Source organism: Urocampus carinirostris, chromosome 6 (genome assembly GCF_059441175.1).
Source record: "Urocampus carinirostris isolate Australia breed hairy pipefish chromosome 6, RoL_Ucar_1.0, whole genome shotgun sequence".
In the NCBI taxonomy this organism is placed as follows: domain Eukaryota; kingdom Metazoa; phylum Chordata; class Actinopteri; order Syngnathiformes; family Syngnathidae; genus Urocampus; species Urocampus carinirostris.
Window position 1 is genome coordinate 25183166 of NC_142354.1, and position 132479 is coordinate 25315644.

Sequence of the window (132479 nt, forward strand, 5' to 3'; positions counted from 1 at the left end):
GACTTTTCTCTCGGAAATTAGGGCGGGTGTCTCGTTCCTCTGGTTACAGCAATCAGTTGACAACTAAATAAAACACACACACATTATAACAAGGGTACTATAGTACACCAAATAAGGCCTTTTGTGTACAACTTGTCAATCCATTCAATGTTCTGTGCCGCTTACCCTCAGTCAGGCCAGCCTATCCCAGCCATCTTCGGGCAATGGGCAGGGGACACCCTGAACTGGTTGTTACAACTAGTTGTGATGGTGAATATAATAGGGTTTAGCTACATTGGGTTGCCTCCGGTGTTGGTGACGTTTGTATGTCTTAATAAACTCATGTAGACTGGTATCATATGAAACCCTTATTGAAACCATCAGGCTATTCGACGCTAGCAGCGCAGGAAGGCGGGCAATGCTAATCCATAGCCTGCGCAGTGATAGCCAAAGCATCTTTCGAAGCCTCAGACCCGCCAGGAAATTTGTAAGCTTTATTTTGTATTTCTCCGGGCACTTTGTCGCTACACAAAGCGTCCCGGTGCGGCAAATTATCTTCCGCACGCGTCGACCTCAGGGGATTAGCCACCCTCTGCAGGTTCGGATATCGGAAGAAGAGAGCGACCAGCTACTTGAGCATACGACAGACCTTTAACTACCTGACAAGCAGCTTTTATAGCCGGACCACACATCACTAATTTAATGAACAAAAAAACAAAAAAAGCAAGAGGGACGCCCAGCCTAGCCCTAGTTAATGATTGACATTTGATGCCAGACCCAACTTGAATTTCAGGTCAGGTTCAGGCCATGTTTGGGCCTGAGCCTAAGGTCTTCCCTCTAATCGTCACTGTACTCATCACAAAATATTCCCTCCCCAAGACGACAGGAACTTGATCCCAATGCATTCTTCTCCAGGTGTTCTTCTCTGGTAAACACCAAATATTATTTTATAAATACTGTAATATATAAAACTTTTCCCTCCAAACCTACCTTCTCAAGTTACTCTCCCAAGATTCCCCTCCCTGGCATCCTGTTCTCGCTATTCCTTGTCATGAGTGAGTCTTATTGTTATCGAATAGTAGAGTTCGATTGCACCACCATCTTTCGACTCCTTGAGTCCTGGGTTTGGGTCTGTTTGGTTCTTAAGTGACAGTGGTTGACAGGTGTGAGATAAAGAGGCCGTTGATAATACATAGGCACGTATTGTACACTTAAAATTAAAGTTACTGTAACTTTAAATGAACGTACACCCAAAAAATGTTTACTGCACGATTTTTTTCCCCCTGCAGTAGATTTCATGCAAACTGATGTAGCTTCTGATACTGCTCGTGACCTCGATTCCCTTTCGCATTGCTAGAATTCTTTTGGTTGCAAATAATCTCGTACATCGAAATTCTCGTGTTTCAAGGTGCTCGTTTAAAAAAGTACCGCTATACTTTGGATCATAGTAATGATTACTATTTATATACCGTTATTATGTCTTGATACTTTGCCAATTGTCCTTAAGGGGCACTCTGGAAGCGGTGAATCCCATGAGCTTGGACGGGACTTCAGATTTGTCGGAGGCTGAAGTCCAGCAGTGCTCGAGTATACTGACAGTGGGTAAGTTACAAACAATCGGAAAAATAGATTTTGATGTTTTCCATCGAATGCATTACCTGGTTTATTTTAACAGCTGAATTAATGTAATTTTAGCTTATCCTTTATCCTTGCAGCCAGGGGTAAGCATTTGGTTTACATTTATATTAAAAATCATAATTTTGGAAAGGAATTACCTAGAGGCTCACTTCATTTTTGTCATACTCAGAAATTTATGACAGGTCGGATGAAATCATCCAACTGGCCGTTTGTAGTTTGTATTGTACCATAGAGTTTTAAACACTCGTTTTTGGTTTTGCGACAGAATACAGCCACATCTAGTAGTCCAATAATACACACTGTACCTTTAAACTTTAATCTTAATGTTGTGGGTAGCAAGTGGCCCGTCGGCCACAAGTTTCAAAACAATGGTTTGAACTGATGAAGAAAATAAGGTCGAACGTGGTTAGCTATTTTCCTTGTCATGTACAAAGCTTGTAAATGCCATCAATTTAATGCCATTTTTAGTCATTTAGGTGGACATTAGTCCATTCAGAAGTCATCGGGGAATATCAGGAGTCAGTTGACTGAGCTGAGAGAACAGGAAGCCAATTTTTTGCCTCAAGTACTTCACTGTTTTTTTTTGTAAATATAGTACGAACTGTTGAAATCGTTTGATTACGCTTCACAATTGTGTCTCACATGTGGTTGGTTCTTAGAAAATATTCTCAGTTTTTTAGCTTTAGGTTCGATCCTGAAACGTGGCAATAGCGCAAAAATATTTTGGAGGGCCAATTTTTTTGCTAGGCACTTTACCGAGTCGTTTCATTACTTCTCATAGAAAATTGTGTGTATAGGCCTGCATAACTCTTCCAATCTCGTAATTAGTTCATCGCAAGAACACATTTCTCTTTTTTGCTGCTTTCAGAAGAAAATGAGGACCCTCTCCTGGTGAATAAAGATCTGGACCCCATCCTGTGGGCCTCCATGTGGACGGAAGAGTCGTTGAATGCAAACCAGTTTTTTGACCCTGAAATCTTTATAGATGAATCATTGGTGCTTTCCAGTCTGTAAAAAGTCTTGCATCTGTTTGTTTTCGGTTTATCTTCAACTCTATTAAGTCAGCACAGTTTGGTAAAAGTCATATATATTTAAGTGTCGTCTGGGCTGCGGGTTTTATCTTGTCAGAAATTCAAAAAATCAATTTTACATTTATGAATGGTGTCTGATTGAGAATGAAACACGGAATACAAAACAGATATGGGAACAAATATGTACAGAAATATACAAAATTAAGTACAATATATAATGTGTCTCTTACAATTGGGACAAGCCATTTTCTCTTTTACAAATAACAGGCTCACTTAAAGGGAGTAGACACCATTGTCCGCCATCTTGTTCCTAGGGGTACCCCCGAAGAAACAAAAACCTTGTAAAAGTTTGGGCAAAAAATTCAGAGGCAAAATGGTGCGGTTTGTTCACTTCCACTCTCCGTAGTCTGATTCTTCTTATTCTGAAAAGGCAATCTCAACACAATCAAGAAAATTTTAACTCATTAGCAGAAAACCTAGCATTTTTTAAGTGTTTCTCTTTACAGTTTTTAGCTATATCTTTTACTATTTTTATATTAATTGAAGGACATCATATTAAGCATTTTGGTTGTAAACAATATACATACACACACACACACAACAGGAAATGGTCAATAACCTGAAAAGAGCTAGGACCACCGTTTCCAAGGTTAATGTAGGTAATACACTAAGACGTCATGATTTAAATCATGCATGGCACGAAAGGTTTCCCTGCTTGAACCAGCACATGTCAAGGCCCGTCTTAAATTTGCATGTGACCATTTGGATGATACAGCGTAGGCATGGGAGAATGAGACCAAAATAGAACTTTTTGTTCATAATTCCACTAAGTGCGTTTGGAGTAAGAAGAATGAAAAGTAAAATCAGAAGAAAACCATCCCTACTGTGAAGTGCGGGCTGGTATTATCATGCTTTGGGGATGTTTTTCTGCACATGGCACAGGACGAGTGCACTGCATTAAAGAGAGGATGACTGGGAGCGGTGTATTGTGAGATTTGGGGGAACAACCTCCTTCCCTCAGTCAGAGCATTGAAGATGGGTTGTGGCTGGGTTTTCCAAAACGACAACGACCCGAAGCACACAGCCAGGAAAACCAAGGAGTGGCTCCGAAAGAAGTATATCAAGGTTCTAGCATGGCCTAGCCAGTCTCCAGACCTGAACCCAATCGAAAATCTTTGGAGGGAGCTCAAACTTTGTGTTTCTCCCCGACAGCCCAGAAACCTGACTGATCTAGAGAAGATCTGTGTGGAGGAGTGGGCCAAGATCCCTCCTGCAGTGTGTGCAAACCTGGTAAAAGACTACAGGAAACGTTTGACCTCTGTAATAGCAAACAACGGCTTCCGTACCAAATATTAATTGTCATTTTCTGTAGGTGTTCAAATACTTATTTGCAGCTATATCACACAAATAAATCATTAAAAAAACAATGCATTGTGATTTCTGGATTTTTCTTTTTATGTTATCTCTCATGCACCAACGATGAAAATTTCAGACCCCTCCATGATTTCTAAGTGTGAGAAATAGCAAACTACCAGGGTGTTCAAATACTTCTTTTCTTCACTGTAGATATGTGCTGTCGAACATTAAGAGCATCTGAGCAGTTTGGGTGCGGAATTGAGGAATTGTGTCGGGGAGAAAACAGAAACTTCGCAGCACCAACAGTCATATTTTGATTTGAGCATATCATTAAGCAGGGTCTTCAAATACTTATTTTCTCCACAGTATATATATATATATATATATATATAAAACATTCATTCATTCATTATCTGCACCGCTTATCCTCAGTAGGGTCGCGGGGGTGCTGGAGCCCACCACAGCTATCTTCGGGCAGTGGGCAGGGGACACCCTGAATTGGTTGCCAGCAGGTCACACAGAGACAACTTGGACCGGCCAATTAACTTGACATGCATGTTTTTGGGATGTGGGAGAAAACCGGAGTGCCCGGACGAAACCCACGCAAGCACGGGGAGAACATGCAAACTCCACACAGGAAGGTTCAATCTCATGACCATAGAACTGTGCCGCACACGCGCTAACCACTGCGCCGCTGTGCCGCCCATACACACTATATACATATAATGTGTCAACAATAATCAAGAAAGGGCAAGCGCAACACTTAAAAAAAATAAAAGCGCTCGTTTTACATGTTTCCTTTTTTTTAAGCTTTATTTTTTTCTACTGAAATAACATAATTTTAAGATTTTTTTTTCTAATCATGCTAAGAATATTTAATTCAACTGGCCAAATACTCAACCCTTTTTGTTGATAAGACACCTTTTTTAATTATGTTTTTTTTTGAGAATGTATTTCTTTGAAAAGTGGAGCTTTATTGCAGTTCTTTTCACAAATGACTCGTCAGCAATGACGAAACTGAAATCCAACTTGTCTTGAGCATTTCCGAGTTCTTCAATTTAGAGTAGAAAATGTATCTGATTGCAGCACATGGGAAAGTTCTACTGATTCGGCAAGATTGTTATGACTCACTCGAAGCACGACACATGATGTCGCAATAGATCACTCAAAATCAAGTTGACATTCTTTTAAGCAATCTTTTCTCCAATATGCATTAAATGCAATAAACCAAATGCATGAATACATAGCGTATCTTAGAGGTGAAAAAACGTAGTTCAATGAAAAGTATTGATTTGAAAAACAAGCAAAAATTCATGAGCGATCATATCAACCCTCTTTACATGGAACAGCTAACTATAATAATAGCTGCCATGAATGGTTAGAGAAGGTGCCAGAGAAAAAAAAGCCAAACATTCCTGAACCATGACTGTGTGACCAGCACATGCTGGCCTCAACTGTGGTGGTAAATTACTGTTTGAGGGATATTGTGTATTATTTAGTGCCTCCTGGTGGTAAAAAAAAAACGATATTCGTTAAAAAAAAGACTGTTGATTTAGATAATAAGCTTCTGTCCCTGTGTGCCCTGCGATTGGCTGGCAACCAGTTCAGGGTGTCCCCTGCCCACTGCCCGGAGATGGCTGGGATGGGCTCCAGCCCCCCCGCGACCCTAATGAGGATAAGCGGTACGGCTAATGAGATGAGATGAGACATGAACGATCATGCATTTTTTAAATAGTCGTAGGTCAAGAACTTAAAAGAAGGCTCACCTAAAAGGAGCATACATCATTGTCCACCATCTTGTTGCTATGCGTACTCCCCCCCCAAAAAAAGAAAACCTGGTGAAAAGTTGGACAAAAGGACGAGAGGCAAATTGCTGCGGTTTGTTCACTTCCAGTCTTCGTAGTTTGTATTTTTAGTTATTCTGGAAATAGCTGGTAATATAATTTACGATAAAATAACTATCGTACGAACATGCATTTTTAAAATAATCCTAATTTGAGATATTATCATTCATTTTACATAATATGAGCCTCTAGGGAGCTGACATCAGTGTCCGCCATCCTGCTGCTACTGGTAACCAAAAACCTCCAAAAGGCTGGGCAAAGAAATATGAAGTAAAATTGTGCGGTCTGGTCACTTTGTGTCTCTAGTTTGTAATCTTTGTGCTTTGTAGCACTCATTTTTGGTTTCACTACACAATCCAGTGACATCTAGTGGTCAAAAAGTACACATTTTCCCAATATATCAGTGTTTTTTGCTGTTTTTTTTTAAAATTTGATCTGACGGGAATGGATTTCCATAAATATAGTGCAAAAAGTGTCATTTTTATCCCTTGAAATGTTGGCCCCCAAATATTTGAGCAGGCCCCTGACCTTGACACTGATACCTGGTGTTGCAATCAGTCTGTTCCAGGTCTTTGTGAAGTTTTAGAGAAAAACAATCAGCTCCTCTTACTGCAGAGGCACATAAAAGGTAAGAGGGCCCGGGTAAGCAGCAACTGGTACCCCTTTCGGAATTGTCTGTTCATGATGGCATAGAGCACCGGGTTGATGCAACTGTTGAGCCAGGTGAGGTTAGCGCAGAACATGTGCAGCACCTGTGGGGCCCGGCCCTCTTTGTCCACGATATTCAGGATCAGGAACGGGACAAAACAACACACGAAGCACAGGAAAACCGCAAAACACATGCGGGTCACTCGTTTGAATTCTGTATCGTCCCCTGATGTCGCCGCCGCAGTGGGTTCAGGCGGGTTTGATTTGGGTTTGATCACAGTATTGGTCACCATTTTTGGCTGCCTTTCTTCTGATTGATCCGTTGGTGTTATTATGAGGTCCTCCTTACTTTTGCTCTGGATGCTCATTTCGCTGCTCACGGTTGCCATCCCGCTCCCCACTCCACTGTCATCTGAGGCATCCGGTTTCCTTTTAGAAGACCGCCGACTGAACCGATAGCGGAGCAATGCCTTAGACGCCACTCGAACGCGGCGGTAAATGAGAAAATAGAAGGTGCCAACGCAGGTCAGCCCCACAAAGAAGTAAAAAAAGAGAAGGATGGTGGAGTAGGGCCGGCCTAGGGTCCTATGGAAGCTGCACGTGCACACCTGAGGTACGAAAACAAAGACAGACCAGAGAGGTAGGAAGCTGGCCAGGCCTACTGCCCACGAGGCTACTAGAAGAGCCGCAAGCCCCCCGTTGGAGAACACCCGGTCGAACAGGGCCCGCTTGGCCACTAGAAGATAGCGACTCATGGCCACCAGGCAGAGGGTGATGATGGAAACAGAATTGGACAAGAAAAGGAGCAAGCCGAAGGCGCCGCAAAGGACCTGGCCGCTTCTCCACCTCAGGTGCAGGTAGGAGTCCACCGAGATGGGCTGCAGGACGGTGCAGTAGAGCAGATCGGCAAGCGCCAGGTTGACTATCAGCACGTTGAAGCGAGTTCTCAGTTGAGAGTCCAAAGCAAAGGCCAGGATGGTCATCAGGTTCCCTGCCGTACCCGTGACGGTGACAGCGCAACCCCACACCACAGCGAAGTAGCGGTAAACTTCCACCGAAGGGCTGTGGCAGGAGAAGGGGTCCGTTTGGTTGGTCGCGTTCAGGAACATCCTAGGGAATTATTTGACGGATTAGATTTTTGGTATTAAAAGAGACATATCTGGTGCAATACCGTAAATTACGGACTACAATCCGCTACTTTTTTTCTACAGCAGCTTAGAACTGGTGCGGACTCGGGAATCCGACTCTATTATTAAAACAAAGCATTGCACGGGCACAAGACAGGTGATGAGGCATTCACAGCACTGGGTGTTTTCCACCCAGTGCTCTGAATGTCATAGTAAAGTGTGGGTGAACAGAAGAAGTAACTATGACTCCATTTGTTCGCTAAATGCCTCGTCTTCTAATGAGTGACACGCATGAATGGATGCACAAGATTCCCACTATGAAATGAGATCCCGATCTTGGCAGAATCAATCGAGAAATTTCTTTTTCCGAAAAATTACACATTGTGCCGCAATTAAGACATTGGTTTGACACTGTCCAAATATTTTAATCTTAATCAACTTGCTCAGCAGTCACTAGTAATGAAATTAGGATTAACATACACGCAGTAGCATGACAAAAACATTCTCAAAACAAAACTTATTTTACTGCACTAACTAAAATTCGATTAGTGAAAATTACGACTGCATTTCTAGTCTTTGAATGCACCGCACGCCCAGCAGAGAATGTCGTTGTGAACTGTTAAAATCAAAGCTTAAAACACACTTCTATTCTATAGCCTATGAATAACCTATATTTCATGTTGACAATGTATATGTATTATTTGTTACTGCAACATCCACTGCAGCCTAGTCATCCCAGAAGGGGGATTACCTCATGTGCGGCCCCTTCTCAAGGTTTCTTCATTTTCCTCATGTTGAGGTTTTTGACTTTTTCCTTGCCCTCATGTAGGTTTTAGATCAGGGAATGGTGTAATAATAGTCTTTGATTTGCAATAATCCGTGGTCCTTGTGATTAAGAGCTATACAAATAAACAGGACTTGACTATTCTTTTTTTTATTATTGTTAATGTTATTATTTGACAGAGATCAAAATGCAATTTTTATGGTAAAATGGTTCATCTTCAATGTGAAAGTCTCAAGTTTGAGGTATGACCTTCTTCCTCTTCTTGTTTTGGGTCATTTATTAAGTAATCAAATCTTTCTTCCGCTTCCAAAAGAGGAACACAATTTCAGGAGAGCCAGACCATAAAAATAGCATTCAACCGTGACAAATTGATTTAACCATTTTTGGGAATTTCTACACTATGTACTGTAATTCATTGTCAGAACAGATTAAAATGCCATCATCGTGTAGTTTGTTGCTTTGGTATGATACACATAAGTAATCTCAAGTGTGTGACAAACATTTGCTTTTCAATTCTATTATGCAAACGTTGAGGTCCACTATGTCATGGAGACAGACAACAATCCAGAGCTAACCCTGAAAAACACATATTTGTCCATGTATTTTTTTGCCTCGACAAATCAAATTCTTAATGCAATAGTCCAAAACTATGTGTGCTGAAGAAAAAAAAATCTGATTGTATTGCAGTGAGAGTACGATTGGTTATCTGTGTCCCTTTAGAAAAAAAATATAGCGCTAGACATCTATTGAAATAGATCACCCAAATACATGTTTTTATGTAGTTTTATCGGTATCTTGTTTGCTCTGCTCAGTTTATATCTACGGAGCTATAACATGCTTTCATTACTACAATCGTATTTAGCACTCTTCTATATCTATCTATCTATCTATCTATCTATCTATCTATCTATCTATCTATCTATCTATCTATCTATCTATCTATCTATCTATCTATCTATCTATCTATCTATCTATCTATCTATCTGTCCCCGTCTCCGTCTCCGTCCCTGTCTACATATGACCAGTCATTATTTTATAATTCATTTCAATTGGTCCCCTTGTTTTAAAAAAGCCAGTACTTGAGGTGTTATTCCAATTTATGTCTATTTGTGCTAAAAAGCTATCAGCGTATAATAAATTGTTATTATTTTTTCCATTTTTATTTCTGAGATTATTCTCAAGGACATGAATACGTATTTATAATAACAGTAAATATAAGGGTCCTAAAATAACACAGAATCACATTTAACATGGACTCTACTCATTGATAAACTGAATTTGAATGTTTTTTTATTGTTTTGACAGCACCTAAATACTTTTGTCAATCATTTATTAGCTAAGTGGCAACACATGACACAGGCCATATAATCCGTTTTAAAAAAACATACAGTCAAGAGCTGAAACACCATTAAAGCAGATGTTTTTGAGGCATTTTCTTACCTCAAAGCCAAAATTTCCTCTGCAGGTTGCCCGGAGAGCCGACGCGGAGCTTGTTCCAAGCACTGATCTTCTTCTCCGTTTGACTTCCTGTCACTTAACACTTTATGTGAGTTTTGTTTGTTGCTACATGCTGCATGATGTCATTGAGGTATTCCCCCCCACCCTACAGTCAGACATGTCAATTCAGGAAACGAGTAATGTTGCGCAATCATGGCCTCTCAGCTTCAAATGAGGTAACGGATGTAGAGTTCTTGCTCGGGATGATCCTGGTCTCGTAAACTGGGAGAGGAAAATGTACAATAACACTGGTTAATTGATAACGAACGGTTGTCGGCTGTCTTTCGGCGCCACCCACTTCAAATACTGAGCAAAAAGGTCATTTTATTTTATTGGTATGGGGAAGTTTAGCCAAATAATTGAACTGTTATATCTTCTGAGCTGGGCAGTACGGCGGGGCAGTGGTTAGCGCGTGTGCGGCACAGTTCTAAGGTCTTGGGAACCTCCTGTGTGGGTTCAAATTCAGCTACCGGACTTCCTGTACGGGGTTTGTATGTTCTCCCCGCGCTTGCGTGGGTTTCCTTCGGGCACTCCGGTTTCCTCCCACATTCCAAAGACATGCATTTCAGGTGGATTGGCCGGTCCAAATTGTCCCTAGGTGTGAATGGGCGAGCGCGTTGTCTGTCCCTGTGTGCCCTGCGATTGGCTGGCAACCAGTTCAGGGTGTCTCCTGCACACTGCCCGATGATTGCTGGGATGGGCTCCAGCACCCCTGCGACCCTACTGAGCATAAGCGGTGCAGCTAATGAGATGAGATGAGATCTTCTGAGCTAAGCGGCGCGGCTGCTGTGTGGTTAGCGCGCAGCCCCACTGTGCAGATGTTCAGGGTTCAAGTCTAGCTACCGCAACCTCCTCGTTTGGAGTTTGCATGTTCTCCCCATGCCTGTGTGGTTTCTCTCGCACATTCCAAACACATGCATGTTGGGGAATTTCAAATTGTCCGTAGGTGTGAATGAGCGACTGAGTTGTTTGTCTTTGTGTTCCCTGCGACTGTCTGGCAACCAGTTCAGGGTGTCCCCTGCCCGCTGCCCGAAGATAGCTGGGATCCAGCACCCTCGCGTCCTTAATGAGGATAAGCGGTGCAGATAATGGATGGATCTCCTGAGCTCAGTTTAAGTGTTCTGAACAATTCTGATGATTCATGTTTTTGTGGAATGAGAGATAAGCAGCAAAATACACTATCTTAGGGGGCTGCCATTTTTCCACATCAGGGGAAAATGTCAACTGAGCGTCCTCAGTTTGCTATTATCTTACCTTTTACTTAAAAATCACATAGGGTCTGTTGTAGTATTGAAATGTGTCTCTGCCTTTATGAAATATAACTTTATGTGTTTAGTTATAATTATTTAACCTATTCATATATTCTGTTATTTTTATGTAGCTTCTCCATTATTTCAGTTGTGATGTATTTTGGGCCTAGAACGATTATATCAGATTTGTTAGAACTGGTTTTAAAGAAGGGTTGTTGCTCAGTGAAAATTTCCTCTACCATTTTACTTTAAATTTTGGCTTTCGTAAAGTTTTCACATAAGCCTATAGAATGCAGTGTTTATAATCTATTTTGTGAATTTCTACAGCCCTGGTTCTGTATCTGATATGTGCCTGGAATATTCTGTAATAAAAAAGATAAATAATGGAACTGTCCATCTCTCCATCTGTCAGGATCTGGCACACCACCTTCCCCTAGAGGGCGCCAACTGGGTTTGGAACCGGACACACCTGTGCCGAATCCCCCCACACATGTTCTTAAATATCCCAAGACTTTATATTGACTGCTCGGACAGCACACTGTGTCAGGTGGCCATTGTCTTCCAAGTGTCCATATCCATGTAATCCACAATCATATCAGGTAATATCTTGTTTGGACATTTTTTTGTGTGACTTGTCACTGGTTTGTTACTTTGTACCTAATTTCTGTTTTTAAACACCATTTCTCTTTTTGAGCAAACGCCTGCCTATTTTCTGGCTTACCTGGGTTAGGGTCCACTCGCAAAAAGTGACACGATCGTCTCATAGCCCGGATATAAACTAACACGCAGGGGGATGAAAATAGATTTCTTCTTCAGGTATTTGGGTCAAATGTGCTCAAGTTTAATGTGTTTCATTTATATATATATATTTAATAGGGTTTTTTTGCCCACTTTTTTGTGTCATCCCAGACATCCCCGTATTGAAGCATAAAAGGTGAAACAATTTTCACTAAACAATTACTATATTTTCCAGCCAATAAGGCGCACTGGATCATAAGGTGCATTCCTGAATTTCAGACAAATTTTCGGTTTTTAAGTGTGTGTTTTTGTCTGGAAAATATGGTAATACTGCATCTCTCAATAATTTGATTAAAATCACAACAAAGTGTCTGGAAAATAAGTTTAAAAAATTGGGTTTAGCACTTCAGAGCAGAACAGATGTTTACACCATTTTTGGCGATGTAGAGTGCTTTTGCATTTCCGATTTTCTTTCGATTTTTGAAATAAAACCTTTTTTTTCCCGACCTACAAGGCACACTGGATCATAAGGCTCACATTTGAATTTCTGGCATATTTTTAGGTGCACTTATAGTACATAAATACGGCTTAGCAGATTCTTGCCTGGTGTAGTGGGGCAATTCCATTCAAATATTAACTGCAGAAAAAAAAGAAAATGAAAATAAAAAGTCTTCCCACTTGCAGTAAAATCAAAATCCGATTTAATGATTTTTGCTACAACTCTATTAGAATTCAACAATTCTGAAGCCCCTCCCCACACACATTTCCCACATCTTTATTGTTTTGTAACAACTCTACATTTACAGCAATGTTTCTACACATCATTTCTAAAAACAACCGATATATCTTTCGACTCTTCTATTTTATTGCGCCTTTTTTTGCATTTCACATAAAAAATAGAGCAGGAAGTATTGCTAGTTTCCGTCTGCTGAAGTTTCCGTCCAATACAGGGGTCACCAACGCGCAGCCCGGGGGCACCGGATGGTCCCCAAAGAACACATCGGTAGCCCCCAGACAGCATCTGAAAATAGCTCACCAGTGATGGGTCATTGTGATTTTCCAGGAAATTTTCAAATGTAGACAATGGCAAAGAGTTCTAGAAATGCTTATATGGTACCATGTGTTTTTGACTGGCAAACCAAGACTTTAACATGATTAGAGTCTTCACATACATGATCAATTATTGATAATAATTTCAATACACCCTTTTGGAATTAGCCTATTAATTATACACTACCGTTTAAAAGTTGGTGGTCGCTTAGAAATGTCCCTGTTTTCTAAGAAAAACCATTTTTTTTAATCAAGATAACATGAAACTGTTTGGAAACACAACCCACACATTGTTAACCTGTTAATGACTATTTCATCTGAAAATGTCTGCTTTTAATGCAAAATCTACATATGTGTATAGAGCCGACACTCCAGTGTTGTAATAGTACATTAGGTTTTCTAGTTGCATTTGAAGGCTGACTATTAGAACACTTTTGTGTTATATTAGCACAGCTGAGAACAGTTTAGCTGGTTAGAAAAGCTATACAATTGACTTTCCAATGAGTTAGTTTAGTATCTGTGGGTGTGATTAAACGTGCAGAATGGCTAATAAAAACGAGATTTTGTGACGGTCTATTCTTGTTCTAAGAAATGAAGGCTATTCTATCTGAGAAATTGCCAAGAAACTGAAGATCTTCTACAGCGGTATGTACTATTCCCTTCAGAGAACAGTACAAACAGGAGCTAACCAAAATAGAAAGAAAAGTAGGAGACATAACCAAGGAATAGGACAAGTTTATCAGAGTCTCTAGTCTGAGAAATAGAATCTTTTCAGGTCCTAAACTAGCAGCTTGGTTTAATAGTAACCGCAAAACAACATCTACAGTGAAGAGGTGACTCTGAGATGTCGGCCTTCAAAGCTGAGTGCCAGATAAAAAGCCATATCTGACGAGCACCAATAAAAAGGAAGAGATTAGTCGGGGCGAAAGAACACAGAAGTTGGACAATTCATTTAATAAAAAAAGGTGTGACGGTTTTATTGAAAACACTAAATTGTCTAGATGATTCCAAACTTTTGAACGGTAGTGTATATGTAATTTCCCAGGGACATTTTGCCTTTGGGGTAAACTGAGCCTATTTTTGCCTTACACCTAATAATATCATAGTAACAACATAATAATAACACAGTACCAACATAATAATGATAACACAATAACAGCTGTTATTTTGAAACTGATAGCCCTTCCCACTCATCAGGAACAAAGTAGCTCTCAGCTTCAAAAATGTTGGTGACCCCTGCCCAAGTGTGTATCATGCTGCTGTGAACGTTTTCATCGGCAAACTTCAAAGTTGGCTCGGGTCATAAAGCAGAGCAAGCAGAACTTTTGATTTATTCTACTGCGCACCGGCAAAGCTATCATTAAGGATGTTTTGCTACTGATGTTTTTGTATGTGTGTATGTGTGTGCTTGTTTATTTCTATATAACGTAAGGCTGGTGTATTTTTCGACTACATCTTTAGAACTTCTTATCATATAATGCATGAGTTTTCGCGTTTTTTTGTGAATTTGTGAGCCACATATGCCGGTATTGCAAACAGCTACGACGACACCACTCCGCTCACCGTCCCGCCGTGCTCACAGTGTTGAAAGTCTTTCTCTGAGATGATGCAAGTTTTCCGTTTTGTGCCGTGAAAGATAAAGGAGAGCGGTAGGAAATCACTTACATGCAGAGGGTGACCCCATCACACTTTTTAAAATCGGGGCTTTTATCCAACAACAAACACGTAGACCTAAACCTAAGTCTGCCAAGTCTTCCCTGATGTTGTTTGAAGTCTGTTTTTTTTATTCTTATTCTTTTTAAACATCTAATCAGACCACGGATATAAACACGGATAGCTGCATAGTACTTCTTCACCACGACTACAACTTTGCCAACTTATTGACATGGTTAAGGTGCTTCATTGACTAAGTTCTTTAAGACGTAACGTAAAATCTGTTTCTAGAATTTCCTTGCAAAAGTATTGCTTCCCCCCGAGAACTTTTTGACATACTGCCATATTTCCAGCTTCAAAATTATCGATAAAAAACTCGAATCAAAATGTGAGACACAATTGCCCATTGATCTTTAGAAAACAGCTCAAGTTCCTTAAAGGGATACTCAAATTATAAAGCATGCAAAATGTGAGAACAACATTTTGCATAATCCATCCATCCATTATCTGCACCGCTTATCCTCAGCTGGGAGTGCACTTTCACTGCCTGGGGTTCAAATCCCGTTTCAACCAAAAATGTGTACTTAGATTTGGAGTTATTTTTAGGTTTAAAAAAGAAAATGTGCGTCAAAATGCTTTCTGGTATTCTTCCAGGGGCTGGACCAAATGTGGAGGCGGGCAGGGTGGTAGTTTGGGGACCACTGCTTTAAAGGAACAGTAAACATTACACTACTTTTCATTGTGTTACAGTCTAACTCTTAAGCTTTGTGCATAAAAATCTATAGAAATGTGCTGAGTGTAGTCAGTAAAATAAGAAACTATTAATATTCAGTATATAAATGGATTGATCCCATTATATCAATTTGTGTGTTTTAATTATCTTGCAAGAAAGATACTTTGCTGGGGTCATGGGGATTAAAGTCGGAGATCTGCATGTGTGTATGCCTAGTTAAACACTTCTAGCATTCTAACAGCTCCGCGGGGGGGCTGGAGCCCATCACAGCTATCTTCGGGCAGTGGGCAGGGGACAGCCTGAACTGGTAGCCAGCAGGTCGCAGGGCACACAGAGACAGACAACTTACTTGTTCATTCACACCTAGGGACAATTTGGACCGGTCAATTAACCTGACATGCATGTTTTCGGGATGTGGGAGGAAACCGGAATGTCCGGGGAAAACCCACAGAAGCGCGGGGATAACATGAAAACTCCACACGGAGAGGCTGTGGGACTTGAACCCTGAACCTCCGCACCGTGGGGCTGCCACAGGAACCCATCCGCTGTGCCACTCTTTTGTATAATATCTATATATATTTCATCGGTATATTCCAATTATTATCGAAATAATGCATTTTGAAGACAGCCTGTCTTTGATTCCCTGAGCTGTGACGTCATCAGAGTAACACCAGCTCCCTCGCAAGCCAGTCACCATATTGGTTTACGCGCGTATTAGTCGAATAGGTTACGAGTGCTTTAAGCCAGGTTTTGGTTGTTTACGCGTTGTGTCGCACGTGGGTGCAGCAAATGGCGAGCAGCCAAAACAGTGCGAGTTGGGAAAAACAACACACTAAGAGTTAACGAGGGGTAATGTGATCACCAAAAAACGAAATGGACACGGCAGGCAAGCCGGCTGCTAAAGAGGGCTAAACCAGGACCGATTAGCAGAAAAATGTGAGGCTGGGCGACGGAAACCATGCAGTAACGCCTACTTTTCAGGTTTTTTGGGGGGGAAATACAACATAAAATGTTGAAATTATCTGGTTCCACCACACGATTGTGTCTCACATTTGGTTGATTCTTAGAAGATATTTTCAATTTTTCTAGCTTTAAGTTTGAAACCTGCAAATTGACTAAAAGTTCTCAGGGATACAGGCAGGCAATACTTTCACTAATACACTCTGTTATGTCCTACAGAGGTAAGTAGAGACCCCCGAAGCCAGCTGGGAAGATCTAGACATACATCACAGAGAAATGTTGCAGGAGACTTCCAGTAGCAACACAAATTTCATCAACCACAAATAGAGTAGGGGAGCCATTACAGGACACAGTGATTGCTAACAGCTAACATCAGAGGAGACCACAATAGAGAAACCCATGAGGGTTTGATTTTTCTTTTGCATTAAGTGAACACATCAGATGTGGAGAAGTTTGGACTCGTTAAAGAGGTAGGCTTGGAATAAAGTTAAGCCAGCTGCAAGGTGGAAGTCCATTTATAGTCCACACAGTCAAAACATTTGGGTTATATTAAAATTAAATTGGGTCAAGAGTGGACCAATCACCAACTTGGATTTTTCAGTTTACTGAGTTGTTTTATGCAGTCACAGTATTTCCTGTGATTAAAAAAGAAGAAAACATATAATATCTATTTCCAGAAAAACAAATGGTCACTAACATGAAACAACATCCCCAAAATATGTTTTTTTTTTCTTTCTTTTAACCTACTCAAACCAGATTGGCTCATATTGTTTTGTCTCGCAAAAGAAAGAAAGGGAAAAAGGGCACTATTTTTTAAATGGACTTTAAATTATATTCAATAATTTTTTTGTGCTATTCACATTTTTGGGGGATTTAAAACTTTATTTTCCCCCCCTCTTCAAACGGGAAAACAATTGTTCAAAGAAAAACAAAATTAAAAAAATCCCAGGGTAGTATTCTACCAAAAAGTCCATCTGTAACATGGATTACCTTTGTTTAAAGCAACTCCAACTTTTTGGCCGTTGTGTGTAAAGTAACCCTTAAAATTTAGTCACCTTTTACAAAACCAACCAACCATTTTTGGAAGAGTTAATTAGTTAATACAATGCGACCCAAGTTTTTTTCCATATCATAAAGAAATGTATTTTATACAGGCGTGTTAGGGTTGTTTAAAAAAGAAAAGAAAAATAAACCTTTCAAATAAATAAAATGAATAAATACATAAAAAACCTACAAATAAAAATCTGTGACGATTTGTCTATGCATTATTATTTTTTCAACCCACTGAACAATTGAGCCCTTTTATTTTAACCCTATCAAAAAGTCCTAAATACCCCAAACACATAAGAAAAATAAGTAGCTTTGGCCAATGTTGCCTGTCTTTTTCATTGAAATAACCTCAATAATCGGCCATTTTGTACAAAAGAACCAACTTTCAGAAGACCCAAACACAGGCCAGGAACTGTTAATAGTGGAGAAGCTGTCCAGAGTTGCGTCCTCATTGGTGAGCCAGGCAATTAAGGGATCTGTCAACTGTACAAAACAAACTCTATTCAACAAACTTGAATTAAATTGATCCAAGTAGTGGATTGGTCTATTTTGACCCATTTTGGTTATTTATTTTTTCCACCCAAGTGTTTTAAGAGTGCACTTAACCATCTTTGCAGGGTCATGACCGGGTGACTAATAGGCATAAGGGGAAGTGGGGAAGATGAAAATGCACGCTGTCTCTTTAAAATGTCTTTGAGCCATCAAAGACTCTATGTTCTCCCCGTTAGCATAACGTGTCTTCCCTAGGCTTCACAGTGTGCTTCTTCCAGACTGGTCCCTGTGACCACACCATCAGTACGGGGTAAAGAGAATAGGCCCGTGTGCTGTGCGAATGGGCCCCGGGGCCGGCCTCAGCAGGCTGAGTGGGGTCCCCTGAAGCAAGTGGTGGTGGGGGTGATGGTGGGCCGGCGGGCACGGTGGTCGCAGCGCAAGCTGATTGGCCATGGCCGCCGCAACGGCCAAGGGGTTCGGTAGAAGTCCGGCCCCAAGAGTTTTTGGAAGTTCCTTTGGGGCACACAAGGAAAAAGGATGTTACTTAAGTAGTGAATCACAAATTGATGAAAGATGACTGAACTAAAATGTAGAAGAGGTAAGATCTTAAACTCAAGCCCGACCCAAATTTCAGGCCGGATCAGGCCCAAAATATCAATCATTACGCTCAGGTCAGCCCGGATTCTCTCTTATCATTATCCACCCGTTTGTTTGTCTCTGCCTTTCTCGGTCTTAAAGTGCAAACATAAAAGATGAGAATGTTTATACATTCTTGTTTAACTTAATTTCCTTAAAAAATACAGGCTTTAATTTCTGATTATTAATCACATCCCCTCCTCCAGAGTCCTCACAAATAAAATGTAAAATTTCAAGTTTTCTCTGGGTTTGGTCCGTCAAATCAAGTGAATTGGGCTGTGTCGTGCTTTCATACCCATGGCCCTGCATCTGGTTGATCTGGATTTGTTTAGCCCGATCTTACCTCTGAAATCTAGTTCTTAGAAAATCTCAACATACTGTATGAGCTATTTTTGATTTCATGTGCTACTGTTGTGGTTTTTGAGGGGCATGTGCAACATATTGATGACCTCACAATCTAAAGTAATTTGTTAAAAAAATGGATAATAGTAATCTAATGATTAATGAATTACAGTCAATGAAAAATATTGCTACACGAATAAACACATACATAAATAAAGAGATAAATTCCTAAATGGCAGATTATTTGATATTTTTTTTCTTGTAAAACAATTAGAAAAACATTTCAAATTAAGACTTTTTTAATGCCTAAACAAATAAGAAAACAAGTGCAATTCAGCCTGACACTCTTCACCAGAGGGCGCCAAAGGACAAAAGGACTGCTGAATCCTCACACCGCAGCCAATCATCACCTGCCTCTCATTAAAGATCCCAAACATTGTTTTTTCCATTAGACTCAAAACATATATGGTTCCTCCCAACAATTTTGCATCCCCAAGTTGACTCATCTGGCTTGTTTCCTCTTGAGGTGTGACGTCATTGAATTAACAGAAAACTTTCAAAATGGTGAATCCCGTTAACACATGTGAGGCAAACTCCGAAACAGAAAGCGATTGTAGTGAACAGCGATTGCATAGTGCTTATTTATGCCTGGAGATATTGGATCTTTGCTTACGGTGCTGCCGAGTTCTTCTTAGTGTTTGGTCCGAGTTGCGTGCTTCGAACTCCAAAAGCTGCGAGGGGTACGTTTACTTGCTGCTGTAGCAGTGTGCGTTCCTTCTTTGCCTTTGCCTCCTTTTAGGTAGTCGATTGCAGCGTTTTGTTATATTTTTTTAACTGTGTGACTTGGAGTTTGTATGATTTTGTCCAGCAAGCTCCCCATTAGTGTCAGGGCTGCCAGGGGCTTTCCTGTTTTCTTTGCTCCCAGCTGCCACATGTTGACCGTCCACCGTGTACTGTCCCATAATTTATTTCTGGCCGGCTTCACGTTTATCACCTTAGCCATTGCCGCTTTAAGTTGTGGGTTCCCGATTAGATTGGCTATTCATTATGTGTTTTTGGATTGGCGAGCCTTTTGTTGGTCGGTCCCGATTAGCCTCCCGTAGGCAACTCTCCATTTTTTTTTGCCACTTGGCCCCTTTTTGGCTGTTTGCCCTTCATTGTACTATCACTGCATCCACCTGAGACACAACACTTTGTCAATCCAAACAAAAACCATCAAAACTTTGCTCAAAACACTCATAACCTCTTCTAATAAATACGTAAAACCATATGGTAGCTTGCTAGGTTGCTGGTGTTCCTCTGACGATGTCACAGCCCATGATGACAAAAACAATAAATGCTGTCTTCAAAATAATTGTAATATGCTGATGAAATTAATTTTGATTTTATGCAATAAAACCATGAAGTATTTCCTCACATTTTGCATGTTTTAGAATTTGGGAATGCCTTTAAGCCAGGGGTTTGAATGGCCGAGCGGCATGTTCAAAGACAAAATTGAGGTTTCGTTTTTTAATTTGCAGCTTTTAATTGAATGTACTCTGCTGTCTGGAATTTACAAAACTCGTTTTCAGTGGCACTCCTCGTGAAGAGGTTTTGAGTTTTTCCTTGCCAGCATGTTGGTTTAAGATCAGGGGAGGGTGTAACCTATGCAGTCCTTTGAGACATTTTGTGATTAAGGGATATACAAATAAGTGTGACTTGACTACACCATATAGCGATATCTAGTGCTTAAATAATACACACTGTCCCTAATATAACATTCTGCCAAAATGTTGCTCATTTTGAGAATGAAGCACTCCACCCGAAAAACTAATTCAAGATCAATTCAATCATTATTTTAGTAATAGTGCTTTTGAAGTCACCAAAGACCTCACAAAGAGCTTTACAATTTGCTTCACACACACCCACACACCAATAGCGACGTCACTGTATTGTCTAAAGCAAATGAAACCCTATGCCAGTGACTACTAGATATGGATTCAGCTATGTAAAAGAAATACAGTGGGACCTCGGTTATCGCAGTTAATGGGGACCAAAACCACCCGCGATAAGTGAAAATCCGCGAGGTAGCACCTTACAAAAAAAAATTAAAAATTATTTTTTTTCTATTATTATTATAATTTAGAACTGCGAAGCTCTGAACCCGCGAACATGGAACCACGAAGTAGCGACGCCCCTTCAAAAATGCTTAAAAAAAAACAAAAACCTTTTAAAAAAAAAAAAAAAAAAAAAAAAAATTATTATTATTATTTTTTAGGCCCGCGAAGCTCTGAATCCGCGGACGTCGAAGCGCGAAGTAGCGAGGTCCCACTGTACAAATTTCTCCACCTATAATTTTCTTTTAATAAAAAGCAATAACATTGGTGGCCTATTATTCAAATCAATGTTGTTGTTTTTTACCAAAGGTACCACTAGGAGGCACTAAATATTACACATTGTCCCGTTAAGTGAGCATTTTTTTGCAATTCAGGCAAAAAAAGTTTTTTTTTTTTTTTTAGCATATCCATACATAGTGTATGAAATGCATCCCGAAAAAATTTTCAATACGGTAGAGTAAATTGTGAAATGTCTACCAAGAATTCTGCACGCTTCTTGTGACGGCTAAGAAGAGGATTCGGTTTCCCCGCAACTCCGTCCCGATGCCTTCGGCTCGAAATATGCTGCAGTCAAGAGATGAAGGAGCCCAATTAAAAAAAACGCATCATTTACATTTGCGCTTACATTTGACTTTGCTGAAAAATGTCTCACCTGTTTGAGCTGCAGCTCCGAGTTCACTCTGACGTTGCAGATCTCACAGTGGAAGGTCCGTTCCTGAGTGTTGGGGTCGGAGGAGAGGTCCCCGCCCTGTTCGGGGCTGCCTTTCAGACCCAAACGTGGGTAAGCTTTAATTGGGCCCAGTCCGCTACGGGCCTCCAGAATTGTTTTGTGTTTTGTACCTAAGGTGATGCAAAAGTGTTTGAGGTGTTTATGATTTTACAAAGTTCAATTTTCACTAATGGGTATGGAGGACGGATCTTGCCATATTTAGAATACGGTATATATCTTTACCCACAGAAATATGTCATATAAATACATCCACCCAACTATTATCTGCACCACTCATCCTCAGGAGGATCGCGGGCATGCTGGAGCCCATCCCAGCTGTCTTCGGGCAGTGGACAGGGGACACCTTCAATTGGTTGCCAGCCCCAGTCGCAGGGCACACAACTGACTCGTTCATTCACACCTAGGGACAATTTGGACCAGCCAATTCACCTGAAACACATGTTTTAGGAATGTGGGTGGAAAGCGGAGTTCCCGGAAGAAACCTGCGCAAGCAAGGGGAGAACATGCAAACTCCACAGGGTTCGATCTCATGATGGTGCAATAATAGCTTTTAGTCTATACAGCCCTATGAGACTTCTTGTGATTAAGGGCAATACAAATAAGCATGATTTGACTTGACTTGATGAAGAATGGCACTGATGTTGATCAACCAATAGGTGAAAAGCTCAATCAGTTCGACCCCACCACATTTGAATACAACTTTGCTGTGACAAAATACACGACAAAATTCTTAAATTATAAAATAAAAAGAAATGATAAAATAAATGACATAATGCATAGTTATAATAATAAAAATATTAATACATTGCTTTAATGTCACATCTTTAGGTATTATTTGAGTTATTTATATTTCTACTTATTTATTTGGCATATATTTGTATTTATTTATCATTTCATTTGTTTCTACATATGGCAGGTTTGGTCCTCCATAACTGGGTGGTATTAGTGCACATCCCAGAAATACTTAAACTTGTGATTCAGTTCGAACCTTTCTTACCTTTATTATGGGCTTCCAGCTGTGAGAGGGAATTAACTGCCACTTTGCATGATGCACAGTAGAGAAGCTTCTTGGCCTTCTCTTCCTCTGACTCCCCAGAACCGGGGCTTGGCACTGGAGACGGTGCGTCTGGGAGGACCGTCCCCACCGAATCTGCAGGCGGCGTGCTGCTGACTTCGCCGTCCGGCATAGGAGAAGACGGGAAAGGTACGCCTGCAAAATCCGGGATAGGACTCTCTGATTCCGGTGCGCCCGCTGAGGCTGTTGAAAGGTAGCTCGGGGGTGAAGGTGACTCAGGGTTGGGACAGAGTTGGGTGTCGTCTGAAACAGGAATTCGATTTTTGGTGAGTATGCTAGATTCGGTGGTTCATGAGTCATCATCGTACGTCACAAGTGGGTAGGGATACGATTTTAAGCCAGGGGTGGGCAAACCACGGCCTCTCTCGCTTTTTCATCCGGCACGCCAAACAAAACGGTCAAAATACTGTATAATGACAATACATGTTATAGTTAATAAAGGACTATTGATAAAAATATGTTTTTGGGGTGTTTACTTTGTCCCAATTGTCCTTCTGTGTGTCTACTACAAAATACTCCTACAGAAATACTACAAAAATACCACAAAATTACTACAAAACTAAATATCAAATTTAGTCCCTAAAACAGGGACCTAACTTATTATTTTGAAAGAAAAAATACTATACAAACACTTCAAACGAATTACTACAGTAATACTATAATACAAAATATTACTGCAGAAATTAAAATATAAATTTTACAACACAACTACAGTAATTTTGCAAAAATACTAAAGAAATACAACAAAAATACTATAACAGAAAAACTTAAAAAATAGATCTATAGAAATGCTACAAAATAACACTACAGTAACACTGTCATAAAAAAATACTACTACAGAAACGCAACAAAAATAAAATCATGCTAATACTAAAAAATTACTACAAAACTAAATATAGAATTGAGTGCATGAAAAAATGACCTAATATATTATTTTGATTTTATTCTCAAAAGAAAAATATATTATTGAAATATTAAGAAAATACTACTACAGTAATACTATAAAACAAAAATGTTGGCGCAGGTTGGGCATAAAATGTCAATCATTACATTTGGGTCGGTTTGGGATTCTGTCTTGCTTTCGGCTTGGTCCTGCAAATAAAGTTAATTGGTCGGGCTCAGGCTAGGTCGGGCTTTAATACCCGCAGGCCCGGGTCGGGTCGGCTGGATATTTTAAGCCCGATCTACCTCTAAAAGTGAGGCTCACCATGCTTACTCGAATCACTATCCGGGTTGGTCGGAGAGGGGCCAGAAAGTGAGGGTGAAGCGGTGGGGGCAGGGTGCTGCTTGTCGCCATCTTGAGGACGGCCTGTCTTGGATGTCTCAATGCCCTTAAGCCTGCGAGCGTGTCGGTTGCCCTTGTAGTGAGCCTCTGCCTGACTCTGGAAAAAAAAAACAATTTACTTCCATTAGCTTCACTCCTATTTAGCCACCTTGCATAAGGCCTGTGGCTGATCAAGTAAGAGAGATAACAGGCTGTATGTCCGTTTCATTGATTGACTGATCTAATAATTAGCGTACTTTCTGAACTTTGAGGCACATCTAAAACCCCCCAAATTTTATCAATCGGTGCGACTCATATATTGGTAAAGACAGTGGATACAATCGGAGATGCGAAGTTACAATTAAATGATACTGCATATGGTAACTACTCTGCTTTTGAGAAACATTTAGAGTGGTCTTTAAGTGACCTCTTGTGGTTAACATGGTCATTGTGCAAAGGAGCTTGTTACATTTCAACAGATATTAAAACAGTTCTCATATCACCCATATGCAAAAAGGAGGCTGGGGACGCATTGATAGGTTTCCAGTTATTTATTTTGGGGAAATTTTTTTCTAGGCAGAAGGAATTCTAGATAGAAGCTTGATCCGAGAAGGGATTAATCTTTTATGTAGAGGGGAAACTGCACCTTGAACTGTTTTAAGGTAATATCTTGGGCACTCTAGAAGGGCAATTCATACTTCCTTGTATGCAGCGTTCACAGCAGAACCATCTACCAATATCGGGGCCGAGCTAGCTTTGGATTTAGCTTAGCTAAAGCTTTTAAATAGCTCACAAAGAGCTTGCCTTGCCAATACAAATAATCTAATATAAATGTAAAGTTTAAGAGTGTCAACATAGTAGAGCATTTTTATTGAGTAAAAAACAAATTCTAAATGTTGATTTCATTACACGGCACAGCGGGTGGGTGGTTAGCGCGCAGCCCCACAATCCAGAGGTTCAGGGCTCAAGTCCAGCTATCGCAGCCTCCCTGTGAGGAGTTTGCATGTTCTTCTGGGCACTCCAGTTTCCTCCCAAATTCCCCAAAACATGTATGTCAGATTAATTGGCCCGAACATTGCTGGGATGGGCTCTAGCACCCCCGCGACCCTACTGTGTCACGAGACGTGGTGGCGTGGAAGGGGACCGGACCAGAACAGAGGCAGGAGGCATGAAGGGAGAACTCAAATGCGTTGACGATCCGTAAGTTTTATTTAATAAAATAAAAGTCGCCCAATACTCCGGGGCAAAACAGAACAATACAGAGTTCCTCCGGCACGAACTTAACGGGACATGGCATAACAGACTAAAACAGGACAAGGCATAACAGACTAAACAGGACAAGGCATAACAGACCGGGACTGTGAAGAATGGGTAGTAATGAACCAGCACCCGCCAAACCCAAAATCCAGCCTTAAAAAGCAGAACACCAATCAGCTGATCTGCTTCAGCTTGAGTTCGGGGCGTGGCATACTGGTCGTCATGGCGACCGTGACAGAGCCCCCCTCTTAAGGGACAGCTCCCGAGGTCCCAAAAAAGAAAAAATTACTACCTCGCGCCCCGGAATGTTGACGATCGCGATTGGGGCAACCCTGCTCCCTCCTCCGAACACGCAGGAACGGGGAGAGGCAGGCGCCATCTGCGTCGGGCGGATCGGAATCGGCGCTCGGCAGGGGGGGTCTGGTGGCCAACTGGACAGGGGATGACAGACAGGCAGAACCGACGAGAACAGGACAGATAAACAGGACAGGCAAAATCAGGACAGATAAACAGGACAGGCCTCTACAGAAGAGTCGCACTCAGGTCAGGCCGATGCAGAAGAGTCGCACTCAGGTCAGGCCGATGCAGAAGAGTCGCACTCAGGTCAGGCCGATGCAGAAGAGTCGCACTCAGGTCAGGCCGATGCAGAAGAGTCGCACTCAGGTCAGGCCGATGCAGAAGAGTCGCACTCAGGTCAGGCCGATGCAGAAGAGTCGCACTCAGGTCAGGCCGATGCAGAAGAGTCGCACTCAGGTCAGGCCGATGCAGAAGAGTCGCACTCAGGTCAGGCCGATGCAGAAGAGTCGCACTCAGGTCAGGCCGATGCAGAAGAGTCGCACTCAGGTCAGGCCGATGCAGAAGAGTCGCACTCTGGGGGTTCGGGTTCAGAAGAGTCGCACTCTGGGGGTTCGGGTTCAGAAGAGTCAGACTCTGGGGGTTCGGGTTCAGAAGAGTCAGACTCTGGGGGTTCGGGTTCAGAAGAGTCAGACTCAGGGGGTTCGGGTTCAGAAGAGTCAGACTCAGGGGGTTCGGGTTCAGAGTGGCGATTCAGACAGGACAGGCGGAATCAGAACAGGCAAGACATGAGAGGGTCAAAATCAAAACAGACAAGACATGAGAGGGTCAAAATCAAAACAGACAAGACATGAGAGAGTCAAAATCAGAACAGACAAGACATAAGAGAGTCAAAATCAAAACAGACAAGACATGAGAGAGTCAAAATCAGAACAGACAAAACAGGAGGAGCGGAGTCGGACTGGCAGGCAGCGGAGTCGGAGTCGGCCCGACGGGCAGCGGAGTCGGAGTCGGCCCGACGGGCAGCGGAGTCGGAGTCGGCCCGACGGGCAGCAGAGTCGGAGTCGGGCTGGCACGCAGGGGAGACGGAATAGCAGGCAATCGGCACGGGAGTCGGGCAGGCAGGCATGAGAGTTGATCAGGCAGGCGTCAATTCTTCCCGGGACCCCATTCGAGGCACAGCAAGGGCCACGACGGGCGGGGCCGTGGTTCGAACGGGCAGGGAAGGCCAACTCAGTAGGCGCCTGCCGAACTGCGCTCTCCAGCTCTCCCCAAGTCGCGCTGGGATCGTTCGCTGAGTTCTATTTGTTGGCTGGTTCATTCTGTCACGAGACGTGGTGGCGTGGAAGGGGACCGGACCAGAACAGAGGCAGGAGGCATGAAGGGAGAACTCAAATGCGTTGACGATCCGTAAGTTTTATTTAATAAAATAAAAGTCGCCCAATACTCCGGGGCAAAACAGAACAATACAGAGTTCCTCCGGCACGAACTTAACGGGACATGGCATAACAGACTAAAACAGGACAAGGCATAACAGACTAAACAGGACAAGGCATAACAGACCGGGACTGTGAAGAATGGGTAGTAATGAACCAGCACCCGCCAAACCCAAAATCCAGCCTTAAAAAGCAGAACACCAATCAGCTGATCTGCTTCAGCTTGAGTTCGGGGCGTGGCATACTGGTCGTCATGGCGACCGTGACATACTGAGGATGAGCGGTGCAGATAATGGATGGATGGACTTCATTACATGGTGTCAGTGTTGGTTAATTTGCGATTATTGCTTACAGTAATAGTTGACTGGGGATAATGGATGGTGGCAGTACGGGTGCCGTTTATTTTGGGTTGAACAGAACAGGAAAAGAATAACAATCCGCCACGCACCACACAATTTGCTTTTTTGCTTAGGGATTCAGGGATGATGGATCTTGCCACTAACCGTGCATTTCATTTTAGGCAGCCCTGACAAAACTGCCTTCTGCTGGTCCCTGTTTGCAGCAATGTGCAATCAGGGATAATGGATTGCTGATTATTTTTTTCAAACTGCGATGCACAAGGATTGCGAAGTACAAAGCACAAAGTGGTGAGGGGTCACAGAATGGCCAGAGAAAATAATTAGAGGAAACCCACAAGTCCCGGCTGAAAATAGCCCGAGTATTAACTTGTGATGATAGTTAGCCGCCTAACGCTCATCCTGATTGTTGATGACACACTGGCACGCTTAGCTCGCTGCTTGTGTAACTCAACCCGGTTGCCGCTGCCTCCTAAAGCTCTCCATTAGTCAGGGGATGACGCTTCACAAGCCCGTAAACAACTGCGTCAAGAGCTCGAGTCCCTTTATATCCACAGGAAGAAGACATCAAATAAATACAATTCATAAACAATAAATTTTCCTGAAGAAAACAATCATTACATTGACATGAAGGGCATTGTTGGTTTAAAGGGACAGTGTGTATTGTTTAGTGCTCCATAGTGGTAAAAAACAAACAAAAACTACTGAATGTAAAGATACATGATCAATCATATAAACAAGCATTTTTTAAAATACCAGTAGGTCAAGAAACTTGCATTTATTTGACCTACTGTAATATGAGCCTCACCTAAAGGTAGCTGATATAATTGTCTTCCGATATGCTGGTACGTAACCCCCAAAACCCAAAAAAGGCTGGTAAAAAACATGAGAAGTAAAATGGTGCGTTTTAGTCTCTTGGAGTCTCCGTAGTTTGTATTCTTCCTTATGCTTTATAGCACTCATTTCCGGTTGCACTACACAATACAGCGGCATCCAGTGGTCAAGTGAAGTCATGTTTATTTGTATATCCCTTAATCACAAGGAGTCTCGAAGGACTGCAAAGACTAGACTATTATTACACCATCCCCTGATCTTAAAGGGCAAGGAAAAACTCAAAACCTCAACATGAGGAATATAAGGAACCTTGAGAAGGGGCTGCACTTGAGGTAATCCCCCTTCCAGGATGACAAGGTTCAAATGGATGTTCCAAGGGGCATCAACAAACAATATTTGCAATGTCTTTCAGTTATTTAAAATGCCATGTACACTTATGTTATGTAAATGTATTACACCGACTGGTATAAAAACACAAATTTTGTTGTTAATCAGACTCATGGATGTAAACAGTTTTGGGACTAATGACAAAGGAACGCATTCGTGGAATGCAGTCACTTTTCTCGGTAACAAGTACTGTAACACATTAATACAATTGTACCTCTACCATCATTTCTACTTGCTGCGTTAATCTACTAGTTTTCAAAAGTAGATCATGGATTCCATCATCCTATGCTCGTGATGTAACATACAACCCACAATCAGCCAACAATGACTGACAAAGGCTGGCTTTCTTTATTTTTGCCTACAAAATAGAACTAAATACAGTTAGAGTATAATTGAATTTCTGAATTTCTCCCAATAGAGATATTCTCCCTTTCAATATATATAATCACATCAAAGCTGTGTTTAGAAATATAAAATAAAATACTGAAATCAAGGGGCAATATGTATGCAAATATTTGGTTGTGTGTCACCAATAGCTAATGGTACACAGTGCCTGGGATGTGGCCGTAGCTTATACAGGAACAACGAAATAGACGGGGCAAGCGTGAGCACTTAATTTACGGTAAAATGCGTGAAATGATTTTGAAGTAAAGAGATAACGTCTTAGACAGTACCCAGAAACGGAGAAGGAAATATTCGAGTGGTCTGAAGCCCAGAGGCAAAATGGATATGGGGTGTCTCGGTTAAGTGCTCATTTGCTAGTTCCCAAGATTTTACCTAGCCAAAAAATATGAAGGCTTTACTGCTTCCACAGGTTGGTGTACACATTTTCTTCTATTTTATCATGTGGCTAAAAAAAAGCAGTTTTATGGGGTGGGCTTTAATGAGAGTATATACAGTATTTTGTAACTAGTTATTTTACAGAGAAATGCTCTACTTTTGGGTGTCTTTAATCTGGAGGGTAGTGGAATTACTTTTTAAATTAAGTGACAAATCTATGTAATTCATTACCATTTTGCAGTAACGCTAATCATTGTACGTAGTTTTTAATTTGAAACCTTACTCCAATTAGTTTGAAAACCCAAATTTTGATTTCAACCTGATTATTCCGTGCATGTAAACACACCCGACGAAGGTCGGCCGATGCAGGGATTGGCGCGAGGATACGCCAGCTAGCCACGAGGACGAGAAAGCTGTCAGATCCTTGAATTATGATAAAACTAAGCTGAAAAAACTAGCAGCAACCCTATATGGAAAGGGATTAGCGTGATTGAGGAGGCTTGGATGGGATTTTAAAGGGGAGAAAATGGAAGCGGGCGAACGTCCCAGAAATCCTTTTTTCACTCCAAGCAGGAATCGCTTTGATGTTTTATCTATAAAGTGACAAAGGCTCAGAAAAAAAGAGCAAATCGGGGTACAGGCTGCAGCCAGAGGAATATTGTGTCGAGCTGGGGAGAGAACGATACAGTAAACCCTACAGAGGATGAAAGGGAACGGGCAGGGGACAAACTCAAAATTTGGGGAACGGAGAGCGCCGTGGCTCTGCAGTGGCGACGGCTAATGCAGCACGGCGTGACGTCAGCTTTGCAGCAGCACGATGCTTACCGCCGGTGGGCTAATTTGTCCTCTGTGGCCAGAGATGAATTGGCAATGTTAGCGTTACGACATGTAACTTGAGAGGGAATCCGTGAGAGGCGTTTTTATCCCAGAGTGGTCACATCAATCATTTAGTCGCTTCTACTTTTAATTCTGTTTAACAACCGGGGGTATGAACAGGCTTGGGGATTAACGCAATACAGGGTATGTAATTACGTAGTTAAGATACAAAAACTTGTACAGACGATCCCTACTTACGACCATTCGACGTAAACAAAACGGTAGATACGAAAAAAATATCCGGACATTGCTGTAAGTTAGATTTTGTATTGTGAGCACCTTTTTCCAAGTAGAGAACAGTAAATCGTCGTGCTTCATTCCGCCACGAGGCACTGTCAGAGGTCACCCAGCATCCACCCCGAAGAAGAAATCTGACTTCTGCTTCCTGGTTTGTGTGTAATCATAAAAACGTCTACTGTATCGCTAGCAAGATCATTGAAGTTTTTATTGTTTAATATCTCGTGCATCCATTCAATACGGTTATTTTAAGGCAGAGGCAAGCCGTTTCATTTGAAACAAAAGTGGAATAAGAAAGCTTGATGCGGTTGAGAAAATGGTCGGAACGCTTTTTTCGCCACTTTTTACCACGGAGGAGGACCTCTTTAAGCGCATCTCCCAAAACTGAGTTAAACTTTATAGAGAGTTAGCTTTATAGAGAATTTCAATTTATGAAATGTTCATTTTTTAGTACATAACAATACAGGTTACTTTTACAAGCCTTAAAAACCCTTAAACATAGAAAATATAGCACTGAAGCAACTTACAAAACAAATTCAATTTACGAACGATCGCCCAGAACGCATTCGTAGGTCGGGCAGCGTCTGTACCGTATTTTCAGCACTATAAGGCACACCTCAAAACATTGCATTTTTTCAAAAGCTTACTGTACGCCTTATAACACGGTGCGCCTTATTTGTGCGAGAGGTGTTAAGATGTGTTTCATTTTAGCAAATGAAGGTCTTATAATATTCTCTCTTGTTTTACCAATTATATCCGGTATTTCATATTTCTTATTTTGCAAAAGAAAACAACACCTATGTCTGCTATCTCTGAAAAAATACTGAACCCGGGTGTGCCCCGGCAAAGATTGAAACCTCACCTATTGCTAGATGTTATTTAGGCTTAAATTTAGAACCCTAATTTTATCCACGGCGTGTAAATGCTGTCATACGGGTGTAAACAAATTGTTTTCGGGACGCGGACCTTTTGAGAACCGAAGTGAGGGATATAATTAAGTTTCCCCCTTGAAGATCAGGGCAGTGTTACACAAGTTTCAGATGACTCTTCTCCTGTGTCCTTTCCAAACTTCTGCACTTAGAGGACAAGAATTTAGCACCCAATTGTCACTATTTATTTTTATTTCAGGCAGCCTCTGCTTGAGAGATATATCTGAGAGTTGCTGGAATGCTATTTTATGTTTTTGGTTTGTGGTCACAGTGACAAGCTTTAAAAGGGCTTTAGTGGGAGTTTTAATCAAAATATTTTCCTACACCGAAAGGTTCATTTCGGCTCGGCTTCTTTTTTTTAACTGTTAATAAATAAGATGTATTTTTTCCAGTGTAACTTAAAATTGATTTGAGAACATTTCTGCGCTATATTTTTATTCATTCATTGGTATCCGTTTTTATGTGTGTGTGAAAAGATGTTTGGTATTGATAGGGGTGGACAGGGCGTTTGGAATTTGGAATTTCAGCCGAAAAAATAGAACTATGAATCGATTTACCCTACCTGTCACTGCGCTAACTGTCTTTTACCAACAATTTAGAATAAAAAAGGCCCCTCGATTCAGATTTCCAATATTTGTGTATCACACACACCTCCCTACCTCAAATATTGTTTTCTCAAACAGTATTTGGTTTGTATTTCTCCTTTTTCTCCAATTTGAAATATTTCACGTATGTCATTTAAAAAAATACTTGACTAAATTTATTTTTTAACACGACAGTGTGTGTTATTTAGTACCTCCTAGTGGTAAGAAAAAAACCTGTATTCATTTAAAAAAATATTTAAATGATTTAAATAATAAGGTCTGTCTCACACCCCCCTCCAATGGTTTTACTGGTACCTCCCTTGCCGCACTAAATTCATTCAACTCAAGTCCTTCTCCTCTGAACCCCTATCCAGTCACCTCAGGAGTACCCCAGGGCTCTGTTCTGAGGCCCCTCTTCTTTATAACCTACCATCTCTTCTGACGCAACATCTTCAGCAAATTCAATATTTCCTTCCACTGCAAACCCAACTCGATTCTCCCATCTCTGTGATTAAGGGCTATACAAGTAAACATGACTTGACTTGAAACAAATCAACCCACTTTTCTCCTATAATAATATAATGTGTTTATTAAAAAATATTGATAGGCGTGATTAGAACAAATACGCCATCGTTTTCTTAATTACCGTATTTTCCGCAAAATAGTTTTTGGTCCTATATTTTCCATACATAAGGCGCACCGGATTATAAGGCGCTACAATGGGAACGTCGACAAAACAGTCAGATAGTTCAGTCCAACTTATTACCCCCTTAACATTCCGAAAGCTTGCAAAGAAGCAAATACGTGTCGTAGACACGTGCGGATGCGGTGTCCGTACGATTTCACTCAAATGCATCGTTCCAAATATAATTTGGAAGGTTAAAGTCTTGGGATTCAAGAAATGCCAACCATTCCTTAGTTTCTATTTTCTTTTTCGCTCGCAACTTTACTGTGCATATGACAATAAACACTTGGAATTGAGTTTAATTTAAAAAAAGACCCATCACAGAAACATCAATATCACTCTGAAACAAGATACTGGGAAAATGTATAGCCGGAGTAGCTCATCGAAGTCGTTGTGTTCAATAATAATGTGCAACCATGGTCCTCTTATATCCGTGAGTGTAGTAAATTCAGGAGAGTAAAATATTTACAAATACAGAATGGTAAAACATGTTTCCTCTATGCCGTAGACAACCGAACTTGCTATTCACATTCATCTTTTTCGGCCAATTGCAGGCTTTGTTTTGTCCCTTTAGCCTTTGCAAGCCTGTAAATGATAAAAAGGATCCGTCCCCTTTACCTCCGAATAACTTTAGCCAATAGTGATCGATTCAACTGATGATTGACACATCTTTTTCGGCCAATTGCAGGGTTTGTTTTGCCCCTCGAGCCTATGCGAGCCTGTAAATGATAAAAAGGATCCGCCTCCTTTACCTCCGAATAACTTTAGCTAATAGTGATCGATTCAAATGATGATTGACACATTGGTTAGCCAATGAAACGCCGGTATACAAATCCTTGCATACACCACGGACTACTTCGCGTTCGGGGCAAAATCTAGTCGGCGGCTGCTTGCATTAGTTGCAAGACTTTGCGACTTAATATTGATCCATATATAAGGCGCACTGTATTATAAGGCGCATGGTCATTTTTTGAAAAAAATTACGACTTTTAGGTGCGCCTTATAGTGCGGAAAATACGGTATGCATTTTTAAGACCTATTCATGCGAACACTGGAAGTGACCTATTGTTGCTAAGCGCTATAATATTCACGATCACGAGTATTTGTACTGAATTAGGTGTAAGGGAAATTACAGTTTGATTATTGTTTGTACGTGCCTTTGTATGCTTTTATTCTCCAAAGTACCTTAACGACGCCAACGATTATATCGAGGTGCTGTTTGTATTCTTGCAAAGATTGTATCCTCTTGGGGCCCGCTAACAATTAATCAAGATGGCCGTTGCTTTGGTGCTGGGATGTCCACAGAAGAGATTACAATTGTATCCTCTTGGGGCCCACTTAAAATTAATCAAGATGCCATTCGCTTTGGTGCTGGGATGTCCAGGGAAGAGATTACAATTGTATCCTCTTGGGGCCCGCTAACTATTAATCAAGATGTCCATTGCTTCGGTGCTGGGAAGTGCAGGGAAGAGTTTGCCTCCCTTTGCCATTACCTTGACTTCTCAGTGACGCATTGTACGCTTTGTGTTACAAAGTTTCACTTTGCTTATTGCTCATTCATTATACTCGAACGCCATCTAGCGACCAACATTATTCACTTAATTTAAACATGTGTTATCTGTCTAAACCAATCAGATTCTTTACCTGTATTCATGTGACCTTGTTTAAGCCAATCCGATGTGTTGTTCTATGCCTGTGCTTTCCAATAAATGAGTCTCTAACCATAGGGGGAGCGTGATTCCCTCCTGAGACGATCTTGGAAGCAGATCTTGGAAGCAGATCTTCGAAGCCCGCGCCTCCGCTATCGAGGGCTATCGAAAACCGAATTAGCGACTCACTGTTCTTTTCTTCATCCTAATACAATCTCAAGTTTTGACATTAAAAGTAGGCTTCATATAGCGTACTATAGTCGTCTTGTTGTAGTGCATGTTTATTGTACGTGGTTGTTCACTGATCGCTGTAAATAGAGCACCATTGTAAATGAGACCCTAGCTTTATTGGAGTTCCCCATATAAACAAATACTGTGTGGCTTTGGGAGACAACAGAGGAATACCACACTTATTAGTCATGTGAAAATGAAAGATGACTCATTTTGCGTTTGCATTATTAAACATTTTTTACACTAATTTTTAAGTTTTACAGCAAATATTGGCTCCAAATATCGGTTATCTGCCTCCTCTTAATACGAATCGCTATCGGGCCCGAAAAACCCATATCGGTCGATCCTAAGTAATAACATAGTAAAAACGTACTATAGGAACATATAGGAACAAAATGTTCAGGCTTCCTACAGCTTAAGGCACGTTCAATTCAAGACTTTCAAAGACTTTTTAAATTCCTTATAAAATAAAATTTAAGACCGAGTCGGCAACAAAACACAATTAAAACCAACGAAACAAAAAATATAAATATTTTTCGCACACATTACATTGTGCTTCGTACATACTACGTGGCACAGCTTTTAGCCATGGCAAAAAACTGTCGCCGGATGTCCACTTTCCAATATATGTACACGGTTTTAAATGTTCCCATGGTCCAAAGTAAACATCTCTCCCCTCAGTTGCTATGTATATTGTGGGTAGACCTACAATAAGACATGTGTCTGCTCTACAAGGCTCGACTGAAACCACATCACCGATTTGATAGTTGTTATTCCGGTCACGCGATGTTGCCACGAAAGTAAATCGGTGAATTATTAAAAAAGACAATTGATAAATATTACTAAATCTTTTTAGTTAAAAAAAACAACAATCTTGTTAGTGTGTTCACATTTTTAAGACTTTCGAAAATCGGATATGAGACACTTTAATGCCATTTAAGGCCTTATTTTTAGAACAATGAATTGAATACCGTATTGAGGATAAACAGTTCAGATGATGGATGGATGGAGAACAACTTGGTTGCCCTTCACGCTAATCAGTAACAAAAATGAGCTCTGAGCGTTAAAAAGTTCAGCGACCCCTGCACTACATCATTCAGCGACATCAAGTGGTTAAATAATATGCACTGTCACTCTAAAAACTGACATACCCGTGATGCAAGTCAATGCGGAAGAAGAACGAAAATTCTCAGCAATTCTTCCAAGGTTTATGACTAAAAGTCGTTTGCCCAGACACGTATACAAGATCTCAGTGGCTGTAAACGTCAAACAGCCAACACATAAATCGTCTTCCTGGATTCTCACATTAAAAGCCTGTTTCCATCAAGAAATACCGTTGCCTTTAGCAGACGGTGAGGCAGATTGGAACACTGTAATCGATGTTCCTCTTATGTGATGACACATTTGCCTGGGCGCAATAACAAACTACTAAAACATCATTAAAGGGCGGCGTTCAGAAAAGCTATTCTTTTGTGGAGCTTTCTCTCTTTCATTGGTGATTTCGAAGAATCTATAGTAACTAAGATTTTTTTCCATGAAATCAATGTAATGAAATGATTTATTGGTAAAACATGATACAACTTTGACCCCTACCCTCCCTTTAAAGCAGGGGTCCTGAACTCAATTGACTTGGGGGCCGCTGGAGCTAAGGTTGGGTCGAATCAGGTTCTCCACAAAAAAGTTCAGATAAAAACATTCCATTGTTCACAAATATCCATCCATCCATTATCTGCACCGCTTATCCTCAGTAGGGCCGCGGGAGAGCAATCTTCGGGCAGTGGGCAGGGGATATCGGGAACTGGTTGCCAGACAGTCGCACTAGCTTATTCACACCTAGGAACAATTTGGACTGGCCAATTAACCTGACATGCATGTTTTTGGGAACGAGGGAAGAAACAGAAATGCCCGGAGGAAACCCACGCAGGCACGGGGAGAACATGCAAACCCCGCACAGGAGGATTAGATCCCATGAACTCAGAACTGTGCAGCGGACGGGCTAACCACTCAACCGCTGTGCCACCCAAAATCACTACCCAAAACTATCTGAAAATATAAAGATGAAGAAATAATATGAAAATCAATCAATCAGTTACAAATTAATCTATAATCTGCTAGGGCTGCAGAAATACTCTAAAAATACTAGTCAAGTCTAGTCATGTTCACTTGTACAGTATAACCCCTAATTACAATACTTCTCAAAGGGCTGCACAGACCACAGATTATTGCAAACTACAGACTATTTTACACCATTCCCTGATCTAAAACCTACATGAGGGCAAGGAAAAACTCAAAAGCCTCACCATGAGGAAGATAAAGAAACCTGAATAAAGGACCCGCATTAAGTAATCCGCCTTCCAGGAAGACACAGCTGCAATGGATGTTGCAATAACAAACAATAAAATAAAAATGACAAACAATACAATGGAAATATTAAAATATATCTTCAAAATATTACAAAAAAAACCCTACAGTAATATTGATAATACTACGGAGATACTACAAAAATCTAACAGCAGAAACATTATAAAACACTAAGCAACTACAATAAGACTACAAAGCCTTATCAGAAAATGTATTGCTTGGAACCCAATATATTACCCAATATATTGTTATATTAATGGATCTTTAATTTTTAGATTTCATGACCCGCAGGTATTTTAAAAACAACGTAATGTAATTTTGTATTCTTTTCCTTAATAAATGTTTTTTACCACTAAGAAGAGCTACGTAATACACAATATATTATTATCTTCCTCAAAGATGACCTCTTTCTTATGTAGCCCCTTCTCAAGGTTTTTGATTTTCCTCATGCTGGGGTTTTTGAGTTTTTCCTTGCCTGCATGTTGGTTTCAGATCAGGGGATGGTGTAATTGTAATCCTGAGCCGCCTTTTGAGACTCTCTGTGATTAAGGGCTATACAAGTAAACATGACTTGACTTGACTTGAAACAAATCAAGTATTTTTACACCACTTCAAATCGCTATATAAGACACACTGTAGCCTTAAACCTTTCCCCCCCTTTTTCCTTTAGACGCATTGCATCAAGCAGGCGTTGCACCATTGGACCAAAAAACTGCCTAATCAGCTTTAATGTAAGTTTAAAGACACGCTGCTGTTCCCTTCACTCCTTGGGTTTCTTCACACCGCTTCTCGTCAGACGAATTCTAATACTCTCTCGTAGCCAGACGATAGCGATCTAATTCTGAGTTGTGATGAGCAAGGGCACAGTAAGTTTGATTATCTGGAATAGAAATAATTGAACCTAGAGCAAAATGTAAATAGTCTGTATTTATATAGCGCTTATCAAGTCAATGAAGACCTCCCAAAGAGCTTTACAATGTGTTTCACGCTTAACCCATTCACACACACTCGCATAGTGTCAGCCATTCAAGGCAACTAACTGCTTATTGGGGGTATAGGGGATTCAGTGCCAAGCCCAAGGACACCTCAACATATAACACTAAGGAGGCAGGAATCGAACATGCGACCTCTTGATCCCAAGAGGTCCGGGACCCCTCGCTACTTCTGGTTCGGTTATTGCTGCGTTGCGGATTTTGAATTGTCTTGTCTTTATTGTCTTTCATATCAACGTATCGTTCATTGTGTTCTGCAGCAGACAGCGCAAAGCAAATGCTATCATGGGGACAGGTTGTGTGGGTGGATGTCAGGTGGGCGTGACTGTCTTTGTAAGCGACTGTGATAGGGCGGTGAAGTCTGTCAATCAAACAGTGGGGGCAAGCACATAAGTCAATGAAGAACAGCAGCAGCTAGTAGCTTTAGCATCTCATTACATTGAAAAGAAATTTAAGAATTTTCAAGGCCAACTTCTCTGGTACCAATAAATTGAAAAATCTGGTGTGAGTCATTTATTTTGCAGGACCACACATATATTTTGTGATTTACATCTGCGCAATTTTTATTCTTGTATATGCATTTATCAAGACATCTGAGTTTTAGATCTTGAATAGATCACAAATATATTTGTTTTTGAGACAAATATCTCCCCATTAAGGTCTTGGGTAAACATGACAGTGATATGTAGCATACATTTTTACTTGCAGGAAGTTATTCCTATTACAATTTACCACTGGGAAACACTTCCTTAGTTCTTTTGCATGGCCATAATAATTGATCTGTAATACTTATCTAATACATTTTCATTGTGCCCTGTTTAGGTGTAGCAAGCACCTGTCACCTTGCGTGCTTCGTGGATTATTATCAGGTCAGAGAAGAGACCGAGGCGGCGTCGCGAGATAAACCAATAGCAGTACCTCAGGTCCGGCCTACTGCTAACGGCTACATAGTAACTCTCACTAGCTACCCCTGGAGAGCCTGTATCTCAGCAATACCATATCCATTACCCATGAAACGGATGACCAGGAGCTACAACTTGTGGGAAACTGCTACATTTGGGGCGGTTGTATTTTAATTATAGGAGAGCAATTAAAGGATATCTGGTAATGTGTAGCTCGCCATCGCTTTCTTGCACTGAAAGGAAAAGCCCTCCAATTTCGTTGTACTTTTGTATAATGACAATAAAGACCATTCATTTAACTGCAATTATGTGTTCTGTATTTTTATTTGTAGATGTATAGTATTTATTTTGATACATTTGTATACTCTCAGTCGGTATGGATCATCTGGAGGTAAATTTGCCCCACATCAACCACGATAATGTTGGAGAAATTGGAGGTTCGATAATCGAGAGAAAAGTCTTCTCATATGTGGATAAGGAAAATGGACAGGAGCCAGCCTCGTGGAGGGAGATACAACTTTATTGATGCGTCAATGAAGATCTCAGAGAGCTGGGAACATGACAATGTTTTTAAAGCTGGTAGTGACGATTAAGCTTCGGTTACACCCCAAAAGGCGGTCCTGTATCACGTATCAAGTTCAGAGCGTCCCGTCCCTTGCACGCTATCTTCAAGGAAACTTAATGTCGCCAAGCGTATCTTCAAGGATGTCTACCCGACCTTTTCCCACAACTGTAAGCAAGTCTTTCTAAATTTCTACATGTATGCAAATCTATTCTACAAATGCAAGTGTATTTACCACAACAATAACTGAGGGATTACTGTACATAATACCATGCTGTATCACGGTTTACTTATCGTGGTACTTTGTGAATTTATCGTGCAATGAGTTCTGCATTCTGATTGGCTAAAATGAATTCCCGCCCCTTTTTTGCTTGTGTCTGCTTCTGTATCAACGACATTGCAGTCTGAGTAGTACACATACGTAAAACATCTTAAGGAACCTACTTTACGAATGTATAGGCAAATCTTTTTATTATCTCCAAGTGTCAACAAAACGCTCTGGACCCACAATAGCACCAAAAGGCAGAGAAAGATGCTTTCTCTCGCCAACAAAGTTGGACTTCTCGACCCGCTAAACCTGCTCTCGAGCTGCATGCAGCTCTTTGATAATCCCTAGTGGCTCCCTGGCACTTTTTCAAAAATGTTTAATAATAGAAAAATATAAGGTTTCTGTAAAAAGGCACACAGGACACATTATTTAAAGTAGTATAGACACTGTATAAGTATTCTACTTTATAAGGCTTATATAAGGCTTTGCATTTTTTGCAGCTCCAGACATATTACAGGCTTTTTTTCCCAATATTGTATGGCTGTTTGAACATTAAGGGTTGCAGAAACTAAATACGGTAAATAAAGGTTTCTTTTTTGCGGGTTTTTACTATCAAGGGAAATTTTTGGAACGCACCCCCCGAGAAAAACGAGGGGTTACTTGACTGAATTCTTTTGAATTTCATTCAAATAGTAAAATGACTTCAACAGTGCTTATTATTTGACCACTAGATGTCGCTGTGTTTTGTCATGCATCCAGAAACAAGTGCTAGGAATACAAACTATGGAAACTCAGTGACCGAACCAAAACACAGTTTTTCTTTCCATTCTTTTTCATGCCATTCACAAGGTTTTTGGTTTTCTTGGTACCCGTAGCAGCAAGATGGTGGACAAATGTATCAGGCTCGCGTCATGTAATATAAATACAAATTTCTCAACCTAAGCGTTTTTTAATACATGCATGTTTTATGTATTTTTGCTTGCTTTCTAAATCACTTTTGTTTCTTGTATTGAAGTTTTTCTTTTCTTAACCACTAGGATACCTTCAATAATACACACTGTCCCTTTAAAGGTTGGTACAGTTGTATCGGGACACCCTTTGTAAGAATGCGTAAAACATACAGTTTGTAATAAAAGACTTAATCATATACACTTTTGAAGATTTTACTAGACAACTTGATGCTGACATGGAAATCACTGTTTTAGCCAGATTTTATGAAGTAATATAAATCGTAGTTATAAATCCTCGACGCATATAAAATGGCCGCCACTTGTACGGCATTTTTTTTTTACTATTGACCGCCTGGCAGGCAATAAGACTGACTGAGACGTTTATGGTTTTGGCGGTAAAAAAAACAAACAAAACAAACGAAAACGGAACCGCCGACAAGTGAGCTCATAAAATAATCCATTAAACACAAAAGCAAATGTCACCAGCTGGTCGCTGATCATCTGTGAAAGCTTCACACTCATTAAATGAAGAGTATCACGTGTATTTGGCGCCGCCCCTTTTACACCGATGAACTTTCACGGGAGTTTCACGAGAGAGGTGACAAATATAAACCTTAAAGATAGCGTGGGCAACTATTTGAAATTGTGGGCCGCTTAGGGGTAAAAAAATATGGCCCGGGGACTGTTCCAGGACACCTATTATTTTTTTCCATTTGTGATTGAATATACAGTACATGTAGATATCTACATTGGTATTATTCATATTTGTCTTTTAATAGTTTCGTGGTTTTGAAAACACTCACAAAACAAAAATATACTAGGTTTTAAGCACTAAATTTGCCGATAAGGTATTGTAGTTTACGAAAGTTGCATTTTTTAGTATCTTGTAGTGTTTCTGCTGTCAGATTTTTGTAGTATTTCTCTAGTATTTTGTATTATATCAATAGTAGTATTTTTGTAGTAATTCTGCAGTCACATTTTGTAGTATTTCTGTCGTATTTTTTATTATTACTATAGTTTTTTTTTTTAATAATTTTGTTGTGATTCTGCAGTAGTATTTTTAGCATTTCTATAGTTGTGTTTTGTATTGTTTCTGTAGTATTTCCTTTTATTATTTCAATGGTGGAATTTTTATAGTATATACATATTATTTTTGTAGTATTGATATTGTAATATTCTCTATTAGTATTTTTGTATTATGGTATTACTATAGTAGTATTTTGTAGTATTTCTGCAGATGTATTTTTAAAGTATTTCCTTAGTCGCATTTCTGTTGTAGTTTTGTCATTTTTCCATGGTAGTATTTGTGTAATATTTCTTCAGTATCTTTGTAATTGTAATTTTACTGTACTTGTATTTTTGTACTATTTCTGATTTAATATTTATTTATGTCGTAAGATTTATGCAGTTCTATTTTTGTATTATAGTATTACTATAGTGGTATTTTGTAGTATTTCTGTAGAAGTATTATTAAAGTATTTCCATAGTGGTATTTTCTTTGTTCTTTTCTTTAGACTTTTTGTAGTACTCATATCCTAATATTTCTGTGGGTCTATTTTTGTATTACTGTAGCGGTATTTGTTAGTATTTTTGTTGAAGCATTTTTGAAGTTCTTCCACAGCAGTATTTTGTAGTGTGTCTGTAGTATTTCTATAGTATTTCTATTCTAAACATTTTATAGTATTTCTTTAGTATTTTTGTAATATTACTGTAGTTGTATTTTTGTAGTGTTTCTGTTGTGATATTTCTGTAGTGGTATTTTTCATCATAGTATTACTGTGGTAGTATTTTATAGTATTTCTATAGTATTTTTTCTCGTGAGAATAAATGCACAATAAATTAGGTCCCTGTTTTGTAGTAAGTTTGTGGCAGTCTTGCAGTGTTTTGTAGTAATATTTGTTGTAAAAACACACAGTTGACACCCAACAAAAATGTTTTATTAGTAGTAGTTGGTTTACTTTTATATTACATTTGATTATATTTCAGCCATTTTTGTTATGCAAGCCGGATGAAAAAGCATGACTGGCGGCATGTGGCCCACCCCTGCCTTTACGGGACCGTGTGTAATATAGCGCCTCCCAGTAGAAAAAGCATTTAAACCATTTTAAAATAAGGTTTTTGATTTGAATGATAAGCAAAAAACTATGTTGTTCGGTCACGTCGAGTCTCGGTAGTTTGTATTTTTACCACGTGTTCTGTAGCACTCGTTTTCGGTTGCACTACAACATACAGTGACATATATTGGTCGAATATTACACACTGTCCCTTTACCTCCGAGTTGAATCGTATTTGGCAGACGTTGCAGGAGATGATGGGTCGCTTGGTCCTCACTATAGGGGGTCCGAAAGTATGCGTCATCACGGCTTTCTGCACCGGGTCCATCTGAAGAAAAGAAAAAAATACTTTAGAAATGTATCAGCGTATCGATAGTAGTCCTGTAACATGACTTGAATGGAAAAATACCAACAAGTAAATGCCATAAAAATAAATGAACACATAAATAAATCACGTATCACATAAATGTATGACATTAAAAAAATGCAATTATAAAATTAGGTATTTTGTCATGTACCGTATTTTCCGCACTATAAGGCGCACCTAAAGGCCTTTATTTTTTTCAAAAGCTGACCATGCGCCTTATAATACAGTGCGCCTTATTTATGGATCAATTTTAAAATTGCAAAGTTTTCCAACTAACTTGCAGCCGCCGACTAGATTTTCCCCCGAACGCCAAGTAGTACGCGGTGTATGGGATTTATTTACCGGCGTTTCATTGGCTAACCAATGTGTCAATCATCATTTGAATCGATCACTATTAGCTAAAGTTATTCGGAGGTCAAGGGGCGGATCCTTTTTATCATTTACAGGCTGGCATTGGCTTGAACGGCGAAACAAAGCCTGCAATTGGCCGAAAAAGATGAATGTGTATAGCATGTGGCTCACGGCATAGAGAAAGCATTTTTTTCTATTCTGTATTTGAAAATATTTTATTCTCCTGGATTTACTACCCTCACGGATATAAGAGGACATTGGCTGCACATTATTATGAACACAACGACTTTGGTGAGCTACTCCGGGTTTTATATTGTCCCTGTATCTTGTTTCAGACTGAACTCGATGTTTCTGTGATAAGCGGTGCAGATAATGGATGAAATGGAGTGTCTATTTTTAAATTTAAATAAATTCCAAGTGTTTATTGTCATATGCACAGTAAAGTTGCGAGCGAAAAAGAAAATAGATACTAAGGAATGGTTGGCATTTCTTGAATCCCAAGACTTTAACCTTCCGGATGATGGGACGATGCATTTGAGTGACATCGTACGGACACCGCATCCGCACGTGTTCTCGACACGTATTTGCTTCTTTGCAAGCGTTGGGAATGTTAAGGGGGTAATAAGTTGGACTGAACTAACTGACTGTTTTGTCAACGTTCCCATTGTAGCACCTTATAATCCGGTGCGTCCTATGTATGTCAAAAATAGGACCAAAAACTATTTTTTCGGGGTGCGCCCTATAACCCAGTGCTGTCACGGTCGCCATGACGACCAGTATGCCACGCCCCGAACTCAAGCTGAAGCAGATCAGCTGATTGCTGTTCTGCTATTTAAGGCTGGATTTTGGGTTTGGCGGGGGCTGGTTCATTACTCATTATTCACAATCACGGTCTGTTATGCCTTGTCCTGTTTTAGTCTGTTATGCCTTGTCCTGTTGAGTTCGTGCCGGAGGAACTCTGTATTGTTCTGTTTTGCCCCGGAGTATTGGGCGACTTTTATTTTATTAAATAAAACTTATGGATCGTCAACGCATTTGAGTTCTCCCTTCATGCCTCCTGCCTCCGTTCTGGTCCGGTCACCTTCCACGCCACCACGCCTCGTGACAGAATGAACCAGCCAACAAATAGAACTCAGCGAACGATCCCAGCGCGACTTGGGAGAGCTGGAGAGCGCAGTTCGGCAGGCGCCTACTGAGTTGGCCTTCCCTGCCCGTTCGAACCACGGCCCCGCCCGTCGTGGCCCTTGCTGTGCCTCGAATGGGGTCCCGGGAAGAATTGACGCCTGCCTGTTCGACTCTCATGCCTGCCTGCCCGACTCCCGTGCCGATTGCCTGCTATTCCGTCTCCCCTGCGTGCCAGCCCGACTCCGACTCTGCTGCCCGTCGGGCCGACTCCGACTCCGCTGCCCGTCGGGCCGACTCCGACTCCGCTGCCTGCCAGCCCGACTCCGCTCCTCCTGTTTTGCCGGTTCTGATTTTGACTCTCTCATGTCTTGTCTGTTCTGATTTTGACTCTCTCATGTCTTGTCTGTTCTGATTTTGACTCTCTTATGTCTTGTCTGTTTTGATTTTGACCCTCTCATGTCTTGCCTGTTCTGATTCCGCCTGTCCTGTCTGAATCGCCACTTCTGAACCTGAACCCCTGAGCCTGACTCTTCTGAATCTGACCCCCCTGAGTGCGACTCTTCTGAATCTGACCCCCCTGAGTGCGACTCTTCTGAATCTGACCCCCCTGAGTGCGACTCTTCTGAATCTGACCCCCCTGAGTGCGACTCTTCTGAATCTGACCCCCCTGTGTGCGACTCTTCTGCATCGGCCTGACCTGAGTGCGACTCTTCTGCATCGGCCTGACCTGAGTGCGACTCTTCTGCATCGGCCTGACCTGAGTGCGACTCTTCTGCATCGGCCTGACCTGAGTGCGACTCTTCTGCATCGGCCTGTCCTGAGTGCGACTCTTCTGCATCGGCCTGTCCTGAGTGCGACTCTTCTGCATCGGCCTGTCCTGTTTATCTGTCCTGTTCTCGTCGGTTCTGCCTGTCTGTCATCCCCTGTCCAGTTGGCCACCAGACCCCCCCCTCCCGAGCGCCGATTCCGATCCGCCCGACGCAGATGGCGCCTGCCTCTCCCCGTTCCTGCGTGTTCGGAGGAGGGAGCAGGGTTGCCCCAATCGCGATCGTCAACATTCCGGGGCGCGAGGTAGTAATTTTTTCTTTTTTGGGACCTCGGGAGCTGTCCCTTAAGAGGGGGGCTCTGTCACGGTCGCCATGACGACCAGTATGCCACGCCCCGAACTCAAGCTGAAGCAGATCAGCTGATTGCTGTTCTGCTATTTAAGGCTGGATTTTGGGTTTGGCGGGGGCTGGTTCATTACTCATTATTCACAATCCCGGTCTGTTATGCCTTGTCCTGTTTTAGTCTGTTATGCCTTGTCCTGTTGAGTTCGTGCCGGAGGAACTCTGTATTGTTCTGTTTTGCCCCGGAGTATTGGGCGACTTTTATTTTATTAAATAAAACTTATGGATCGTCAACGCATTTGAGTTCTCCCTTCATGCCTCCTGCCTCCGTTCTGGTCCGGTCACCTTCCACGCCACCACGCCTCGTGACAAGTGCGCCTTATAGTGCGGAAAATACGGTATGTTTCATGGATTTTGTCGAGTATTTTTTCTTGTATTTTGTCATTTGGTTTTTATATGTGTACGTATGTATCTAATTTTGTCGTGTATTTTATCATTTATTTTATTTTGTAGTATGCATTGTCATATATATTGTCGTGTATTTTGTCTTGAATTTTGTCATTTAGTTTGTCATGTATGTGGTCTTGCATTTTGTTGTGTATTTTGTAATTTATTTTTTTAGATATTTTGTGTATTTTTTCATGTATTTTGTCATGTATTTTGTCATGTATTTTGTCATGTATTTTGTCTTGAATTTTGTCATTTAGTTTGTCATATATTTAGTGTATTTTTCATGTATTTGGTTGCGTATTTTGTCTTTCATTTTGGTATTTAGTTTGTCATGTATGTGATCTTGTATTTTGTTGTATATTTTGTTATTTATTTTTTCATATGTTTTGTGTATTTTGGCATGTATTTTGTCGTGTATTTTATCTTGCATATTGGTATTCAGTTTGCCAAGTATGTGGTTGTGTATTGTGTTTTGTATTTTGTCTTGCATTTTGACGTGTTTTGTAGTGTATTTTGATGCGTATTTTGTCATTTATTTTTTCGTATTTTTTGTTATATATTTTGTCTCGTATTTTCTAATGTATTTTGTCTTGCATTTTGCCATGCATTTTGTCTTGTTTAATGTCATTTAACTGTCATGTATTTGTTTTGTATTTTCTCAATTAGTTTGTTATGTATCTTGCCGTGCATTTTGCCCTGTATTTTGTCATTTATTTTGTCATGTATATGGTCGTTTGTTTTGTGTATTTTGTCACTTATTTTGTTGTGTATTTTGTTATTTAACTTGTCTAGTATTTTTTCTTATATATTTTGTCATGTCTTTTTTCTTAAGTATTTTGTTATTTGTCGTGTGTTGTTTAATTTTTCATGTAATTGATCATGTACTTTGTCGTGTATCTTTTAATGCATTTTTTTGTCTATTTTGAGATGTATTTTGTCGTGTATTTCGTCATGTATTTTATCATCTCATCTCTTATCTCATTAGCTGCACCGCTTATCCTCAGTAGGGTTGCGGGGGTGCTGGGGCCCATCCTAGCAATCATCGGGCAGTGGGCAGGGGAAACCCTGAACTGGTTGCCAGCCAATCGCAGGTATTTTATCATGTATTTTGTTATTTATTTTGTCATGTGTTTTGTATTTGGGCCTGCTTTTTGTCGTGAGTATATTTGTGTATTATATGATGTATATGGTCGTGTGGATGGTCACGTGTGTTGTCTTGTATTTATGTATTTTGTTATTTATTTTGTCCAGTATTTTTTCGGTCATGTATTTTGTCATGTTTTTTGTCGTGTATCGTAACGTGTATTTTTTCGTGTATTCTGTCCTTTATTTTGTTGTTTTGTTTGCTCATGTATTTTGTCGTGTATCTTTTAGTGTATTTTAGTGTAGGTTTTGTTGTGTGTTTTTCATGCGTTTCATCATGTGTTTTGTTGTTTATTTTGTCATGTATTTCGTTGTGTATTGTTTTGACGAGTGCACTGATCAACTGCAATTCTCATCACTGAAAAAACAATAAGTGAAAAGCTCAGCTAGTTTGACCCTCACACCTGTTTATGATATTTTGTTGTAACAAAATACATGACAAAATACATGACAGAATAAATACTGAAATAAATACATGACAAAATAAATACTGAAATAGATAAATGACAAAATGAATGACAAAATGCATGAATAAATGAATACATTTCTTTAATGTCATTTATTGGATTTGATTGGATTACATAAAGACATTTGCCGTATTAAAGTTGTGGGGTGGGAAAAAAGGAATGGGTTTTATTTACTTACTCTTAATTGAATTTCTACAGCACCTAGAGTTGCAAATCCTTGAAAAGTGCTATACAAACACATTTCGATTGACTGATTGAGTTTTAGGTCTTATTTGATTTATTTATTGGTAGAGTAAATTATATAGCATAAATTTGCAGGTATCAATTTATCAATACATTTATTTCTACATATTGCAGTATCCTTCCTCCATAACAGGTGACCTGACGAGAAGTTGCTAAAAGAAGCAATATTAATGGGGAAGAGGTGAATAGGGATGGGTCTTTGGTGGGATCGGCTCTTTCTCAGGATCTGTTGTTTTTGGGGCCTCACTTTTTGGGTGCGGTACACTTTTTTTCATTCACATTGTAACTTGCGGGGACTAATAACAGACTCCGCACAACCCAAAAAAGACATATGTTTTGGGGGAACTTACAGGAGGAATTCTGCAGACTGAAGGGTAAAAGGCTGTAAGTCACTCCGGAGTATAAGTCGCACCAGTCAAAAAAATGCATAATTAAAAAGGAAAAAAACACAGATACTATAAGTCACACCTGGAGTAAAAACATAAAACATACAGTACATGGTAACCTGAGAGTCAATTTAAAATAAAAAATAAAAATGTCTCCCTAAGTGAAAATCCTTTTAAGCATTATTTTTCTTTCCTATTTCTTCTTTCCTAAAACAATAAGATAGAAAATAAGACAAATTATCTCCCTGATACCATCTCACAGCCTCTTCAACCTGCTGTGGTCAGGGAAAAGAAAGCAGAGTTTCAGAGTCAGAACCAGCAGGCTCAAGGACAGCTTCTTCCTTCGAGCTGTCAGGACTCTGAACTCTCTACCTGTCCCAACCCTTACCACCCTTCTGCCAAGCCAATGCATAACTGCTCTATTTAGATTCTGGCTATACTTTGCATAATTTTTATTTGAAACCTTGTATATTTTTATATTCTTATAACCATCTTTTTGTCTTTTATTGACCGTTCTGATATTTGATATTTGTATCGTGCCTTATTTATTGCATGTTTGCATGCGGTGAAGAGAAAGTAATTTCATCTGTGCTGTATGTTGTGCATACATAAAGTATTTTTTTTCTTATTTTTGATTTTTCGTAGTGTTGAATATGTGGTTTTAATAAACCAATTTCACTAAATTAAAAATAAAAATGAAAATAAGACCGGTAACAAAAATCAGTCAAGATTATAAGTGTAGGAGATCACCACTTTTTGAGATGTGAGTTGTTGGTTGTACAAAAATATACAGCTAGTTAGGGTTTCGCCCTTAGAAAACCGCTAAAAGTGCTTTGTGGTTTTACTAAGGCTATCATCTGCTCCCTCAAATCCGGACGCACGAAATGAAAGACTGTTTATGTTCCACAGCTGTAGACACCCAAGAAAAAAGGACTGGTATGAAAAAAACAAATTCTGTTGGAATTCAATGCTGGTCTTTTTAAGTTTTAAGTTTATTTTGGGCTTTTTTCCCTTTTTTTGTCATTCTCCTTTTGTATTTCTGCAGGAGAGTGAATCAACACATTTATTTGAACAAATGAGCAAATTCAAGGAAACTCTGGTCCATTTTACATATTCCGTTGAAAATTATTCATATTTCAGTTCATTCTCAGTCACAGAACGGAAAACAATGTGTAGGCTAAATAAACCCAATGAATACAATAGCTGAAGCAAATGCAAATTTAACATGAGAAAAAGATACCAGGGCTTTAAGATTAGTGTTTGCACTGCAAAATATTTTGTTCTGTATTTCTTATGTTCATTTGACCTCTTGTGCGGTCCCTTCTCAAGGCTTCTTCATTTTCCTCATGTTGAGGTTTTCGAGTTTTTTTTTCTTTTAAGTTTAAATCATTTTAACTTGCTCTTCTCATCAAAAGGTAATAATACAAATACCAAAAATATATCGTTTGTTTAACTTTAACTTTTTAATGTTTTTTTTTCTCACAAAAGCGCAGTAAAAATACTAAAATGATCTATTATGACAGATATTTTTGCAATTTTTTGGGGGGGGATAATTCACTAAAATAATAAAGTAATTAGTGGAATAAGATAGAAAATACTTAAAACAAGCTTAATAGTTTACTGTACTTTAACTGAAATTTAGGTTTATTTCTCTTTTATTTTCCAAAGATAATTCTTAAAGCAATCAGAACTAAAACAAAAAGTCAGTATACTGAAGTAAAAAGCTATTTTTTTTCAACTATTTATTTTTTTGAATTTTTTTTAAGTGTGAGACAAATAGTAAGACAAATATTATTTAAATAAATGTGAATAAATATGCCCATTTAACTATATTTCTATTTTTCTTCAAAAGTAATTTCTTTCAACTTGCTTTTTGGGAAGAAGAGGACAAAAACATTCTAAAATGATCTGTATGGTAGATATTTTTGCTCATTTTAAGAATTTTGAGTAATTTACTAAAAACAATAGTGCTACGATAGTGATCATGAATGTGTGTTTTGTAGCTATGGATGCTTTTGGAAGCCGGGAACTGATTAAATAGTTTTCAATAAGTTAATATGAGGAAAATGCGCTCGTTTCAAGAGCTATTGAAGATACGAGCACAATCCTGGAACGAATTAGGCTCGTATGTAGAGGTATCATCCTATATTTTCTAAAATATCAACAAACTCCATATATCATATTGTTATTCCGTACTTATGAAAGTCTTCTGACACTAGCGGTCACACTGCATGCCCTCACTAGCGCAGGATGAATAATAAAGTCACACAAAGGTCCTTTTGTCCGGGCGCATGCAGATGACGGAGATGATGTGTGTGCGCTTGCATGTCCACGGTGACCTTCACATGAAACTCAATCTGGAAATGAGAAACAGGAAATGCTGACTGCGGAGAACTCGGCCCGGGCCTCTTATACTATTGATTAGCTGGGAGTCATTTTAGTGCTAGGACAGACACCATGGCCTTATCCCCTTTTAATGAAAGGGTAAATTGCTGTCACCCTGTAAAAGAAAATGTAAATCCTCTTGTGTTGCTGGTTGGAAAGATCCAATCCACGAAAGTCAAAATCCTGCAGTGAGACTTTGGACTGGGACAAGAAAGTTTACTCATTATACCCCCATTTTATTCCTGTTAGTTCAAGATGTGCTTTTAAAGGAACACTGTGTATTATTTAGCGCAGGGATGTTAAACTCAGTTGGGCTCGAGGACCGGATTCCGATTTCCGGGTCAGTAAGAATATCAACTAAACATTTTGAGCTATGTTTTCAGCATCATGCTTTATCATTCAACCTACATTAGAAGCTTATCCTTCAAATCATAATCATGGATGACAAGGGATCTTTTCTAAATGGAACACATTTTTTCACAAACAACGGGGAAAAAGGTTTTAATGTTTGACATTGAATGTGTTCACTGGTTTATTTAACAGTTGAGTGAATGCAGTTTTACACCTGAACCAACTCACCACACTCTCAGGATTGCACAAGCCAATAAATATGAAGGGTTCACTTCTTCCACGGAATAGTGTACACAATATGTTCTGTTTCTTTTATCATGTTGCTATTGGCTTCTATACCAGTATATACTGTAATTTATAAACTAGATACTTAGTTTCGGAGTAACGGGCTACTTTTTGGTGCTAGTAATCTGGGTGTTATCTGAGTTACATTTTAAATGAGTAACTAGTAACTGTAAGTAATTGCTGTTTTTCAGTCAAACGCCCAACAATGCATTTAAAAAAAAAAAAAGTAAATCCGCTTGGCTTGCTAGATCGAAAGATCCAACCCAAGAAGTCACTCGTCTGATTTTCATTTAGAACACTTACCGTATTAAAGTTGGGGAAGAGACCCAGAGTTGCAGGGTGGGGCGACTCCAGCGGGAATTGGAGGAAGGGTTTCATGTCAAGGGGGGACGGTGGGAGGACGGCCGGGCTCCTGAGGAAGGCAGGGACCGGCCCCGCTCGGCTTACGCTTCCTGGACACAAATCGAAGTTCAAAGTCAAACTAAGACATCAGTTTCAAAAAGACTATTTTTGGAGGATGCAATTCACAGAAGCATTTACCGTAGTGTTTCTCAACCTTTTTTGAGCCGAGGCACACTTTTTATCACTAAAAAAAACTCAAAGCACACCAGTTTCTGAAAATGTTAAAAAATGAAATCCCTGGCAAGAGTTTCATATGTTTGTTTTATTTAAAGTTAAATGAGGGGTGTCCAAGCTTTTCAGAAAGCGGACCAGATTTGGTAAGCCGAAAATGTGTGAAGGACGACTATTCAGCCTGGCATTCTTTGAACAGACTCTAATAAATTGACCCTACGTGAAAAGTTTGTAGTGCTTAGTGACCAGTGGCACGACCTCATAGCTCGCCTTTTTAGCATTTTCATTTCACTCGAAGGATCTCATAAAAAAGCGCTGCTGTACCGTTAAAACAGCTTCCAGTTGCTTCACAGCGTTCGTTTCCAGTTAGCTTTTTGTTTTATCATGTTTTGTCTTGATATTATATTTGTTGAAAACAGCCAAAGTCTCTTGGCAAATTGAGCAGTCGCAGTTGTTTCGGATATTACTATAAAAATACTCTAATTTCCAATTGTCCTGGAGGCGGCGGCATTCACAGTCAACTTCCGTTTTTTGTATTTACAGTCACCATGTCAGAAATTAGGTGGGCTGAAATTTTCACATAATGCCAAGGACAAGGTGGCCAAAGGGCTACTGCCAGCTTTTGGTGAAATGGTGATTTTATTTATTTATTTATTTTAACATATTTTTTTTTTTTGTGGGCCACTTATTTTTACTTTCATGTATCTGCTAGTGGAATAATTCAATTCTAATGAAAAAATAATAATACTGAAAATCAGCAAAACAGTGCGTACGATCTTATATTTATCCGATGAGATTTTTTTTTCAGTGCAGTTTAACAGATACATAAAAAAGAAGTTATTAAATATACCTTATTACCCTATTAGCAGAAATTTATTTAATCAGTTTAGAGTTTAGTAGAGACTCATAATAAGGAAAAAAGACATCAACAGATTTTGAACTTGCAAGGAGAACAGGTGAGGACTGTTCCACAAAAACCCTCAAGCTAAAAGAATCCAACCTGTTCTAAATGTCCTTTCGAGGCTTTTCTTTTTATTGAATCTCCTAGGTTACAAAAAGCAGATCTGCCCCAAAGGGTTTTGGTATCAAAGAGCCTAGCCCTCACCCCCTGGCATCAAAATGATAACAAGGACGGGAAGCAAAAATACCAGAACCACACAGGGTACCTGAGTGAATGACTTACAGAGCGCTGGGACCAAAGTTTTAAAGGCTACTATCAGTAACACGACTCAAATCCTGTACTGCCAGACGTGTTCCCTACTGAAGCCAGGCCTGTCTGCAGTTCGCTAGAGCTTTTTTGATGATCTAGAAGAGGACTGAGACAATGTGTAATGGTCAGATAAAACAAAAATCGAGCTTTGTGGTCAAAACACAGGTTCTCATGTTTGAAGGTGAAAGAATATTGAACATCATACCCACTGTGAAGCACGGGGGTGGAGACATCATACTTTGGGGCTATTCTACTGCAAAGGGAGCAGGACAACTGATTTGCATAAAGGAAAGAATAAATGGGGCCTGTGATCGAGAAATTTTAAATTAAAATCTCCTTTCATCAACAAGGGCATTGAAGATGATAAGTGGCTGGGTCTTTCAGGATGACAATAATCACAAACAAACAGCCAGGGCAACAAAGGAGTGGCTTGAAGCATTTCAAGGTCCTGGAGTGTCCAAGCCAGTCTCCAGATCTCAACCGCCCAAAAAATCTGTGGAGGGAGTTGAAAGTCCGTTTTGCCCACTAAAGCCCCAAAACATCACTCTTAAGAGGAGATCTGCAGGGCGAAATGGGCCGAAATGCCAGCAACAGTGTGTGAAAAGCTTTTTGAAGAGTTACAGAAAACGTTTGGCTTTTATTTTTGCCAACAAAGGGTACTTAACAAAGTATTGAGATGAACTTTTAGTATTGACAAAATACTTATTTTCCACCATCAGGGGCGGCAGTAGCTCAGGAGGTAGAGCGCTCGTCTTGGGATCAAGGGATCCCATTTCGAATCCCGGCTTGTCCGTGTTACATGTCGAAGTGTCCTTGGGTAAGACACTGAACTCCTAATACCCACAATAAGCAGGTTAGCGTCTTACATGGCTGCAATACAAGGCCGTATTGGGAAATGTGGAGCACATTGTAAAGCGCTTTGGGAAGTCATTGACTTGAAAAGCGCTATATAAATGCAGATCATTTCATTTCATCATTTGCATTTTTTGTCCACATTCTGTCTCTCATGGTTGATGTTTACCCATGTTGACAATTACAGGCCTCTCCAATAGTTTTAAGTTGGAGCATTTGCACAATTAGGGGTTTACTAAATATTTATTTTCCCTGTTGAACAGGTATCATCTGACTTATGACCAGGATTGGTTCCAACTGACCTGTCATGAATTCATTACAATCTCGCTGTCTGCTATCTAGTTACTGAGTGTAGTGGTATGTTTCTGTGACGGCTGACTTTCAAAATTCCCATATGTGTTGCTGGGCTGCTACGTGCTGTAGGCCCAGCTATTGAATTAAAGAGATGAGTATCTGCTAGAAAAATGAGCATCCACTGGAAACAACAATAAAGATATACTGGAACGTGCTCATTATTGGGTGGACGTTAGTCTTATACTGTAGGTCATAAATCAGATGTTACCTGCATATTACCATTAACAACATCAGATTATTCTTGCAAATTAGGAAATTTTGACAAAAGTTTTGACATCAGTAAGAGTTCTAGACTCTTGAGTAGTCACCACTCGCCAGTATTGATCCCAATCATGATACTAGTGACACTTTTGATACATGAAACATTTTACACACTGACGGCTTATTTTAAAGAAAAATGTTTGAGATTAAAATTTGTGACTAATGTTAATGACTAGTTGTTGGTAAATTAAATATTTTGAACTTACACAATTTATTTTCTAGGGCGGGATAATATTGTCCCTGCACAATTTTGGAAATTTCTGAGTGAAACAACCCAACAATTTGGGCTGAATTAACCCAGAAAGTAGATTGGTCTGATACTGACACAAATTGAGTTTTTTTTTTGCCCCAATTGTTTCCAGGGTGTGTGACTTATTTAACACTGATTGTTTTTAAGCTCTAAAAAAATTGGCAAAATTCTACCTTCCTCATGAACATCAGTTGAAAACAATTTTCTTCCTTCTTTTAGGAAAAATAAAAACCTAAAATTGGAATAAAAACACATATCCTGCAGGCTCTTCCCACAACATCTCTATTTCGCTTTCCTTTCGCTTGCCTTGCAGCCCTGCCACAGCGGATTTCGTTGCCTCTACTTAAGTACTCTTGTGTGATGTGCAGGGAGGGGGGCTAAGCTCCTTAAGCTCCGCAAGTGGGGTACTGCAGATATCTGCCACCTTTCGGTTTCTCCGTGGTTTTTTTCTGAAACCTGACGTTGTTTTCTGTCCCCGTTCCGCAGTCTCTTTTGTATTTTCTCAACGTGCAGTTTGTTTTGTTTTTATCTGGCCCACTATTTTCCATGATATTCCAGCTGTCAAGGTGTTTTGAGGGCTGAGTGGGGACTAGCCACAAAATCTTCCAAGCCCAACCTGACAGCACAAGAAGCTATTTTTTTCCCGAGATTATACGCAATCACTATCCTATTATTCCCGCAGCTTCATGATGACTGCTTACTCCTTACATATGCAAGGAGAAAGCTGTTCAGGGAAAAGGAAGAAATGCTATTTTGGTGTCTCCGGGCATGGCGTTTCACTGGGGGGGTGGAGGGAGACAATGCCATGAGTGCACTGGTAGAAACACAATTGCATAAAAGGAGAATTACTTCCTTTTGGCTGTAGATACTTTGGGGCCTTCAAGAGATTGGTAGAGTTGAATGATACCTTAAAATGTTTTGAGGGATTGCAAAAATAAACTTTCTCCTGATTTTCTCATCAAATATGTCTGGGCACTGCTTGGCGAACCGTCAGTCCCGCTTTTCTAACCAAATTTGCATTTTGTTATAAGTGCAACCACAACAGTCTAAATTCTATGTTATTGATTATTCCAAAGCCATTTAAAGAGTCATGTTATTATGAATCCTGTTAGAAATGTACTATACTTGAATCTGAAGTTGATATAATTTTAATTCCAAATTTTAACCAAATGTAATTAATCTGTGTTTTACTGTATCCGGTTTTGTATTCCCCAATTAAAAGTCAATCAATAGAATAAGTCATGCCCCCCAAAAATGATTTATGGAGTAAGAAGATAAATAGCAATATAGCACTGGAATAAAAGATGCATTGTTTTAGACTTATGTCATGATTTAATGATTTCAACTGAAAGTGTAACATCTCCATTCCTTAGGTATCGGGGGGAAAAAAAAACAAGACAAACATAATATAAAAAATACAATTTAAAAAATGGGTTTAAAGTATTTTCCTTGTATAATAATCTTTGAAGTTAGAAAAAAAGATCTGGTAGGGAAGATTATCTTGGGATTTTTATCTTAGACCAAATATAAAATTTGGTATGTAATGAATCTTATTATTATTATTATTGCTATTATTATTATTATTATTATTATTTGTAATGCAAGAAAAATAATTGTTTTACGAAAGTGTGATCTTATACAGTTGTCTCCAACTTTTTTTAAGCTAAGAACTACTTTTTGTTCAGAATTAGCGTAAAGGGCACCCGGTTTGATAAGCATTTCTAATCAAGTCAAGTCATGTTTATTTGTATAGCTCTCAATCACAAGAAGTCCAATTCACAAACTACAGACTATTATTACACCATTCCCTGATCTAAAACCTACATGGAAGAAAGGGAAAAAAAACCTCAGTATAAGGAAAATGAAAAAAAAAAACGTTTAGAAAGGACTGCACATGAGGTAATCCCCCTTCCAGGCTGACCAGGCTTCAATGGATGTTGCAATACACATACACGGTGCACATGAAACATGGATCATTCATAAGTTATAGGATATAAGTGTGTTCTAAGTCTATATTTAAACAGTTCCACTGAGGTTGCAGTTTGAATCTCAGAGGGCAAAGTATTCCACAGCATCTTAAATAACAACTTATCAAGTTATAATTATGTTCTTATTATGTTATTAACAGGTAAATTATTGGTATTGAATAGACTCAGTCAATAACTGAAGAAATCAGTTTACCGGAAAATCAGCATGACCCAGCACTAATAAGCTATTTTAGAACAAGTTTGCAAGCATCTCAGCTGTCCTTAGGGGCACCCTGGTGTCCGCAGGCAGCACGTTGGAGACCACTGATTTAACACAATAATAAACTCTGTCCTTATTGACGTATTTTCCGTATTTTTATAATTTCAATTTACCTTTCTTCTTGGTGTATAATTTTGTCGATTCAAGGATATTGCTTTATTTTCTCCGCTTCGGTAGTGGAGAGATTAAAGAAAATTATACTTAAAACGAGCAAGTGTGGCAGTTTTTTGCCCCTAATTTAGTAAACTATTCCCAATAACACATCACAGTTTACAGTTCATGGATCCATTACCGCCTGGTTCAATTGAGGACCGACTTCCTGTGGTGTGTCTTAAACAAGTACGGAAAGACAAAAAAGCATTAATGAACAATAAGACCTCGGAATCAAGGTTGAATCCAAATTTTATTCTTCAATGAAAACCAATCAAACCAGGCTGCGATGTCATTAAATGCTTGCCTAACAATGCAAATAAAGGAAGGAGATGTAATGTTTCCCCGTTGCCTTGCCAAGCGTGCACCCGCTGCTCATTTAACGCCACATTACAGTCTAAAAGTCAAATCATCTCTTCTGTTCCTTCATTAACGTTGCAGCATGCGTCAAATATTTCTAGCCGGAGTCTCGTCCTCCAAGCATCTTTTGCCCCGCAAATCGTAGGCTCCTCCTGAGCGATTTACAATGACATCAGATAAGTGAACACGGGACGGCTGGCATTGATTGGACACATTCAGAGGTGAGTTAAAGTGTTAAAGTGCTGTCAAACTCTATAAATCTAGACCTGGACGTCTATTGGCTCTACAAAAAGGGAACAGTTCAATCCCTTCTTTTGTTTTCTCATGCAAATGTTTGGCTGCAAAAAAGATCAATGCCCATGTAATAGCTTTATTGAATTTCTGGGTAGATTTGTGAGAGCCGGCTTCCAGTGAAGAGATGCAGAAGGAATGCAGGGAGAAGAGAGATAGAGACTGGGGGGAGGGGGTTGGGTGCAGAGAGGGGAAAAAGGGGCACAAAAGAGGCAAATAGGGGGCACAAGAGAGGGAGACAGAGATGTAGAGAAGGAGAGATAGAGAGAGGAAGTAATAGAGGGTAAGCAATGAAGATTATATTAGAGAGGGATATGCAGAGAGAAAGGGAGCGATAAAGAAAGAAAGGAAGATGTACAGAAGAAATAAATAAGACACAGAGAGAGAAATATATAGAGAGAAAAGTATCAAAAGAGAAAAAGAGAGAGGTAGCAAAGAAGAGTGGGGACAAGAAAGAGAGAGATAGAGAAGGTACAGAAAGAAAGAAGAGAGAGACAAAGGTAGAGAACAGGTGAGAAATCAAGACCGATAAAAAGTGATCAAGACAGCGAGAGTGGAAGAGAGAGAGTTAGCCAGAGAGTGAGACAGAAAGATGAAGAAAGAAAGAGGAAAAAAGAGAGATACAGAAATAGAGGTAGTAAGACAGAGAGGGAAAGAGAAAGAGAGAGAAGAGAGAACGAGAGAGGGAAAGAGAAAGAAAAAAGAGAGAGTGAACTACAGAGTGAAATAGAAGACAAAGATCGATAGATCGATAGATCAATAGATACATAGATAGATAGAAAGATATATATAGAGAGATTAATAGAGAGATACCGAAAAAGAAGACAAGGGAAGAAAGAAACAGAGAAGGACAGAAAGGAAGAGAGAGAGAGGTTAGAATAATCCCGAGAACAATCGAGAGAGGTACAGAGATAGAGAGAGAGATGGGGGTCGACAACCACAACCCCGGCAGGTTCGTGCCCCCCAATCACGTGACGTGCTGTGGCTGAGGCCTTTCAAATTGGCAATTCATTTAGCTCATTTAGCTTGAATGATCACAGAGGTAACGTCAATGTCGGCCACGGCGCCGCAGCTTCTTGCTATTCTCTGCATGCCTATGCGCTATGACGGGACCAGGACTGCTGTCTCCATATAGAAACTCTCACATCTGCATCTAAATAGGCTGCTGTGCATTGAAAACCCCCAACCCCCTCCCTCCACCTCCCCCCTGACAAACCTCGGATGTGGTGCCCGCAGGTTCGTCTTGACCCACTCTTGCTAGTGTTTGTTTTTCTGGGCTGCAATTGATGTGGCGGCATGGCGCATTCTCAAGTTGATTCGGTGTTAAATGACACCGTAAAGCTCAGATGATCGTTTACGGCCGTGGTTTCGCGCTCCTGCTGGCACAGATTCCGTTTGAGCGTCACTTCCGAATGAAATAATTGAAAGGGTATGTGCGCTTCAATGCTTTTAATTAACTTGAGTGTTTTGGTATGGAAACTTGCGACTGCTGTTATGTGAATGAAAACATTTGCAATAAAAAACGTTAACGACCCCTTGCGATAGTAAGCTACACAAAGTGTTGGGACTAATGAACACGTCGCAGTAACGAGTACACGAAAGTGTTGTTGATAAAATACAGGGACCCCTTGCTACTTTGCGCTTCGGTTATCGCCGGTTCACTGCTTTGCGGATCCTGAAATAAATTGTATTTAATTTTTTGTCTTTGATATTAACGTATTGTGCATTGTGTTCTGATGGACAGCACAGATATATTGTAATCACGGGAGAAAGTTAGGGAGGGCTTTGCGTGTGCATGACTGTTATAGGCTGGTGTATATTGTCGGTGGAATAGCCGGGCGGTCGCACAGGTCAATGTGTCCGCCACCCAAAACAAACTGCAAAGCGCGTCAACAACTAGTAGCTTGAGCAGCTCGTTACATAGAAAATAATTTCATAAATTAAATCGGATTCTGAGAGAAGTCAGAAGATCACAAAGAACACCAGCCGGTGCTTTGTGGATTGTTTTCAGGTTTGGGAAGTGACTGCGGCGGCGCTCGGGAGAGGCAACAGGCAATAGCGAGGCTGCAGATTTGGCCTTCTGCTACGGGTAGGTTGAAAACTCTTTAAAGCCATCTCTGCCAAGCTTGTATCCCACCAAGGCCAGATCAATTACCTATGAAACGGATGACCTGGAACTACATCTTCTGGCCAGGGCGGGGAAGGTTTTCTTTAAAAATGTAATTAGTAATGTAATCCAAATACCATAATATTGCAGTAATGTAACTCGGTTACTCTCAATTGCTTTTGGATTACTGAATTACCAAATATTCTAATAAGAGACAATATAAACTAAGTATAATTAAAATTACAAATTGATGTTTAAGATAACTAAAGAACGGAACATTGAAAAACACCTTTGTCTTACACATGGCAGATAAGATATGCTTTGTTTTTGTTCACAGAGCACATTAAGAATTCAATATTGTTTTAAACACACTTTGTGTTCTTTTTCTAAGTTTTCAACAAACTCTCGAACCTCTGGTCATCCGTCTTTGTCTCTCCAGTCAGAGACAACTCAATTATGGTTTCATTATATATATACGTTAATGTTGGACACATGAGAATGAGCGCATGAAGTGAATGAATAGATGCTTGAAAGGATGCTGTGAAAGAGGGCACATACTTCTAGGCATTAAAATGCATCATCATTACATTACGAATTATACCATTTGTTCATACTTATTTGTTGATGTTGTCTTGTTACTTGCACTTTGCCTACATGGCATTTTTCTGAGAGTTTTGTGAAGTTTTGGTTTATATAGTCATGTTTTGTAGTCGGGCACCTTGGGCAGATGCGGTGGTGGGGGCGGTCCTAGGAGTGAGCGCAACGCTGAGTATGTGTGAAATGAATGGGGCCGCGGTCATGGTCAATATAGACAAAGGTAATGCAGATGAGGAAAAGAATGAAAAGAGTTAAAGCTAACGCACTTTAATATTGTCCTCTGAAGTGTACAAGATAAAAACTCTTTTAAAGAAAATTTTAATCCTGCAAAGTAATCCTTATTTTTACAAAATATACCTTAAATTTCAATGTGTTTTTTCTGTAACTGTAAGAAAATACAAATACATTTTTTTGTATCCTGCCTGCTCATGGGAAACCACTACATTCGGTATATTTTAATTATATTATTATATTTTAATCATCACGGTGACTTGGCCGATGCTAGCATGCAGCAAGCTAGCTGCTCTCTACATTTCTTTTATACATTGAAAGGAGAATCCCTCCAATACCGTCGTACTTTTGTATAATGACAAAAAAGACAATTCATTCAACTGAAATTCTGTGTTCCGTGTTTTTAATTTTAGATCTATGTTATTTTGTAACAGTCTATGCTCTCAGTCGGTAAGGACGCCATCTTGAGGTAAGTTTCACCCTTGGGGGCTTTTATGAAAATGCAATGCTACATAGTGGATTTTCAAGGGAGAACTGTATTTTCCTCTGTAATAAGTATTGAAACTTTGCTGTCGTTACTACATAGTCTTTTACAGCATTATTTAACCTTCCTAGTTCATGCAAATCAAGAATTTAAGTGTATTTTGGTTTTTGATTACTACTGGGTCACTCACGTCACATTCAACGCTTGATCTGCCAGCAACATCATCTAGATGCTGAGTGTGTTTATATTTACCCTCATATACAACTAAATACAGTTATGGCAAGGTAGTCTCAAGCACAGACTAAGACAACACTGAATTTGTTCTTATGTAGATATCCTCCCTACCTCATATATTCTAGATAGTTACTTTCAGAGTAATGCACTACTTTTTGGTGCCAGCAATTTTGGGAGTAACTTGAATTACTTTTAAAATTAAATAAAATGTAACTGTAACAAAAAACTGTTGTTGAGTAACCCATCCAACACCAGCTATAAACAACTGGAGCTAAAGACTGACAGATATGGCTTCCTATGGCAAAATAAACATTGCTTTTCATCATAATATTATGCTGTTTTAACATCAGAATGCATGCACAAGAAGATGTCAGATGTCCTTCTTTGGAACCAATACTCATCAAAACAGACATCAGCCACAAAAAACTATACCTGCTTCCTCTAATAACAGAATATCCTGTTAAAGGAGTGTCTTTAAATCAATCACAACCTAATTTTTAAATTAAGATTGGCTGAAGTTCAGGGTACTATATGAATCCACTGATTTTTCAATTTTTTCATTTCTAAATTAACCACAAGATGTCAGTTAATATTGAGAACGGCAACCATGGTGATTTTCAATATCACAAGAGTCATATTCTGGCGTAATACAAATATATTTTCCGTAAAAGTTTTGTAATTGTCACGTAAACTAACTGAACGAGGAAAATCGTCAACAACACTTTCATCCGGACCTGCAGGGGTCAGTTCAACAGTGAAAAACAGGTCCCAACTTCCTGTCAGGTGAGAGGAACTTTCTGATAAAAAGCCATATACAGACTTCATACCCAACATGTGCTTGAGATACGATGCAAGCGAAAGTTTGTCAAGCAAAGCTTGAAGACTCAAACAGTAAACTCCTCAGATTGACTTTATTACGATACTTGCCGTGTTGATGAACGAAAACATGAAAAGCTTTTATTTAGCTCTTTATCTCGGTTGTGGAAAATGTGTGTTCAGGTTTTGTTTGCAATTGGTAAGTTAAGTTAATATTATAAATATTTTTTGCTTTGGTTTGTAGTCTTACTGACATGTTTAACTTAAAGAACTAATACTATTTGACAGATGGCTCAGACTATTTAAGATTCTTGAATGTTAAAGGACGATCAAACGTACTCTCAAATACAAAGTTAGAATATGTTCACACATGCATTCCAACAATCTAAAAAGTAAGTTAAATTAATTTAGACATTGATGGAACCATTGACGTGTGGGAAGGTTCATGTTTGGTGAGGCACAGTCAGATTTACAAATATATGAAACATAATCATCAAGAAAGCAATATATGAATTGTTGCATATATATATCTATATTTTTAAATTGTCTTCCCTAAATGTCTAAATAAAGTCTATGCAATGCTCCCTTTGTACCAAAACATCAAATGATATGATTCCCTTTGTTTTGAAAAAAGTCCATGCTACGAGAAGAATAATGACTTGTTGTTAGCTTGTCAGTACTAGCCCTAATTCTATTGTTTGGGGTTGAGGTGTGCGCCAAATCTGAATCCTTGATCTCACTATCACCCTCTGCCCTGAGGCAAGAGAATTGTGTGCCTCACAATAACATACTGGTCATTTTGAATTAAAGCCTAAAAAGAAAGCTAATCCGACGTTATGAAAAAAAGGCCATGCAAGGATGGCTTGACTTGTGTTAGCTTGATAATATTATCACAAATTATATTGTTTGTGATTGAGATTTGCGACAAATCAGAATTGTTAGTCTCACTATCGCCCTCTGCCATAAGGCAAGAGAATTGCGTGCCTCACTCTGCATCTGCAGTCGTTCAGCAGAGTAATTATATTATATTATATATTATTATATTAGGCAGCACGGCGGCGCAGTGGTTAGCGCTTGTGCGGCACAGTTCATGTCATGGAAACCTGTCGTGGGTTCAAATCCAGCTCCAGACTTCCTGTGCGGAGTTTGTATGTTCTCCCCGTGCTAGCGTGGGTTTCCTCCGGGCACTCCGGTTTCCTCCCACGTTCCAAAAACATGCATTTCAGGTGAATTGGCCGGTCCAAATTGTCCCTAGGTGTGAATGAGCGAATGAGTTGTCTGTCCCTGTGTGCCCTGCGATTGGCTGGCAACCAGTTCAGGGTGTCCCCTGCCCACTGCCCGGAGATGGCTGGGATGGGCTCCAGCCCCCCCCGCGACCCTAATGAGGATAAGCGGTACGGCTGATGAGATGAGATGAGATTATTATATTATGTATATTCTTAGGTTAATGTGAAAATTCAGCAAGTTTTAAATAGAAAATCTAAAAGTGGTGAAGTTTCATGAGAAACAACTCAACACAGAATGAATATAACCATTTGACAATTTTTTTATTTTATATTTCCATGATGACATGTGAGGAACAACCTCAACTGCCTCCATTGACTGCACATCATTGGTAGAATATGAGTTAAGAAGCAAAACTAATCTGCTTTTTGTGTATATCTGTAGTGGCCATTTTTAAAGTACTGTATGTGTCCAGTGAAGATGACTCCAGAACCAATCGCAGTGCCCCCAACTAAATCTTCACTTGAATGTTGAATGTCTTAAAATGGCAGCCACACAGATGGATAAAAACAAATGGATATTGTTTTTTAACTCATATACTATGATCATAAAATGCAGACTATTATTGGCTTGTATAAAGTCTCACCTGTCTTCCCTGAATTTAAGTCACAGAAATTATTAACAATATTTAAATGTGTTTGCAAGTTATCTAAACTATCCAATGGCGTAAAGATGATCATGCAAACTTATTTAAATCTGTTGCGATGTATTTCCTGGTCAAAAATAGTCAGTGCACATCAACAATGTAACTTTCCAACTAAACATTGCCAACTTTGTTACGACCGTTGCAACTATGGAAGAAGGAATCCCATTCATCGCAGGTTATCTTAACCCCAAAGTCACACAAAGCTTTTTCGAGCCGTGCTAGCACGAAAAAGCACAGACCCCGACGCAGTGTAACCTCTGGGCTTGGCCGTGATGAATGCCGCGTCGATGCGTGTGAGATTTAGCTTCGCACTTTGTTTTAATGATAGATGTTCCGCGCCCGGGTGGCTCGCCTTGAATGCAGCCTGCCACACAATTCCCATTACTCCTTGCACTGAAAGTGTGAAAGTGGATGCCTCTGATGGAACTCTGAATTCTTACAGTTTTTGCTGTTACCAAACATGAGCGTTTTTTAGTTTCACCGTTCACATTTTTCATGAACAGATTGCAGAAAACATGCACAATAGAAAGCATTGCTCGGAATAAATAAAGTAGTTTAAATTCCGAAAAGGCATTTTAGTGACAGACAAATATTTTTGCGGAATTTCGTTAAGAAGAATGTCAACTTGAAAGTGTTGCCATTTAAGTGTGTTGTAGAAGGAAAGGTAGATCAGGGATTCTTACCCCTTTTCAGCATGTAGCTACAGCACTTACAAACTGACAAATGAGAACTACAAACCATTCTTAAAAATGCTAATTTTAAACTGTATTGAGGATTATTTGTATATTCTTTGATCACACCAGAAACTACCTGAAAAATTAAAGATAAAAAAAAAAACCCATCCTAATTCGTGCAATTGACTGTTGACAATATTTCTAAATGCATGCTTAAAGGGAAAGTCTGTATTTTTTGACTACTAGATGTCGCTTTATCAAGTAGTGCAAACAAAAACGAGTGCTACAGACCCGTTAAGTCATTGCCTTTTAAGCATAAGAGCATGCACGGTGCTACTAAAAGTGAGAATGCCAACACAAGGTTTGAGAACTCAGGAGTGTGTTAAAGAAAATAACAATTGCTAATTTCTTCGTTTACCTCATGTTGAGGTTCTTGAGTTTTTCTTGCCATCATGTAGGTTTTAGATCAGGGGATGGTGTAATAACAGTCTGTAGTTTGCGATATTCTGTGATCTGTGCAGCCATTTGAGACTCATTGTGATTAAGGGCGTCACAAATAAACATGACTTGACTTGATTTGCTCCAAAGGAGAAGAATCCACACTACAGAAATTCAAAGTGACCAAACCACATAGATTTTCTTTTCATATTTTTGCTAAGACTTTTGGCCTTTGGGGCTATCCATAGCAGCAAGAAGATGGCTGACAATTATGTCAGCTCCCTCGAGGTGAGATTCATGTTTTATATAGTAAAATAAATGCAAAGTTTTTAAAATACAAGTATTAAAAAATACATGTTTATATGACAGCTCATGTGCTTTTGCCTATTTTATAAAACCACTATAAATTTTAATGACTAAAGTGTTTTTACCACTAGGAGGCACTGAACAATGCACACTGTCCCTTTAAATAGATGAAATACATAGTTTTTTTTAAAACAAGTAAGTTACACAATATTCTCATTTTTAAGAGTCAACTAAATTCAAGTCAGTCTTTATTGGTTCATTACTACCGTTTATGTCCAATAATTGCAGTAAATAAACCAGTACTGTATTGCATTTCGATGAATTGAAAATGACCCAGTACTCGAATTATGCAAATTCGTACATTTGTGCTAAATAGTCAAAATTCCGACAAACACTTAAATAATAATGTTTTTAAATCATTTTTGTTGATTTATTTTTCAATTTTGAGGCGTATTGGTACATTTTACGATACAAGAATGTAAATACAATTGTATATATTACATGTCATTTGAACGCTTGAACACCAAACACTCATAACATCCGTAAAAACTTAAATATATAAATATATCTATGTATAGCATGCTCAAACAAATACAAAGCACTGAATGAGTAAGATCTACTAGTACTACCTGTATGATTGATCTTGTAGATCGTGAACGACCGGTAGATCAGGATCGATCGGTAGATCGTGATCGACCGGAATATTGCGATCAACGTAGTTAGCATTCCTGGTCTATGTTTGAACACATTTTAGTGTTATTATCAAATCAATGTTTGACAAAGTAGTCAATGAAATGAAATGATCTGCATTTATATAGCGCTTTTCAAGTCAATGACTTCCCAAAGCGCTTTACAATGTGCTCCACATTTCCCAATAGTGGCCTTGTATTGCAGCCATGTAAGACGCTAACCTGCTTATTGGGGGTATTAGGGGTTCAGTGTCTTACCCAGGGACACTTCGACATGTAACACGGACAAGCCGGGATTCGAACTGGGATCCCTTGATCCCAAGACGAGCGCTCTACCTCCTGAGCTACTTCCGCCCCCGTCAACAATATAAGTGCTCGTGGTATCTTCCGACACACTTATAAAAGCAAAGAAATGTTTTTGATACACTATTGTGAAAGAGTACTTTTTCGATTAGTCTTAAAAACTATCTAATGAGTAAAACCTCTCTTATGATCCATAATTTTTTTTCTTCAAAATGCCGTTTTGCTTTAGCATGGATTGCATTTTGCACAAAATTGAGGTAACTGGAAACGTTCCTTCTGTCCAAAATCCCCCGATTGGAGAGGAAGAAAGATAAGCTTTTGCAGCCCAGGGGGATGGAGTCAATCGAGCACACATAAAAAAAAAAGTAAATGCACTGGACTAAGAAAGGCGAAGCGAGGCAAGGCTTCTGGGGGTTGGGGGAGGAGGGGGTTGCAGCATGTTTTAAGGTGAGTCCAAGGTGAACCGACAATGTAAAGAGCTGTGTAACCTGCGGGTTAATGCATAGGACTAACATCACAGGCGCTTGCAGCAGAATGTGACAGGCTTTGGTTAACAGCTCCATGTTAAATTCAAGATCCCGACTCCTGGTCAGACCTGCCTCCCAGGCTTCATTTTTGGAAGTCACATGCAAAATGCCACAAACGCATGAGAAATTTGGAATGGTTTTGCATCCCTCCCCTTTAGATACATACATCTTGCTACATTTTAACAGTAAAAACATGAACTCTTTAGCAATAACTGCCACACTCAAAATGTGTAAAAATGAAAACATGAGTCTTGTACATTAAAAAAACCCTTTAAAGGCTGCAATGTTGTCTGAAAAAGAACACATCAATTTCATTCCAAACACAAATTTACCAATTGGAAAATAATCCAAGTATTCCCTGAATAGAAGCTATCTGGTAGATTGATAGATAGATAGATAGATAGATAGATAGATAGATAGATAGATAGATAGATAGATAGATAGATAGATAGATAGATAGATAGATAGATAGATAGATAGATAGATAGATAGATAGATAGATAGATAGATAGATAGATAGATAGATAGATAGATAGATAGATAGATAGATAGATAGATAGATAGATAGATAGATAGATAGATAGATAGATAGATAGATAGACAGATAGATTGATTAAATGGATGGAGTTTTTTTTTTTTTTTTTTTACAAAATTTAATCCAGTATTGCCTCAGTTGTTGCGTGAAAATCTGCAATGTAAAAACCTCTATTTACTTGTATTTATTTATTTTTTTGCAAAAATAAACCCAATTTACAGGTTCAAGTATTTATTTCACAAATACAAGTACTGTATTCCATGAACTTTTTTATACAAATAACGTAATTTTTTTTTTTTTGGTGTTGATTTTTCCTATTCCACAACTTTATGAATTAGGGACCCGATCCACTTCACTTTATATTATACTTTGCTGCCATCATGTCGACATAATGGAAAACTGCATTTACCTTACGGTTCGGTCCTCCAGAAACCGTATATCTTTTCATTATTAAACATTTTTGAAAAAGCATCAGGGAGTAACTAGGGAGCGCCAAAGACCTGCATGTGTCCTCCTAACAGATTGGTATGGTGGAGAGGTCCACATTTGTTGGCGATAGAAAGCATCTCCCTCGGTTGGCAAATCAAAACGCAGAACACAATGCACAATGAAAATTTGCGAAGTATTGAACCAGTGATAACCAAGGCACAAAATAACAAGGTATCTGTACACACCAACCAGGAATGTTTAGTTGGTGTTTCGTTGTGCTAGCTAGCCAGAAACAGATTTTCGAATTCCCCTTCATAAGCATGGATGATTTGTGATGCAAAGTTTTGTTTCTTGGCACGAAGAAGTTATAGAAAATTGATATCTACTTTGTATACTGTAGTGGGTGGAAACGCCAACAATCTTTACCGTGAAGTAACATAAACAACATCAAATGAATGAGAAGTTTTTTTTGTAAAAATGTATCTATACCTCGCAAGACAGACATTTTAAAACCCTTGATAAATCCACTAAGCCTCTCACAATGTCTCATCATATAAGACAGATACTTTAGAATTCCCACCTAGCTATATAACGAATCAGACTATATTTCAACTCCTCTCTGGCTTCATTCCTTTAGAGATATGTCAGAATATTCCCCGCCTGGCCGCAGAGTCTATTTTCATTATACCAAGGTCAGAGTTTTGCACACCTTGAGGCCAACTGAGGTGGAAACCACAGTTAAGGTGACGATTTTATTATTGCTATTAACCTTTTTATGGAGCATTTACACACCTGCTGTATGCTTTGACTAAATAGGCTCACAAAAGGACCCAGTGAAGTAAAACCTGACCGTGCAAATCACACACAGTCAACATTGAAAACAATACAACAAGCAGGTGCATCCCCCACTCCATTTTTATGGGGGTGACACAAAGGATTGATGTTGAGGTGACAGACAGTATGAACATGGGTTGTCATTTTTTTGGGAGCAATAATTACAGGTTATATTTTGAGAGCTTGTGTGGTTTGATGCAAACGTGCGGTCTTGAAGCAGCGCAGCAAGATAATGACGGGCGGGCGCCAAGCTCGCAACCCTAAGGTCTTATTTGGTAACCTTGAAACCAGAAAATGACAGATCTACAAGTCTTTGCCTTTGTGTTTAAGGGTTTCTTATTATATAGATGCTCACCAAACGATTGGCTTAGCAAAAGCTTTTGTGTCTTTGCAGACATTTTACAAGAACTGACCTATTTTTAAAATGCATACCAGTCAGTTTATACATTGTAAGTTAAACTTTGTATTGTGAAATGAAATGATCTGCATTTATATAGCGCTTTTCAAGTCAATGAAGACTTCCCAAAGCGCTTTACAATGTGCTTCACATTTCCCAATAGCGGCCTTGCAGCCGTGTTGTCATGATTGACAAAATGAAGACACCTGGGGCAATCGTTTAAGCTGTCAGCGCCAAAGGAGAAGTGTCAGACCGTACTTGTGTCTCTGTGTGTTTCGCCAGATTACCAGTACCAAAGACTTCTCCTGCTTGATTCCTGCCTGCCTTCTGTGTCGACCTGTTTCTGCCCCACGCTTACGACCTGCTCTCCTGCCCTGGCAATCGACCTGCCCGCTAAGATGTAGCGATTCTGCCTACCTGTCACGAAACTGCCATTCCGTCCAACGCTGCTAGCGATCGACAATCCTCAACTTCCTAAGCAAGCTCTGTCTGCTCAATCCAATAAAGATTCCTTTAAAACGAACGCAATTGGGTCCGAGATTCCATTCTGGTTCCTGACACATGTAAGGCGCTAACCTGCTTATTGGGGGCATTAGGGGTTCAGTGTCTTATCTAAGGACACTTCGACATGTAACACGGAGGAGCCGGGATTCGAACTGCGATCTCTTGATCCCAAGATGAGCGCTCTACTTCCTGAGCTACTGCTGCCCTGTGTGCACCTTTTTCCGAGTATTGGACATTACTGTAGTGCTGTGAGAGATCAAGAAGAACTCAGGCTTCCTCTTCCTAGTTCATGTGTAAATATTCTATACTGTATCTCCAGCGCGTTAAGAACGTTAACATTTTTATTGTTCAATATCTCGGGCATCCATTTAATATGGTTGGTGTAAAGTGTAAATAAGAGGCAAGCTGCTTCTTTTGAAATGAAAGTGGAATAAGAAAGCTTGATGCGGTTGAGAAAATCGTCAGATCGCTTTTTTTTGGCCACTCTCACACATGAAGGAGGACCTCTTGAAGCGCATCTTCCAAAAGTAAGTTAAACTTCACTTTAGTTATCTTTACATAGCTTATTATTTCATGAAACGTTTATTTTTTAGTACAAAACAATACAGGTTACTTATACAAGCCTTAAACAAACTTACAAAACCTTAAACATACAAAATATAGGACTTACGAAGTTAGTGTATTTCTTAGATGCAATTTAATAAACTCTTATTTTTCATAATTTTTTGTGCTTAGGGGTTGGTGTTTCAACTGTATTTGAAACACTCCTTTTCTTACTTTCACCATTTTTATGCTACACTAACAGAAAACCGCAAGCACGGGCTTCTCTCCTCATCCCCTCTTTCTGCTTCCTAATGCGATGCCAGTCCCCAACCGCTCAGTTAAAAGTAAGAGAAAAGCAGTCAGGTGCGGTGGGGAAATAAATACAAAGGTTATTTGAGCGCAGTTGGGCATTGTTAACATACACTTAATAAGTGTATTTTACTTTCGACTTTTTAAGGATACCTCTATCGAGCAACTTTAAAAACACCATGATTACATTTTTGAAAAAAGAATCTTAAAGGGACAGAGTATATTATTTAGTTCCTCCAAGTGGTAAAAAAAATTACCGTATTTTCTGCACTATAGGGCGCACCGGAATATAAGGCGCTACAATGGGAACGTCGACAAAACAGTCAGATGATTCAGTCAAACTGATTACCCCCTTAACATTCCCAAAGCTTGCAAAGAAGCAAATACGTGTCGCATCATTTCAAATATCATTCGGAAGGTTAAAGTCTTGGGATTCAAGAAATGCCAACCATTCCTTAGTTTCTATTTTCTTTTTCGCTCACAACTTTACTGTGCATATGACAATAAACACTTGGAATTGAGTTTAATTCACTCAACTCATCACAGCGACATCAAGATCGTTCTAAAACAAGATACCGGGAAAATATAAAGCCGCATAGCTCACCTAAGTTCTCACGCTCAATAATGCTACGCAATCATGGTCTTCTTACAACCGTGAGTGTAGTAAATCCAGGAGAGTAAAATGTTTACAAATACAGAGTAATGAAACATGTTTCTTTATGGCGTAGTTTAGCAAGCTTGCTATTCAGTCATCTTTTTCGGCCAATTGCAGGGTTTGTTTTGGCCCTCTAGCCTATCCGAGGCTCCGAATAACTTCAGCCAATAGTGATCGATTTTTAACGGATGATTGACACATCTTTTTCGTCCAATTGCATGGTTTGTTTTGGCCCTCTAGCCAATCCGAGGCTCCGAATAAATTCAGCCAATAGCGATCGATTTAACGGATGATTGACACATCTTTTTCAGCCAATTGCAGGGTTTGTTTTGGCCCTCTAGCCAATCCGAGGCTCCGAATAACTTCAGCCAATAGCGATCGATTCAAATGATGATTGACACATTGCTTAGCCAATGAAACGCCGGTATATAAATCCCAGCATACACCGCGGACTACTCCACGTTTGGGGGGAAAATCGAGTCGGCGTAAGTTGCGAGACCTTGCGATTTAATATTGAGCCATATATAAGGCGCACTGTATTATAAGGCGCATGGTCAGCTTTTGAAAAAAATTAAGACTTTTAGGTGCGCCTTATAGTGCGGAAAATACGGTAATACAAACAATCTTTTTTTAAATTTATATACTATGCACATTACATTAACTATCATGATAACTACTCATAGGTCGAGAAATTTGCATTTATTTTTCCTATTTCATCCTCACCTTAAAGAAGCTGATATAATTGTCCACTTTTTCGTTGTTACAGGTACACAAAAAAATCTTTACAAAATATAAATATGAGAAGTAAAATGGTGCATATGGGTCACTTTTAGTCTCTGTAGTTTGTACTCCTTCTTGCGCTTTGTAGCACTCGTTTTTGGTTGCACTACACTAAACCTGGGTTGAGCAACAAGTGGCTCCAGAGCCGAAATCCCCCTAATGGCTCCCTGGCGCTTTAAAAAAAGTTTGATAATGGAAAACTATATGATTTCTGTAGGAGGGCAAACATGACACTAACATGGATATACAGTATGTGTTGCCTTCCTTATAAGGATCACTTAAATCTTACTTTTTTGTGGCTCCTAACAGGTATGGTTTTTTTTGTACAATATAAACATTTTGGATTGCCAACTCCTGCACTACACCATACAGAGACATGTTTTGGTCAAATAATACACACTGTCCCTTTAATATACACACACACTTATATTACATAGTAATAACCATCCTCTGCACCTCTTTTGGCACTCTTTCACTCACTCTCCTTTTGTTTCCTTTCTAGTTTTTCAACATCATGAAGCTGATCAAACACATAGGAAGGTCAACAAGGTATACTTTAGCTAATGATGTCAAGCATAGGTTTCAAATGTCAATACTGCTCATCCTTCAATGCATTGCCTTGAAATAAAGGTCACGTTGTTATCAAAAGCAACATGCTTCCCCGTCCCCCCCTGTGATGGTTTTAGGGGCATTTGAGAGGCAGGACACAGAAAACACGCACAGTTATGCGAGGAAAAGCTGCGTGCGAGTAAGGTCCTTTATTTTAAATAAGTAAAGAGCTCAAACCTCTGGATGTGAAATATTCATTGAAAAAAAAATGCAAGTCGCCAAACGCTGCTGCACACTGAGGGAGGTGAGTCATTTTTAGCACACGGCGAAATCGGGTGACTCTACGGGCAGAGCTACTACGTTGTTATGATTGTGACTGATAAAGACACGCCGGTGCATTTACAGACAAAATATGATTATGCTGGTTCGAGCTCAGGAGGCTCGAGGATAAAAATAAACCCCAATAAAAAATGTGCTCGCTTAGTCTAAACCAGACGTAGGCAAACTATGGCCTGGGGTCCACATGAGGCCCATCAGGCTTTTTCATCTGGCCTGCCTAACGAGAATGGTCAAAATATATGTCATGATTACTGATTCAGGGCATCTGCGGCTGCCTCGTTCGCGCCAACAGCCCTGAGCGCTGATTGGTTCCCTGGCCCCTTTCAAACCCCCTGCTTCTATGTGGAAGCTGTCAGACCGTCCTGCGAACCTACGCTTTTGCTAGGCAAGCTCCGTACCCTCTGACAATCTCCTGCTCTGTTTTCTCCTGCCTGTTACCCGTTGCCGACCTGTTTCTGGACCCGTTTCTGCCATCAACCTGTTCTGCCCTGTTTCCTGCCTGATACTTGTTGACGACCTTTTTTCTGGACTCATTACCGCCCTTGCTTTCCTGTCTCGGCAATCGACCAGCTTTCCTGCCGCCCACGACTACCCTCGCTTGACGCGGAAGTGGTACTTCCGTGTCCGACGATCATCGGATCGTGGAAGCAAGCACTTCTCTTTTTTTCAATAAAACTGAGTTAAACGAACGCTATTGGGTCCTGTCTCCGTCTCTGGCTTGTGACAATATATTAATAATATATGTAAAAGTAAATAAAGTACTACTAATGACAAATGTTTTTGGGGTTCCAACTTCGTCCCTATTGTATGTTTGTTTGTCTACAACATAAAATACTACTACAGAAGTACTACAAAATTACAACAAACTGACTACAAAACTAAATATCAAGTTAGCGCTTAAAAACAGAGACCTGATTTAGCATTTTACTGTCATTCTGAAGGGACAGAAATACTATAGAAATACAACAAAATACTACTACACAAATATTACTACAGAAATACAACAAAAATAAAATTACAATAATATTAAAAAGTAGAAACTGGAATAATATTACAAAATGCAAAAAAAATCCAATATGGAAATACCTCTATATGAATACTAAACAAATACCAGAAATACTTAATACAAAAATACTACTAATGAACTATTACAACTGAAATACTTAGCTATACTACAAAACTACTACTACTAAAATATTACAATATACATACTAAAGAAATACTATTCCTGAAATATTACACCAGAAATACTACAAAAATCCTACAGCTATACTACTAAAATTCTACTATAGAAATACTACATAAACTACAAAATGGTACTATGGACCTACAACAAACAATTACAAAAATATTATAAAAATACAACTACAGTGATCATAAAAATACTAGAGACATTTACAAAATTCTGACTGTAGAAATAATACAATAATACCCAATAAATACAACCACAGTAAAGCTACAAAAGTATTTATAAAATGTAATGCTTCAAACAGGGACCTTTGCTTTGTGAGTATTTCATAACCAATTTAAATAAACTAAAAAGAAAATAAAACGTGTAGATGTCCGCATGTCTATTTATTCAGAATTGAGAAAATTTGTCTCCAGGATTGCCCCCCTAGGCATCATTTAAACCCAATGCAGCCCGCTACTCCAAACAGTTGCCCACCCCTGATCTAAACTGACAGAACCATCATCCCAATTTATGCAATTAATAATGTATGAACAAAAACATGGATGTTTTCTAGGGAGTTTAAAATCCTGACACTGAAATGAAAACGGATGTGAACGCAGCACAATTGAAAGCAAATGAGACTTGTTATTCATTCCAGCACATCTGAGAGGACCTAGTGGTGAAATGGTAGATCGTTCCTTCCCCCTCCCTTCCTTTTCTGAGGAGAGGAAATGAAGATGACCTTCAAGCTTTGTCATCGTGTAACAACGTCCTTGTGTGAGCACATCAGTACAGTTGTGGAGAGGAAATTACAATGTAGCACTTTGTCCATGTTGAAAAGCAACATTTGAGCAGAAGGGTTCAGCGAAATGTACACCTTTCCATGACCAAATTCAAGCGCTTTCAAATAGCCATTTTTTTTCCATTTATCCATTATAAGAAGAAATTTTGAATTTAGCATTTCTGCAAACATATCTGCGATTCATGATTTTTAATCGCGCAATTGCATTTATAATGACATGAGATATTTAGAGAGTAAATCGCAAACATGTTTTGTTTTCAAGACACTCTTACATTCTATAGCTTATGAAGGACCCATATTTCATGTTGACAATATCTGTGTGTTGTTATTGCAACATTCATTGCAGCATGGTCATCCTGGACGGGGGTTCACCTCAGGTGCGGTCCCTTCTCAAGGTTTCTTCATTTTTCTCATGTTGAGGTTTTTGAGTTTTTCCTTGCCCTCATTTAGATTTTAGATCAGGGGATGGTGTAATAATAGTCTGTGGTTTGCAATCATCTGTGCAGCCCTTTCAGACGCCTTGTGAGTAAGGGCTATACAAATAAACATGACTTGAGGTAAAAGCGCTCATCTTGGGATAAAGAGGTCGCAGGTTCGATTCCTGGCTCCTCTGTGTTATACTGGTATGTTGATGAGGGCCCCCCATAAGCAGGTAGTTGCCTTTTATGGCGACACTGCTATCGGTTTAGGAGTGTGAAGCACATTGTAAAGCGCTTTGGGAGGCTTCAGTGACTTGAAAAGCGCTATAAATGCAGACCATTACATACATTAACTTAGGACAAACATTTCCCTTATAGGTATCGGGTAAAAATGACAGTATTATGTAGCTTAAAAATGTATAATCGATAGGGAATCGTTGGACAAAAGCACATTTTATAGTGCCGGATTTAGGTGGAACATGCACCTGTCTTCTTGAGCGATGAAGGTTCATAGGACAATGCCATAAAAACTAATACCAGCTGCTGTTAGTCATGAGGGAAGAAATGCGATGGCAAAGCATAGCCACCAGAGATTGTCATGTTTAAGTAGAGTGGTTGTGAAACATAGCAACACGTTCATGGATTTACAAGCACGTCACTTAAATTTCAAACACTTTTCAATCTCTGAAAACACAACAATAAAATTCTAGAATATTCAAGGATTTTAATCACCCGTACAAACCCTGAAGATGGCAACTAAAGGCAAACAAAAAAAACACATTTCTGTGCTAAAACAAAATTTCTTGATTTTTGGGACGTTTAACAATTATTCCGAGATACAAGCATAATGCCCACTGTGTTGCCAGGCTTGGTGTTGCTGGGCATTCTCCTTGAGCAAGGTTGTTGGGGCAGAGGTGCATTGAAAAAGAGCCTGAGAGATACTAGGGAGCGACAAAGAGCAGTATTATGGCCACATGCAGCTCCAGAGCCCCTTGTACACAAAAGCAGATGTTTATCGATTTCGTTGCTATTTATTGGGGGTGCCTTGACACGAAACCTAGCTAAACACACTCCCAGAGACCTAAAGTACTACTCTGTAAAGGTTCACAAAAATCCTTTCAGCCATTTTAGAGCCTACAGGCCACATACGAACTCACACACACGGCCTTATATAATAGTCTAGATTCCCTGTTGTAAATACAACTTTCTCCATCAAAATATTTGTACTTATATGTTATGATATCATCACTTATCCTGTACTTGTCAACCTCAATCAATTGCTCCCCTTTACAATGACTAAAATTACTGTATTAAGCAATAATAAAAAGTACAAACACAACGTGGCGCCTAATTACTCCCAACAAGACGGTTTATGTATAAAAACGCGACAACTATTAGCAATATACGATGACGTTGTTGTCTGCTTCCAGCTACCGAGACGATCAGGATTAGATCCGTATTGGGAAAAACGAAATGGGTCTGACAAATAAAGTGAGTTTAAAAAAAAAAAAAATTGCCTCCATACAAAAATTAAAATAATCAAAAAAACGTATGAAATACAAGGTAAATGTAGTTGGCGTGTGTGTTATCCTCATTTCAATTAGGTCAAAACCTTAAGTTTATTGTGTTGTCGTTAAATATTTACTGTCATCCTATAACAATGAATGAAACCATAGCAAAACAAGTCCACAGTAAATACTGAGTGTATTTGATACCACTTTATCAGAACGATGCCAATAATGATACACAACTCTTACATACTCACTGATACTGATATACTTAATCACATTTTCCATTCTTCAAAAGTGCTAAATGGTCTGCATTTATATAGCACTTTTCAAGTTACTGAAGACCTCCAAAAGCGCTTTACAACGTGCTTCACACTTACCCATTCACACACACACTGATAGCGGCAAAAGCCATTCAAGGCTTATTGGGGGCATTAAGGGTTGCCGAAGGACACTTCGATATTTAACTCAGAGGAGCCTGAAATTGATGACTAATATTCTAAAAATAATGCTAATCCTAATTTCCTGATTCAGCCACAGCAAATACTAATATTAGTCACTGCCGAAACTTCTTATGACAAAAGTGATATCAACACTGCCTCTATTGATAGTCACCCATCCCTAAGAAATAAAATTAAAAAAAATATTGCTAAAATATACCTTATATTAATGACTATACTTTAGGAATTCATAATACGTGTTTTTCCTTCTGATATCAATATCCGATAATATCCTGCTTTTCTTGACTTACACTATTATTAATAAATGATATAGGATATCATATCTCTTATACTGTATGTATATATAATATACAAGTAATCCATCATGCATTGTGTTCTGCAATCTGATTGGCTAAACAGTCTACTGGCTTATTGTTATTTGTGTAGAGTATTCAATGTTATTCGCTACATTTGACATTAAAGTACTTGTTTGTAGAAAAATAAAACATTTATACAGTACAATACTTGTATTTTTTGAGTCTAAAAATGAGTTTGTTCTTTGGTTTCGGTATGTAGTATTTAATTGCTTAATCGTTATAACAAAATAAAGGTTTGTTCTTCACATATTTCGCCTATCAGGGCTTCTTTTTGGAACATAACCCGTGATAAATGAGGCATTACTGTATTTAGAATTTGAAAAAAACCCATTTAAACACAAATATTATGTGTGCCTTCATTTTTTGTGTACATTTACAAAAACATTCAACAACTCTGTTAATCACATCCCTGAAAGACTGATAACCAGGGGCTTTTTTATTTTTGTTTCAATTGTTTGCACGATAGATATCTATCCAATAATTGAAATTTAAATATAAATGTTCGGTATTGTAAAAAAATATACAGAAGAAAGTGATTAGTACTAGCTGCCGGATACAATTTACCATATTTTCTGCACTGTCAGGCACACTGGAATTCTAAGATTTTTGTTATTTATTTTGATGTAAAAGGCGCACGGTACTATAAGGCAAAGGGAATTAAAACTTAAGTAAGCGCTACAGTATGTATTCGTGTACAACCGTTGCATATTTTATATACTTATAGTATATGTTAGTACAATGATGGATGAATTGAAAAAGGTTGCTGACCAAAATTGCATAAAATTGTATGCAACAGGTCATGAAACCGGGTCACGGCGTTGAGACATACGGCATACAAATCTGCAAACCATTACCGTATTTCGGACTAAAGGCCCACCTAAAAATGCCAAATTCTCCTTGTAACCCGGTGCGCCTAATATATATCGCAAAATACAGTGAGTAAGATCAGAAATGCGTACAAAGTTTTATGGTAAACAACCATATTTGTCATGTAATTGTTTAGTCCAAAAACATCGCCGACAATAATCGCAAATCATTGTATGCGACAGGAATTGAAACCGAACTTCAGCGGTGAGAGTGCTGACACTTAACCCCAAGACCACCTGTGATGTAGTTTAGATACGAAAGGGCATTCCATTTTTTATCATGATCACATTACTTTTACCCATGGTGCCAGAGACGAATGTTAGAGAATGGAGAAAACAGAAAGTCGCCAAGAAATATACATAAAAAAATCATGACCAGGTTAACAACTCATGGTTCAACTGATGTTGAATCAGACTTTACGTTATCTTTTTATATATTTCGGGACGAAATTTGCGTTTTTTTTTTTTTAATTCTCAAACATTAATTTCTGGTACCATAAAAATAGTGTGATAATGGGGTAGAATCTAGCTTCTTATGTGCAATATTTTTTTATCTTGACACCAGTCAAAAATCCTTGATTGCCTATTTCTCTGTTTACCAGTCATTAGCTGGCTAACTTCAGTTCCTGCGCTTTCACTGCTGCGGCCCGGGATCGATTCCCGTTGCATGCAATGCTTTGTGATTATGGTCAGCAAAGTTTTTTTGACTGATCAATAATTGCATAAATACTGTATTGTTCCATAAAACCTTGTTTATCAAAGCGCTGTTATAAGTAGTATTTTGCAATATATTAGAAGTGCGCACTTTAAAATTTCTGGCTAATTGGGTATTTAGTTGGGCCTTATAGTCGTGAAAATATGGTAAGAATTTGCAAATTTGGATCTTTGTTTACCTGTCACTAGATGGGTGACTTAAAAAAATGTTTGTTTCTGGCGCCATGCGTAAAAAAGTATGGTAATTAGCTTAAACCCAATGCCTTTTTGAATGTCATATGCATCACTGGTGGTCTAGTGGTTAAGGGTCAGTGCTCTCAACGCCGCAACCCTGACTCGCTTCCCATTGCATACCATGCTTTGTGATCATGGTCAGAGATGTTTTCCACTGATCAGTCATTGCACAAAAAACAGTATTACACGGTAAATCCTTGAGTAGTAATGAATAATTCTAATCAGTGTATGCCTTTCCAACGTCAAACGCCGTATTTTGCGCACCGAGTTGTAAGGCGCACTTACGAATTTCTGGCCGATAGCCCGATAAAAACAGAAACATTTCGCAAATTTGTATCTGGACACATGTCCAAAATACCTGATTGCCTATTGTCTTTGTATACCAGTCACTAGCTTAGCTGAGTTAAAAAAGAAAACTTTGTAGAAGAAAACACTCCATACCCAAGATCATCCTGAGTCCTTGCAGAGGGAAACTTGGGTTCCACGACGTCGTCCTTGCCGTCTCCTGTCAGGTGTGCTAAAGCTGGAGCGCGTCCTCTCTCAAAAAGCCAACATCAAGAGGAGAATCCCACATCACAAGCCTGATTTTGCATCCCGCTGCCGAAGCTCCTCTCCTGCTGCCTTTTCCCGTGATCTAGATTGACGTCGAAGGGGGTGAGCTGACGCGCAATGCTCCTGCCGCAACGTGCGTGCGTTCGCCTTGTAAGTGCGGATGGCGCTCGTGTGGATTTTGGTGCACGTTTGGGAGCAGCGCAAACGGAGATGAGATGAGATGAGGAACCTCTGCACTCACTCTCTCTTTTTCTCACCCCTCCTTCCCTCTCTCACATATTTGGGGTTTGGGTATAACCTAAAGGCACCTTGTGCTTTCGAGCTGCAATTGGCTGCAGCCTCGGCCAATGAGAGCGCACAGAGCTTTGCCTTTTTCTTGGGGTGTTTGAATCTGAAGGGGCAGCGCTTCCTTTTTACCCGCTTGTTGGTTTGAGGAAGCTGAGTGTATCCTAGAATCACTGTTTGGACCAATGTCTTATCATTAGGTTTCCAAAAAAGATAGCAATCTAAAAGCAGTTATAGAACCCATGCAAAGTGAGTACACCCCTCACATTTCTGCAGAGATGTTATTGTAATGTTTAATAGAACCACTCTGAAGAAACATCACTATGACACAATGAAAATAAGTCTGTCTAAATCTTTTATGGCAGTGTAAATTTATCTTGACCCTTTAAAAGAATCAAAATATAGCCATCAATAACTAAACCCCTTTGCAACAAAAGTGGGTACACCTTGTTAGGAATTCAAATATTAAAATGTACCGTTTACCAAATTGTTCGAATTAGTTATCTGACTCCATTAACCAAACACAACCTGCAGTCACCTAACAATGCGCGCCCGTTTCTTAATGGGAAAATATGGACAAGAGACCGGCATTTCAACACGGGGGCAGATTCAATTTCTTGAATAATTTAACTAAGTGAATTCCATCGAATTAGCCGAATTAGTGTCGCTCGAGTCTTTGTCAAGCCTCCTCTCTCGATCTTCTGCCCCACGTCTCCTCCGCAAGCTGGTGTGCCGGCTCCTCCCATGGGTGTGCCAATGAAAGCCCCGATGTGGGGTCCTCCCCCTCGCCTCGATGTCTAGAGAAACTCAAAACAACACCGAGCGTTTATCAAAACAATGCCTGACGTCCTTCGTCAGAGTTTTGTTATCAAAATTCCCCAGCCAAAACATTCCGCATTTGGATCAGCGTGACCTGTCATTGAACTTCTGCCTACCCGGTGAAAATCTTGAATGCACTCGATAAATGTAACTGTTATTTAATCGTATAAAATCCTTTATAGTAAAATGTATAAAATCCTTCAACCCTATAGTGAAAGTTCCTGAAGGGTATGGTCTGCGGGTTTCCAATGAAAATTGTCAATTTGCCTTCAAAATAGGATAGGACATTTTGGACCACCAATCCCTCGATCCAATTCAATATTTGAAGGGTGTATATAGTTACCCCAGGGTTCCTGAGGATCTTTGAAAAAGTCTTAAAAGACATTTAATTAATTATTCTAAAAATAAGGCCTTAACTGGCATTAACATGTCGTAAATCCAATTTCGAACGTCTTACAAATGTGAAAACATAATAAGATTTTAGTAGTTATCTGCCAGTTTTGACTGAGGATCCATGATGTACTATAAACATCCTCTATGAATTGTTTTCCGTGTTTAAAACTTAGGGGAGTCCTATGTTTTTCAGACAGAAATTTTTCAACAAAAATATGATGAAAAATAAATTAAACATCAGTTTAAAATTCCCTCTAATTGATGTGGTATTTTGTAAGTTTCAATTGTGTGTTATTTTTGTCAACTTGGTCTTAAATCTAATTACTAAAAGCATTTAAAAAGTCTTAAAACATCTGGAATTGAACTTGCCTTAAGCTATAAGGACCCAGAAAATACAACTGAATACAGTTATGGGGATGCAACGCTGAAATTCTCCTCATGGATAAGTTCTCCCAATATTATGAACTCGTAATGATAGAATAAAACACTGAAAGTGTCGGTTTAAATGCGTGTATTTGGTTGGTAAGCGCGTGGACAGGGTGGGGGTGTCTTGTACAGGAAAAACAAAGAGGCAAACACGACCACAGAATGTGCGGTACAAGGATGCCGAATTTCGGTCTCTTTATATGTATAACTATTTTTGCAATACACCATACCTGAAGAAAAAAAACGAAACATCTTGGACAGTACCCAGAAATGGAGAAGCCAAGGGACAAAATGGATAAGGAATGTCTCAGCTAGGTGTTTGTAAGCTCTGAAAATTGCACAAGCCAAGTAATATGAAGGGTTCTCTACTCCCACGGGTAGGTGTACATGTTTTCTTCGATTCCTTTTATAATGTGATGATTTTTCAGCAGTGTATATAGCAGCAGGTATATAGGTAATTTGTGACTAGTCTTTTCAGAGTAACACACTACTTTTTGGTGTCAGTAAACTGAGTTACATTAAAGAAGTCACTTGTAACTGTAACAAGTTAATTTTTTTCCCAGTAATGCGCCCAACACTGGTTAGAATGGATCAAATGCTTGAGCCAATGGGTTATATGTGGTCTGATGAGACAAGGGAACTTCCACTATGACCTCGAATGTGAGATAGGGTTTCCTCATTAGTGGATCAGGGTTTAATAATGCAAGTAGGTGTATTGTTGGAAGCAATGGGCCAGGTGCTAATAGGGTGGGGGGAAGGCAGGACAGGGCTTTAATGGATGTCACCAAAGTAAACTGAAACCGGAGCCGCCAAAGCAGGTGACTTCTTAGCCGGTGTGTGTTTATGTGTGTGTTTGTGAGTTATTTGTTCATCTATACTTGATTGTCTTAAAAATATCCCAGGGAATACACATTATTCCATGTACTTTTTTCAATTAAACAAAACCATTGAGTATTATTTTATTAACTGGTCATTTATATTTTCTAATACCGTTATATGTTTGCTGTATTGTTGCACGCTTATATATTGGAGAATGTGAACTGAACTAAAGGGACAGTGTGCAATATTTGGAGCCTCCTAGTGGTAAAAAACGGAGTCAAAAAATTATTTATTTGCAAAACTGAACATACACTATCATAATTGTGCATTTTGTAATATTCATTGGCTGAGAAATGTTCGATTATTTTACTGTCATGATCACTGATTCGGGGCACCTGCGGCTGCCCCGTTGGCGCCAATAGCCCTGGTTGCTGATTGGTTCCCTGACCCTTTTTAAACCCCCCGGCTCCCTGTTACCAGTGTCAGACCGTCCTGCGAACCTACGCTTTCAGCTAGGCAAGCTCTGTACCTTCCGACAATCTGCCCTTTTTTCTCCTGCCTGTTACCTGTTGCCGACCTGTTTCTGGACCCGTTTCTGCCCTGCCCGGCCATCGTCCTGTTTTGCCCTGTTTCCTGCCTGATACTTGTTGCCGACCTTTTTTCTGGACTCATTACCGTCCTTGCTTCCCCGTCCCGGCTATCGACCAGCTTTCCTGCCGCCCACGACTATCCTCGCTCGACAAGGAAGTGCCACTTCCGCGTTCCTGCCATCAGCTACCCGTGTCCGACGATCATCGGATCGTGGAAGCAAACACTGTTCTCTTTCTCAATAAAACTGAGTAAAACGAACGCTATTGGGTCCTGTCTCCGTTTCTGGCTCGTGACATTTACATAAATGAGCCACGCCTCATTGTCCGCCATCATGCTGCTACGGGTACCACAAAAAAACGAAAACCTTGCAGGGCTTAAAAAATATAACGATATTTTGACATTCTTTAGTTTGTATTTTTCGTTTTTTAGCACACGTTTTGAGTTGCACCACACAATACTGTTATATGTTTGCTGTATTGTTGCAGACTTATGTATCGGAGAATGTGAATTGAACTAAAGGGACAGTGGGTAATATTTGGAGCCTTCTAGTGCTAAAAAATGTAGTCAAAAATATTAACTGCAAAACTGAACGTAAACTATCATATAAATGTGCATTTTTGTAATATTCATAGGCCAAGAAATTGTTTTACATACATGAACTGCACCTCATTGTCCGCCATCTTGCTGCTACGAGTACCCCAAAAAAAGAAAACCTTGCAAAAGGCACCGCAAACAAAAATAAAAATTGTCATTTTGACCTTCTGCAGTTTGTATTTTTCCTTATACCTTTTAGCACACATTTTCAGCTGCACCACACAATACAGTGACATCTAGTGGTCAAATAATACACACTTTCCCTTTCCAATGTCTATTTATCACCAAAGACAGAACTTATGCTTTATTGCCACCTGTTTGGAACTGAAAATGTCAAAAAATACGGTATATGCATTTAGCAAAATCTCCTATTTATGGATATCAAAATTACAAAATATCATCATATAAAAATATGAATACTAAACTAATAGAAACTCCCACCAAAACTTTGTTTGCAAGTGAATAACCAATGCAAATTTTTTGCAAAAAAAATATTTATTAGTATTAATTTAAGTGTGTAGCTCCAAGCTCCAAATGTTGTGTCCAAACAATTGGTAATGTGTCAAACCAAGGGTGTAGTTTTAGCATGAACAGAGAGGACGTGTCCCTATCAATATCGGATAATCATTGTTTTGTCTACACCAATAATATGTGATCAAAATGTGATCTTCCCGTACCAATGCCAAAACCAAACCTTGCATACCACATGGTAATATAAAAATATAAAAATATGTGATCTTAGGGTCTCCAACCTCCTCCTACCCTCAGATGGCCCCAACCGGGGTTTGAACTGGGCACTGGTGTCCAATCACCACATACCTGTGCCCAATTATCTTGAAATCTTTAAAAGGATATTTTTTCTTACGTTGTTGGGACATTTTCATTTCCCCCTGTCAAGATCACCCTCACCTTATTTCAATGTCATCCTGATTTGTAAGGTCTGTTTTTTTGTTTCTGGTTCTGGCAGTTTTACTGTGGTTTTTGACCGTTTGATACTTTGTTGATGATTTTGTTATTAAATACCATCTGTCATCGAGCACCTCGCCTTTTTCTGCTTCCTGCGTTTGGGTCCGCCGCACAATCATAACAATGTTAGCTCAACATGAGCATTAACTAGGAGGCAATAGAATCCTTGTTAGCCATGAGGTAGGTTAAAAATCGGTTTTAGTTCTATTGATCAGTTTGTCATTTTGAAAACAATTTGCCTTACTGTAGACAAAACATAATTTGAACTTTTGAACTGCTTTTTTTACCGTCCCCTTCATTCGACCGTCGAATATTTACATATATTTGCAAATAAAACTGCAATCCCTTCACAATCATTCGGAGAAAATGTTGTCAACGTTATACATGAGATCCTGGGAATGACCGAGTGGTAAAGTGTGCGCATCACATCTGACTAACAGCAGGTCACACTTGTCATATTCTAAATGTAGCTGTGATCGTTAGCGCTGCGTCCTTAAGAAGCCTGCCAGTCTTTAATAAAATACGGCGTTAGCTAACACGAGGGCTGGTAAACACCTTCAGGGCAAAGGCAGAGAGTGTTGGGTTGAATGCGTTACTCCGTAAAATGTTCCTAAAAATGAATTTTTACAAAAAATTGTTACTCCACAACTTATTAAAAGTAGATGCTGGTTTAAGCATATATTATGAGGTCACTGTATTTCTACTCATTGAGATATTCTCCTTACTTCCATTCAAGCCAAATATACAACTATAGCAGGGGTGGCGAACACGTGGCTCTAGAGCCGCATGCGGCTCTTGGCCAATAAGAATGCGGCTCTTTGCCTCATCATATTTTCTATATACTGTGGCTCGTTGCCTTGTATAATGTTTAGTTTTTTTTGTCTATTGAGGGTGGACACTTTCCTTGAAATCAACATAAGAACAATACTTGTTGTATTAAAAGGAGAGGAGTGTGTTATGGAAAATAATGTTTTTAATAGTGTGTGTTTGTGTGTGTGTGTCTGTCATGGCAGGTCAGTGAGTAGTGTGGCTCTTTGACTTTCACAGTTAAAAATTTCGGTTCTTTGTGTCAAACTTGTTCGCCACCCCTGAACTATGGGATAAAATACTGAAATAAGGGGTCAGATTATATAAGCATATTTAATTGTGTGTGATCAAAAGCGAATGGTAAGCATCACGTGGGGAGGGGGGAACAGCTTATACAGGAACAACAAAATCAATGGGGCAAACATGAGCATATAATTTGTGGTTAGTGTGCTAAATGTTGGTGTTTTCATCAATTATTTTTGCAATTTATCTTGCCTGGAGGAAAAAAAATCTTGAACAGTATCCAGAAATGGAGAAGGAGATCATCAAGTGGCTTGAAGCCCAGAGACAAAATTTGTATGGAGTGTCTCGGCTAAATGCTAGAAAGCTCCCAAGATTGCACAAGCCAAGAAATATGAAGGATCCATTGCTTCCACTTTTGGTATAAACTTTTATTACATGGGTTGAAAGAAAGAAAGAAAGAAAGAAAGAAAGAAAGAAAGAAAGAAAGAAAGAAAGAAAGAAAGAAAGAAAGAAAGAAAGAAAGAAAGAATGAAAGAAAGAAAGAAAGGAAAAGAAAAACATAAAACACGATTAGGAGAAACAAGAAGAAAAAAATCCACAAAAAGGACAAAGAAAAGAGTGAGAAAAGAAACAAAAGAGAGAAGAAGCAAAAAAGCGAGGACACAAGATAAATAGAAAATAAGAATAATTAAAAACGGGAAAAAAAGTAAAAAAAATAAATAAAAAAATACAGTTTTTGTTTTGTTTTGAAGGGTACCCGTAGAAGCAAGATGGATGACAGTCATGTCATCTCCCTTGAAATGAGGCTCATGTTTTATAAATCCCCCAAAATGCACATGTATACATAATAGTTCATGTATTTCTACTCATTATTCAAATCAACGTTGTAGTTTTTTTTACCACTAGGAGGTGCTACATAATGCACACTGTCCCTTTAAGGCAATGAAAAAAGTGGACAAGATAAGATCGACCCTCCATTCCTCAATGAGGCTCCAGGTCCAAAATGTGAAGCATTTCAGAGATCATCTTTCAGTTGGATGAATGAACATTTAGTTCACTTGAAATAATTGCGCGTGTAAAAAGAAAGGAAAAAACTTGTGGAATGTAGTCCAATTATCGCAGGCAAATATAACAGTTCCCAGGGCTCACAAGTTGGCAAACTGCGCTTCTGCAACAAAATAGAAGCCAACCCTTCATTTTCTATGGTGCTAACGCTATCATAAACACGTTATGAGGAACAAGATATAATAAATGGCATTTATTTTTGGGAAATATATAATTTCTAGTTCCTGATCTTGGATTATAGATTCTTCAAACTAATGTTTGTTAAGAAATGAATTGAATGATCTATTTTGGTATTGATATCAACGTTATCTAACATTGTATGCAACAAGATTGGACATGTAATAAAGAGTTTAAAATAAAAAAGATAAAAGACTATCAGGAAAAGAGGCAGAAATAAAAAATACAACAATACAATAGTGCTAAGAAACTAACCTTAGTGTAGAGTAGATAAGCCCAGCACAAAAATGACTTCCGCATTCTTTCTTTCAAGTAACTCAGAACTTTGGAATGGATGGAACGACTGCATCCCCTTTCGGACAGTTCCCCGTCGTACTAATACTCCATGTACCATAATTAAATACGATAACATGAAGTATTGAACTTATTTAAAACATCCAAGGCTATGTATTGAAAAAATAATGTTCTCACTGTATGCAATTATGTCGATTGGAGGGACATTATCAAGTACAGCAGATGACGCAAATTTCTTGTTTCAAGTTCAGCAATTTCAAACACCGTCATCCGATCCTGGTGGTCAGAGATATCTGGGACCACGTCCAAAGAGGCATGATCTGGTCAAATGTCCCTGGTCCATATAAAAAGAGGAGCTGGTCGATCCTCTTTTCTTCTGCCTGACTGGTTCGTCTTGCACGACGACCGTGCAGGCCTGCACTGTGGCCTTGAGTCCAGCATGAGGGCTTTATGTTGCAACCATCCCATCAAGAGCACGAGACCAAATCTCTCAGTAACAGCAAATAAGAGGATGGTTTCAAATTTCACACCATGTTTGCTGGTTCTTGGGAATGAGCATTTTTTTCTGTACAAGGGAATCCCCCCAAATCCACTAGCTTTATAACGGGAAATTGTATTTTTGTGCTAGTAACTTTCAGACTTTCAGCGGTCGAAAACTCCCATAATATCCGGCGTCTCCCCCTTTCCCTTTTTTTCCTATCATTATTCTCTGTGTTAATAAATTGTGTGTCCTATTTCAATCGGTCTGGTTCATTGAATCAATTTTATTGGGATTAGTAATTCCTATCAGAACTCAAAGAACTCAAAGTAATAACATAATTTAAGTTTTTATCAGAGTAGGAAATTCCAGCATCCTTCAGCGAAAAAAAGATTTATGTTGAAACACAAGCAACACCTAGAGGCAAATCCGTTTACAGATTGCAGTAAAAAAAATCATATAAATCCTAACGATTTTCAAAATTAAAGCTAGAAAATTCCTCCATTAGTTAGAGTAATAGTGGAATATTTGTGAATGAAAAAGAACAGCATCGTAACAATAGTTCAATAACAAGAATTGTAAAAATATTTTGCCACAAAAAAGTATATTTTCAGTTTTTCACAATAACATTTAGCAGCATCAAACGGGAGAAACCCCCAAAATAAGTCACAAGATATGTTTTCACAGTTTTGTGCGCTCCTTTAGGGGAAGAGGCTGTGTCTGAGCCTGTTAAAAGGGAAAGTAGGATAAATAAGAAAAGGGTAAGAAATATTAAACTGTCTGGAAAAAATACTGTCATAATAAAAATCATTATTAAAAATCTTGTAATTACAAGCATAATTGCCCACCAAAATTTCAATAGGCCTACATATGCAAATCCAACCTTCCCTTTAAGAGGCATGGAATTCCTTTTATTTTTATTTTATTTTATTGTTTTCTTCAAAATTATATCAATATTACATTGTTTCTAAATGTTCACCAGAGGAAAACAAAAACTTTGTTTTCAGGCATGGATAAAAGAGGTTGGTATCAGTATCAACTCCAGGTATCTGGTATCGGTACTCACGGATCTCTTGTTCTCATAAATGACATTTATCAACCGATGTCAAACAAAATACAATTTTCCCAATCGTTATTTTTTGAACTGTTCACTATTTTTCATATATAATTATAATGTTTAATTTGTTTTATTAAAATAGTCGAATATCACTACATTTAGATAAGCTTCATATAACATTTTTCCTGCCCGATACCAAAACAGATGCTCAATTTTTGTACAGTCATCAATACCTATTTGAGGTACGAATTGAATGAATACATATTTCCTCCCCAATACCAGAAATAAGAGCACAGTATCATATTTTCCTATGTTTTCATATTATTTTCAATGCATTTAATAATAGTATTTTTTATTCCTTTAATTTATGATTAAATAAATGGGCACAGGAGGGCCACCAAAACAAGTATTAGCTCATTTTTTGTGCACCTTTGCACCGATCCTGATACCTGGTATCAGGTTTGCGTCTTGTAAGCCACAAATAAATGACCCTACAAGTTATTAATCATTCATTGTAAGAGAAACAAAGTATATATGAACTGTAGCATAGCAAAGAAATGGATGGAATTTGCTACTTCTCTCCTCACTGCCGCCATCTGCTGGCTTGTGTCATCATTGCAGTCTCTGTCAAGATCCTTATGATGCATGTGCATTTCTTATACCTGCTCGAATAAACTCTTCTTTCTCATCAGTCTTGGGGTTTGTACTGTACTTGAAACAGGTCTTTTCTTACTTTCACCATTTTCATGCAACACTAACATATAGAAACAAAAAAACCCAAAGGGAACAACCAAAAAGTCACTCTTTAAACAGTTCAGTCGAACAGCAGTGATGATCTCCTCAGTGAGCATCGATATCAAACCACATTAATTCCTTGCTGTATCGCGGTTTACTTTTCGCAGTTTCGATACTTTGCGGACTTTCATCTTGCTTTGTGTTCTCTACACACAGCAAATGCTATCGCTGGGGCAGCTCGCTGTGGGCTCTGTGTGTGTCTGTGTCGGGTTGGCACGACTCTGATAGGCTGGTGTATGCTGCCAGACAAAGGGCAGGGTGGCGCACAATGGGTCCACCCTCTGGGTAGACAGTGCGGAGGTCCAGGGTTCAATTCCAGCTACGGCAGCCTACTTGTGTGGAGTTTGCATGTTCTCCCCGTGCAGGTTTCCTCCGGGCACTCTGGTACCCACCGACATTCAAAAACTAGTATGTCAGGTAAATTGGCCGGTCCAAATTGTCCCTAGGTGTGGATGACCGAGTGAGTTGTCTGTCTCTATATGCCCTGCGACTGGCTGGTAACCAGTTTGGGGTGTCCCCTGCCTACTGCCCAAAGATGGCTGGGATGGGCTCCAGCACCCCCGCAACCATACTGAGGATAAGTGGCGCAGGAAATGGATGGGACAATGGATGAGTTTTCCTGGTTTTATTTGATTATAAAGAAAACAAAATTGCTGTTGTCAGGTCAGACCAAGGTTGGCTGTCACTAGAGGGTAGGATGGTTTGGCAGAACACTGGCCTACTGCTACGGCTACGTAGCAAGCCACCCCTGTCGAGCCAGTATCCCAGCAACGTGAATCGGATGACCTGGAACTACAACTCAAGACTCTTCTACTTAATCATCACAGAGACCTGACTCATCACGAGGACCACCAATGCTCGTGCAGCCAGCCGGCCGCACTCCTTATCACTTTCTTACACTGAAATTAGAAGCCAGCTAAATCTGAATTTTATTGTGTAATCACAAAAAATATAATTCATTTGAATGAATGTTTTTATTTGTAGACCTTTTTTTTTTTTATGACAGTCATACTTATAGCACAATGGCCAGGCGCAACCGGGCATTATCATTAGGCGAGGTTGTTGGGGCACTGGTTTGTTGAAAGAGCGCCAGGGAGCCACCTGGGGGCGCCAAAGAGCCTCATAGCCACATGCTCCTCCAGAAACGTACATGATGTATATTCTGGGAATCAAAGGCAGGTTTTACACTTGTAAACACAACCAAAATATATTTTCCAGAATTGACCTCAACTCCCGTTTCCCCAAACTGTTTTGTAGTAGTGAATGTACCTTCTTGTAGATAGATAGATAGATAGATAGATAGATAGATAGATAGATAGATAGATAGATAGATAGATAGATAGATTGCCCCTTCTCTCTTTCTCCAGCTATATTTCACTCTTTTTATATATATATGTATATATATATATATATATAAAAGCCAAATATAAATACACACACACACACACACGCACACACTCAAATCGGGATTTATGAATACATTTAGATTACATCAGGCGTGTCAAACAGGTGGGCCGTGGGCCGGATCAGGCCTGCAGACAACGCTCAGAGAAGCGCAAGAGAAAAACGAGCTGCAGGTTGAAGTGTATCCACTTGATGATGTCAAAGCCAGGTGCCTCTCACAAATGCTGTACTTTCTCTCTCTCTCTCTCTCTCTTTCTCTCTCTCTCTCTCTCTCTCTCTCTCTCTCTTTTCTTCCCTTTTTCTATCAAGCTCTGGCCCTCTCTTTTTTACCCTCTGTGTCTCTTCTTTTCTTTTCCTTTGTTTCTCGTTCTCTCTCTTTTTACCTTCTATTGCTCTCTCTTCCTTTTTTCCTTTTCTCTCTCGTTTTTCCTCTATTTTTAGCTCTCTCTCTTGCTTGCCCTTTCTCTCTTTCTCCCCTTCTCTCTTTCTCTCCTTCTATTTTCTCTCTTTCTAATTCTGTTTGGATTTCTTTCTTTCTCTCTCTTTCATCTGCCCTTTCTCACTATTTCTCTTTTTATATCTTTTGTTTCACACACTCTCTCCATTCTCTTTCTCCCTTTCTCTCTTTCTTTGTCCCACCTTCTCTACCTTTCTCTTCCTCTCAATCTCTTATTCCTTTCTCTCTTTTTTATTCCTCTCTAATCTACTACTACGACCCCAAAAGAATGTTCTATCGATATGTTACTGATATCTTTTAAATAAACTAATAGTTCTACATAGCGGGTTTACCCTGTAGCAGTACTTTTGTGGAATGCAACACTAACCTCAAAAAACAAGGGATTATTGTACTACATTAAACTTATATATGGAGGCGGGGCCGTGTGTTTGACCCCCTGGTGTTAAAGGGACATATATTTCTTTTTGTAGTGTATAGAAATCTAAAGTAGTAAATGGAATGGTCACCGTGATTTCCTAAACAATATGAAGTTCACACTCAGTTTCCCGCAGTGTCCTCTTGACAAAGTAAATAATGAAATGTCGCTGATACTCTCCTGTCACGGCGCATAGCCTCCGACAAGCTGAGCTAAATATTCAAGTAGCTTTCCATCTTTAAAACGCTGACGCGTCGGAAACACCTTAGCGCCCTCAGCATCTCTGTCGCTCGTCGCGATTGAATTTGTCGTGGCGGTGAGAAAGCGGCGGTTGAAAACGGGAAGGAATTTCGTTGGGTCCGCTGCGAAACCGACGCGGTCTCTCAAATCAAACAGGATACTGCAGCGCTGCAACTGCTCCGGCGTTCCGCCCTATCACCAGCCGAGGTGACAAATCGGATCAGCTGTCGTTTATGTGCTCACAAGACACGTTTTGGACATATGGGGGGGATCATTAAGCGGACCTTCGGGAGCCAAGGACCCGGGACTGACATATGGCGCAATGTCGAATAAATGTCAAACTAATTCTGATGGGGTCCGATGTCGGTTTATGAGACGGCTCAGCTCGCTTATGAGTTACACACCTCGTACTGGATGGTTCTAAGCGGACAACCAGATAACCTTTAGTCTGTTATGAAAGCAAACACTGATGGTGACTTGTGTTTTTAATGACGTAGCCCAGGGGTCGGGAACGTATGGATCGTGAGCCAGTTATGGCTCTTTTCATGAGTATATCTGTCTTGGAGATAAAATTCATTATTTTAACACTAGAGGACAGGAGTGTTCCTCAGGGAGCACTGTGGGAGGCGGATTATGGGGTACCAGACAGTATAACCTGGGCTGTTGGGTCCCTGTATGACCGTTGACAGTTTTGTCTGTATTGCCGGTAGTAAGTCGGATTCAATTCCAGTTGGACTCTACCAAGGCTGCTCCTTGTCACCGATTCTGTTCACAAATGTAATGGACTAGATGCAGCCTTGGCATTGAAAGGGTCAAAATTAAAGCCTCAGCATAATTTCTATGCATCTGCAAATTATTTGAAGTTGTTCTTTAGCTTTCACTGCAGAGGTTCGCAGCTGAATGTGAACTACTTCAAGTCTAAGACCATGGTTCTCAGCCTGTAAAAGGTGGCGTGCACTCTCTGGGTTGGGGACGAGATCCTGCCCGAAGTGGAGGAGCTCAACTATCTCGGGGTCTTGTTTACGAGTGAGGGTAGAATTGAACGAGAGATCGACAGATGGATCAGTGCAGTCTCTGCCGTTAAGCGGGAACTGTGCCGGGCCGTTGTTGTGAAGAAAGGACTGAGCCAAAGGCAAAACTCTCGATTTACCGGTCAATCTACTTTCCTAACCTCACCTACGGTGAAGATCTGTAGGTCACGACTGAAAAAACAAGATCCTGGATAAAAGCAGCTGAAATTTGTTTCCTCTACAGGGTGGCTGGGCTCTCCTTTAGCGATAGGGTGAGAAGCTTGGTCATCCAGGAGGGGCTCAGTATAGAGCTGCTGCCCCTCTGCGTTGAGAGGAGCTCAGGCATCTTATAAGGATGCACCCTGGACAACTCCCTCGGTTGGTATTCCGGGCATATCCCACCGGCAGGAGGCACCGGGGACAAACCAGGACATGCTGGAGAGACTATGTCTCCAGGCTGGCCTGAGAACGCCTCAGGTATCCTGTTGGAAGACCTGGACCAAGCAGATGGGAATAGGGAAGCCTGGGCTTCTCTACTGAGGCTACTGCTTCTGCGACCTAACCCTGGATTAGCAGAAGATACTGGAGGGTTGTACAGGAATGCAATACCATGTTTCCACCACTAGCAGCAGAAGTGCTGTAGCTTTTTTCTATCTTTGAGGCTAGTAAAAAAGATTTTTTTTTTCTGTGTTTTTAGCCACTGTGATGCATCAGAACACGAATGCAAGTGTGACATCCACATTCTACCATTTCCTCGATGTTTTTATCCAAGTGTGTACATAGAGCAAGTTATGAAAATGATAAACAAGTTTTTGAGTGTTTCAAAGATGTCGAAAATTTACATCTATAAGTGACAAGGTGTGCCTCCAACTATGGTTTTGATGGACACAGGACAAAGGCCAGGTGGAACGCAGATGTTTGCTTTTTTATTCCTCAATTGCAACACAAAGTATGCTTTGGTGGATGAGTTGCTGTCCAATTAATCCACCACATAGAAGATCTGACCTGAAGCCAACATACGCCATGCTAGGCACATCGTGTGCCACTCCGTCTTTTCCGCCAAGATTAAATAATGCATATTACAGTCTGTAACATCCATCCATCCATTATCTGCACCGCTTAAACTCAGTAGGGTTGCAGACGTGCTGGAGCCCATTCCAGCTATCTTCGGGCAGTGGGCAGGGGACACCTTCAACTGGTTGCCAGTTGCATGTTTTTTGGAATGTGGGAGGAAACCGTAGTACCAAAAGAAACCCATGCAAGCACAGGGAGAACACGCAAACTTCGCAAAGGAAGGCTAATAGCTGGATTTGAACCCATGACCTCAGAACTATGTTGCAGATGCCCTAACCACTCACTCTGTTACATTTACTTGAAAGAAACATCTCCTGGATGCAACTGGGATGCATCATCAGTGATGTATGTATCCTGGGTTCATCGAGTTTTTTGGGTCTCGCAACATCAGACACTCTCGCCCAGGTGACACAGCCAAGGTTGATCAGGCCTCAACTTGCATCCCAGTAGCAGTTCACGGATCTGCCCATTTGAGCCAAAGCCACCTGGTGGCTTTTTTTGCAGTTTCACTAGCGGATTTAATGGCTTTCTTCTTGGCTCCCCCTGTTACACCCAACCGTCCTAGGGCTTTGCAGTAGGATCGTCCGGCAAAACCCCTGCAACCGACCTCTATTGGCTCAAAGAAAACTTTCCAGCCCCTGCCCCTGCACTCCTCCACCAGTTCCTGGTACTTTGCGCGTTTCTTTTCATTGGCATCCTCAATGCGCTCTTCCCACGGGACCGTGAGTTCCAGCATTATCAGGTGTTTTGAAGTCTCAGAGGTGATTATCATGTCTGTTCGGAGCGATGTTGCTGATATGTGCTGGGGGAACCTTAGTTGTTTCCCTAGGTCGACATGCAACTGCCAATCAGAGGCAATGTTGAGGAGTCCTGATGTTGTCTCCTGCCTTGATGAAATTGACTGCCTTGTTTGGGGCTTGATGGTGTTTGTCTCTGTTGACTGCTAGGGCAATGCACTCAGCAACTGCTTTCAGAACCTGGTCATGGCGCCAGCGATAGCGACCATCAGCCTGGGCCTTTGGGCAGCTGCTGAGGAGGTGTTCCAAGGAGCCTCTTCCAGAGCAAAGAGGGCAGAAGGGTGTCTCGCTCTTTCCCCACACGTGAAGGTTCGCTGGGCTTGGTAGGACATCGTAAACTGCCCGGACAAGGAGCCGGACACGGTGGAAGTCTGCTTGCATGATGCTTGACCAGGTCACTTTGCGCTGTAATGTGTTTCCCCACCTTGTCCATGCTCCCTCCACACCTGCTTGGACCGCTTTCTGGAGAAGATGGTGTCCCTCCTTCCCTTGGGCTTGACTCACTTTGGTCTTTGGAAAGAAGCCCAGACCTGCTCTCCCCAATGCCAGGACCCCAACCAGTGTCTTCTGCCTCAGTCGTGACTCTGCCACCTCCACTTTTTCTGAGCTCTCCACTTCCTTCCGGTTCTCACTTCTCACTTCAACAGTATACTGGAATAGAAGATGAATAATGACCACTCGATTCCCAAAGTTAGAACTGTGACCACGTCCCCATAGCCGAAGGTAAATAGAACCATATCCTTGTCGTTTGCAGTATTTTGTTACATTTTTACAAAAAAACTCAGCTCACACTTTGTTTTGTAGCTAGTATTGGATAAAAATGAAGGTTAAATGATTCTCAATGGTCAAGATTTTTTTTAAAAGCAGTACGCGTTCTTAAGGGGTTAAAGTTGATAGTTTAACGCCGAAAGAGGTATTGTTTGCCGGTATGTTTAATAACCGGAATGGCAATTATAAATAAGAAGAGCAATTGGCTGAGGTTGACAGATTTGAGTTTGATGGGTTTTTCCCCCTCCAAAAACACATTTGGAAGGTAGCATCACATCATAAGGAACACAAATCAAATCTGACCTCATTAGCCAAAGCTTCCGACACCAACACAGTTGCGAGAGGAAGCTAGGAACAAAACGACCCAATTATGTTTTAACTCGGGTTTATTTTGATTTCATTCGCATGACACACGAGCACCTTCTGTCAACATGCCACCGAGGATTTAAGCTTCGGGGGGGGCATCAGTTAAAGCAACAAAGTGGAGCAGTGTGCACGTTTGGGGAAGGGGATACTCTCACTCCGAGAACTGCACTCTTCTCTCAGAAAGCTCCCTCATTCCCCCCACCCGCGATAAAACTTTCACAAGACGGCTCGGCATCGCATCTGGCCGAGGAGTGCAGGAAGTGGCATTCTCCTCTCTGATCTATTTACGGCTCCTCGAACGGTTATTCGCTGGAGTGTTCAGCACGGTGCGTGGGGTGGGAGGTGGGATAGTGGGGGTCCTTCTTGAACTCGTGTAAAAGCTCATTCAAGCTGGAAAGCAACGCCGGCGACCGCCAGACACCAGCCAGGCTGCTGCATTTTTCAGGGGGCTGCCTTCACAATTGGATTTCAGAGCGCTTTGTTTTCAGGGAAGGTCGTTTGAGGATGATTGTTTGAGTTATAGGGGTAACCAGCCTGTTTTGGGGGGCACTCAACCCAGGCATCCCCAAAAATGATAGCCTTTATAAAAAGTCCGAAATAAAGGACAGGATAGGCTAAATATGATTAAAAACACTCGATAAAAAAATAGAAAAAAGTGAAATACTCCACTGCCTTGAAATGGTTCAGTCCAATTCATTCCTAGCACCGCTCTCACCCCCCCCCCCCTCCTGTTTTGCCTGGCTGGTTTCACTTGCGGCATAGCGGCGGAGTCTGTGGAGGCTCTGATGGATTACGGTGAGAGTATGTTACAAAGTGGTTATGTTGAACTACAGACGCTGCCCTACTTACGTACGAGGTTCCGGACGATCGTTCGTAAGTTGAATTTGTTTGTAAGTTGCATCAGTGCTATATTTTGTATGTTTAAGTAAGTATGTTATAGGCTTCTATAAGTAACCTGTATTGTTTCATCCTAAAGTAATAGAAATTTCATAAAATAATAAGCCCTATAAAGATAAATAAAGTTGAGTTCATCTTACTCTTTCAGATTCAGATTCAGATTCAGATCTACTTTATTGTCATTCTAGTACACGTGTATACAGAACGAAATGTCGATGCATCTGACCCCCACAGTTTCCTTGAATGTACAGATATAAATAAAGTTGTATTTTGGCTACGTATAGTATTTTACCATAGTGCCGATAGTGCAAGAAGAGTAGCTAACCAGATGTGCAAAATGGGCAGTCAGGTTAACAAGTCAGGTACACAGTAACATTAACACTGTAACAATAACGCTGTAATTACAATAGTGCAGAGAGCAATGTGCAAGATGCAAGATGCGCTTCAAGAGGTCCTTCTCCATGGGCAAAGTGGCTGAAAAAAAGCGTTCGGAACATCTTCTCAAACGCATCAATCTTTCTTATTCCACTTTCATTTCAAAAGAAACGTCTTGCCTCTTCTTCACACTTTACACCAACCAAATGTCAAAGTTCTTAGCACGCTGGAGATACAGTATAGAATGTTTACACACATACTAGGAAGAGGAAGCGGATTTCTTCTTCGAGGTGGATGCTGGGTGACCTCTCACAGCGCCACTCGGCGGAAAGAAGCACTTCAGTACTGTTCTCTACTCGGAAAAACGTGCACACATTACATAGCACGGGGGATTTTGCAGGGGAGTCAAAATTAGGCACTACAGCGGCAGACGCATGCGCACAGTAGCATCAAACACTCGCTTTGTTTGCAACTCGTTTGACTTGATTGATTTGCAATTTCGTGATGGTCGGTGTATACCGGATGGTACCCATAATTGCCAATTTTTCGTTTTTCCGTATAGATTTCCTTGTTCGTCGTACATGTCTTAAAATGCATAATAAACGTACTTTGTACAGCAAAAACGTAAAGGTTGACAGGTATGACAATACAAAATCTAACTTAGAGCAATGTCTGGATATTTTTCGACATCTCGGAAAAAATGTTTGTTACTAACGTTTTACGTAAGTCTAATGGTCGTAAGTAGGGGAGGGTCTGAATTGTATTACTAGTCCTGCTTCTTCTTTTGTATGCGTATGTGTATGTAGGCCTACTCTATTACAAATACAGGGCTGTTCCAAATAATAGCAGTGCAATGTGACAAACCAGAATATCTCATGTTTTAGTATATTTTTTATTTTGACATGCCAGACATGGTACCAGTAGGTGCAGTAGATTCTCAAAAAACAAACACATCGCAAGATAATGACCTAAAACACACCTGCAGATGAGCAAAGTCTTGGTGCCAAACCAGTACAGTGGAACCTCGGTTCTCGACCATAATCCGTTCCAGAACCCTGTTCGAAAACCGATTTGTTCAATCACCGAAATCGTTTTTTCCCATTAAAAGTAATGTAAAATCGTTTTAATCCGTTCCAACACCCTCAATGTTTACCACGAACGTAAACATGAAGCTAACCCAGGCTAATGGTACGTTCGCGTTAGCGTAATCTTCCGTACGAAAGATTACGCTAACATGAACGTGTAAAAATAAAAAAATCAGGTCGTTTACACGTCATTTAGCATCCGGGTCTCCACAACAAGTGGTGAGTGGTTAAAGGATAAAGAAACGATTTATGAATAGGATTTCTTACCTTTGTGGTGGTCTGGAGAAGCCATGCTCTATTCCCTCGAAAGAAGGGAAACTCGCACATCTTCTTCATATTTTGCTATTATTTCTTTCTAAAATGCAATAGTTGTACGCACTACTCTTTTTTTTTCACCTGTAACAACTTTGCTGCTTCCACCGACCTTCTTCCGAGGCATAATTAGGGGTTAAAACACTCCGTTCACCGATATTAATAACGAAAGCAAAAAGGAGTGCGCGCTCACGTGACAACAGTTCTTCACAAGGGGTGGGGGCAATCTACACCCGTACGCCGCTCAGCATCGCCCCTAGCGTACCGGCGTTCGAACTCCGATTTTTTGAACGAAAAGCGAAGCAAGAATTTCTCGAAATTTTTGGTCGAGAACCGATTTGTTCGAACTGAGAGGCGTTCGAAAACCGAGGTTCCACTGTAAAATGTTATGGAGTGGCCAGCCCAATCCCCAGATCAATCGAGAACTTGTGGGGTGATGTAAAAAATGCTTTTTGTGAAGCAAAAACTAGAAATGCTAATTAATTTTGAAATTTTGTTAAGCAATTATGGAGAGAAATACCAACTGAAAGGTGCCACAAGTTGCTTCACTCTATGCCACACAGATGTGAAGCAGTTAAAAAACGATGGTACTGCAATTAATATTAGAATTGCTAAATCCTACCTGTTTGGGGGAAATACAAAATAGTTTTGGGTTTGTACAGTCGACAGCAGACACTGCTATATTTTTGAACACACCCCTTTGAACTAAGCACAATTGCACAGCCTACAGAGCGTGCCTATTATGAATGCTGGGTCTTGTTTGTTTTCTGAGAATCTACTGCACCTACTGGTAACTTGTTTGGCAAAAAGTATACTAAAACCAGGGATATTCTGGTTCATCACATTGCACTGTTATTATTTTGAACAGCAATGTAAATGAGTCAAAACTGGGCATAACGTAGTAATAGTGGTTTTCAACACCAAAAAGTGTATTGTGGTGTTCACCAATGGGAAGTAACACTCCTGAACAGTGTTCAATGATCCTAAAATCACTTGAGGCCAGGGGTGTGAAACTTGTGACCCGCAGGATGATAGTTTGAAGCCCCGCCTTAATATGAAAGTTAAATGTGTATTATTTTCCCACTAGAGATGTCACGGTCACCATGGCGACCAGTCTGCCGCGCCCCCGAACTCAAGCTGAAGCAGATCAGCTGATTGCTGGTTTGCTACTTAAGGCTGGGTTGTGGGTTTGGCGGGCGCTGGCTCATTACACATTTCCCGGTCTGTTATGCCTTGTCCTGTTTTAGTTTTAAACATTTTCCGTCTGTTATGCCTTGTCCTGTTGAGTTCGTGCCGGACGAACTCTGTACCTTTCTGTCCTGAGTGTAAGAATGTTTTTGTTTGTCTTGTCCCTGAGTTTTGGACAACTTTTATTTTGTTAAATAAAACTTATGGATCGTCACGCAATTGAGTTCTCCCTTCCTGCCTCCGTTCTGGTCCGGTCACCCGCCTTCCACTCACCTCGTGACAAGAGATCGCTCTATTCTGTCGTGCCACCGAAAACAAGTGCTAAAAGCACAACAGGGGAAGACAAAATTCGGAGACTCAGTGAAAGCGAAATCACTTTATTACTTTTGAAAAGTGGAGGGATAAGAAAAGAAAAAGAAATGAAAAAAGGACAACAAAAGAAAACAAAGAAAAGAAAAAAACCAAGAGAAATAAAACTCGTGAAATAAAGGAAATATTTAAATATTTATAGCAAATATTTAAAGAAAAAAAGAAAGACAATTGCCCTTTACCCGCATTTTTGTGTTTTTTGCCTTTCAATCCCTTTCTTTTCTTTCTTTCTTTTCTATTTCTATTTTTCCATGTTACCAATTGTTGCTTTCTTTTCCTCTACTCTTCTTTTTATTCCCGATTACCCCTTTTTGCCTCTTTTTCTTCTTTCTTCTTCCTTATTTCTGATTCCATTTAAAAAAAATCTAAATATTTTCATAAACTTTTAATTCATTTTATTCTCTTTCTTTCTGTCTTTCTTTCTGTCTTTCTTTCTTTTTTTTATTATTATTTTTTTTCTATCTCTCTTTCTTTGCTTGCTCCTACCTTCCTTCTATTTCTTTTTTATTCCTTTTTCCTTTCCCCTATATTTTATTTCCTTTTTTTACGTTTCAAAGTTCTGGACAAAAAAATAGAAGAAAAATAGTGCTTTATGGTCACTTTGAGTCTCCGTAGTTTGTATGTGTACTTGTGCTTTGTAAATCAAAATATTTTTTGCCTTTATGGTTCTTTGGGTCAAAAAGGTTCCCGACTTTGCCCGTATATGCATATTTCTCCATCATATTACATACCCCGCATTCATTTTTTGCAATGTATTCATTCATTCATGCAATCTTTTGCAATCAGGAAGCCTCAAGCAATTATCCACACATCTTTTTTCAAGGGATGCCAGGATTATATTTGTTTCTGGCTGCTCTCGGTGTCATTTGCCTGGAGTGCTGCTTTTGTTCTCCACCTCCAACATCAAAAAAAGGCATACCAACCACATTCCACTTTCCTACCAGAACGATATTTCTCAGTGCTTTTCGCTTTGAAGATTTAATCAGCCTGATTAATCTTCCGCGTGTCCTTTCACGGTACATAATCACGGAGTTTGATATAAACCAACGGATGCACGCGTTTGATTGAGTATAGTCCCCAGGTACCTTCATTAGCCTGATTATTCACATCCAAACACACTCCATCCACCAGTTTGCATGGAATTAGGTTAATTCTATTCACACATGCTCCTCCTAGACTGCCACCAAGTGCACATTGCAACATATGTGCTTCAACATATATTGATAATATCATAGAGCGGTAGTCTCCAACCTTTTTCTAGCTACTTTTTGATGCTAATTAGCAAAAAGGGTACCAAGTCTGTTGTCATTTCTAAAATAGCAAATTAGCTAGATGGCTTGCTGATTAGCTGAAAAGATAGCTTAATAGTTAGATCAAAAGGTAAACAGGTAAAAAAACTATAAGGGAGCTTGATATGTAGCTAGAAAAGTAAAAAGCCAACTAAATAGCCGTTTAGAAATGCTAATACAAATAAAAAAATAAACAAAAACCTAAATGGGTTGCTAAATAACTAAAAAGGCGGGCTTAATGATTAGATAAAAAGTTAACAGGTGAAAATAAAATAAAAGGAAGCTCGATATCTGGCTAAAAGAGTACAAAGCCAGCTAAATAGGAAGCTAAAAATAAAAACATGTAAAAAGCTAGCTGGATTGCTTGCTAAATAGCTAAAAATGTAGCTTAATACTTATCTAAAACGGTAAAGAGGTAAAAAAACGAAAAGCTTGACTAAATTGCCAACTAAATTGAAAGCTAAAAATGAATAGATAAATGAAGCATGTATTAGCTAGCTAAATAGCTTGCTAAATAGATAAAAAAATTGCCTAATAGTTAGCTAAAAATGTAAACAAGTGAAAAAAATATAAGGGAGCCTAATATCTGGCTAAAATAGTAAAAAGACAAACAAATAGAAAGAAAAAAAACCATAAATAAAGCATGTAAAAGCTAACTAGATACCTTGCTAAATAGATGAAAAGGTAGCTTAATAGCTAAAAATGTAAACGGGTGAAAACAAAACAAAATGGAGCTTAATATTTAGCTTGAAGAGAAAAAAAGCCAACTAAATAGCCAGATAGAAAGCTATTAAAAAATTGAAATTAAACAAAAAGCTAGATGGCTTGTTAAAAAGCTAAAAAGATTATTTGATAATTAGCTAAAAAGGTAAAGAAAGAAAGAAAGAAAGAAAGAAAGAAAGAAAGAAAGAAAGAAAGAAAGAAAGAAAAAAAAAGGAAAGAAAGAAGGAAAGAAAAGGGGGGAATACAGATACACAAAAGAAGAAAAAGCAAAAATGAGGTAATGTTTAATAACATGTAGGAAAGAAAGGGGGAAAAGAAAGAAAAACATGTGATCTGTCAAATGTAAATAACAAAAATATTTAGGAAAAAAAAGAAAAACAAAATAAAGAAAACAAAAATAAAGGAAAAAGAAGAAAAAAAGAAGGCATAAGCAAAAAAAGAAATTGTATCTTGAGTGAAGTTACCCTATATGAAATAACTGAAACCCAATTAAGTTGTCCCCGGCCTCCTAAACACATCCAAGTGAAACCTTTATAGTTTAAAACACATCTTTCGGATCATTTAAAAACATTCTAGTAGTAGCTGAACAAAACATTAAAGTAAAAAGATAAATAAGATAAGAATAAAGGGACTCTAAAGCTCTTGTTGTAACGTCTGGAAATTGTTGTAACGGTGGGGACATTTTTCGCTCAAATTTTATATCATATCTCATTGGTAGAGGTATCAGTCAATTCAATTTATGACATATTAAGTATGTGTTGTGAATTTTTTCAATCCAACTGTTACATTTTAGGATTTTATTTTCCAGTGGAGCACAAAAACGTTAAAATCAAGACACTACTTGCTTCTAGTAGAGTCCAAAAACCAACCCCAAACCCCCCAAAAGATAAAAAAAAACGAGTTCATTTGAGCGTGTCAAAGAAATTCATGTACTTGCACGCATTTGTTATTCTCTGCCGCCATCTCCTGGCTTAGAATCATGTTGCAGCCTTACGTCTTTAAATCCTGGGTCACGAAGTATGTTGTCACTATCACATGAGTTTTCAGCTATATTAGTTTTTTTTATTTAATCATAAATTTATAACTTGAATAATCACAATTATTTATATATTTGTTATAGATGCACATTATCCACATATTATATTGAGGGATTTACTTGCTGGATGTATTCCTTCAAATCAGAGTACGTCCCCAGAAATGGTCTTAGCATACAACCTTGAAGGTTCAGCTTGTACTGGGACTTCTTCTAATGTGATTTCTGCAGGTCTGTTTGTGCTGCATGCCCCATTTGGCAAATATTCCTCTCTAGAAGACAGGGGGCAAAACATTCTCGCATGCCTTTGGTGGGAAAACGCGTCTCTCTCAATCAATTGGTCTGGAGTGTACTCCATGGGTAAGGGTCCGGCCACCAGGCGCTCGCCAGCGGACCCCACCTCCGGGCGAGGGAAATTGAGGACCAATGTTTTTGCTCGTCATAAGGGGTCTTCTGATCTGCGTTTTGTCTGGCCACTCATCTATAACCTGTTTGCCATGGGTGACCCTACCAGGCGCTTAAAGCCCCGACAACATAGCTCCTAGGATCATTGTGTTCACATTCATATTTTAGTTAATTGATGAACAAGAATAGTGGAAGATAAATAGGTCAGTTATAGCAGTGTTTTTCAACCGGTGTGCCGTGAGACCTTGTCTAGTGTGCCGTGGGAATTTTATCTTTCCCAAAAAATCAGGCCATTATTCAGTATTTATGCACTCTTCAGACGAGGAACTGTAATAGTCATCAATATCATAGGTGGCAGTAGATTTTTATATACTTTTTATGTACTAATTTTTTTCACAGTATATTTAATAACTTAATTTGTTTAACAAAGCGGTTTAAGATTGCACTGTAATTTCTTCTTTTTATATAGTAATTGTCTGCTTATGAGGTAGTACAGTAAAATATTTGATATAACTTAATTTTCAAACATTTTCAACGGACGGTGTGCCACTGAATTTTGTTTTATAAATAAAAGTGTACCTTGGTTGAAAAAGGCTTGAAAAACACTGAGTTATACGATTAAAATGTCTATCCATGTTGTATATTTGGATTGGTGTAAAATTACATCTCTGTTGGATATATAAAAAAAAATGTTGTGCGAGTCATTAATTCTGGTGTGGCACACTAATTATTAGTTTCAGGAGCGAGCAGCAGCAAGTCAACTGCAGGAGAGAGAGTGGGAAAGGTGAGAGGAGAGAGAGTGGGAAAGGTGAGATGGCACAACATTCATTTGGACAGGTAACTTAAAATTAGTTTTACCTGGTTATATCAGTATCAGAAATTATTTTCCCCCCATTTTATTAACACTCCACTTATTGAAACATGAATATTTTGTTTGTTTGTTTGTACATGATTCAAATTGAATCTTTTCTTCCGGCGCCGTCACGAATGGCAGCCACTCCAGCAGTTCCCGTGTTATTTTCGATTGTTCTCGATTGTTCTCAGCTCAGGGATGCTGCTGGAAATGAACAAAGTATCTATCTATCTATCTATCTATCTATCTATCTGATTTCATCTTTATTTTAATATTTTTTTGTAATACATGTCTTCAAAAGCCCTGGCTTCTCTCCAGCTCTATTTTGTCAAAGTCCAAATAGGATCACCTGTTTACAGATGCTTTTATTTAAAAAAAAATCAGCACATAGATTTAAATTAAAAGTGTCATACAATTAAGCCTTTTTTGTCCCTATGCAACAGTTTATATGTAGCTTCCTTGATCTGCCAATGAAATGATGAATCAGATGTAGGTGCATTTGTCTGTGAATTTGGAGGTTGCTCACTGGGCGTGAAGTCAGGTCAAGTCATGTTTATTTGTGATGCCCTTAATCACAGGGAGTCTCAAAAGGCTTCACAGACCACAGATTATTGCAAATCACTGACTATTATAACACCATCCCCTGATCTAAAACCTACATGAGGGCAAGGAAAAACTCAAAAACCTCAGCGTGAGGAAAATGAAGAAACCTTGAGGTAATCCCATTTCCAGCATGACCAGGCTGCAACAGAAGTTGCAATTACAATATATATGTCAAGAAACGGAACAAGAGGAGGACCCAAAAGCGTAACGTTTCACACACAAGCTTTATTTTACGGAAATGGGGCACTCATGCACATTAACACAAAACGCCAGTGATTCGGCGATTGCTGGGCAGAAAAAGAAAGACAGCTGTCTAGCATGGAACAACAGGAAGCCAGGGACCAACGAGATCCATACCAGTTACACGAGCCGATGCCGGACACATGGTGTTGATACCGGACAGAATGGGACTGACCGGATTGATGAGAGGTATAGGACATTGGAGACAGATAACAGACAGGACGAGATAGACGGCAACATTATTAGACACTGGAGACCGGAGACCGATATCAAAACAGGACGAAATAGACGGGATCGATACCGGGCAGGATACTGGACAGGATACACAAACAGGATACCGGACAGATTCAAAACACACGTCTTGCGGGTGCAGAGGTTCGTTGACGGACTTACAAAGGTTGAGTGAGAGCACTGAGCTTAAGCTGACGCCAAACGGGCGGGTCCAATAGGGCGCCATGGGCAACCGTGACAAAATACACAGATATTGTCAAGATGAAATATACTGTAGGTCATTGATAAGCTACAGTATAATAGTGTGTTTTAAGCCTAGATTTAAACAGTTCCACTGAGTTTGTAGACCGAAGCTTAGGGGACAAATCATTCCACAGCACCGGGCCCCGAATGGAGAACATTCTCGAACCTGCAGATTTTTTTCTTGGCTCTTGGGATCACTAGCAGACCAGCATTTTCAGAGCAAAGGCTCTAGACCAGATCATAGGGGGAAATCAAATCTGAAAGATATGAGGGAGCAAGCCCATGCATTTTGTATAGTAACATTGGATTTGTATTCATTATTTTTAGACCTTGTTTTTTAAAAATTTGTTTTTAAAAAACCATGTCCCATTTTTCTTGGGTAATAAAAAAGAAAGGAACGATTTTTTTCTTTATGAACCTGAATCCCGAACTGACTTTGAGCTTGCTACAACTCCGATTGATGTGACTCTATGACGTGTGCATGTGACCCTTTATGCATACTCTACCTGGCAAAGTCCCTACAATGTGAGCCTGATGAGAATCGCGAGTCGCCTCTAATATACTCAGAACCAAGCCCAACAGTAAAAAAAATCTTAATACTCACTCTTGCAATACTCGTCATATCGTCAGAACAGACCTGGGCGCTCCGGTCCTCGAGCGCTGCATGATTTTGGGGGTTTCTCTTCTTCAACTCAGATGATACGAATTATCAGTTCAATAGCAGACTGGGGTGAGCTTGTAATCACATTTATTGGAGCAGAAAAACCTCAAAAAACAGGCAGGACCTGCGGCCCCGAGGACTGGAGTACACAGGTCTGCCTTGGAAGATAGTTCTAATGATGGGCCAGATTGTCCATTGGTTACAAAAAAAGTATCTAGGGTAGTGATATATGTGCATTCTTTGTATTTCTTGATGGTCTGTGCAGCCCTTTGAGACTCCTCATGATTAAGGGTCATACACATAAACATGACTTGACTAGACTTGACTCTGTGTGGTCCCGGAAAAGAACACGAGGCAAGACATCAGAATGTCCCTTGCCCTCGGAACCCATCGATCCATCGATCCATCCATTATCTGGACCGCTTATCCTCAGTAGGGTTGCAGGGGTGCTGGAGCCCATCCCAGCTATCTTCAGGCAGTGGGCCGGGGACACCCTTAACTGGATGACAGCCAATCGCAGGGAACACAGAGACAGACAACTCACTCACTCATTCACACCTAGGGACAATTTTGGACCGGCCATTTAACGTGACATGCCAAGAGGAAACCCATGCAAGCACAGGGAGAACATGCAAACTCCACACAGGGTGGTTTGATCCCATGACCTCAGAACTGTGCCGCACACGCGCTAACCACTGCGCTGCCGTGCTGCCCCCTTCAGAACCCAATATTGCTTTGAATACACCGAGTGTTGACTTTCTGAATTGTCAACAAACACTGGGATGTCTTGACGTCTCTCTCTGTCTCTCTAGTGTCAGTGATTGAAATTATGATAGACACAATCGTCTATCATCGCATTATGTTTATGTAAATATCAGACACGTGAATGAATGCATGAAGTGAATGAATGGATACTTGAAAGGATGCTGTGAAAAAGGCGCAGGCATTCAATTGCATTTATCATTGCATGTTATTTCATTTATATGTCCGTACTTCGTTTTTCATTAGCTGCACTTTGACTATAAGGAACTTTTCCAGTTAGTTTTGTGAAGTTTTTGGTTATATACTGTACCAAGGAAACTTGGGGCATGTGCGGTGGGACCTGAGAGTGAGCGCACCATTGCATGAGTGTGGAATGACGGCAGAGAGAGCGAAGGTTAATAAAACTAATAATAATAATAATAAAAAGACTTAAAAGCAATGCACACCAGACTTCAATATTGTACCCTGTAGTGTGCAACATAAATATGCTTTTGAAGAAAATTATAAACCTTCAAAGTAATCCTCATTTCTACTAACCATACCAGTAATTTGAAAACATTTTTTTTATCTGTTACTTTAACAGAATACAAACATTTTTCCGGGGTATCCAAATTATGTAACACGTATTCCGTTACTCCCTGAGCCTGCTTTTATTGTGCTCAACCTGTCAATCAAAAGCATCTGCAATAGTCTCAAGTTCAGCTTCAGTTCAAAGGACAAAAATCAGATGAAAGGATCCTTGTGATGGCACAGTACACTCATTTTGCAGATCTACGGCATCGCTCCAGGGTACGACATCAACGCTGACCCACTATGACACTTGTGCCTGACTGGGTCGGTAAAAATTTCACAAACACATTCTTGCTTTTTAAAAGAGCAATGAAACCGATTCCACATAAGAGCGCCGTTAAAGGTCGTAGGGTCAAATGGGGTCGGGTCAACAACGATCCTTTGATTGATGCTCGAGTGGCAAAAGCTCCCGCTGCTTTTGATTGTCTTTTCATAAAGAATAAATGGGAAGGAACTAGAATACAGTGGTACCTTTTTATACAAGCTCAATTTGTTCCAGGAACATACTCGTAGCTCGAATTGCTTGTGTAATAAGCAAATTTTCCCAATGTGTAATCATTAAAAACGAATTGGTCCGTTCCATTCCTCCCAAAAGCATCAGAGTAAACCCTAAATAGCTATAGACAACATCTTTCTGATCACTGAAAACACAATAAAATAGTTATTAAACATAAAAATACTGTAATAAGATAAATAAGATAATATTAATGAAATAAAATGCGAGTTTATTATGAGCCCTTACCATGGAGGCAGTCGCCATAACGAAGGTGTCCTGTATTATTGGACAGACCCAACACAGGACACAAGGAGTCAAAAAACGGGGATGCAATCAAACACCAACAGGGGGCGTTTATATAATAACAATATCATACTGCCAAGGATGAGAATCTTTGAATAGGTTGACTTGGAAGAGAAAATCGTGGGAAAATATTTGACGAATACTTTGAGAAGAATGTCTTGGGATGAGTACAACGATGATCCAGCAACATGGAGTTGGAAACAGGAATATTTATGGCAGAGGGTGGCTGATGATGATAGGAAGCACCTGGACCAGAAGTTGGAGAAAGAGGACTGGAAAGTGGGTCAATGCTGCCATCTCTTGGAGAAAGGGAGGAGCTGCAGGTGCCAAACCATGACAGAAGGTTTGCGTGTGTTGCAGATGAAGCGGCGGAGGGGAAGTTTCATTTAAAAAAAAGACAGATCTCGTAATTTTTACTTTAATCCGGATCTTCTCAGTCAGTGGTAGCATACACCAACGCCATTGTAGATTGCTAATTTTGTTGCGGTATTCCATGTAGTCGTCTGAATGAGGGGACAGAGAGAGTGTTGATAATACCTAAGCATTTACTGCGGCTTTAAATGAATGTACAAACAGAACATTTTTACAGCACACTTTTTAATTTTTTGCCTTTAGTAGTTTGCGTGCACAAACAGGACACGCTGATGCAAGTCATGAACAGTGTGCAGTCTTCAATGGTAGCCTCTTGGACTGCTCGTGACCTGGATTTTCCTTTGTATAGCGAGCAAGATTTATTTCGCGAATAAAACTTGTATATGAAAATTGTTGGTACCACCGCGCCTTTCATGTTGTGTTTCTCACACAGTTTAATTTTTTTCTCATGCACCACACACACTGCGTTTGCTCGCTCAGTAAAGTGCAAACACTCACGCAAGCTTATGCTAATCCCTTGGAAAACAAGGTGATAGGTTTCTCCCTCTGCAGATCAAGCATGGGGATGTTGGTCAGGATTATCATTTGTAATGGAACCGACAGCATCATGTTTGGCTCACCACATATTTAGCGGCTCCGCTTTGCAAATATCTATGCCACGACTATTGACATATTCGAGTCGGAGATTTCGGAGGATTTCGAGAGGCAAAGTGTGACCTCGGTGATGCTGTTGAGCACCATTCTTTGAAGAGCGTTCCCAGCAATGAGCTCTGACCCGCAATGACCTTGTCACCCGCGGATAAGTGACCTCTCAGTGGGTGGCCTCTACACTGACCACAATGAGGCAGGAGTCATCTCAAATGAGTGTTTTCAGGAGATAGATAGATAGATAGATAGATAGATAGATAGATAGATAGATAGATAGATAGATAGATAGATAGATAGATAGATAGATAGATAGATAGATAGATAGATAGATAGATAGATAGATAGATAGATAGATAGATAGATAGATAGATAGATAGATAGATAGATAGATAGATAGATAGATAGATAGATACTACGCAAAAAAACTATCCATCCATTGATTAGCTGCACCGCTTTTCCTCGGTAGGGTCGCGGTGTTGCTGAAGACCCATCCCAGCTATCCTCGGGCAGTGGGCAGGAGACACCCGTTCTGCAGCCAAAGGCGTCAACACACAATTCCCAACACGGTTGGAGCCAGGCTTAAAATCCAAAAAATGGACAGGAATTAGTGCATTTTTATGGCTGTTTAAGGCTTAAAATCCAGTGCGGCTCATACAAAAAGACAAAATTGAGCTTCTTTATAAAATTTTTGCATGCAGATTTTAATCAGGTGCTCTTTGCTGTCCAAAATATACGCTATATAGCTACAAAAGCAAGAGGTATAGCTATATAGGAATATGGGGAACAGAGTGAGTTAAATACCAATATTGCTACAGGGTATAGCTATATAGTAGGGGTCACGAACATGGCTGATGAGGCCGCGGACTGGTTCTGTAAATAGCTCACTAGTGTTTGGTCATTGCGATTTTCCAAAACATTGGATATCTACCTGACATGGGAAAACTATTTACATGATCAATGTCTTTGAATGCATGACACATTCTGCCAAAATTATTTTCTTTGATTAGCTTGTGATTTTTATATGTTAATCACACAATGCCCCTTATATAAGGTAGTTGTTTTAGTGGTAGACTGAACCTATTTTAACCAATCTTCTAATGATAACAACTTTGCAATAACAAAAAAGTGTAGTAACAAGATGGTGATAACTTGATAACTGGTTACTTCATAAATGCATATACAACTCGTAGCCCTTTGCGCTAATCAGTAACAAAAAGTAGGTCTCAGCTTAAAAATGGTTGGTGACCCGTGCTAAACAGGCTCTCCAGACCCTAAAATAACCTCCTCTCAAGGGGCAGATACCAGGTGGGCCAAAATAAAAAAAATATGGAAGCTGCGGCAACAGGACCCCTGAAAGTCCTTGCTCCTCGCTGCCGAGACAGAAAACCAGGTACGACCGAGGGGCTTTCTTGTCACTGGCAGACCAGGAAAACAGGCGCTGTTGAGGGACCTTCTCCTCGCCGCCAGGACAGGAAACCAGGCGCGGCCGAGGGACTTATTCCTTGTTGTCAGTACAGAAAACCTGGGTCCTTTGGTTGTTAGGTCATTCTTAGCTTAACTGGACTAGCTGGATACACACACACATATATATATGTATATATGTATATATATGTGTGCGTGTGTGTGTGTATATAGCTACCACTATAGCAACAAGATACACAAACGCAAAGGAGGATTATTCCATCCTACTTTCAAGCCTACATTATTATGCTAGGGGTTTCATTAGAAGATGGCTACAGGATTAGAGCGGATGAACCATCAAATCCGTTAAAAGAAAAAGAAAAACAAGTGAAATAAAGTCAGAAATGAATGTGGCAGTTTAACGAAGACAACACGCATCCGTTGAATAAACCATGTTTTAATTTCAGCGTTCACAAGAGGTACAAGTCAAAATTACATTGAGTTTTAATTCAAACCTGAGAGCAACATTTTATTGTGAAACACATTCATTCGTTCTCTACAAAAGAGTGCTACGGAAGACACTTGAAAAAAAGAGATGACACACAACAAAGAAAACTACACACAAGAAAAAACATGGCAAGGAACGACAACATAAATACAAAAGATACCATAAAAATACATAAACAACAGGTGAAATGATGTGTATTAAATTAGACAATAAATAAAAATACATTTAATTTATGTAGAATATTTGCTGCTACGGAAGGAAAAGGGCTCAAATAGAAGTGCTTGCATGAATAGGACTTTGCAGATGATCCGTGGAGAGAAATCCCCCCCGGGATCCATTTGGTAATCAGTTTGGAAAGAAATACGCTACTTACAGTACAGTATGTCAAGTATTTGCTACTTTCTGTTCAGCTAGTCCAGGGGTCAGGAACGTATGGCTCGTGAGCCCAGAAATGCACTTTTTTAATGCATTTAAGCTAGGAGTGCAACACCGCATTTCTACCAGTAGGTTTGCTGTCGCGCGTTTCTGTCTTTAGGGTTGGTAAGAAGAAATATCATTAGGATTTTTTTCGTGTCTCCTAGCCAATGAAATTATCAGAATACGCAGGTGAGTATAACGTCCACCTTTTATGATTTCATGGATATTTTTTCAAGCCTATAGTTTGCGAGAGTTTTGAAAAAAATTGCTAAATTTCAAATACTTTTAAGACGAAATTTGTAGATTTCAAGGATGTCTATGATTGACATTTATAAAACGTAATGGACGACGAATACTGATCACTCAATTTCCAATCTTAGAACTGTGAATACTTCTAAGTGGCAGAATTCAGTGACATTTTTACGAAATATTTTTTTGTCCACAACTTGTTTTGAAACCAATATTCATAACAGAAATCATGTTATATTGAACTTCAAATATCCTAAAGGGACAGTGTATAATATTTTACCACTGGATATCACTGTGTGGTGAGACTCAAAACCATTGCTACAAAGCACAAGGAAGGTAACAAAGTACAGAGACTCGAATTAACCAAACTGCATCATTTTTCTTTTACTTTTTTGTCCAGTCTCTTGCAAATAAAGCTAAAACGCGAAAAAGGAGCAAATAGGAAAATGAATGGGAAAAAAAGATGGAATAAGGCAGTACAAAGAAAAAGGGGAAAATAGATAAAATAGGGGGAAAAAGAAAACAAGAAAAGTTTAAAAGAATGGAATAAGAAAGAAAAAAAGGGAAAAAGAAAGAAAAACAAAAAAGAAAGAAAAACAGGAAGAATGAAAGATAGAAAGGAAAGAAAAAGATAGTAAAAAAGGGAAATGAGAAAGAAAGTATAATAGCTCATGCATTTTTGCTTGTTATTCAAATCAATATTGTTATTTCCAATTAATGACACTTTTTACCACTTGGGATGCCAAACATTACACACTGTCTCTTTAAGTAACTGCGGAGGGTAGACACATTTTAAGTGGGATGTTTGTTGGTGTGAGGCTCATGCATTATTATCATTGAATTATCTCATACCAAACAAACACAATGAAATAAAACATACTGAATACTTTGAATTTGCTGGTTTTGTTCAATTTTGTCATGATGTATATAGCAAGGCCCCTCCCCCTGATACTGTAGGTTTGTTCTGTTTTTAATATTAGATCATGCAAATGAGATTTCATAGAATGCCAGTTTATTTTATTATGACTATTATTGCGCACCATTGTTGGCTGTTTTGACTATTATATCATTGTCGCTATCGGCCAATTATGTTGTTGTTCTTTGAATCCCACACCCTTTGGGGATAATCTATTTTTTAATAACCCTGTAGATTTGATAAAAAGAAGGGGCTCGGAGGAAGGTATAAGGACGGGGTGGAATTCTCTTATCTGAAAGCTCTTTTCCTGTTTCTCCTGGCAAGTTCAAAACACATTGATGTCTTCTTTCCTTAATTTGGGTTTCTACTAAAGTTTAAACTCAATGCCCGCACAAAAAATCATATTATTTTGCTTTCATAGCTCTTTGAGTCAAAAAGGTTCCCGCCCCCTGAGCTAGACTATTGACTGAATAGTCCAAGTCTGTTAGTCTCTGTAGACTGGGGTCATCTGCCGGGGGGTCATATGAGGCGGATGGTAGGAGTCGTAGGACGTTTGGAGCCCGTACCCAGTCTGAGGCGGGTACAAGCCGTGGTCTGCGGGCGAAGGTGAATAGTGCGCCGGGGCCAAATAATGCGGCGACGGCTCCTGTTTGTTAACCAGGTTGCTGCTAATGCTCAAAGGAGGAGTCGGGGGCCCCTCGTAAGGGGGCGTCCCCACCCCGCCGGCGTTGTACTCGCCCGGGGAACGGCTCTCGTAGGCCCCACCTTTCCCGGTACGTAGATGCAACAGGTGAGTAGAGTCGAAGCTGCCGTAGGGCGGGCTCGGTAGACCCGGGGAAGCGTAGTTTGCGAGGGCGGCGGGTGTCGGGCGCCCCCTTTCGTCAGGATGCAACGCTGCCGCTGGGGCGGCCGGGCCCAGTTGCAGACACCCGGCCACCAGGTTAGTTGTGGGTTGTGAGAGACCCTTGCAAAGGGTCTCCATGAAAGCCCGGCTCTCCATGGAGAGCCCCCCCTCCAATGCGGCGGAGAGAGCGCAGATATAGTTGCGGGCCAGACGTAAAGTTTCGATTTTGGAAAGTTTTTGCGTTTTGGAGTGGCAGGGCATAATGCTGCGCAGGTTTTCCAGGGCGTCGTTGAGGCCATGCATGCGGGAGCGCTCCCTGGCGTTAGCTTTGACGCGGCGGGCGCGGAAACGCTCCTGTCTGGCTTTGGTTACTCGTTTTCTCTTTGGACCACATGACTTGGGGTCGTTTTCGCCCCCCGGCCCGCCGTCGCCTTCTTCTTCGTCTTCTTCCGCCTCCTCGCTGCCTTCGTCCTGCCGTTGACGATCGAGGTTTCGAGATCCGCAGCGGAGCGAGGTCAAAGGCGATTCGCCGTCGGGCGAGCTCACGTCGCCTTCCGTCCAATGGGCGGGGCTTATGTCATCGTCTCCGTCCCCTTGTCTCGCGTACGGTTTGATCATCATTGTCTATGCAAACAGTACAATTGGAAAACGTGAGTGACAATAATTTGCATATCATTTGGAATGCTGGAATCATCAACGATACCAGTACCAAAGAGCGCCTTATATACCGGAAAATACGGTTGGCTAAAACCGGAACAATGAAATGATACTGCATACTGTAAATATTTTACCTTTGAGAAACATGTAAAGTGGACTCCGAGTCAGTTTTTGTGGTTAAAAGTTAGTTGTACGAACATGCTTGTTACATTTCAACTAATGACAAAAGGGGTTCTTTCAATAGCCAAAATAAAACAATACAATTTTCTGTCTCTATTCAATTTTCAGGGCTCTGTCAATTGTTTGAGAGCTTTACATCCAATACTTTGGATTTTTTTACCTGTGTATGTTGAATCAAATAAATAAAAATAATGTTTGGTTCCCAATCATTTGTGGGAGTGTGACACAGATTACTAACAAATAGAATAACATTAGTACCATTGATTAGGGATATATGATATCACTTTTGTTCAGGCTGACCAGTGTACTTAACTTTTGAGTGGTCACAAATACCAAGTACCAACAACAAGTAGGGTTGATTAAGAATATTTTGAATCATTTTACTTTGACTGATACCAGACAACTAATAGTGGGTCTATTGTTTTTGTTGCTCAATACCGTTTTTTAGAATAATGCAGCACAGTACAAATACTTAACTGTAGAATCATCGTTAATTCTTGTACCAAGTTTTGATATCAACAATAGTTGCCATTATGAATGTTTGATACAAATTTTGTTTACAAACTGATACCGGCACAAGTAGTCAACTCTTAAGTGGTCACCTATACATTAGCATGGATCCGCACCAAATTCTGTTATAGTTTCTATGACCTGTTCAGGGGCTAGCTGAAATTGGTTTCACCCACTTATAATAGTACCGCCACCCTAAAGTAAAACACGGTATCAGTATTCTTACATTAAAAAACAAAATGCAACTATATAGGATTATTTTTTTTCATATTTTACCATTCTGTATTGTGTGTATTTTAAAATGTGTCATGGTCTCATTATAATTGAATGCCAAAGTTGCTGAAATAAACAGCTGAGACTCTGCCTTGACTTGTTTGCATAATTTGCTACTTTGTACCCTTTCAATATTTTATGGATGGTGTTTAGTCATTCAAGTTTGTAATGTCACAATAAATAAGTGAAATTTCTATCACATTTCATCGGTTGATAACAACAGTTTAAAGAGGAGGGTACTCCGGTCCTTGAGGGCTGCATGTCCTGCATGATTTTGGAGGTTTCTCTTCTTTATCTCGTGTGATACAAATCATCAACTTGATAGCAAGCTGGCAGAAGCGCGTTAACGAACCTGGTGATTGAAATCAACTATATTGCTGTTAAAGTTAAAACTTATATAAACTCTATGTTGGCAAAATTACTCAAATAAAAACAAGCATTAAGGTAAATAAAATTCCCAAGCGGGAGAGCACTGTCGAGTAGCCCATCCAGGCCAGGACCTCGGCCGACCTCTCCTCCCGTGTGAGAAGCTAACTTTTAAATTACACAGGAAACAGAAAAATACACCGGAAATGCGACTTCAAAATAAAAGAGTACAAGACTGATAAACATACAAGAGATGCAATTAGACTGATTATTGAAACGTTACTTCGTGTGTGTGTGTGTGTGTGTGTGTGTGTGTGTGAAAGATTGTTTTTATATTTAGGAATATAAAAACAAGTTATATTCACACAGTGAATTCTGAGAAATATTACAACCAACCTATCATTTGCATCAGATGACAAAACTCCAAAATCATGCAGGACCTGCAGCCCTCTGGGACCGGAGTGCCCATCTATGATTTAAATAGATGCAATTTTGTATACTGTACTCCTCTTATATCACTTTCAGCACTGGACAGTTCTCCCCATGAACACAAACTTTTTATATCCATAACGCATACTTTTTCATCTTGCCCAATCTCCCCTTCCCCCCTCCTCTCCCTTGCTTGTTTGTAATCCTGGTCAACGTCTGAACTGGTAAAGCCCCCGGGGAGGATCAAGTCACTGACAGGTTGCGCCTCCAATCTGGGCCACCGTAGGATTTACTCTGTGGCGGGATTAAAACAGAACCCTGACGACCCCGGATCAGACACAGAAAATTCTAGATGAAAATCTGGCTGGAATATAACGTTCCTTCATTTTAGGGATTCTGTTCTTTAACGATGTCATAAATCACCCCGGACACCACCTTTTTGACCTGTGGCCCTCTGGTAGGCGCTAAAACAGGAACTAACAGACTCAGAGACAGTTTTTCCTTAGGGCCATCACCACTCTAAACCAGCACACAAATATATATAGATATATATAGACATATATATTGCTAGTTGTATCAAAAAAGTGAGTATTTATATGTTATTTATTAACTATTTTGAGAACATCGTCACTGCTAAATGTTTATACTCTACATTTCATTGCGGTACTATTACGATGCACCTACAACTTAGGCCATTCTCAAAGCCCTACCGTGTAAGTATAAAAGACAATCTAATTCAATGCAGATGCTGATAACAGCCGTATTTTAAAGTACCATACTTATGAAAGTACGAGCTGCCGATCAAGAACTACAAATTACATTGACAGTAAATTTCGCAAGAATCCTGAAACTTTAAGGAATGCCTTAATGTTGGTATTTAAAATTGTTTCTTTCAAGCTACTAGTATTTTTTGACAAGAGGGATTTCATGTACTGATAGTATTCTGATGGGTAGCAGTTTCAATGACTATTCCAGAGTATTGTAGCATTATCTGTCTAAATATATATATATTAAATATATGTACATCTAAAAAGCAAATTTCTTTAAATTCATATGAAATTAATGATATTTTTCAACGTTTTTGTACACAACACAGACAAAATCAATCCACTATTTTTCATTGCACTATTATTACAATCCACTTACAACTTAGGCCAGTCCCCTAGTATTACGTTGTAAGTATTTTTGTCAATTTATCCTGACGTTTGTGTTTATCTTAATTTATTCGCTTTAATGATGAGTTTATCATGTAGTGGCAAGTCTAATCTCTTTGAAAACCATGTCCACTATAATGTTGCCCAAGACAAAAAAGACAATTCCAATAGTTTTACTTTCTGTATCATGTCTGAAAGTTACCATAGAAAATATCCTACTTGTAAAATTCAGTAAATAGGAGGCTAAAATAATAACAAGTGTGATACCTGTGAGCTAGAAGTTGTTCTCGCGTCCAGTGGTCACACTCGGGCTGGTCTGTCCATCAATCAGAGTCGCGTGAGTTTACGTGCCTCTGCCAAGCCGCTGCAATGAGGGTCACCCTGCAGGGGCTCCGGCTTTAACCTCCCCAGACAGGCTCCTCCTCCTCCCGCCAGTCAAGTTGCGCGTGGCCGGCCCGTGGCTTGAGGCCCACGCAAAGCCCCCCATCCTCCCCATGCGTGTGTGTGCATGTGGGGGGGACGGGGAAGACACCCTTTGTTGCAGCAAGGCAGCACGTTTGGGGAGACGCGCTCAGCCGCCTGAGCCTAACTGTATGTGACAGCTTGAAGTTGCATGTGAGCAGGTGTTTGGCGCATGCCCCCCTGCAGCCCCCCTGCAGCCCCCCTGCAGCCCGCCCGCCGTCCCTTGGTGACCGCGTGCATGCATGATAAACTGTTGCACAAGTTTGGATAGGCTGTGATGGCAACTTGCGTGAGGAGGGGTATTCCAGGCAGTTTCATATGCAGCTGTCAGTATGTTCAAAATATTGAATGGAATAAACGTTTTGTCTTTATGACTCATAAATAAGAAATGGAAATGATGGACGTCTACTGCTGCCACAACATAGCAGTTTTGCATGAGAATATTCAAGGGTTTAAGTTTTTGCTCCATCGTTTTTTGAAGTTTCGATACTTTTTAGGTTGCATTGTAATTAAGAATTTAAATCATTTTAAAGAATGTTTAAGAGTGTAATTTTTTTCGTTTTACAATTTCAAATGATAATTATTTTTATGTAGGTTTTTACCTATAGTTATATTTTCACACACATACAATTATTATATAACGTATTACTGTGCTGATGTTCTGCAGCTGGAAAGAGAGGCAAGCAATTATCTTGCTTCATGGCAGAGGGCGGTAGTGGGGCCAATGATTCTGATTTGGTACACACCTCAGCCCCAAACAATAGAATTAGTGATACTATTCGCTAAATTAACAGCAAATCAAGTCATGCAGTATTTTTTTTTAATTGCATAGAATTTTTTTCACAAAGGAGGATTACCTATCAATTAATGCTTTCATTCATATGAAGCAAAATATATATTTTGTTTACCGTTTTTATCCTGCCCTTTATTTCATTTTCTCTTTAAAGTATTTATGTGTTTATGATGGAGTGCCATGTCGTAAACAATGTTCACTATATTTTTATCAACGACAACGAAAACAATTCTGAAGCCTAGTATTTTTCCATGATAAGATTCATGTTACATTACTTTTCACATTTAAATGTGTAAAAACTTTTTTTACATGGTAATTTTCTTCTTTTTATGATAATTAAGTTTTGAGGTTTTTCGTAATTTGAAAGTGTTTGGGGAGCAATTTTAACAGTTTACAAACTACACGACAGATGCATATCGTTATTTTATATTATGTGTTTCACGTACTTGATAAGTTTGCACCACTTTTATGTTTTTTTGTGGTAATTTTAGATGTATAAACATTTCTTTTCCTGTTGTCATGGTTTCGCCGTTTGTTTTTTCATGACATATTTCTCTTGTCTACTAGATGGGTTTCTTGTTTTTACATAATACTTTTAACTAGATACATTTCATTTTTTCATTGGTAAGTTTATAGATCGTACGTTTTTTGCGATGTTATTTGATGTTTCACATTGTAGAGTATTAATAGTTTGGTCAGAAATCCATTTTGCAATGTCATAAAATGATCAAACAATAGCAAGACATAGGAAGTAAATACTGTACTGTGTTTAAAGTCAATCACATAGATCTGACTGATACTGGTGGAATGTGAGTTTGGGGAGTGGGCATTATCTTGCATTTGTGCATCAAAGTTTGCCATGACAACTCCACCACAGCGGCTCTGCCCCTACCAGGAGACCGGAACTGAGAGCTGGTACACGTCTCACCTTGCAAGGGCAGTCTGATTTTGGCCAGCCCGAAGGGAAGAGGGCATATCCGAAAAAGAAGAACTGGATCAAAATCCTGGCTGGTCCTGACCAAGTCTCGGCTCAACAAGCAGACAGAGAACCTTGCGAAGTCAGCAGCCAAGCTTGCTCCAGCTAGCGGCCAAACCAGTGGGACAAAGATTGCGACCTCAGAGAAGCCTCAAGCCACCAGCAATCAACCTCTCCTTCAACACACTGCATCCTGTGGTTCTCATGCTAACCGACTCTCAAGCCTACCAGGATTCCCTTATCGCTCTACAGCCGAGGACATAGAGACTGGGCCTGCATCTTCATCGAAGCCGAACTTCGCAGACCATCTCCTTGTTGCTAGGTATTGGTATTGGTGTGACGTTAAAGGGGGAACGCTATCAAAACACAATAAGGGAATAATCAAGCCAACGTTGTTGTCTACCCAAATGGTGCCAGTTTAAGTTCTCAACTTCTAGTTTTGTTTTGTTTGATTTTCTTCTTATTGATTTGTGTTCTATTCAAGCTTCTTCAGTAGATTATTAGTAAAAGAAAGTCCATAAATCCAAGAGTGTGTGTATCTTGATCCAAACGGCAAAAAGAATTCACCTAAAATGTATTTAGCCACCCTTCAAAATAACTAAACAAGGTTTTTCATCTGTTTTTCTGACATAATAATATAAAAAAACTTTTTTTAATCATAAGCTAGCCATTTTCTTGAACAAGTTTTAAGTTGTTCACATCACATATGCATAGATATTATGTTATTTTTACATACATTTCACTTTTTTATGCAATCCTTTTAACTTTTTTACATAAGTGTGTCATTGTAAAATAAAGCTACATCCATTTTTTTGGTATTACATGAAAATTTTCCTAAATTTAATAATAAACTGTTAGGCTGCAGGGCAGCACGGCAGGACAGTGGTTAGCGCAGTTCTGACGTCATTAGATCGAAACTTTCTGTGTGGAGTTTGCATGTTCTCCCCATGCCTGCGTGAGTTCCCTCCGGGCACTCAGATCTCCTTCCATATTCCAAAAACATGCATGTCAGGGAAATTGGCCTCTCCAAATTGTCCCTAAGTGTGAATGACCGAGTGAGTTGTCTGCCTCTGTGTGCCCTGCGACTGGCTGGCAACCAGTTTAGGGTGATCCCCTTCCCACTGACCGAAGATAGCTGGGATGGGCTATGGGCTTCTATGCATTTATGCAATCAGTTTGACATGTCAACATGACATTTTCCCGTTTTCACACCTTTACAAAATTAGTTTGGTTTATGTTTTTCCCACATGTTTTATATCATAATTTGTACCCTTAAATTGAAACCAACATAGGAGCACGGTGTATCGCTTAACAATTTTGGCTCAGTTGAGCAAGATGTCAGAAGCGAAAACAGACCAGAACTGAAGCTTCTCTCCTGATATTTTATCTAAAAAGTGTTGAGCTGTAGGATGAGTTTCTGGGTGCCTGCTCATTTCCCAGCCTTTCCTACTCCACACCTGCAGCCTGGATTGGGAATTTTAGCGTTGGGCCCTTTGGCCCCCCTGGAGATATGTAGCTAAGACCTTGTGTCCTCACACTATCATACATTTGTATCACATTACATGAGGGGGGCTGCTCAGATTTTGGCCTACTTATTTTAGACAACTTTGGGTAAAACAAAGATGCATTTTGTTATTTACAGGTCACTTCATATTTAAACACTAAGATTACTGTGTTTTCAATTCTACCAATCTATCCATTTAAATATTGAATTAATTGTTTAAGTATTTAGCAAATTCATGGCGAGACCTAAGAATACAGGTTTCAAACTAACAATGAGATCATTTGGAGAAAATTACCTATACATGTGCTCACTGTCCAGTGAGTCATAAATGAATGATTAAAGTACGAGTCATTGTAGTGTGTATTTTATCATGATGAGCTCTGTGTTTTCTGCAAAAATGTATTCGTACTTTGAAATTTGTATTGTTGTCGATTTAGGCAGATAAAACACACCTTTTTTGTCGGACTTTATCGATATGTAGAACCATGTTATTCTGACCAACGTGTCCAATTATGAATTAGAACTATGTACTTGGGTTGTAGACAGAATTACTATTAGGTTTTAGGTCATCAAATTATTTCAGTAGATAGAACTTTGTTACATAAACAATATCAGCCTTCAAACTAATTTTTCACAAAAATGTTAGTTATACCCTTGTCATTCTCAGATGATATAATTTCTTTGCCCAGGCATACTCATATTAGCCTATGCTGACAAATACTATGTGCCATCCAAAACATCAATCTCGTGCTCTGATTTTTAAGAGGAAAATATAACACTACTTGGAAGTATATTATCTTTATCCCTTGCAAAGAGTGACCATCATCACAACTATATAAAAACATCCTCTTTCGCTTTCATTTTCCTGTATATCTGAAAATAGGATGTCACTTGATTTCTCATCAGTGACGTGGTAAAAAGTTGCGGATGATGAAATGATCTGCATTTTATATAGCGCTTTTCAAGTCAAGTTCCCAAAGCGCTTTACAATGTGCTCCACATTTCCCAATAGCGGCCTTGCAGCCATGTAAGGCGCTAACCTGCTTATTGGGGGTATTAGGGGTTCAGTGTCTTACCCAAGGACACTTCGACATGTAACACGGACGAGCCGGGATTTGAACTGGGATCCCTTCATCCCAAGACGAGCGCTCTACCTCCTGAGCTACTGCCGCCCCAATGTCGATACACCTGACCCGTTGTAGCGAGCCGATGCAGCCGCAGCCAACAGAGGGCGCCGCCATTTTACCAATGTTATAAGTCTTAGGTATGACTCGGCCGAGGCGCGAACCAGCGACCTCCCAGTCTCAAAGCGGGCGCCCTACCATCTAGGCTACTGAGCTGGTAAAAAGCTGATAAAAAGTGTTCCGAGCATTTTCTCAACTGCATCAAGCTTTCTTATTCCACTTTCATCTCAAAAGAAACGGTTTACCTCTTCTTTACACTTTACACCAACCATAATGAATGAATGCAAGAGATATTACACAAGAAAACTGGCAAAGTTCTTAGTGCGCTGTAGATAGTATAGACATAGACAGTATAGAATGTTTACACACAAACTTCAGGTGGATGCTGGATGATCTCTAGCAGCGCCACACACCGGTAGCGGCAGAAAGAAGTATGATAGTTTTGTTCTGTACTCGCAAAAAGGTGCACACAATACAATATCTAACTTACAGCAATTTTTTTCGAAATCTCGGAAAAAATGTTTGTATCTACCGTTTTAAGTAAGTCGAATGGTCGTAAGTAGGGGCGCGTCTGTGGCTAAATTTTTACATCATATTATGAATATTATCAATATAATAAGTGTGTATTACTGTGCTGAGCATGTGCAACGCAGAGTGAGGCATGCAATTCTCTTGCCTTATGGCAGAGGGCGATAGTGAGAACAATGATTACAACTTGGTGCACACCTTAGCTACAAGCAATAAAGTTAGTGATAGTATTAGCAAGCTAAGAGCAAGTCAGGCCATAGAGTATTTTTTTCTCATTGCATGGACTTTTTCCATAATGGAGGATTACTTATTTATTGGTGCTTTCAATCAAAATGAGCAGTGCAAATATTAGTTTTATAAGTGAAAGTAAGACAATAAAATGATGAACCTGGCTGTGCCTCACCAGATACGAACCTCATCCCATGTCACTGAACAATTTGTGCCTCCGAAATTATCCTCCCAAGTCACATGTGTGAATTCTGAACTAAATGATTTGTTTTTTTGTTTTTTTACTCTAAATGAACCCATCATACTTCACTCTAATAGACACAGACAGGCGGCGCTTAAACTCCAACTCTGAATCCCGAGTGTAGCTGCTGAGGGGGGTGGGAGGCTTCAGTCCATCTGCTGTACTTAAAGTCCAATGAGAGAAGTCACCTCCGTGGCATGAGGAACGCAAGAACATTTGTAGGTGGGTGTGCTCGCGTGTTCTTTTGCAAAACGCGCCAGGGACTTCTGCTATTTACATGAAAATCCACAGGCTTTTTATTTGCTGTATTTTCCGGACTATAATGGGCACCTAAAAACCCCAAAAGGCCAAAGATTTGAAAATGCGCCTTATAATTTGTAGCGCCTTATTTTAACCCTTTGCATATAAGTGACCATAACCACATGACGGAAAGTGTCAACCCCATGACACACAGCACTAAACCGTAGTAAACAGTACTCCCCATGGATAAGGCCAGTAAACAGTAGACTACAAAAACAAAAAAGCTTTACTATTTAACGCCATTGGCAATGACTACTCCAAAAAATATTGTGTATCTGTCAGGAAGCACAAAGAGTGCTAAATAGAGAAACTGAGGATTGCAGGGCTTGCTACCGACCCATACATTCTTCCTCCTGACATATTCACAGATCTAACCAAATTGTCCTGTCTGCCTGACTTCAGTCCACACCATCTGTACCACTATATTGTAAATGGAGTATCCCAATACACCAGTGCTGACCTAAAAGCTCATAAAAAGTCTGGATGCTTACCAATTTTTTTGGTTACCGATACACGTTGCTGTGCTGACAGGGGGAGATACCACATGATGACAAAGGTAAGACCTTAGCTGTTTATGCTAATATGTTTTATCCAGGGTTCCGCCAAAGCTTAAATCGACTGAAACCAAAATCTGCTCAAATTGTTTATTATTTTATCATTGGCATGAATCTGAATAGTATTTATTAGCTAGAGTAGCACTATCTAATCTAATGGTAGCCACATCGAGTGTCTTTGACGTGACTTAAAATTACTTGGAAATACATAAAACATACCTTGTAAGAAATGCTTGCTGCAAGGTGACCTTTGTTGGCTGCTCGTCCCGACGATCCATTACAGATATATGTCGCCCTATTCTGTCTTCATTTAAAGGGATACTATTAAATGCCAAATTGGGCTTCGAACCTTGATGGTTTGGACAGCCCACCACACAGCAAGAATCAGCATCAGAAAAAGTCTTGTTTATATACTCCTGTCGTCAATATTGCTATTTGTTTCAACGCAAATGCTCATTCAACTGCTATACGCTCGGGTGCTTTTGCCGTCCGTTATGGAGCCGATAATATCGGGGAATGCATTGGGACATCACGTGCAAAGGGTCAATACCAGAACATGGATAAAATTGGAAACAGCCACAATCAAAAGTTACTGCATACAGTTAACTGTTCTTCCTTTGAGAAACATAGAATGGTCTTTGAGTGCCCTCTTGCGGTTAACATATTAATTGTTTTTTATCTAAAGGAAAAAAAGACAAGCCGAGAACTTGGACAGGCAGCTCAGTCGCCAACATTTGAGCGCTCATTGCAAATTCTCTTTTGCAATATTTGTCCATACGTATTAAACATGAATGAAGATTTTTGTTTATGGTAACATTTTGTACAAAATTGCGTACTTTTATTTGAATTGTTGTTAAACGAAACTGCATAAGGTAACTGTTCTGTCTTTGAGAAACATATAGAGTGGTCTTCAAATGTATTTATTTATTTATCATGCAACCCTGGCTCATACTGTAGTTTTAATTCCCTGTGCTTGATAGTGTGGTGTGCCTCATAAATGCATAACATATCACAAATTATTATTTTTGGGGAGCACCTTATAATCAGGTACGCCTTATAGTGTGGAAAATACGGTAATTTGTGACAGTTTACGAAAAAAGACACTAGTTGGTTGGTTGGTTAGGAAAACAGTTTGTGCTGTTCACTCCCACAACAGTTCAAATAATCCCTTACTGCAGCCATCAACAAAAACCGCTAAAATGACACATTATATCTTAGATGAAATGTAATTTTTGCGTAAAGGGACAGTGTGTGTATTACATGACCACTAGATGGCCCCGTGTTGTGAAGTACTATTGAAAACGTTTGAATGTCAAATCCTGGCTAGTATCAATTCAATTTGAAATAGTTTGGTTAACCTTAAAAATAAAATAGTGAAGTACGCCCTTGGGTCATTGGACCTTAAATTAAGTTTAAATTAAGTAAATCAGAGAATCAGGAAAATGAGGGGGAAGGGAATTAATATTTTGTTATATGTAATTGATCTTCTTTAATTTTACTAGAAAAAATATAATTTAAAAATGAATATTAAAATAAAATAAATATTTAAATAATGAGGAAAAATGATCTCCCTTCTGTCATACCATTTTGCTCGTAGTAAATATATACCTTTTTTTTCAGCATCAAAACAAGTTTTAAAGGGAGAGTGTGTATTATTTAGCACCTCATTCATTAAAAAATAAAGAATATTGATCAAAATAATAAGAAACATTACATGATCTATTATACAAACGTGCATTTATTTTAGATAACAGGAGCCTTACCTAAAGGCAGCTGACATAATTGTCCTCTGTCTTGCTGCTACCGGTACCCAGAAAACACAATAAGGCTTGGCAAAAGAAATTACAACAAAATTGGAACGGTTTGGTCAATTCGAGTTCCGTAGCTTGTATTTTGCCTTGTGCTTTTTAGCACTTGTTTTCAGTTGCACTACAACATATAACGACATCTGGTCCCTTTAAAAGTACAGTGAAAAATATATATAAAAAGGGAAAAACAATACATAGTTCTAAAGAGCCAAGAAGAGATCCGCAGGTCCGAGAGCGTTCTCCATTCGGGCTGTGGAATGCTCTTCCTCCTGAGATTCGATCTGCGACCTCAGTGGAAATGTTTAAATTGAAGCTTAAAACACACTTCTATTCTATAGCTTATGAATGACCTATATTTCATGTTGACAATATCCATGTATTATTTGTTATTGCAACATCCATTGCAGCCGGGTCATCCTTGGAAGGGGACTACCTCATGTGCGGTCCCTTCTCAAGGTTTTTTCATTTTCCTCATGTTGAAGTTTTTGACTTTTTCCTTGCCCTCATGTAGGTTTTAGATCAGGGGATGGCGTAATAATAATCTGTGGTTTGCAATAATCTGTGGTCTGTGCAGCCCTTTGAGACTCTTGGTGATTAAGGGCTTTACAAATAAACATGACTTGACTTGACTATAAACTGTGTTTTGGTTTTTTTATCATATCTATTCTTTGCTGTTATTTCTTGTTTGTGCAATGTATTTCACCCATTTTTATGTCTTCAAAATTTTTTTTTTTAGCTTTTATTTATTAATTCGAAATTATCTGTACGTATATAAGATTTTTATTTTTATTCTTAGCCGTGTCTGTGTAAAGTAACCAACTAAGTCATACATGCCAACCTTTGGACATTAAAAAGCACTATATTTTATTGCAAACTCTCTTTTTACACGTGAAGCACAATCTGTTTCCAGAATAATGATATAAAAGTATTCATAATACTGCTTGTTTAAAATCATAAGTGGCAAACTTTTACCAAAACGGATATCTATTGCAATCCTTAGGGCAGTTCATTTACGTACAAATACTTAGTCTTGCTTCAAAATAAAGCAGACGTAAACTAAAATACTAGTCTCGAGTCAAGAGGTTTTGATGTTGTTTAAATTAGAAAAGTAGTACATTTTTTTACAAATATAATTGGAAATTTGTAAGGGGAGAAAAGCGTGAGTCTAACGCATAAAGCCGGAGTGTTGGTAAGTGTGATTCTTTCTTCCCCTATGTTGACACATACGAACATCTCTGAAGGTTTTTTTTCTTTACCTACAGAAATACAACTGTATAGAGTTAGAGTGTAGGACACTGAATTTCTCCTCATATAGATGTTCTTCCTACCGTGTATATAGTTGCTTTTAACCGTTGTTACTATAGAATACAATACTGAAATTAGCGAACCGACTTATATGCGCATATTTGGTTGTGTGTCACCAATAGCAAATGGTAGGTGTATGGTAAGATGTTTTGTTTGAAATTTGAAAAGCAGGAGGCATTTTTAAGGGGAGAAAAGCGGTATTCCAACGCGTAAAGCGGGAGTGTCAGTGGGTATGCTAAGTTATAGATCCAATTCATTCAACACTGTGACTCTCCATATGTTTACCATAATATGCTAAAAGCTTAAGCAAAATAGAGTTCATACAAAAAAAAAAGGTGCAGAGAATGAACGTTGCGGCAAGTTTCATGGTCCCCCGTCAACTTTTTGAATTGACCCACATCCTCGCCACACTTGAACCGGGGGTGATGTTGACCATGCACCATCTCATTGACGGACCCCACGACTGGATAAAACAGTCCCCCACCCTTCGCCTCACTAAACCCCTTTAACCCCTTCCCCGAAAGCCGCCGTCGGCCCCCCGTCGGGCGCGCTCATTGGCCGACCGCCTTCGGGCGTCCCTTTTTTCACGGGCCTATTGTCCCCGGGGCCCGTAAGCAGCTTTGTTTCTGCATGTGCAGCTGGGCTAGCTTGCGCCGCTGCCATTAGCCTCAACACGCTACACGCAGAGTGGGGTAATATAATTACAAAACAAAAGTCAGGTGGCTCACGAGATGTGCCAAGGGAAGCCAATTTGGGGAGATGCGAGGACACGCTGGCGGGTGGCCAGCTATAATTCGATTATCAACTTGTGTGAATGACAAAAGACACAATTGAATCTTTTTTTGCTTTTATTCGCCCCACCGGGATTTAATCGAGTTTCGTTAGGGGCTTGCGAAAAGATAGGAATGGCGGCGTGAAAAGAAAGAAGATTTACTCTTTCAATTTAGCTGCAAATTCAATATTCTGCTGCAAAATTGACGGAGAGATTCCTCACCCTCCCTCTCTGGACGGGGCCACTGCTTTTGAGGCCTGCAGAAAATAAATGAGCAACTCGACACTTTGCTGTGGCAATGTGAAACGAAATGGCTCTATGAGCCGGCTCTTGGAAGATTAAACTTTAGCAGACACTCAAAATAAGGAGAGGAGACATCAATGGATTTTGAATTTGCACCGACAACCGGGAGAGAAGCCATCAAATAAGAGAATTCTATCCCCGTTTTAAAGCCCTCCCCTGAGCCTCCTCTTTTCATTAAATCATCAGGGTTACAAAAAACAGATCAGACCTAAAGAGTGTGGAAATCAAAGAACAACAACATGATTGATCTACTAGTCCAAACACGGATCAATAGTGCGCAAACATAGTCAAAATAAGGAACTGGCATCCTATCAAGTCTCCTTTGCATTTGTCCAATATTAAAAACTAAATAAACTCATACACAGATAAAAAAAAACTATACACAGAGTAATAATGTAAATTTTAGAGAAGCGTTTCAAACTGGTAGCCCTCAATGCCAGAGGTAAAATCTTAAGCCTAAATATGGGGCCATATCAAGCCCAAAATTGTTGTTTTGTTTTTCTCTCTCTCTTTCTCTCTCTCTCTCTCTCTCTCTCTCTCTCTCTCTCTCTCTCTCTCTCTCTCTCTCTCTCTCTCTCTCTCTCTCTTGAAGTGACGCACTAGATTCTTAAAGATGTATCATTGTTGTAGTCAATCGCCCAATTTTCAACCTTTCTTGAAAAATATCAGACAGCGATGGAACATAGTTGGTGAAGTATCCTTTGCAAAAACAGAAATATGAGGGATGTAAACATTTTATGCAGTCTTGTTTAACTAAGATTAGACAGGCTTTAATTTATCATTAAAAATCCCCTCTTCTCCTCCCAAGTCCTCACAAATAAAAAATAAAATTTCACCTGATTTAAGCCAGATCTCCCCTCTGCTCCACATTTATCAGTAACAAAAAAGGATCTCTAAACCAACCAAAACAATCTAAAAAGCCGTTTGGGAGCCGTAATTACCGGCTCTTTTTGGGAGCCGAACCAAAAGAACCAAAAGAACCGATCCTCTCAAAGGAGTCGGGATCCCCATCACTACATTTCTGCAAAAGCGACGTCTCGCGCGCTCTTATTGAGCGCGCTCAGACGAGCGGACAATGGGATCAGTGGCAGATCCATCCCCTGTAATGCTTTCTTTAAACACGGCTGCAAGTGTGTCCCCCTGTTCCGTCGCCAGACCAGAATTTATCCTGTTAGTCACCCTAGATGAGTGAAAAAGACAACCCCCAACCCAGCTGGACACACACACACACACACACTTGCACACAAACGCATAAACGCTGCAGATTTATAGACAGCTGATATGAACGGGTTTAGCTGGTGACTACTGTTTGGAGCAGGTCAAGCATAACAGCATCGCTTAATGTCTTTTTGTCTCTGGAGTCCGTAGCGCAAAGGCTGTTTTTTGGGGGCCTTTCCTAAAAGACAATAAGCAATTGTGTCAAATAGACACATGCTCCTTCCACTCCAGGGTTGGTGTCAGTATTGTGCCCGCTCTGAGTGTGTAAATGGACATTTTGTGCCCCATTAGGCGCAGTTGGATGCTGGGCGCCACATTCTCATGGTCGCAAAACGGAGAAAGACAGTTTGATGCACGGGTTTCATCCGGGTGCAGTTTGATCTGAGATTTTAGGGTTCGGAATCCTCAACCAGGGAAAATATTTTATTTTGGATATATTTTAAAGCAGTGGTGTCTAACTCAGTTTCACCAAAGGCCACTTTAGGGTACTAGCTGTACTCAAAGGGCCTGATGTAACGTATTATTATTATTGAATGGTATGTAGAATAAATCAAATACTCTTTCATGTAAAACAACTCTGAATTTATTACAATTGCATTGGAAAAAATGTAGCTACTTATAAATATGTTATAAACTAAAGGTAAGAAAACAACAAAAGCTTTCTGGGCATGCTTACAATATTTCTCAATTCCACACATTGGCATTGATATGGAAACACTGGCCTGTAGCGGCGCTGAGCCATCACTTTTTTAGTAGTAATCACGCATTGTGGGAAATGTAGTTTTTGGTCATAGCACTCTTGATTCATTTAATTAAAATGCTCAGATATTTTCAGCTCTTGCGGGCCGCCTAAAATTATGTGGCGGGCCACATTTGGTCTGCGGGTCATGAGTTTGACACATGTTTTAGAGCCTTTATCAGCACATATACCATCTAGGGCACGGGTGGCGAACACGTGGCTCTAGAGCCGCATGCGGCTCTCGGCCAATAAGAATGCGGCTCTTTGCCTCATCATATTTTCTATATACTGTGGCTTTTTCCCATCTTTTATGTTTAGTTTTTTTTGGTGTGTGTATTGAGGGTGGACACTTTCCTTATAATCAACACAAGAATAATTCTTGTTGTATTGTAAGGAGAGGAGTGTGTTATGGGAAATAATGTTTTTAATTTTGTGTGTTTGTGTGTTTGTGAGTTTGTCATGGCAGGTGAGTGTGTGGTGTGGCTCTTTTGGCTCTCACAGAAATTTTGGCTCTTTGTGTCAAACTTGTTCACCACCCCCGTGCCGTGGAATGCTCTTCCCCCTGGGATTCGATCTGAAAATGAATAACCTATATTTTATGTTGACAATATCTGTGTATTATTTGTTATTGCAACATCCATTGCAGCCTGGTCATCCTGGAAGGGGGATTACCTCAAGTGAAGTCCCTTCTCAAGGTTTCTTCATTTTCCTCATGTTGAGTTTTGGAGTTTTTCCATGCCCTCATGTAGGTTTTAGATTAGGGGATGGTGTAATAATCGTTTGTGGTTTACAATAATCTGTGGTCTGTGCAGCCCTTTGAGACTCTGTGATTAAGGGCTATACAAATAAACATGACTTGACTTGACTTAACCATTTTGTATATTTCATTTAATTACACACATTTAACACCTAGTGTGTACTGCGCCCAATTTTGGCCTCTTAGAGGGTCAACAACTTTTAGAAGCTGAGAGCTACTTTTTGTTACCGATTGGCACATAAGGCTTCCATTTTGATATACTTTTTCTTATGTTATTAATATGTTATTACTGTGTTGTTCATGGATCCCTTAAAACTTTGGTCGTCAGGGCGCCACTTCCTGTGGTGTAGATGGTAAGATTTAAGGCCCGTAGCCTAAACCTGGCCTTACACGACCCACAATTCGGGTTGAGTTGCACCAAAAATCTCAATCAATTAGTTCGGTTTCGGGACGGGTTTCTCTTTTGATGATTTTTTTTTCACAATCTTTACTGTGTTGTGATTGGAGGTAATCATTGTTAACCATCTAAATCTCACACATGATGTAGCTATCACGTAAGGAATGAGCGCCACTCCTTGTTCACGGCAGTGACAAATTGTAATTGAAATCCAATTGTATAAGATGCTATATGGCAGCGGCACTCTGGGGGGCGCGATCAGCCAAAATCAACCCTACTGCCCCACAAGTCCACACAAAAAAAATAGAAGATTCGGGTTCGCCTCAGGTTCGGTCCCTAAAGTCAAGTTAGTTTGTACCCATGCGCCGGGGCGGGCTGGATTTTTTAGGGCGCCATCTTACTTCTACT

At 39.7% G+C, this 132479-nt stretch overlaps 4 protein-coding genes across 5 annotated transcripts in view; 1 reads left to right on the top strand and 3 right to left on the bottom strand.

The window, feature by feature from the left end:
* The window catches only part of LOC148364363 (signal transducer and activator of transcription 3.1-like), a 20746-nt gene extending 17974 nt beyond the window's left edge, over nucleotides 1-2772 (top strand). The window contains exons 19-20 of the mRNA XM_088338432.1: nucleotides 1487-1581; nucleotides 2486-2772. Of these exons, the coding sequence (XP_088194558.1) occupies nucleotides 1487-1581; nucleotides 2486-2631 (241 nt within the window). The 3' untranslated portion in view covers nucleotides 2632-2772. The remainder of the gene's footprint in view (nucleotides 1-1486; nucleotides 1582-2485) is intronic.
* Nucleotides 2773-6282: 3510 nt separating this feature from the next.
* gpr84 (G protein-coupled receptor 84) lies at nucleotides 6283-9902 on the bottom strand. Its single transcript, XM_088337187.1, has 2 exons — nucleotides 9848-9902; nucleotides 6283-7606 (listed from the first exon to the last, which is right to left on the bottom strand). The coding sequence occupies exon 2, from the start codon at nucleotides 7603-7605 to the stop codon at nucleotides 6445-6447; it is 1161 nt and encodes a 386-aa protein (XP_088193313.1). The 5' UTR covers nucleotide 7606; nucleotides 9848-9902; the 3' UTR covers nucleotides 6283-6444.
* Nucleotides 9903-12576: 2674 nt separating this feature from the next.
* On the bottom strand, nucleotides 12577-80357 carry LOC148364365 (zinc finger protein 385A-like). 2 transcript variants are annotated; one of them, XM_088338434.1, is made up of 8 exons: nucleotides 79990-80357; nucleotides 51563-51711; nucleotides 42815-42925; nucleotides 23926-24091; nucleotides 22632-22952; nucleotides 21557-21744; nucleotides 21382-21468; nucleotides 12577-18343 (listed from the first exon to the last, which is right to left on the bottom strand). In XM_088338434.1, the coding sequence occupies exons 1-8, from the start codon at nucleotides 79997-79999 to the stop codon at nucleotides 18131-18133; spliced, it is 1245 nt and encodes a 414-aa protein (XP_088194560.1). In that variant the 5' UTR covers nucleotides 80000-80357; the 3' UTR covers nucleotides 12577-18130. The 2 variants fall into 2 exon arrangements, with proteins under 2 accessions (XP_088194560.1, XP_088194559.1); XM_088338433.1 differs by having other exon boundaries at nucleotides 23917-24091.
* Nucleotides 80358-111936: 31579 nt separating this feature from the next.
* LOC148364366 (neurogenic differentiation factor 4-like) lies at nucleotides 111937-118587 on the bottom strand. The gene is made up of 2 exons (XM_088338435.1): nucleotides 118270-118587; nucleotides 111937-115057 (listed from the first exon to the last, which is right to left on the bottom strand). Exon 2 carries the CDS (start codon nucleotides 115052-115054, stop codon nucleotides 114074-114076), a length of 981 nt encoding a protein of 326 aa, XP_088194561.1. The 5' UTR covers nucleotides 115055-115057; nucleotides 118270-118587; the 3' UTR covers nucleotides 111937-114073.
* Between the last annotated feature and the right edge of the window lie 13892 nt (nucleotides 118588-132479).

Excerpts from the sequence above, each read along its gene's own strand:
- LOC148364365 (XM_088338433.1), bottom strand. Across the intron at positions 42,926-51,562 it reads TCTTCCCCAACTTTAATACG|ATGGACCCGGTGCAGAAAGC; the intron begins GTAAGTGTTCTA and ends TCTTTTCTTCAG. Across the intron at positions 21,745-22,631 it reads GCTGGAAGCCCATAATAAAG|GTACAAAACACAAAACAATT; the intron begins GTAAGAAAGGTT and ends GCATCACCTTAG.
- gpr84 (XM_088337187.1), bottom strand. The coding sequence starts at position 7,605 with ATGTTCCTGAACGCGACCAACCAAACGGACCCCTTCTCCTGCCACAGC.
- LOC148364366 (XM_088338435.1), bottom strand. The coding sequence starts at position 115,054 with ATGATGATCAAACCGTACGCGAGACAAGGGGACGGAGACGATGACATA.